Genomic DNA, 144,179 nt, shown 5'->3' with positions numbered 1-144,179 from the left:
ACATTAGGATTCAAAAGGCTTATCCCAAAATCAAACCAGTTTTTGAAGGAAATTTTGACTTTTTTTCACGAAATTATGAAATAACCTTAATTCTCCCGTTTAAATGTTTACAAATAGCCTTGTTTTTACGATGCCCCCGCGTGACCTCCTCACGCCTACTTTTCTATTTTCGCAAAAAACGTTTTCTTTCAAGTTGACCCATCTTCTATTATTACTCGCTTAATAATAATTTTAATTGAAAAAGCAATGGATCGTGAAGAACTTCGGCGTTTTTTCACGCGTTTTTGGTACCATAAATTTGCATTGATCTCGATCAAAAAACAACTTGCTTGTAAAACAGTTCTAACGCGAGATTTCGAGGAAAGCGAAAAAAGAGAGAAAATATTTTATCTGGAACGAGCTTTCAACTTTCGTTTTTAGATTGCGGGTACTATAGGCGGAAGTACGCTTTGTGGAACACCTTTTTTTTATAATTCCCTCGGAGGAGAGCGCATCGGGAATCCCCCGTTAATAAAAAACCTGTTATTTTAATGGGAAGAATCATAGATATATATTAATTCGCGGGGAATGAAAAAGATTTTTTTGAGTAAGACTTTTATTTCTGGTGGTGCTATTCTATTATTATCCCCGTGACTGCCCGTTTAAAATGGCATCGATGACGAATTGGGGTTTATCCAAAAACGCGGTTCAACTTCGCGGATATCTCGATCCAAGTGAACGCCTATATATTTTTATCTTCTTATAAGAAAATATGGTTTCCGTATTATTATTTGTGTCATGTGTTAAGATCTATCAATATGTTAGTTGCCTCGGGGCTAAGTCGGGTTAAGCGGACATTTCTATAGAGTTATATCGGCGTGACGTATGTCGACGTCAACAATGCCTTTTCCTAGACATAAAAAATGGCCCTCAAAATGGCGGCCATCTAGCCCAAAGCTACAGAGTGATACTACAATTTTTTTTTAAATATTTTCTATGTAGATTATATATAATGAATGAAGAGTATATATATAACCAGATCTATATATTATATGCTGATAATGTTATTCGTTTGAATCCTGTACCTTGCAGATTCCCATTGTTATTTCAAATTAACTTGTGAAATGTATACAGTGTTTTTTTTTCCAAACTACTTCTGAGGACAAATATGGCTTATAAATAAGTGAAAATTTTACATCTTACATGGCTCAATAAAATATTTCAAAATTAGAAAAAAATCATTCTATTTGCCTATTGTAAGGGCCCTCAGGGAGAAATATTATGGTTTCCGCTGTTTTGATTTCAATTTTTATGATCGTAAGATATAAATTATTTTTATGATCGTAAGATGTATATTATTTTATGATCGTAAGATGTATATTATTTTATGATCGTAAGATGTATATTATTTTATGATCGTAGGATATATATTATTTTTATATTATTATTTGTATATTATTTGAAATTAGCGTGGACAAAAATGTTCGATTGTTTTTAAGGCTGTCGGCGATTGTAGCTAGGAGAGTTTCTTTTGTCATTTTAATTTGATACAGTTGTTTTTCTTAATTACGTGTAAGGAAATTACTTCCGGAGTGTCGGCCGATTTAATTCAATTGGAAATTGGCATTTGGGCAGATAAGAATGATAATATTACGAATTAAAGATAAGGTAGTAACCTTTTTCCTCGCGAAAAGTGATAAAGTACAGCGGGAAAGCGAGTTGTTTCTCGCGTTAGCGTTTTTCCTCGTTCAATCGTTGAGATATTCTATAAATGTCATAACACACACGCACGCCGCGTATAGATTCGACCTCGTTCTTGGGGCCACAAACGCCAAATTCCAAATCGTTGTATACAATAACTTTCGTTCCTCTCTTAAGGCGAAAGTTAAATCACTTCAGCGCGCACTCGTTATTTTGGTGAATGACACATTCGAGGAATCTTTATTTTAAAACAAAGCCCAATTTCGCGCGTTTAAACCCCCCCCCCCCTGTATCTGCCCTCCTAAGGGTCAAATCAGTTCAAACGTTATTTTAAAGCCCTTAAAAGTTACGCCTCGTTTATATTGAAATTTAACGCTTTATTAAATTTTACTTTAAGTTAACGCTTGAAATTATTTCAAAACAGACTTTTTTGCCCAATATCGTATTGTTTACTATTTATTCGCGTATTTTGAGGTAGATGGTGATTCCCGGAAAATAGCGGTTGAAAATCTTGAAATGATAACTTGGAAAATCAAAATAGCTGTTCTAAAATTAGCCCGATAAAATCAATTTTAAAATCTTAAAAAATTGGTGTCAGATTTTTAAAATCTTATCGGTTCAAATTGGAAGGCAACAATAGATATCTCAATACATTTGTTTCTAAACCAGGTATTTATTAAAAACTAGATTTGAGATAACAGTTGACATATAACAAAAAATATTTACCTTATTTTCAAAAGCAGATATTTCTTAAAAACTAGATTTGAGATAGCAGTTGACATATTAGGAAAAATATTTACCTTATTTTCAAAAGCAGGTATTTCTTAAAAATTAGATTTGAGATGACAGTTGACGCATTAAAAAAATATATTTACCTTAGTTTCAAAACCAAGTATTTCTTTAAAATTCGATTTGAGATAAGCGTTGACATATTAAAGAAAAGCAGAATTTAAAACTGGCTGAAAATAACTTTGAAACTATATATTTTTAATATTTGTGGTATAAATGAAGTCCTATAAATGTATCGAAAAACGTCAAATAAAAGCAAATACGCGTAAGTCGATTTACAAGTTTTGGGAACTAAGATGGCGCTGCAATATATTTCCTTGTCAGATAAGGATTGTTATGACGTCGCTTATTTAATTTTTAATTGGATACTGAAATTTACGTGACGCGGTTGTCCAAGATTAAAGTACTTACTCTTTGTTACTTCGATATTAATTACTCGTTTCGGTTTCGCGCTACCATTCTAGCCCTAATTAAAATTAATTAATATCGCCTGTAAATTTCTTTGAAAACGATTTTCCTAAGTACCTTAAGAAAGCTTTTACTAATGGTAATCCGGCAAAGCTGGGTCTTTTTATTATTCGATGATCACAAAAACACCTTTCACTAAAGCTTTCAATATTTTTTCGGGCATTTCCGATTTCCTTTTGGATTCAATTCACTCTTTGGTTGGGTTTCATTTTTCACGAAATGTGGGTCAATCTAACGGCAAATTTTGTTTACTCCTAATGAACTAGTTTACTTCGAGTATTACATTGTTGGCTGACTGAATGCGTTTTCCTTTTTCAGTTTGTGTCTCAAAGCGTGCAAACGCGTAAATTATAACATTTTTAATATTAAAATGGTTTTCCCCCTTTTTTGCAAAGTTTCGACGTGGCCAGAATACGAAGGGCTCTTGGGCTCATTAGCTAATATTTGTACGCGAGAAACGACTGTCCAATTTTTCCTTATTTTATCTATACACGTACGCGTAGACGTTTTCCTCTTTTGAAACTGAAACTCTTCACTCTCACCCTTAAAGGCGTTATTTTTTTATCTACCATTGGGGAAGCGTTTTTTAACCTCAATTTAAACTTGTACAATTCGGCCGAATAAGACTGATGGTTTAAAATTTTAAAGAAACAAAAGTTGATAGGATAGTTTTTAAGAAGAAATCTGCCGTACCATAATAACTAGAGGCGAAGACGGTAAATTATAATTTATATTTGACGCGGTCACTTTCTCTTCCGACGATCGAGAATGGCCTGATTTGTTTCCCCTCGGGTCAGAACGCGTCCTGTTGTACAAAAATGAGATCAGTTATTAGTAGATTGTCATCCAAATGACCGGTTGTCGTCTGTTTGTACTATCAGCAAATGACGCGCTCTTCGGACACACTCGTTGTCCAGCCGAGCGTATCGCGATTAGAAAATTGATGACTTGAATTATTGTTATTACCCGGATCTCTATACCGATATCCGGTTGTTGTATTACGAGTTAATACTACTAAATCGATTTAGTGTTATTGGTGTAAACTAATACCGGTTGTTATAGAATTTTTACGACCCTATTGTGTTCTATGGAAATGACGTTACGGGTTTCAAAGTTCTATAGGTATAATCATATGTAACATAATCACTCATAAGTATGCCATAAAAACATTTTCGTTAATGAAACCTTGTTCACGGGATATGACGTAAATTACGTCACTTACAACTCCGTGACGACATACGCGTCATCAACTTTACTGGTGGGAAACGGAAGTTAGTGATAATTCCTCGCGCGTTTCTGGCTTTGCCATGTCAAGTTTACCTCGTGCCTCGCGATCACATGATTTCATTTCCATGGTAACCTTTTCAATAGCGCAAGGATTATAAGCATTTTTGCATTTTTGGGTCCGCTCAATGTATGTTCCGCGTGAAACAAGGTCTCATTGAATTTTTATCAATGTAAATATTATACAGAGGCATACTTATGAGTAATTATGTTACATATGGTATAATTGAGAAACTGTTTAGGTATGGTTATATATTTCAAAATTATTAAAAGTCATGGTTAAAACAGAATTATAAAATAAACTAATTTAAGAGACAAAATACTTTGTGACTGGTATATAAAACTAATTTAATATGTATAAAAATACATAAGTCTGATGAGCTTTCGAACCCGAAGTTCCTCTTCAAGTCGAGGTTTACCACAATACTGAGTTGGTTGCCTATGGAGACATTTCCCTTTCGGGTTTTTCAAGTTACATGAAGTTCTACTAAGCCCCCGAGTTTGAACAAAATTGGTGTGTTACACCTCTGAGTATTGTGGTTCGAAAGCTCGTCAGACTTATGTATTTTTATACATATTAAATTAGTTTTATATACCAGTCATTAAGTATTTTGTCTCTTAAATTAGTTTATTTTATAAGTTAGGTATGGTTATTGGAATACTTTCCGCCTTGATGCTTTTAAATTTTTGTTACTTTTGTTAAAACTCTTTTATTTTTTATACATCACTTGTATTATGTAGACTCATAATGCAGTCCGACTTATATAGAATAAGAACAAATTTAAAATATTTTTCGCGACTTATTCCGTTAATGGGATCAGGTGTACAAATCATAGGTAATCACGGGAATTTATTTGAAATAATCACCGGAAATCACTGAAAAATTATGGGAAATCACTGGTAATAAAAAGTAGGGCTGTGCGAGTACTCGAACATCATCGATAATCGATGATCGATTACTCGGCATTTTTTGAGGTCGAGTAATCGAACTCGACTTCGAATAAGTAATTGAAAAATACTCGTCGATTATCGAGTACCCGATTGCTCAAATAAGCTGCAATTTTTGGGGTCGACATAATAAACAGTACCTACAAACAATGTTGTTAAGTTTTGGTTTTGGTTTGGAGTGTCACTTCACGAGTTCGGATGTATATCGTATTGTTATTTTACTATTCATTACTCTAATTAGGCTAGTAGGCTAGTATACTAGTCTTTTATATCCCACTAGTTACTATAATTTACTAAAGTCGTGGAAACTGTGGTTTATTTAAATTAAAGGAATATTTTTCAGCATTGAAAGTTAGTTTATACTAATTTTCAATTTAATTTCCTAATTACTAGAAAAAAACTAGCTCCTAATCAAGTACTCGATAACCCGACTCGTTAAAAATATTACTCGAGGTTTTTTTTAATCACTTGACTCGAATAAGAGAAAATTTCCCCTTAATCAAGTACTAGATTATTTGACTCGAGTCGAGTCACTCGACTCGAATACTCGATGAGAAAATATTTCGTACTCGATACCCGACTCGATTGCCTAAAACCACTACTCGCACAGCCCTAACTCAAAGACTTTTAAATTAACTTTTATTTTGGGGAATTTAATTATTTACGAAACTCGAATCTTTAATTTAGCAAATTAATGAAATTAATTTGTCGCTCTTTAGAAATGAAACGAGGGTGTATTGAAATGGGCGTGACAAAATGACTCTTTGATGTGGCATCGAGCATTGGCTACGGTCAATTACCCCAGCCCCAAAACATAACTCTCTCCTCGCGTGTCATACATTCGAGTGGACACGGTTGCCCCAAAGAAATGGTAACAGTCTTAGGGCTGTATTTTTTTGCGCGAAAAGCCATCGAAGCGTCATTTATTTGAATCTTAATCGGGTTACGATTCGTTGAATTTTGCCAATTTGACCAAAAAGACGAAAGAATCATTTCACTTTTACGTGCGCCGATGTATAGGAAAAGGCGGTGAGGTTATTCGAATGCTGGTGGGATGGGCAGGCTAAACTTTATCAATTATTTACCACTTTTCCATCAATGATATTCCCTAGGGTTGTTAATTTTCCGGAAAAATGAAATGCGGAAAATTTTCCGCAAATCGGAAAAATAAAAAATTTAAACATAAATTACTTTTCAAGGGTTTTTAATGTTTTAAACTTTTTATCGATTTAAAATGACTAATATCAGTAAACATACTACAAAACATCAATAGTGTTACATTTCAACCAGTTTAAACTAGTCTATAGGTTTAGTTTTACTTTTAGATTAGAAAAAATGAGGTGAAAATGCCGCTTTATTTAAATTCGCAAACAATATATTAGACAAATCATGGAATGAAAACGTTTTTAATATTTTTCGGAAAAATACGGAAAATTTTCCGGAAAAAAGGCCTCGGTAATTTTCCGGAAAATTTTCCGACTTACAACACTAATATTCCCGTTGTATATCCTTTAGCCGCGGGTATCGGTGATCGAACGAGAGACGTTCTATGAATAATTAAATTCGCCAGAAAATATTGATGGCCGGTAAATGTTTCATATTCTTGATGGCCGGTACACTAACAAGGAGACATCCCGTAGTGTAACCCACCGATTTTGTTCAAACTCGGGGGATTGGTAGACCTTCGTGTATCATGAAAAATCCTAAAGGGAATTTATTCAATGGGCAACCGTTTTGCCATGGCAACGAAAAATGTTTTTGACAACACAAAATATTAAATTTTCCCATTGAAAATAACATGGGATTTTGAACTCAAATTGATCAAAAGTTGATCAATTTTGATGTGTTTTTTTGTCAATTTTTATCTATTTTTTCTATTTTTGGCATTTTTGAAATTTTCAAATATTTCACAGGGGTCCTAGGAATCGGTCAGAATCCCATGTTATTTTCAATGGGAAAATTTCCATTTGTTGTTGTCAAAAACATTTTTCGTTGCCATGGCAAAACGGTTGCCCATTGAATAAATTCCCTTTAGGATTTTTCAAGTTACACGAAGGTCTACCAATCCCTCGAGTTTGAACAAAATTGGTGGGTTACACTTCGGGATGTCTCCTTGTAAGGTTGCCCCTTCCGAAAAGTTTCGTAATAAATTAGATTTAAGAAAACGGTTTTCTATACGTACAGGGTGTTTCAAAAGGTTATGCAAAAATGCTGGTAAACGCGAACATTAAGGTTTTGGTTTCTGTGATAGGGAAAAAAGGACTTTGTAAACAAATCGAGGTAACCAGTGTAAAAAAAGTCCCCGCTGCTTGGTTTTGCGCTTGTCGCAGCCTACTTCCAGAGGCTAGTAAGCCACACTTTGAAGCTCTCTGGCGCTCTTTTCACTCATCGTAAGAAAATGGGAAAAAACAGGCATACTTAGAATAAGAATTATACTTTCTATGATTTTAATGCTAATTTTCTTACTGAACCTTTTTTTCGACACTGACCTACGAATTGGACTCGCGACTTAACTAAGTAGTATATTATCGTCCGTGGTAGTAGTATACAGGCCCCACAAGAGAGGGGGATCCGGTATAAACTACCCGGGGCCCGATTTGGAACCCACGGGGTATACTTCCACCCTAAATTGTATAGTTATTTCTAATAGTTACCGCTTCTATTGGGGCCCGATATTAATATATTCCCGGGACCTGGGCCCGCTCTCTGCGGCCCTGGTAGTAAATTTCGTCTTGGGTATATTTACACACTAGGGGGCTCTGTGCTGGACTAAACATTCATTGCGCAATAACTCGGCGCATTAAGTCTGAAAATTAGATCGGTGTAGGGCTTGGCGGAGAAACTAACCACTTCCTTAAATTCTGTACATCGATTACAACGAGTACCGCCTTTGGTAGTGCTAAATCTGTAATCGATTACGTAATCAAAGCTACGGGCTTGCACACCGATTACGAATAGTGGTCATCCCCTTGGGCTAGGCGTTCGAATAAGAAATTTCCCGTTCATATCTTTTATATCCATATCGTAAAATTATCCAAATAAAACTTATTTGTTGCATACAAAATCGTATAATAGTCGCGAATAATACCCATAAATAAACGGTTATCGAATTTTTTATGATTAATTGAAATTTTGGCGGTTAATTTATCCGTTCCGCCGAGCTCTAGATCGGTGATAATTTCTGCTAAATGCCATACGTATACTTATTATATTATTTATGATATAATTAATGTACAAATAATGGTAGAAATCAACATTAACTTTACATATAATTATTGCTGTAGAAACCTACTGATAACTAAACCTTGACTGCGCAATAATTTGAAGTAATTGTCATACTTATCGGTATTACGGTAATTAAAAATAAGCACTTATGACACTTCCTATTCACACAATGCAGATTTTTTACTGATAGTCTGTTTCGCCAATGACGTACTGACAACTCTCCGCTAGTATTTTGGAGGATGATCGGAAAATGATGATGAATTATGGAATCGGAAAATAAAAATAACTATTATAAACACTGGTTCCATTTCAGAAGTTAGCTATTTTCGAATTTCAAACCTAAACGTGATTGCGCTCGTATTTCTCGCCATCAAACTAACCAACTATTTTGCCAACGGAAAGAGTAGGAAGGGACGAGTTTCCTGTTAGAAAACTGAAACTTCCTATTTCGCAATGACTCCACGACAGACTCTCATTAACCGAATTCGTTCTATGCCATACTTATGTTTATTATGTTACTTATGGTAATATTAATAAGAAAATATAGTAATTTTTTTAAAGAATTGAAATCAACTTTGACGTACTTATTCCGCGCTTAATTCGCGGTTATACTTTTGTAGTACTTCAAAATTGAACGCGTAATATACTTTATAAAAACGACAGAACAATTTAAACATTGTTCTCTGTAAATGGGAGTTGTTCGAGATTACTTTGGGTAAATAATCGAATGATATCTAAAAAGCGTTTAACCCGTTTCTGTCGTTCGCCCGTAAAGAGTCCAACGATACCCCATTTCTTTGTAAGTGTGATGGAAATCGGCATGTCCTCCGGGCTGAGAGAAATTTGATAGCTATTCTAGGACTCGTCAGGAAGTCATTCCAAAAATGTTCCCCGAAAACCGCCCCATCGTTTCATTGGGGGTACTGCCAGGTATGTTTTCGTTATTGAAATACAGGACTTCTTTCACAAAAGCGAGTTTCTCATTTGAATATCGAAGGCGAATTTTTGATTAGATGTTATTAGGTTTTATTGGCCTATTTAGGTTAAGCTTAAGAGTTTTCAAAAAGTCTCCGTTAAAACAGACTTCACACTTTATCGAATATATTGTACACGTTAAAATAAAATAATAAATTTTAATAGCTGCCTCCCACCAGGTCTCAAGAATATCTATCTAAGCCACCCCCAAATCGAGGTTTGGTCTCTAAACAAACCCGAAATCGAGGTTCAGTCTGTTGAATAATTTACTCGCTTTAAATTCGGGAAAAAGCATCATCGAAAATGGTCGACACACAATAGTTACAATTTAATCTACAAAACCAGTTATTTGGATCATTAAAAACTATATCGATTTTCGTAGTAAAATATTTAAAATCTGAGGCAGCTTTCGGGATAATTTAGTTAAATTAAAATGACATTTTGTTTAAAATTGGTTCCTATTAGGTTAATATTTGACCTTATTTTAAAATTTAAAATTGAATAATTATTTTCCAGCCTTAAGTCTATTATGAATTTTTACCTGCATATATTTGTAAGAATTAGATATTTATTAAAAGCTCTAATCAACTAAAATACATTTGAGACACTTTTTGACCAAGTCATAACTTTCTTAAATTTGATTGTTTATCTAAAATTTAAATGTAGTACTTTAAAATTTGATTATTTAATTTAATTATTGCGCAGGACACACTTTGTACTTCCTGTACAATAAATCTTAACACGCTATCAAAGTTTTACCAGGCAGCAGGATTCCGAAGGGGTATTTAATAGGTGGTAAATAATGGTAAATAATGGTAAATAACGTTATGTTATAAATTGTGAAAAGTGGTAAATATTATATTTCCATGAATTATTTACAGTATTTAAAACTTAAACCTACATTTATGGAGATAAAACCTTTAAGATTTAGAACGGACTTGTAGAGTAATGAAAATAAAGATTAAGATATTTTAAAGTTGATATATTCCGTTTTTTTTATTATTTTCTTGATTTCACAATATAAACCAATATTTACCAGTGTTACGCGCAATATTCCAAAAAAGTTTCTATTTTTGGAACACTGCAATGCAGCACCCTTAGCCCCCAAATCAAACCATTTCTTAAAAGAAGCCATCCAAAAAATTCCTCCATTTTTACCGTTACGATAGAAACCATAAACCATTTTGTAAAATTGAGAAAACTTACCTTTGTCAGCATGTCGAAAGAGTGGTTCTTCACGAATGAAATAAACTTCGTGGAATCCGCTTGGATGGGGGATGCTTTGGAACGACGACTTTAACTAACGAATTTGCCTGGTTTTGTGAACCAGTTTTTTCGGGGAACCTTTTTAATAAAAGCGCGTCGGTGTTTTGAGGCCGGTCATTTGTGGAAAGAAAGTTAACTCACGTGCTTTCCGGTTCCATTTGTACCCACCCATTTTATCTACGGGCCTCTTTATGCAAATTAGCTCGGTCAAATACGAGGAGGGGAGGGGGGGTAGCAACGCGGAAGATAAACAGTTATTTAGATTCCAATGTAAAGCTCTTTTTGTAATGCCGGTCATCGTTGTTTCCTCGGACACGCCCATTCAAGGTCCCGAATTATCTCTTCCCATTGTATTGTTTGCAACCCAAAAACTACTAATGTCGTGTGATACCGTTCGCTTCGTTCGACGACAATTAATTATTCATTTCTACTTAAAGGGGAACGGCCAAGCTTTTCCAAATATGGCCTTATTTCCGTATCATAAGATTAACAAGACGTTCAATATACTAAGACGTACCTTTTTTTGTCTTGAAAAAATAGCTTTTGGCCCAAAAAGTTGAAACGAAAAATAACGCCAGGTGTTTGGGTTTGAATTTTCGCCGCCATCTTAGGGGCTGCCGCCAGCGCCCCTAACCCCGTATGAGCGATTTGCGAACTATCCTAACTTTTAAAATCGCCCAATTTAGGCTTAGGTCTCTTACAACTGGAACGCGCCGGGCGTGCAAAACTAATTTTTTGCGTCTTCAGCATCGCGCGCTTTTACGTTGTTTTTCTGTCTCACCGACTTCTCACCAGGTGTCACGGCGGACGCGCGCTTTTCGATTTCCCTAAATTTCTTTATTTTATTAAAAAATAACCACTCAATATTTTTTTGTGCGGTTTTCGCCATAAATTTTAGTTTTTAACTGGTTTAAGCTTGACCGTTCCCCTTTAAGGAGAATGACCGTGTTAAGAGGATTTGCCGAGATCATGGTCCAATTTCCTTCAGGCACGAAAGGGGGGAAGGAAAAAAGGTACCGGTCAGTTTTAGGGAAGCTATTGAAGATTTCTGTCAGAGCGTGTGGGGGATTGGAAGCAACGCTAAAAATCGTCTAAATATAGTCATTCCCCTTAAGTATGGAAAAAATACATTCTTCTTTTCAATTAGATGATCCATTTTTAAAGTAAAGGTTTTGATTTACGAGCGAAATTGTTTCTTAATCATGTTACGTTATGTTACGGTGTCTTTAAGCTAATGCATTCTGGGGAGATTTCATAGAATATTGGAGGAATTTTACAAAATAGGACTTTCTTATGTTAGGCTGAAAATAAACGCTGGGATTTATTAGTAATTTTTGAAATTGTTACGCATGGACTAATTATTAATTTGTGAAATTGTTACACAGGGGTTAATTAGAAATTTCTGAAATTGTTACACAGGGATTTATTGTTAATTTTTGAAATTGTTACGCATGGATTAATTATTAATTTGTGAAATTGTTACACAGGGGTTAATTAGAAATTTCTGAAATTGTTACACAGGGATTTATTGGTAATTTTTGAAATTGTTACGCCTGGATTAATTATTAATTTGTGAAATTGTTACACAGGGGTTAATTAGAAATTTTTGAAATTGTTACACAGGGATTTATTGGTAATTTTTGAAATTGTTACGCATGGATTAATTATTAATTTGTTAAATTGTTACACAGGGGTTAATTAGAAATTTCTGAAATTGTTACACAGGGATTTATTGGTAATTTTTGAAATTGTTACACAGGGATTTATTGGTAATTTTTGAAATTGTTACACAGGGATTAATTGTATTTTTTGAAATTGTTACACAGGGATTAATTGTATTTTTTGAAATTGTTACACAGGGATTAATTGTATTTTTTGAAATTGTTACACAGGGATTAATTGTATTTTTTGAAATTGTTACACAGGGGTTAATTAGTAATTTCTGAAATTGTTACACAGGGGTTAATTAGTAATTTCTGAAATTGTTACACAGGAATTAATTAGCAATATCAGAAATTTTTACACAGGGATTAATTAGTAATTTCTGAAATTGTTACACAGGGATTTATTTGTAATTTTTGAAAATGAAACTCTCACTGTCCGAGCGTCCACCGTCGCACTTGTAGAGAGGCGATACTGACTTGTGAGTGGAACGCGTGGCGAAATTAGAGATTGAGGAAGGGTAGACAGTGTTATTGAAGCGATTGCGCAGTGAGGAAGAGGAGACTGATTTTTTAAAAACGTTTTATTTCGAAGACATTATTTACATACAAACTTTATCCATAATATAACTACAGTGGTTTTTGATTGGTACTAATAAACTGCTTGTAGGTTCAAAAAATGCTTATAGTTTTCTGTTAATATTAATCTCCAATTAACACAAAGATGACATTCTTACTAATCTTCGACAACCACGTAAGTAGTTAACCCCCACTTCCTGCGCACGCGGGGGATGGTAATTAGTAATTTTGGAAAATGGTCAAAAAATATTTAATCCATAAATGCTCCTTGTCCGTTTCCGCTGCAAAAAGCAAACAGCGTTTTCAGTATGTAGAGAGCCACCTAGCGACCAACGCGAGAACCTGCTGAATTTTCGTTCGCTACGCAAATTTGATATTTTTAAACTTAAAACCTCGCTTATAAACTTCTCGTATTGACCCCTACGTGGGTTTATTTAGTTTGAAAATGACTAATTCAAGGATAATAGTTCATCCTAAGTCAGGCTAGCAGAGGGGATCTACTATTTCAACTAAAACTAATCCAATCGCATTGACCAGTTTCTTTAGTCATTGGCCTAAAAAGGAAGTTACAACTCTTTAGAAAAAATTTCCTAAAGATTTTTTTATAGAAATATCTTCGGCATACTGTTAAAGGGAGTTTAATCAACATTGAAAAATCGTCTGCTAACACGCGCTACGAATTGTTTTTAACGTAACTAGCGCCAATCATTTCTGGTGGCAAAAATGCTGTGGAACCTCCTAAAGTCGTTGGATTTCGAATTTCTTAACTGGTTTCCGGATTTCGGGATTTCTTAAATGGTTTCCCGGATTTCGGAATTTCTCGTAGGATTTAGGATTTCTTAACTGGTTTCCCGGATTTCGGGATTTCTTAAATTGTTTCCCGGATTTCGGAATTTCTCATAGGATTTCGGATTTCTTAACTGGTTTCCCGGATTTCGGGATTTCTTAAATTGGTTCCCGGATTTCGGAATTTCTTAAATTGTTTCCCGGATTTCGGGATTTCTTAAATTGTTTCCCGGATTTCGGAATTTCTCATAGGATTTCGGATTTCTTAACTGGTTTCCCGGATTTCGGGATTTCTTAAATTGTTTCCCGGATTTCGGAATTTCTCATAGGATTTAGGATTTCTTAACTGGTTTCCCGGATTTCGGGATTTCTTAAATTGTTTCCCGGATTTCGGAATTTCTCGTAGGATTTCGGATTTCTTAACTGGTTTCCCGGATTTCGGGATTTCTTAAATGGTTTCCCGGATTTCGGAATTTCTCGTAGGATTTCGGATTTCTTAACTGGTTTCCCGGATTTCGGAATTTCTCGTAGGATTTCGGATTTCTTAACTGGTTTCCCGGATTTCGGAATTTCTCGTAGGATTTCGGATTTCTTAACTGGTTTCCCGGATTTCGGGATTTCTTAAATGGTTTCCCGGATTTCGGAATTTCTCGTAGGATTTCGGATTTCTTAACTGGTTTCCCGGATTTCGGGATTTCTTAAATTGTTTCCCGGATTTCGGAATTTCTCGTAGGATTTCGGATTTCTTAACTGGTTTCCCGGATTTCGGGATTTCTTAAATTGTTTCCCGGATTTCGGAATTTCTCGTAGGATTTCGGATTTCTTAACTGGTTTCCCGGATTTCGGAATTTCTCGTAGGATTTCGGATTTCTTAACTGGTTTCCCGGATTTCGGGATTTCTCGTAGGATTTCGGATTTCTTAACTGGTTTCCCGGATTTCGGGATTTCTTAAATTGTTTCCCGGATTTCGGAATTTCTCGTAGGATTTCGGATTTCTTAACTGGTTTCCCGGATTTCGGGATTTCTTAAATTGTTTCCCGGATTTCGGAATTTCTCGTAGGATTTCGGATTTCTTAACTGGTTTCCCGGATTTCGGAATTTCTCGTAGGATTTCGGATTTCTTAACTGGTTTCCCGGATTTCGGGATTTCTTAACTGGTTTCCCGGATTTCGGGATTTCTTAAATTGTTTCCCGGATTTCGGAATTTCTCGTAGGATTTCGGATTTCTTAACTGGTTTCCCGGATTTCGGGATTTCTTAAATTGTTTCCCGGATTTCGGAATTTCTCGTAGGATTTCGGATTTCTTAACTGGTTTCCCGGATTTCGGGATTTCTTAAATTGTTTCCCGGATTTCGGAATTTCTCGTAGGATTTCGGATTTCTTAACTGGTTTCCCGGATTTCGGGATTTCTTAAATTGTTTCCCGGATTTCGGAATTTCTCGTAGGATTTCGGATTTCTTAACTGGTTTCCCGGATTTCGGGATTTCTTAAATTGTTTCCCGGATTTCGGAATTTCTCGTAGGATTTCGGATTTCTTAACTGGTTTCCCGGATTTCGGGATTTCTTAAATTGTTTCCCGGATTTCGGAATTTCTCGTAGGATTTCGGATTTCTTAACTGGTTTCCCGGATTTCGGGATTTCTTAAATTGTTTCCCGGATTTCGGAATTTCTCGTAGGATTTCGGATTTCTTAACTGGTTTCCCGGATTTCGGGATTTCTTAACTGGTTTCCCGGATTTCGGGATTTCTTAAATTGTTTCCCGGATTTCGGAATTTCTCGTAGGATTTCGGATTTCTTAACTGGTTTCCCGGATTTCGGGATTTCTTAAATTGTTTCCCGGATTTCGGAATTTCTCGTAGGATTTCGGATTTCTTAACTGGTTTCCCGGATTTCGGGATTTCTTAAATTGTTTCCCGGATTTCGGAATTTCTCGTAGGATTTCGGATTTCTTAACTGGTTTCCCGGATTTCGGGATTTCTTAAATTGTTTCCCGGATTTCGGAATTTCTCGTAGGATTTCGGATTTCTTAACTGGTTTCCCGGATTTCGGGATTTCTTAAATTGTTTCCCGGATTTCGGAATTTCTCGTAGGATTTCGGATTTCTTAACTGGTTTCCCGGATTTCGGGATTTCTTAAATTGTTTCCCGGATTTCGGAATTTCTCGTAGGATTTCGGATTTCTTAACTGGTTTCCCGGATTTCGGGATTTCTTAAATTGTTTCCCGGATTTCGGAATTTCTCGTAGGATTTCGGATTTCTTAACTGGTTTCCCGGATTTCGGGATTTCTTAACTGGTTTCCCGGATTTCGGGATTTCTTAAATTGTTTCCCGGATTTCGGAATTTCTCGTAGGATTTCGGATTTCTTAACTGGTTTCCCGGATTTCGGGATTTCTTAAATTGTTTCCCGGATTTCGGAATTTCTCGTAGGATTTCGGATTTCTTAACTGGTTTCCCGGATTTCGGGATTTCTTAAATGGTTTCACGGATTTCGGAATTTATCGTAGGATTTCTGTATTTCTTAACTTGTTTAGTTAGGGCCCTAAATTTGGATCTCCAGTTTACAACGATTACACTTAGCGGCGCCACTAAATATTTTCTGCAGGCAATTACCGCGTTCAATTAAACGCCTTATTAACGCGGAACTAATGAAAACTGTTTAAATATTGACCGTAATTTTGCATAATTTTGGCGGGCAAGAGCAATATTTATTCAGAAAGCGCGATTAATACAAAATTGAATATTCATCGGAGGTAATTATCTCCGCCTTACTACGAAACTCGCTCTCATACGAGTCAATTCAAATTAATTTAATTACCTTCCCCCTTATTTAATAACGTCCAATTAAGTGGCAGGGGATAATGTAAATATTTTACTTTCTATCTCAATTTTGTTTTTTCTATCCTCGCTGCTTCAAAGTCCAAAGAGGGGTTTTTACAACTTTTTGGGGGGTAATAAACGGTACCTTCAAAGTTGTGGAAACTGTGATTCATTTAAATTAAAGGAAAATTTTTCAGTATTGAAAGTTACTTTATACTCCTTTTAAATTTAATTTAATAATTACTTGAATAAAACCAGCTCCTAATCAAGTACTCGATAACCCGACTCGTTAAAAATATTACTCGAAGTTTTTTTTAGTTACTTGACTCGAATAAGAGAAAGTTTCCCCTTAATCAGGTACTCAATTACTCGCCTCGATTGTCTAAAACCACTAACTCGTACAGCCCTTATTTATCGTATTTTTCGCCTTTATGGTTTTCCAATCGCCTTATTCCGTTACACAAATGGGCCCGTTTTTACGATCAATTTTTCGAATAAAAAGTTTAAATTTTTCTCCTGTGTTTTGCTCAATTTAAATACAATTTCTCATTGGAAAATAAAATGGTAGTTTCTTTTATAGTGTATGTAAGAAAAATCGTATATTTGTTTTTACACCCGGGGCTAAATTAGGCGTGTAATCGCCTAAAAATGATCGGAAACAAACTCTACGTTTTCAGCGTTCTCAGAAAATCCTTTATAATAAACTATCTGTTTTTGTCGTTTTTGCTCGGATAAATTGATAACGGGGAGGGGGTCCTTCGTTTTGCAAAGTTTAACCCCCCTTTCGCCGTAGTTATATATATTTTTAAAGGAAAAATAGCTGGTTCTTTTTTATGCTTCTTCAAAACGACGGTAGATGGAAGCAGGCTCTCTACGCAACGAATTGTCCCATTTTTTCCGTCATCAGTTTTTCTCTCTCTCTAGAAATCTAAGCCTTAAACAGCTGTTTTTTGGCAATTTTTGAAGGGGGTGGGTGCTATCATATCTCCTCAAGACCCTCCGTTCGTTCTTTCAATCGCATCAATCATCATCCACCCCCTCTACATCCTCGTCCCATCCGAAATCTTCAAAGATCCCATCTGCATATCGTTAAGCAATTCCTATCTTTTTTTTCTCGGTATTTCCACTTTTGGAATTTAGGTAGAAGCTTAAATTTCAATCCGTAGTTTGCTTATTTCAAAACGTTTTTTTTTATGCCATACATTATTCATCAGATAGGATTTTTTTTCATTTTGTCTTGGTAACTGATTTTGGATTTATATATTTTTATTTCGATAGGGATATTGATTCCCTTTCTCTCCACGCGATTGCGTGATTCTATTCCATTTGGTAGAAATACAACCTTTCAAAAATAAACTTTAATTTACTTAAATTATAAAATAAACAGGAAACTCCGTTATATGGGGGTAAATATTGTATTTCCTACCAAACAGGGGGGAAATATAACGCTTTGAAACTCTGACGGTTAATTTAGCGCTTTAGATTCAGTTTGTAAGTCGCGTTTCCGGGTTTTCGCTCTCTCCCGAGTAACTCGATTTTTCCTCTTCTCGGCGGCGGTCGTTTTCTTGGCCCGATAATTTTCCTAATAACGCGTAAAAGAGTGGCCGGAATGTTTGGGTTGCCAGGGCAACAAGTGTTTCCATTTTGCGTAATAGGCTCTCGGGGGAATCCGCGCCGCCGAAGTTTCCCGGGTTTTATTTTTGAAGAATAGAATCAAAAAAGAGAAAATAACGGAAAAGGTGGAAGACGGTGGCTTAGAAAAATCGTTCCTTTTCGAGCTATTCGTTTTCTTATTTTCCATCCACTTTTCTACCGCTTTCTTAGCTTCGAAGCGAGGAAGATCTAGGAGTTCCAAGGAACTTAGCTTCCAAGAAACGAAAACATCAAATTGAGACGGGCCTCGCTTTTTTTGGGGAATCTTTAAAGCCATTATTCTGAATCGAATGTAATCTCCTAACGGCGCGGACCGTTTTTCAAATAGCGCACTTTCTTTACCGACGAGTCCTTTTCCAAAAACAAATTAACATAATTTACGGATTTTTTTAGTATAATATATTGTTCCTTGACTTGTTAGTGGCAGCTGTTTTTTGAACAGATATCCTTATATTTGATAATAAATATAGTGTCCAATCAAGAACTTAACGTTATATTTTTAACATTCAAAGAATATTAGGATTGTTCAAGGACACTAGATACAGGGACGAGAAAGTGTATTGGCGGACTCTGTTGGAATATATCACCTAAAACGACCTAAACGCAAGGAGAGTTAGTTGTAAACAAAAAAAATGGCGGTCACCTAATTTTAGCGGTTCTTGACGAGGCTTAAGTGTTCAAAACAAATGGGCATTTTTTTATTTACGCTCGTAGTTTTATTTTTAATTTAACATCAAAATGGTAAAAACTAACTACAATAATACTGTCCATGGTGAACCACGTCTTAACAATGGCCGCGGTTTGTTTACATCTAACTCCCCGTGAATATGAAGACGTTTAAAATCGAATTTTTTCCCCCTTCTTTCTCGTCCCTGTATCTACTGTCCTTGGATTGTTTGTTATATATATTTGGGATTGTTATAAATGTGATATATTTAGGATTGTTATGATAAGCCTAGATGGCGCTAACATCGTAGCATCGTCCCAAGGAACTGGAGATAGAAGGTATCTGGAGTGAGGAGCCCCCCTCTCTCCTGGGGCCAAGTTGGGCACTAGTTATTGGCACATGGCTGAAAGGCCAATTATGATTTGAAGAAAGCCGGAATACGATCTATAAACATCGCGAGAATAAATAACTTTACAACATGGTGACAGCGGCGGGATGTGTTTCCTTCGCCTTTGAGTATAATCGCAGTGCGATATTTTCATTTGAAACTTTTGAATTCGCGAGTAATTTGTATGTTCTAAAGTCGTGTTTATAAGCCTTTGCTACCGCCATTACGACATCATTTTACAACAGACGTCACCAACTCTTTTAATAAAAACCAACCAAAGCGTATGGCGTAATTGCTTTAGCATACGCGAATTCGAAGCATTTCGATTATTCCTACAGTACACGCTAAATAGACCACTCACGCGAGATAATAATTTTGAGTCTCGAGTTCCTAGCCAAACTCAACACGTACTTTTCCAAACAAACGTCTTTTTCCGGGCCGAATTTTACATAAAATGTAATTTAGAATAAATAAAATATATACGGTTTGAGCTAATAGCTTTAATGCAAATACCGAAAACCACGAATTAGGGCGAGGAAAAATATCTATCCCTCGATATCTAGCGCGTAGGAAAAAATCTCTAGGTTTTAGTCGAGTCTCCCAGTATGTCTAGGAGAACGATTGATAGTCGGTGGTCTTGTACGGAATCAAGGCGTGTTTTTATTTTGCTGGCGTCGGCGATAAGAGAGAACGGAGGATCCTGTTTTTGATCTATGATTATCCCCCTAATTTGGGCCCTGTTGGACGGCCTCCTTAAGTACATAGCCGCGGATCGCTGAGCGTCCATCCATATAGGCCAGCTTCATAAATTCTACTCTCCCTTTTGGAAAAGTTCGTCCTTGTCGAGGATGGCGCTCGGATGCGGAATCCTTTTACCACTCTTACATCCTTCCTATCGCCAGATAGAGAAAGAAATATTTCATCCCCCTGCCGCCAGGACTGGCCCTCTTTCAACTTCTATTAACTCAACCGTGGCTGCCCTTACACTTTTTTGTAACGCCAACTCGCCAAGGATGAGTTGGCCATCCAAAAAATTTAGGTTTGCAATTTTTTGTACCGGTCGGCCCTGATGACTAGGAGCAACAAACACAAGGAGAACGCAGCTAGCCTTTAAACACGCTAATGGAGGGTTGTGTACGAATTTCATTGGACGAGCTTCACGAGCCTTTACGCTGAACGTTTTACGGGCGGGGGGGAAGACAATTTCCGAATTTTCCCCTTCCGACGGCAGCAGGCGCTAAGCGTCTAGCCAATGAAAAATGTACACAAGAAAGTACGACTTTTGACGGGTTGCGTTCTCCTTGTGTGGGGTGTTGTGTTTTTTTGCTCCTAGCTGATGAGGGCGTACCGAATACGTTTCGAGTCCGATACTTTCCCGAAAAATGTAACGTTGCCTTTGAACTGACGCCGCGTTTCCCTCTTTCGAATATGTAAATTTGAATTTATAAACCCATTCTATTTTATATTCGTACGTTATATTTATTTATCAGTGTTTCCCTTATTCCTACATTAGTTGTTAATTTTTTTTATCTGGTATAATTTTAGGATTTGGTTTGACCATTACGGAATCCTATGTTGTATAAAACAAAAACCCTATATGTTTCGTGCTTAGTTCAAATTTTGGTCATCAGTATCGCCGCCTACCGACCGAGTTTTAAATTGAATATTTGAAAGCTGTCTGCTCGTTCAAAATTATCTCTGCGCAACCGAAAAGTCGTCTGCAATGTCTTCGCATATGTAGTTGACGGATATTAAGGCAGATGGCGCTATATTTCCTAAGCTCGAAGCTTATTACGATTGTCGATTAAAACAAACATAAAAGTTGAATCTATTTTAATTTGTTTTGTTTTGTATGTAGTATCTGGATACGATTTTAACATACCCTTTTACTGCATAAACAGGGGTGTTCGGTTGTACACATCGTAATTTTGTATAGTACATGTACCTATATTCGTTTTCAAATGTTTATATAGCGCACGCGCGCGTGAAAGTGAGTTTTTGGTTGCTGTTAAAAAAGGTGTTATTTTGCGCGTGTAAAAATAAATTAACGGCCAGTTCTGTTTTGAAATAAGAGGAAAAAGGTTTACCGGTTTTTATGTCGGAAAAGTTCGCGTCTTTTATTTCGCTGTTCACGACATTTTTTGGTCCGTCGAGCCGGATACATTCGTCAACTTGATTATGTTCCTCAACTAATCATCGAATCGGCTATCTTTCCGTGAGAGACAGTGAAAATTAGCGTGGATTCTCCGTTGGAAACCGTTTAAACCATCGATCATATCCCGATCGTAAACGAATCAACATAAGTCATCATGGATGTTCTGGTGAGAAGAAGAGCAGCTATCAAGGGACAGATCACCAGGATTGAAAATGCGGTGGGTCAAACAGCAACGAATCTATCTGACGTCGCCTTGAAGCTGTATGTAGACAAGGTGGAAAAACTATCGAAAGACTTGGATGAGGTTCACGATGCCGTAGTTGCAAATATCGATCCCGACGACGACGACTTCGCGGATCACGAAGATGAATACAACCCTCTAGTCGCTCGACTCGAAGATCTGACAATCCTACTCGTCACTGAATCAAATGAAAGAGCAGCAAACATTCCAGTGAGACAAGTCAGACCAGCTAGTGATGTACGTTTACCTAAGCTGGAACTTCCATCATTCAGCGGTGGTTACGTCGATTGGCTTCCATTTCATGATTTCTTCACGGCCACCGTACACAACAACGAATCGCTCACCGGAGCTCAGATGTTTCAGTATTTGAAGTCATCGTTACGAAACGAAGCAGCGCTCCTAGTTCAATCTATTCCGGTAACTGACGCTAATTATCTGGAAGCTTGGGATATCTTAAACAATCGGTTCAACAATACCCGGGAAATCATCGATGCACACGTAAAACGTCTCTTCAGTCAAACTAACGTCATCCAAGAATCTTCATCCGCTTTACGAACGCTCATCGATACCACCGCCGAATGCATAAGGGCGCTCAAGGTTCTCAAAGAACCAGTACAACATTGGGACTCCATACTACTTCATCTTGTAAAGGAAAAACTGGATTCAGAATCTCGCCGACAATGGGAACTTTCCCTGAGGGGGACCGAAAGACCAACTTTCGAGGATCTCGTTACATTTCTTGAACAACGGGCCAGAGCCTTAGCAGCAGCTCCGCCTACAACGACTGCAATCAAGTCGAAGCCTCCATTACATCAGAGACCGAGTACAAAGGCTCATCATGGTGCTCTGAGCGAGACGTGTCACTTTTGCAACGAAACACACTCTGTATACAAATGTACCAATTTTCTGAATGCATCTTCGGACGAGCGTTGGAACATGGTCAAGAGGAGTGCCATGTGTTTCAATTGCTTACGAACCGGTCATCAAAGCAATGACTGCAAATCTGGTCATTGTAGGAAATGCAACGCACGACATAACACACTTCTACATCAAGAGAAGGAATTAACGAAGACGAAGGCAACCTCCGGTGTAGTTTCATGCCCATCTCGTGAAATAATTGGATCAACCCAAGTTATCTTGGCAACCGCAATGGTCCAAGTCAAGGGACTTGACGAGCAACTTTATCCAGCCCGAGCGCTTCTGGACTCGGGTTCTCAAGCCAGTTTCATCACGGAACAATTCACGAGGAAACTAAGATTGAAGCGAACACGTTTCAACGTCTCAGTTGACGGAATTGGAGCAACCGGAATGAACACCTCTCAAGGCAGTGTCATGGTGAATATTCAGTCAAATATCATTAACACGTCGGAGGTCATCGTCGAGGCAATCGTCCTGAAAAAGGTCACGGATTATTTACCTAACAATCCGTTCGATCCTGGAAATTGTCTACACTTGAAAGGCTTAACACTTGCTGATCCAACTTTTCATAGCCCTGGACAAGTGGATATTTTACTAGGTGCTGACGTGTATCTAGAGCTCTTACAAGATGGCATTTGCAAGGGGAAAGAAGGTCTTCCAGGTGCCTTTAATACTCTTTTCGGATGGGCAGTTTCCGGTCCATTGCTGATGGCCGGAAGAAGTTCGAAAATAAAGGTCCACCATTGTACATTGGAAGCAGATTTGAAACATCTTTGGGAGCTAGAAGACATCCAGCCTCGAAGAATACTATCTCCAACAGAAATTCAATGTGAAAAGAACTTTGAAGAATCACATACACGTGACTCTACAGGAAGATTCACTGTACGATTACCAAAGATAAACGATGCACCAAAACTTGGAGATTCTAAACAAATGGCAATCCGTCGATTCTCTCACTTAGAACGACGTCTACGTGTTAACCCGAATCTCTATGAGGAGTACCGCAAGTTCATGGGGGAATACATTGCCCTTGGACATATGGAACTCATTCCCTCGAATGAAATAAAAATCGAAACCAATCCATCTTACTACGTGCCTCATCATGCGGTATTCAAAGAAGACAGTACCACCACGAGAGTTCGTGTGGTGTTCGACGCCTCTGCCAAATCTACAACTGGAGTTTCCCTAAACGATCATCTGCTAGTGGGGCCAAAACTTCAAGATAATTTGGTCAACCTCCTTATTCGCTTTCGTCAACATCGCATTGTAATGAAAGCAGACCTTGCCAAAATGTTTCGTCAAATTAGAGTACATCCAGACGACTCCGATCTTCAAAGAATTGTTTGGCGAAACAACTCACACGAACCCTTGCTCGAATACCGTTTGCTAACGGTTACATATGGAACCGCATCAGCGCCATACCTAGCAACTAAAGTCTTGAAGCAACTCGGCCATGACGTGAAAGAGACACTTCCGTTGGCATCTTCGGCTTTACAAAATGACTTCTACATGGACGATCTAATGACAGGCGACGAAACGATTGAGAACGTTTTAAGACTTCAGTCAGAAATCATTCAAGCTACATCTCAAGCAGGATTTGAAATAAGGAAATGGGCGTCGAATGAAGCTGCATTATTGGATACACTACCAGCCAACATGAAGGATTTACAAAAGCCACTATGCATCGAGAACGACGAATCAGTCAAGACTCTCGGCCTATATTGGACTCCTTCGGTTGATAATTTCTCGTTTATGGTTACTTCTCCAGCGTCAAGAAGTTCAATCACTAAACGTACGATTCTTTCGGATACAGCAAGGATATTCGATCCTCTGGGACTGTTGGCACCAGTAACCGTTCGAGCGAAACTGATGTTACAGGAAATGTGGCAGCTAAAATTGAATTGGGATGAGCAACTTCCCCAACCACTTCAAGCTAAATGGAGGTCGTTTCGAACCGATTTACCAGAAATTGAAAACATTACGGTTCAACGGCACATTTCGTAAGCTAATGCTACAGACATTAGCCTGCATGGATTTTGTGACGCATCGGAGAAAGCGTACGCAGCTGCCGTATACCTGAAGACGGTGAATAACAACGGACAAATCAAAATACAACTGATCGCTGCGAAAACAAGAGTCGCTCCGCTCAAACAAATCACACTTCCGAGACTGGAATTATCTGGTGCATTACTTTTGGCTTCTCTGATTCAACTGATCAGGGAGTCATTGAGATTGGATATAGCTGATGTTCATTGCTGGTCGGACTCAACAATCGTCCTAGCTTGGTTGAAAGCTCCACCGCAACGTTGGAAAACGTTCGTAGCCAATCGAGTGTCAGAAATCCACGAGAAACTACCGAGAGCGCAATGGCATCACATTTCAGGAGACAGCAACCCTGCAGATTGCGCTTCTCGAGGAATATCCGCTAGCGAACTGGGAAATCATGGTCTCTGGTGGCATGGACCGCAGTGCCTTATTTTCGCCGCAACAACGCAAGAACTACATGAACTCTCAGAGCCAAATGAATGTTTATCCGAGGAAAGACGAATTATTTCTTTAGTAACACATCATCAAATGGATTTCACGCTCCTTTCCAAATTTTCAGCGCTTAAAAAACTCATTCATATCACCGCCTACATTCTACGTTTTGTCTTCAATTCGCGAAATGCGACAGAATTGAGGATTACTGGACCTTTATCGAAGGAAGAGAACGAAAAGGCGCTATCCCATTGGATTCGGGTCGTCCAAAGCAACAGTTTTAACGAAGAGATAGCTTGCCTTAAACAAAACAAGGAATTATCACGGAAAAGTAAAATCCTTTCGATGCGTCCGTACATCGATCAAGATGGGATTCTTAGAGTTGGTGGCAGACTTTGCCACTCCAACTTACCATACGAACAAAGGCATCCGGCATTGTTACCGAGACAGAGCAAATTAACAGAACTTCTAATACAACACGAGCACGAGAAACATTTTCACGGAGGTGCTCAACTACTAACTTCTGTCTTACAGAAACGTTATTGGATCGTCGGTCTTCGTGATGCCATACGTTTCCATATCAGAAGATGTGTTTCATGTGTACGACAGCAGGCAGTCACTGTAAAGCAACTTATGGGCGATTTACCACCAGCGAGAGTAAATCCTGCTCGGCCATTTTTGAAGTGTGGAGTCAACTACGCAGGACCATTTACCCTTAAACTAATGAAGGGACGAAGTCACTTCAGGTTTAAGGGATACATTGCCGTCTTCGCTTGCTTTACCACAAGATCAATTCATCTTGAACTTGTCAGTGACATGACCACCGAAGCATTTCTGGCAGCATTGAAACGCTTTGTTGCTCGACGAGGAAAATGCGCCGACATTTACAGCGACTGTGGAACCAACTTTACAGGAGCCGATCGAGAGATGAAAACATTCATCAAATTCATAGTCTCTACAAACAACAACGATCAAGTATCACGATGGCTCGCAGACGAAGGAATTAATTGGCACTTCAACCCGCCTGCAGCGCCACATTTTGGAGGCCTCTGGGAAGCCGGGGTGAAGTCCGTCAAGTATCATCTGAAACGAGTTCTTGGCACCATGGTTCTAAACTTTGAAGAAATGCAAACGCTTCTTTGCCAAATCGAAGCTTGCTTAAATTCACGTCCTTTAACGGCGTTAAGCTCGGATCCAAACGACTTCAATGCGTTGACACCTGGACATTTCCTAATCGGAGATGCACTCACCGCAATACCCGAACCCGATCTCACTTCTGAAAACGTCAACCGCCTGTCACGTTGGCAATTGGGCCAACAAGTACTGCAGCACTTTTGGAACCGTTGGCGAAATGAATTCCTCTCTCGCCTTCTACAACGTCCAAAGTGGACTACACCAAAACCGAATCTACGAGTCGGCGACTTGGTCTTGCTCAAAGATGAAGATTTACCTCCAACCAAGTGGAGAATGGCAAGAATCACTGAACTTCATCCAGGACAAGACAATCAAGTTCGCGTCGTAACTGTCAGAACCTCTGACAAATCACTGAAAAGACCCGTAGTTAAATTATGCCAGTTACCACTAGACTGATTTTAATTGTATTCAAACTGTTTACTAAGGGTTATTTATGTATGCAAATGTAACTTTTCGGACTTTTACTATCTCATTTGAAATTCGTTATTTCAAGGCGGGAAGAATGTTCGGTTGTACACATCGTAATTTTGTATAGTACATGTACCTATATTCGTTTTCAAATGTTTATATAGCGCACGCGCGCGTGAAAGTGAGTTTTTGGTTGCTGTTAAAAAAGGTGTTATTTTGCGCGTGTAAAAATAAATTAACGGCCAGTTCTGTTTTGAAATAAGAGGAAAAAGGTTTACCGGTTTTTATGTCGGAAAAGTTCGCGTCTTTTATTTCGCTGTTCACGACAAGGGGCGTACCGAAGGAGTCAAATTCGGGGGGGGGGGGGGAGCCTTCTTGATTTGGTTAACTGGACGTCATTTTGCGTACTAACCAAAGGTATTGGGGAGGTAGGAGTCACTCAAACTACTTTTCAATCGCGTATTACAACATTTACTTTCTAGGTCACATTTTTATATAAAAAAAATTAATTTAATGTGAGTTTCGTTAGCTTTTTTTCTGTGAGTATTTTTGAAATTGGGAAGAAGTTTTTTTTTTGTGGAAAATCTTTAATATTGAAAAGGAAAGATATAGTCGGTAGATAAACATAATAAAAAAATACGCCCCGAAGATGTTCTTTTATTATTGTCCGATTCAGCGTGTCTTTGCGCTCCAAGAGAGAGTGTGTGTTCTTCCGCGCTCCACAATTCTCTTTCTATAACGTCTTTCTTGACTTCGAATTGTATAGTCTGTTTAAAATCAAAGCGATGTTCGATGGAAAAAACTTCTTTGTTATAGTGGTAAATGTGGCTAGGGGCCGTTCACAAATTAGGTCACGCGCTAAAGGTTGTCGAAATGTTAGCTATGTAATTTACCGTGTTGAGGTAAATTACCGTCATTTTCTTTTTAAAAAAAAAGGTTTTTTTTTACGATTAAAACGAGGAATACAAAGAAGAAACGCTTTGTTTGGGTATTATACATTTTATAAATTACCACAATAGGTTATAAATGCCCAAAAATGTTCAATTATCTTCATTTTGAGATGCATTATCAGTATCATCATATTCCTCGGGGTACTCACTATCGTTTTCATCATCGTCAGATTCATCGATAGTTAATTGAACCGGTATAAACAGGGCTAGACATAAGTATTCTTCATATTAAACGTATCAAACTATTCTAACACGGCCTTCGACTCCTTGAAAATTCGCAACCAAAACGAATCTAGGTGGCGCAGCGGTGCCTAGCTCTTCGAGTTAGTGCGTTACGCGGTTTACGCCTATGATCTAGTGTTTGCTGGAGTGAAATGCGAATAACGTTAGGTTTTGAGTTTTGTAATCTTGTGCGACGTGTTTTAGGTACATTTTAGCCCGAAAGATCAAAGAAAATTGAGAAACAGTGAAACACGAATACAATGGTAAATTACCATGGTAATTTACCACGGTAAATTACCCTGGTAATTACCAGGGTAATTACCATTTTCGTAATTTACCTGAGAAAATTGTAAATTACTGTTACCAGGGTAATTTACCGCGTAAATTACCAGGGTAAATTACCGATTCGTATCTCTAGGTAATACCATAAATATATGTATTTATACTTAGGGAGCAGCTATCATAGTCTAAATTTCCCCCGTCACAAAAAGGGGGGGGGGGAATGACGTAACTTCAAGATTTTTCGGGAGGGGGCAGAACTTGAATGTGCGTGGGGGGATGGAAAAACTGGTTTTTTTAAAGGGCAAAAACGCGTCAAATTTATTATTTTTTGGGTTTTTAATCGATATAGTTATTGCATAATTGCAATAATAACATTCAAGCCAGAACAATGAATACATTAAATTAAACAGGACGTTTATAATGCAAATTTACTCGTGAACTTAATATAAATAAATACATAATTTATTAGTATTTAATAATTTTACAATGAAACCTGCATTTCAATTATTTTAAATTACAGTTCTAATTTAATACTTAACAATTAGTTTTCCAGAGATATTACAATAAATAGGCTTAATTATGAATGTAATTAAAATAATAAGGTTTAGGTTGCGATTATAAATGAGTTCTTGCCATAGTTTGTTACAAGGGGGTAGAAAAGTAGTTTTATTTTACGTTAGATAAATTTATGAACAGCCTCTTAATGTTGGCTTGTGTGTAGATTACGGCACGGAGGAAATTTACGGTTATTTTAGGATACGTGTAAACAAAGGTAAATAATATATTGCTTAGGAGGGAAACTTTCATCTAGGCCACTAAAAAAGGAACAGCCAACTTCTTTGGTTCAAGGCGTATTTCTATGAACGCCAATTTCCCAGCGGATGTTTGCGCAGCATAGTGGCGCAAAATTTACCGCTTGTATTACCCAACGATGTACAATGTGAAATATTATACTGCTTTGGGATATTTACTTCTTTATAAAGTTTATTTTTACAACGTAATAGTCTTAAAAATCATTATTCGATGTATTTCAAAGTACACAATGTTTTCTCTCGAAAATATTGGGAGATCGATACTTCTGTTTAAGATAAACATTATTTACTTCTGATGACCATTATTTTCCTCTTCGTGTAGAGGAATATACCTTATGTTATTTTAAAGGTTTTTTTTCTTTCATTTTGGGTCTATGTTAGCGGGCTTATTTTTATTATGTTATTCGCGACCGAAACGAGTCTAGGTGGCGTAACGGCGCTAGCCTATGATCTAGCGTCTGCTACAGACAAATTAAAAAGTCATAAGAACGTTTTTTCTTAAATAAACTTGTCAAAATATGAGCAAACGATACAAAAAGTATATTTAAATACAAATATAATTATTTATAAAGTCAAATTTCCGAATAACGATGTGGAAAAACTAATAGCTTCTGCTTTACCCGCTACCTATCTAGGTTTCAATTACGAACCAAGGGGGGCGTAGCGATAGTTTTTGATCACGAATAGAGATTGCTCAAAAAAACGTGATTGTTTTCTGGCGAATTTGTGCCATATTTTCATTATCAACATTACGTATCACTTTATTTTAGTAACCTGACATCGTCTTACGAGCGCGCATGTGGATTTTTCTCTCTTAGCTCAGCTTTCACCGCACTATCAGGTAGAGATAAGCGCCTATCACGCGAGCTTGCACGCAAAGCGTCGCTGTCAAGCAGTTGGAACACTTCTACAGGCGTATTGGTCTATTTCTCTTGAAAATAGACAAACATTGAAAATCCGTTTATTTAGGTTGTTAATCGTAATATTTTCGACGCGTATTTTCAGCGTATGACATTTTTGTTAATATTCATTTAGTTGTCCATTATTTCCGTATTGAATATAGCGTTCTTTTTGGGTCACGTTTATGTTTGTCGTGGAATAAAGAAATATTAATAAATTGGTGTGCCAGTAATGGAATAGAAGACGATAGTTTGGAGGTTTATTTCTACGAAATGCGAGTGTCTCGTTCAAGATTCTATCACCCCGAATCTTACGCCAAATGTTAAGATTCGTGTAAAGTCTGTATTGTGTCGATACTCCGGCGAACTGTCGGTTAGGTAGAAGGATTTGGTTTCACGGGTGGTGGTATTACGGCAATATGGGGGATTTTCGGCGACAAATAAGAAATATTTCCAAGCGGGTTTATACCGCCCCGATGTTCGATAGAAAATAGGAACCCAAGTCTCGCGAGAAAATTGAATTGGACATATCTTAACGTATACGACGTTCTTCCTAAAGAGATTCCAGGACGGACCTTTTTCATTATTTATTTAATACAAGAACCCAAGGCGAAAAATTTAAAAATAGGAAGAGCTTTTAAGAGGGGGGAGTAAACGTTATCGGAGATGGTACCCGGCCAACATGGATATGTTATTTACGTTGCTATACTCACAATTTTCAGGCAAAATATTTCGTACATTTGGCGGATAGATACTAGTACGAATTTCCTGCGGGAATTTCGGATTTGCACCGTTTACGGTTGAATTTGAAGTATACCCGCGCGCGTTATATTAATTTGGAAAATACCGTCTATTACTTTATATTTCAAAGTGGTAAATAATTAATTAACATATATAAGATTTAAAAACAGGGGTAATAATTTAAGTTTAGCACTACAAGTGAGGCATACCTAAACCAGTCCGGGGTAAGTATAGAACGGGTAATGCCGAGATTACCACGTTGACCTGTCATAAACGCGCGATTTGATTTTTTATGAGCATAATAAAGAAGCTTAAAAATAATAATCTACATTAAATATTTATTTATCACTTTGAAATTTACGCATAAATTTAGGGGTAAGCGAGTTTCAATAACCGCACCACCATCTATCGGCTTTAAAAATAACCGAGGTCACGTTGAGGTATGACGTCAAAGTACAATCCGCGTCTGCTTTTTCGTCTAACCGCGCAATTGAATCTCGCTTATTCCCGGGGCCCGGTAGAAAAGAACCCACAACCATCCTTTTCAGGGGCCTGGTGGAAAAGGATCCACAAACATCCTTTTCAGGGGCCTGGTGGCAAAGGACCCACAAGCATGATTTTCAGGGGCCCGGTAGAAAAGGACCCACAACCATCCTTTTCAGGGGCCTGGTGGAAAAGGATCCACAAACATCCTTTTCAGGGGCCTGGTGGCTAAGGATCCACAAGCATGATTTTCAGGGGCCCGGTAGAAAAGGACCCACAACCATCCTTTTCAGGGGCCTGGTGGAAAAGGATCCACAAACATCCTTTTCAGGGGCCTGGTGGCAAAGGACCCACAACCATCCTTTTCAGGGGCCTGGTGGAAAAGGATCCACAAACATCCTTTTCAGGGGCCTGGTGGCAAAGGACCCACAAGCATGATTTTCAGGGGCCCGATAGAAAAGGACCCACAACCATCCTTTTCAGGGGCCTGGTGGAAAAGGATCCACAAACATCCTTTTCAGGGGCCTGGTGGAAAAGGATCCACAAACATCCTTTTCAGGGGCCCGGTGGCAAAGGACCCACAACCATCCTTTTCAGGGGCCTGGTGGAAAAGGATCCACAAACATCCTTTTCAGGGGCCTGGTGGCAAAGGACCCACAAGCATGATTTTCAGGGGCCCGATAGAAAAGGACCCACAACCATCCTTTTCAGGGGCCTGGTGGAAAAGGATCCACAAACATCCTTTTCAGGGGCCTGGTGGCAAAGGACCCACAAGCATGATTTTCAGGGGCCCGGTAGAAAAGGACCCACAACCATCCTTTTCAGGGGCCTGGTGGAAAAGGATCCACAAACATCCTTTTCAGGGGCCTGGTGGCAAAGGACCCACAAGCATGATTTTCAGGGGCCCGGTAGAAAAGGACCCACAACCATCCTTTTCAGGGGCCTGGTGGAAAAGGATCCACAAACATCCTTTTCAGGGGCCTGGTGGCAAAGGACCCACAAGCATGATTTTCAGGGGCCCGGTAGAAAAGGACCCACAACCATCCTTTTCAGGGGCCTGGTGGAAAAGGATCCACAAACATCCTTTTCAGGGGCCTGGTGGCAAAGGACCCACAAGCATGATTTTCAGGGGCCCGGTAGAAAAGGACCCACAACCATCCTTTTCAGGGGCCTGGTGGAAAAGGATCCACAAACATCCTTTTCAGGGGCCTGGTGGCAAAGGACCCACAAGCATGATTTTCAGGGGCCCGGTAGAAAAGGACCCACAACCATCCTTTTCAGGGGCCTGGTGGAAAAGGATCCACAAACATCCTTTTCAGGGGCCTGGTGGCAAAGGACCCACAAGCATGATTTTCAGGGGCCCGGTAGAAAAGGACCCACAACCATCCTTTTCAGGGGCCTGGTGGAAAAGGATCCACAAACATCCTTTTCAGGGGCCTGGTGGCAAAGGACCCACTAGCATGATTTTCAGGGGCCCGGTAGAAAAGGACCCACAACCATCCTTTTCAGGGGCCTGGTGGAAAAGGATCCACAAACATCCTTTTCAGGGGCCTGGTGGCAAAGGACCCACAAGCATGATTTTCAGGGGCCCGGTAGAAAAGGACCCACAACCATCCTTTTCAGGGGCCTGGTGGAAAAGGATCCACAAACATCCTTTTCAGGGGCCTGGTGGCAAAGGACCCACAAGCATGATTTTCAGGGGCCCGGTAGAAAAGGACCCACAACCATCCTTTTCAGGGGCCTGGTGGAAAAGGATCCACAAACATCCTTTTCAGGGGCCTGGTGGCAAAGGACCCACAAGCATGATTTTCAGGGGCCCGGTAGAAAAGGACCCACAACCATCCTTTTCAGGGGCCTGGTGGAAAAGGATCCACAAACATCCTTTTCAGGGGCCTGGTGGCAAAGGACCCACAAGCATGATTTTCAGGGGCCCGGTAGAAAAGGACCCACAACCATCCTTTTCAGGGGCCTGGTGGAAAAGGATCCACAAACATCCTTTTCAGGGGCCTGGTGGCAAAGGACCCACAAGCATGATTTTCAGGGGCCCGGTAGAAAAGGACCCACAACCATCCTTTTCAGGGGCCTGGTGGAAAAGGATCCACAAACATCCTTTTCAGGGGCCTGGTGGCAAAGGACCCACAAGCATGATTTTCAGGGGCCCGGTAGAAAAGGACCCACAACCATCCTTTTCAGGGGCCTGGTGGAAAAGGATCCACAAACATCCTTTTCAGGGGCCTGGTGGCAAAGGACCCACAAGCATGATTTTCAGGGGCCCGGTAGAAAAGGACCCACAACCATCCTTTTCAGGGGCCTGGTGGAAAAGGATCCACAAACATCCTTTTCAGGGGCCTGGTGGCAAAGGACCCACAAGCATGATTTTCAGGGGCCCGGTAGAAAAGGACCCACAACCATCCTTTTCAGGGGCCTGGTGGAAAAGGATCCACAAACATCCTTTTCAGGGGCCTGGTGGCAAAGGACCCACAAGCATGATTTTCAGGGGCCCGGTAGAAAAGGACCCACAACCATCCTTTTCAGGGGCCTGGTGGAAAAGGATCCACAAACATCCTTTTCAGGGGCCTGGTGGAAAAGGATCCACAAACATCCTTTTCAGGGGCCTGGTGGAAAAGGATCCACAAACATCCTTTTCAGGGGCCTGGTGGCAAAGGACCCACAAGCATGATTTTCAGGGGCCCGGTAGAAAAGGACCCACAACCATCCTTTTCAGGGGCCTGGTGGAAAAGGATCCACAAACATCCTTTTCAGGGGCCTGGTGGCAAAGGACCCACAAGCATGATTTTCAGGGGCCCGGTAGAAAAGGACCCACAACCATCCTTTTCAGGGGCCTGGTGGAAAAGGATCCACAAACACCCTTTTCAGGGGCCTGGTGGCAAAGGACCCACAAGCATGATTTTCAGGGGCCCGGTAGAAAAGGACCCACAACCATCCTTTTCAGGGGCCTGGTGGAAAAGGATCCACAAACATCCTTTTCAGGGGCCTGGTGGCAAAGGACCCACAAGCATGATTTTCAGGGGCCCGGTAGAAAAGAACCCACAACCATCCTTTTCAGGGCCCGATAGAAAAGGACCCACAACCATCCTTTTCAGGGGCCTGGTGGAAAAGGATCCACAAACATCCTTTTCAGGGGCCTGGTGGCAAAGGACCCACAAGCATGATTTTCAGGGGCCCGGTAGAAAAGGACCCACAACCATCCTTTTCAGGGGCCTGGTGGAAAAGGATCCACAAACATCCTTTTCAGGGGCCTGGTGGCAAAGGACCCACAAGCATGATTTTCAGGGGCCCGGTAGAAAAGGACCCACAACCATTTTTTTCAGGGGCCTGGTGGAAAAGGATCCACAAACATCCTTTTCAGGGGCCTGGTGGCAAAGGACCCACAAGCATGATTTTCAGGGCCCGGTAGAAAAGGACCCACAACCATCCTTTTCAGGGGCCTGGTGGAAAAGGATCCACAAACATCCTTTTCAGGGGCCTGGTGGCAAAGGACCCACAAGCATGATTTTCAGGGGCCCGGTAGAAAAGGACCCACAACCATCCTTTCAGGGGCCCAGTAGGAAACGACCCATAAACATGATTTTCAGGGGCCCGGTAGGAAAGGACCCACAAGCGTGCTTTTCTGGGGCCCGGTGAAAAAGGATCCACCAGAATCCTTTTCGGGCGCCCGGTGGAAAAGGACCCGCAAGCAGGGCCGGCGGATCGTGTTAATCTCGGGTGGGTAGTCAGAAGAAGGGGGGGGGGGGCGGATTTATTGGCTTATCCTACATACTAATACTAATTAAGAGAAATTGATAGAGGTAAAAACTACAAAAATTTAGTATTATTCAAATTTATTATTACATAGTATTAATTGCGCAATGCAAAAACTGTACTGCGCTTTGCATTTTCGGAAATGAACTGATTCAACAATTTTTCCAAATATTTTGACGCGTGATTTCATGTACCTATTAAAATTCATATGGCTACGTGTAACGATGTTTGAAGGATCTGAGTACTAATATTTAAACTCAATTATATAGAAACGTAGTACTGACAACTGTGGGTACTTTTACTACCCCAATTTGTGGTAGAAGACTTCGTTCCTTAAAATTAGGCACCGATTATTTAAATTACAATTATTTAAAAAATAAATGGAGACTTTATGGCTTTGGTGTCAAATAAGCAGTTTAGGGAGAATCAGTTATTTATTTTTTGAACACTTACATTAGAGCCCACTACTAACCAAATAATCAACTCAATATCATATATGTAATATACATTTAGTATCGTTTACCTTCTAAAATTTATAGTGTATGCATATGCGCTTATAATTCCTACTTCACAACGGGAGGTAGCTAATAACTATTTTATATAAATGTTTGATACAAAGAGACTAATGACGACAAACATTAACGTTTAAATACACTTATGAAAATTATGCTTTTGTCATTTTATGTATTTTTAAATTTTGATTTTGATGATTTACTTTAATCTATTTCAATCGGGGCAGTGCCGCGTGCATAGTTTTCAACAGCACCGATATTTAAAGCGTGAGATAAAGATAATGTTGTATTTAACTTCCGCATCACTTCCCGATAGAAGTCAGTCTTTACCGTATTTTCAGAAATAGAAAGGGGATGGACGCGAAGGAAATGAAAAGACTTGTCAAAGGTCTATGCTTAAGTTGTGATTTGCCCTTTTGGGAAGACTGCATTTTACTATTCACGCTTGTCTCATTAGAATTAAAAACTAATATTTAATCACCTATTTTACAAATTTACTTCTGCAGTTTCTATACTGAATGAATTAACTTAATCAAGGAGGGGATAGGAAAAATACGTAGTCCCTGGAAAATTGTGGAAACCTAGCTATTCTGTGACAATGGCCGTGGCTCTATCCCCATAGTACCGACTTTGATGACATCAATTCCGGGTGGGTAAAATACCCACCCGGAATTTCCCGGGTGAGTACTTCTACCCACCATACCCACATTATCCGCCGGCCCTGCCCGCAAGCATGCTTTTCAGGGGCCCGGTGGAAAAGGACCCATAAGCATGGTTTACAAGGTCCCGGTACGATTAACCTATCGCCTTGGCCTTTACGAGTGTATTAGATAATAATATTTTAATTTTCCTGGGAAAAGGAAGCGAGTTCCCTTTTTTTAACGAAACAAGTGGACGTAATATGGTCATAATAAAGAAGACATATAATGATATACGTAATCGAGTCTTTTTGACCTTGGAGGCTCAATATTAGGAAACGAGAGACTATAGAGGTCGCCCCGTGTTACACTTTCGTTTAAGCATTTTCCCGCTGGGTGTCGCGATCGGCGCCGCTTCTTTATACCCTCCCCCGCTGATTAGGGCGCCTCGCCTCGAGACAATGTTTTCGCATTCCTCCGCCGCTACTCGGATCGCGATCCGATGGCGCCCCCTACGTACTCTTTAACGGACTGCCCGCCCGCCCGCCCTCGATTGGAAGGTACGAGGCTTAGCGCCAGAGCGCAGGGAACGCGTTCTTACTTCTCAGTGCCGCCGCACATCGGCCGCGGACTCGATCGAGATAGGGTTATTTCAATTTGATCCTCGTACAGATACAACGCGTGTCTGTCAAAGCTCCCGTATTCGTCGCGTTCTCGATTTAGGTTTTTAGTCACCCTCGTGACGGTGTTTACGCGTTTCGCGAAATAGAGAGGGCTGTCTTCCTGTAAAAGAAAAACAATCTCTGGTTTGTCGAATATCGCGACTGGCGTTTGATAGCTAACGTTTCTCGTTTACTTTTCAATTTTCTCGAAGCCACCACGATGACTCGTAACGCCTTCGCTTGACGCCGCGTCCGGAACCGTTTTGAACGCGTTTTTCGTTGGAGCTCCGGGCGTTTTTTCCCACTCCTCCGCGAAATGTAAGCGAGATATTCTCGATGACTCCGCAAACTATTTTGAATTGATTCCTTAAAAAAGTACGGGATTATTAAGCGGTTTTTTTCGCGTCGCGTTTCGGTCGTCGGTGGAAATAGCGAAAGTCGTTGGACGTTTTTTCCTTCTACCTCCGGTCGGCGCAATTTGTTGGGAGCCCTGATGGGGAGTGCTCAGTCGGCGTTCAACGTCGCCCGGCGTCGAATCAATCAGGATTCCTTGACGCACGCCGCTCAGAGACCCGGCGGCAAATACGACGGTGAGTTAGTTTTGCCTCATTTTGTAACCCGCTTTGACCGCGTCTACCCTCCCCACCTCTTTTCCTTTTCAACTTCACTAAATATGCAAATTGGCAAAAATGGGGAAGCTCATGAATTTCAAATGACTTAAAGGGGGGGTCTGTTCGAGTAGACTATCGCTGATGACTTTTGTACAGTCCCTAATACGCTGTTTTCCCCGTACCACTCTTTAGATTATTTCTATAAGTGGGAAAATTTCCTACTATTGTCAATTTGTCACGGAAATGTTACATCGTACAGGGTTCATATACGACCTGGAGAACCTGGAAATGTCGGGGAATTTGAAAATGTTTCCAAAAGGTCAGGGAAAAGTCGGGGAATTTGAAAATGATTCCAAAAGGTCAGGGAAGTCGGGGAATTTGAAAATGATTCCAAAAGGTCAGGGAAAAGTCGGGGAATTTGAAAATGATTCCAAAAGGTCAGGGAAAAGTCGGGGAGTTTGAAAATGGTCCCAAAAAGTAAGGGGAATTGTAAAATGACCCCAAAAAAATCTGGCAAATAAATATTTTTACCTCAAACCATTAATTTATTCTACAAAAATGTTCATGGAAAATTTGGCAATAGAGTAGTGTCAGTGCTACATCACGCAACGTCACCCATGCTTTTTCCTATAGAGAAACAAACGCGCCTAAAATGGCGGCCATGGCCAAAGCTACGAGGTGATACTACTCTATTTGGTCAGAGAAAACCTGGTTATGTCAGGGAATTTAATGTCTCGCAATAATTGCTTAACTAAGTTGTTCACGCGCACGATTGAATAGTTTTCAAAGTTGTAAGAAGTCGAGAGCTCCTCTCTATATAAAGTGTCTACAAAATCCCCGTCCTGGTATTTTGTTGGATTTCTCCGTATCAAAAATGGGAAAGTAGGCTTTTCTGCGGAGTAGCTTTGAACAAACCCGATAAGAAAACACGTACCTTAAAATACTCCGTTGTAGCGATAGTTTTCTGCCCCCTTCCACAACGATAAAAGCGCGGCGAACTGTAAAATGGCAAATAAAAGAACCGAGTGTAGATATAGAAATCGCAGAAATGTTCTTTATCGTCCCGTGGCAGGCTTCTTTCTGGCACCGCGAAATCCTGCTTCCCCTGATAGCGTTCGTTTTCTGACATTCTTCTCGTAAGCCCCCCCCCCCCCGACGTATCTTTCGAAATAGTTTTAATTGCTTAACAAACTTAACATAGTTTTATTCACCCAACTGCGGCGTAGTTTCTTACAAAGAGAGTACCCGAGGTGTTTATTGCAAATTTGGTTCAAAGTCAGGCGTAATCTAGACCTATAGGATACACCCTTTCAGTTTACCATAATAACCAAAAATGTTTTTGACCACTTAAAACAAATAACCCGATCCCGCGAGTAAATAACCCGATCCCGCGAGTAAATAACCCGGTCGCGCGAGTAAATAACCCGGTCGCGCGAGTAAATAACCCGATCCCGCGAGTAAATAACCCGGTCGCGCGAGTAAATAACCCGGTCGCGCGAGTAAATAACCCGGTCGCGCGAGTAAATAACCCGGTCGCGCGAGTAAATAACCCGGTCGCGCGAGTAAATAACCCGATCCCGCGAGTAAATAACCCGATCCCGCGAGTAAATAACCCGGTCGCGCGAGTAAATAACCCGGTCGCGCGAGTAAATAACCCGATCCCGCGAGTAAATAACCCGATCCCGCGAGTAAATAACCCGGTCGCGCGAGTAAATAACCCGGTCGCGCGAGTAAATAACCCGGTCGCGCGAGTAAATAACCCGATCCCGCGAGTAAATAACCCGATCCCGCGAGTAAATAACCCGGTCGCGCGAGTAAATAACCCGGTCGCGCGAGTAAATAACCCGGTCGCGCGAGTAAATAACCCGGTCGCGCGAGTAAATAACCCGGTCGCGCGAGTAAATAACCCGGTCGCGCGAGTAAATAACCCGGTCGCGCGAGTAAATAACCCGGTCGCGCGAGTAAATAACCCGGTCGCGCGAGTAAATAACCCGGTCGCGCGAGTAAATAACCCGGTCGCGCGAGTAAATAACCCGGTCGCGCGAGTAAATAACCCGGTCGCGCGAGTAAATAACCCGGTCGCGCGAGTAAATAACCCGGTCGCGCGAGTAAATAACCCGGTCGCGCGAGTAAATAACCCGGTCGCGCGAGTAAATAACCCGGTCGCGCGAGTAAATAACCCGGTCGCGCGAGTAAATAACCCGGTCGCGCGAGTAAATAACCCGGTCGCGCGAGTAAATAACCCGGTCGCGCGAGTAAATAACCCGGTCGCGCGAGTAAATAACCCGGTCGCGCGAGTAAATAACCCGGTCGCGCGAGTAAATAACCCGGTCGCGCGAGTAAATAACCCGGTCGCGCGAGTAAATAACCCGGTCGCGCGAGTAAATAACCCGGTCGCGCGAGTAAATAACCCGGTCGCGCGAGTAAATAACCCGGTCGCGCGAGTAAATAACCCGGTCGCGCGAGTAAATAACCCGGTCGCGCGAGTAAATAACCCGGTCGCGCGAGTAAATAACCCGGTCGCGCGAGTAAATAACCCGGTCGCGCGAGTAAATAACCCGGTCGCGCGAGTAAATAACCCGGTCGCGCGAGTAAATAACCCGGTCGCGCGAGTAAATAACCCGGTCGCGCGAGTAAATAACCCGGTCGCGCGAGTAAATAACCCGGTCGCGCGAGTAAATAACCCGGTCGCGCGAGTAAATAACCCGGTCGCGCGAGTAAATAACCCGGTCGCGCGAGTAAATAACCCGGTCGCGCGAGTAAATAACCCGGTCGCGCGAGTAAATAACCCGGTCGCGCGAGTAAATAACCCGGTCGCGCGAGTAAATAACCCGGTCGCGCGAGTAAATAACCCGGTCGCGCGAGTAAATAACCCGGTCGCGCGAGTAAATAACCCGGTCGCGCGAGTAAATAACCCGGTCGCGCGAGTAAATAACCCGGTCGCGCGAGTAAATAACCCGGTCGCGCGAGTAAATAACCCGGTCGCGCGAGTAAATAACCCGGTCGCGCGAGTAAATAACCCGGTCGCGCGAGTAAATAACCCGGTCGCGCGAGTAAATAACCCGGTCGCGCGAGTAAATAACCCGGTCGCGCGAGTAAATAACCCGGTCGCGCGAGTAAATAACCCGGTCGCGCGAGTAAATAACCCGGTCGCGCGAGTAAATAACCCGGTCGCGCGAGTAAATAACCCGGTCGCGCGAGTAAATAACCCGGTCGCGCGAGTAAATAACCCGGTCGCGCGAGTAAATAACCCGGTCGCGCGAGTAAATAACCCGGTCGCGCGAGTAAATAACCCGGTCGCGCGAGTAAATAACCCGGTCGCGCGAGTAAATAACCCGGTCGCGCGAGTAAATAACCCGGTCGCGCGAGTAAATAACCCGGTCGCGCGAGTAAATAACCCGGTCGCGCGAGTAAATAACCCGGTCGCGCGAGTAAATAACCCGGTCGCGCGAGTAAATAACCCGGTCGCGCGAGTAAATAACCCGGTCGCGCGAGTAAATAACCCGGTCGCGCGATTAAATAACCCGGTCGCGCGATTAAATAACCCGGTCGCGCGATTAAATAACCCGATCGGGTGAAAAAAAAACTATTTTAACCTTCAATTTTAATTTCAATATGAAATGGTTACCACAGATTACTAGCCATAAATGTATAGTAAATTAAAAATGCCCGTTTAAGTAATCAGCGGAAACGTTACTTGGAAGTGAAACGAATATTAGCAAGCGTTTAAAATGGGTCTCGTGCCAAAAATGGCCATTTTTCACGCTCCCTAGTCGTGGTTGAAAAAAAACTCCTTATAATCCGCTTACGTTACTGAAATGTGGGTTTATACTTCGAGGGTAAGGTATCTCTGTCGAATGTCGCGGGTTTAGCAAGCGGAAGCGGAAAATATCCGCTTGAATTATATCGACGTCGACGTGGAAAGATGAAATATTTTAAAGTTATTAACCCGCTGCTTGCGAACGTGAAAATGGGGCATAATAAGGCCTCTTGGATATCGCTGTAGGAGTTCTTTGGAGCCCACTCCATTCTGGTATAAAGACGTGGGCTTTTAGCAAGTGCGTCATCCGGAATAACATGGAGAGTTCGCGACTAATTCTTCTAATACCGAAAGGCACGAACACGTGCTCGGAATACCATTGTAACACTTGAGACACTTAAGCTCTTGACAGCTTTTAGGGGCTTGCATAGAGGGGAGACAATCTTCAAGCGTAGGCTAAGGGGGAGACAATCGTCTAGGCTAATACCGGCTAATACCCAAGTAAGCAAGCTGCATGCATAGACTAATAGGAGGAAATCTTCATGCATAGATTAATTGGGGGCAATCTTCATGCATAGGTTAAGAGGGGCAATATTTTTGCATTGGATGAGGGCAATCGTCATGAATATAATAAGGGTGGTAAATTCTCATGCATAGAATAAGGGTGGTAAATTTTCATGCATAGGAAAAGGGGACAATCTTCGTGTATAGAATAAGGGTGGTAAATTTTCAATCATAGGTTAAGGGGCCTATCGTCATTCATAGGATAAGGGACCTATCGTCATTCATAGGATAAGGGGCCTATCGTCATTCATAGGATAAGGGACCTATCGTCATTCATAGGATAAGGGACCTATCGTCATTCATAGGATAAGGGGCCTATCGTCATTCATAGGATAAGGGGCCTATCGTCATTCATAGGATAAGGGGCCTATCGTCATTCATAGGATAAGGGGCCTATCGTCATTCATAGGATAAGGGACCTATCGTCATTCATAGGATAAGGGGCCTATCGTCATTCATAGGATAAGGGACCTATCGTCATTCATAGGATAAGGGACCTATCGTCATTCATAGGATAAGGGGCCTATCGTCATTCATAGGATAAGGGGCCTATCGTCATTCATAGGATAAGGGACCTATCGTCATTCATAGGATAAGGGGCCTATCGTCATTCATAGGATAAGGGACCTATCGTCATTCATAGGATAAGGGACCTATCGTCATTCATAGGATAAGGGGCCTATCGTCATTCATAGGATAAGGGGCCTATCGTCATTCATAGGATAAGGGGCCTATCGTCATTCATAGGATAAGGGGCCTATCGTCATTCATAGGATAAGGGGCCTATCGTCATTCATAGGATAAGGGGCCTATCGTCATTCATAGGATAAGGGACCTATCGTCATTCATAGGATAAGGGGCCTATCGTCATTCATAGGATAAGGGGCCTATCGTCATTCATAGGATAAGGGGCCTATCGTCATTCATAGGATAAGGGACCTATCGTCATTCATAGGATAAGGGACCTATCGTCATTCATAGGATAAGGGGCCTATCGTCATTCATAGGATAAGGGGCCTATCGTCATTCATAGGATAAGGGGCCTATCGTCATTCATAGGATAAGGGGCCTATCGTCATTCATAGGATAAGGGGCCTATCGTCATTCATAGGATAAGGGGCCTATCGTCATTCATAGGATAAGGGACCTATCGTCATTCATAGGATAAGGGACCTATCGTCATTCATATGGTAAGGGGCTATCGTCATTCAGAGAAAAAGGGTGGTAAATTTGCATGCATAGGAAAAGGAGGAAATCGTCATGCAATAATAATAATCAGCTAGGCTTATAGGATAAGGGTTGTGATAAGGGTCGCAGTGTGCCCGTTGCCCGCCTTTTGTAGGGTGTCGGCTGGAGATGCTAGAGCACCCACTCTTATTCCCACAGCTGCGCGAAGTGGGGGATGGTCCTCCCATTGTTGCGCCTTTTGGAGGGTTGGGTGGGTGGCCGCTGCGACTGTCAGTAGTAGGGCTCTCTCGTGACCACTGGCTGTTTCGTCACCCTTCCGGGCTGTGGGCGCTAGAGCAGGGCATTCTGATGAGACCACCGGTGATATGGGTTTTGCACCTAGGTGCACCGTTATATAAATTCCGACACATATACTGATAGAGGGAGATTGGGACTACACTGAAAATTGTTTCCACATAGTCATTATCCCTAAGTATATATGACTATACAGTTGGTCCTTTTATTTATTTATTTGTTAATAACTCAAGAACGGTTAGCTCTAGAGCTTTTAAATTTTAACTCAATGTTCAGGGCCTGATTTCCAACTAAACGCTCCAAATACCTGACATGGTTATTAATCCAATTCAATTTTATTTGACTTGACTTTGGACTTTCGCCTCTTTGCTTTCCGTATCTATTTTTCCGGCTGGTCTCGGCTTTCAATTTATAAGAGACCTAAGCCTAAATTGCGCGATTTTAAAAGTTAGGATAGTTCGCAAATCGCTCATACGGGGTTAGGGGCGCTGGCGGCAGCCCCTAAGATGGCGGCGAAAATTCAAACCCAAACACCTGGCGTTATTTTTCGTTTCAACTTTTTGGGCAAAAAGCTATTTTTTCAAGACAAAAAAAGGTACGTATATTGAACGTCTTGTTAATCTTTTGATACGGGAATAAGGCCATATTTGGAAAAGCTTGGCCGTTCCCCTTTAATAAACAATTTTCATTTTAAAAAAAACTATGTGAGGGCGTACTTTTACGCAAAAATCTCGGTTAGGCCAAAGATAAAATAAAACTCCGTAACCTAAATTCGAATTCAGAGAGCTTTCCGATTGGCGGTTTCGTAACGAAGCGTCTACCCACTTCCGGTACGTGACTTCCGAAAACTCAGCCTCCTTCGGTTGTTGTATTGTCCTATCACCGCCAACTTTTACGCGAACAGCGCATCATAAAAGTTGGTCGTGAAATGATATTTATAATTGGTTACCATGGTAACTATGGAGCTAATGTTTTCGGACTTCCGGCAGGAAGTGGTTAAATCAAGGAGGATAGGAAGGAAGGCGAAGTAGGAGAAATGAACGCGCCAGCATCCTTGTAAGAAGTTTAGCGCGCGCTGGGCGGGAAAAGTTCGGAAAAATGGCGGCAAGATTGCGTCCGCTACGCTACGTGTTGCCGCCATTTTTCCGAAATTTTCCCGCCCAGCGCGCGCTAAACTTCTTACAAGGATGCTGGCGCGTTCATCCCTCTTACTTCGCCTCCCTTCCTATCCACCTTGGTTAAATGCAATTGACTACGCGCGAGGCAGTTATTTCGAATAAGGGTACGAGGCTTAGGCCTAAGCCACCTAACAATTTTTCGCGTGGACGCACGAACTCTCTAGGTCTAACGGAATTACGGAAGCTGCACGGGCTCGTCTCAATTTTGAGCCAATTTGTGAGTTTGAGCCCGAGTCCTTAAATATTCAGAGTTAATTTTTGAGCACGAGACGAGTGTCTTCTAAATTTCACTAAATCACGCGCCTCGGCTGAGACCATTCGAAAAAACGTAGACTTTTTTAGTACGAGCCGAGACCCAGAAATATATTGTCTACTTTATGAGCTGAGACGAGACCCTTAATGGTTTTGAGACGAGACTGAGTCCGAGTCCGGAAAATTGTTGAAAAATGAGCCCGAGTAGAGACCTATCGTTAGAGTTCTTATTGATAGGATCCCGAGACGAGTCCAAGTGAATAAGCACGAGCTTGAGACCGGTCTTTGGTTATTTCGAGTCTCGAAATTCTATTTGTTCAGAGGACAAAATCATCAATAATCGTCCACCCCTAAAAATAATTGACTGAACCAAATTCTATTGGCTGTGAAATTGAATGACGCGAGTCATGCGACCTTGGAACCCACGTAACTCACGTTTATTTTTGGAAAAGGTCGTTTTTAACCGCGATTTTTCAAAGTTCAAAACGCTGCTGCCGTTTTTATCACCTAAGCGGCAGCTTAGGCCTGTAAGTTCATTTATTTTTCTAAACTACAGCAGTAGTTACAAAAATTTAACCGTATAATGTTAGCGGCAGATGTAATTTTACGTTATAAAGCATAAAGTAAATTTAGTTAGTTTCTTAATTTGGAGGAAGAGGGTTATGTATTGGTATTTACGAGACAAACCAGGGGGAAGTCCTATTTTGCGGAAAGAAGATTTTGCATACTTTTACAAAACTAGTGCGAACGTAGCTAATGCGGCAATTTTCAAGAATAGCGCCCCCTCCTATATATTTGTTTTGATTTCGCTATAATATTGTATTTTTCGCAAGGAATCTATTGCCGTTAAAAATATTTTTCGGAAATGAATACTTAAGCAGATATAGTTAATTTAAAATTATATACTTGATGCGTAAGGCTTGGTACTGTCCTCTGGGTCGCGTTATAGATGGCCCATAACTTGGGTCGGTTATAAGTTGACCCCCCCCTAACGCCATTTACAAAAATTAACTAGTTGATTAAAATGCACCTTTTATGCACCATTATGCACCATCAATGCCCCTTTACGCACCCATTCGGTTCTGAAATAAATGACGATTTTAAAGTGGGGGCCAGCTTTATCCGCGCCCCCCCACTTCCACTTTTCATAAAACCTTGTTAACCAAACAAACGCACCCATTACGTACCATTATGCACCACAGTCGAATCATTACGCACCATTATCTCTTAAGAATTAACTTAAATACTAAATGGGGGGTTAGGTTAACCCCAGCCCCCCCTTTCACCATTAGCATCGAAAATGGTGCCATTCAAACGTACCCATTACGCACCACAGTCGGATCATTACGCACCATTATTTCTTAAGAATTAACTTAAATACTAAATGGGGGGCCAGGTTAACCCCAGCCCCCCCTTTCACCATTAGCATCGAAAATGGTGCCATTCAAACGCACCCATTACGCACCATTATGCACCACAGTCGAATCATTACGCACCATTATCTCTTAAGAATTAACTTAAATACTAAATGGGGGGCCAGGTTAACCCCAGCCCCCCCTTTCACCATTAGCATCGAAAATGGTGCCATTCAAACTCACCCATTACGCACCATTATGCACCACAGAGAAATTATGACGCACCACGGTCATTATAGGTTTATTTAAGATACTAAATGGCGGGCTAGATTAACCGTAGCCCCCCTTTTGATCTATCGACCTAAAAAGGGTGCCATGCAAACGCACCCATTACGCACCATTATGCACCACAGAGAAATTATTACGCACCATACTAGTTAACGAATTTAAAATATTTTTAAACATTTTGTCATTTGTTAATTTTTAAAATTAAACGCGGGGGCTAGATTCACCTCAGCCCCGGAACTATTATCCATAATGCATTTCGCGGTGACGCTCGTGGAAATCACGTCACGTTGTTTATTGAATGCACTGTGGATGCTAGTGCTAAATACGCTTCACGTATTTTGTCCCCCGTTTTGGAACAGCCCCCGTACGGGAGTTTGCAACCGCTGCGCCACCTAGACCCATTTCGGCTCGGAATATTTTTTGAGATAAGGTAATATGGGAATTCCAAAGTTTTATTTTTGTTATTGTTGAAAATGAATATTTGAAACTTTGACGCGAGTAAAGCCCCTTTTCGCGGGTTGGTGTTAAAACAGAAGGCGGTCTTAAATGGTATGGAACCGCTTTAAAACAAGGCAAGCTACATAGTGCATAGGGTGGTGGGTACGAGACACTCGCAATTTGTTAATACGACCTTAGTTCAGTTTTAAAAACGACATTTTTTTCGACTTTTTACCCTAGACTAACAACTAAGACTTGTGTCAGAATTTATAGCCCGGTGTACCCGGTAAGATTTAAACCACACCAGCGGAGGTCTCTCATCAGAATGCCCTACGCCAGCGTCCACAAGCCCAGACAGGTGGCCAAACCAGCATGGGTAGAAGAACCCTATTACTGATGGTCGCACCCTCGACGCAAGCCGCTCAACCCAAAAAAAATCTCCGTTAGGCCTAACATAATTCCTTCACGTCGACGCAAATAAATCTCAGTTTTTCGCAGCACAAGTTGTTGCTTTTTCGGTCGGGCTGCATTTTGTGAACAACTCATGAATATCAGCGTTATTTACACAACGAGAAAATGTTTTACTCCGACTATGCTGAAGATATCACTACACGACACTATTGACTAGTTATTATATAGAAACCGGAAAGACTCCTAATGTTGTGTAGCGCCATCTTCCGCAAAATTGGAGTAAAATCTTCCTCATAGTTTAAAATAAGTACGCGAAAGTTTTTTTAAGTATCCTATAAACATTTCACCGTCAATAGCAGATGTTTTAAAATTCTGCCGTCACACTAGCCATTGACAAAGAAAACATTTCTTAGTCTGTCATTGAACACACACAGCCGCTTGCTATAAAAATAATCAATAGGTGTCAAGGCTTTGTTTGATAATGGCTGTGGAGGGTGGGGGCTAAGAATATCTGGTCGAAAGTTATCAGAGGCGATAAAAATATGCTCCTCATATCGTACGTCAGAGTTGTCAAAGAAATTTAGCACATTCCACTTCTCTTCGATTGTCGAGCCGCATTTTTGCATACAGATCAGACCATTAATTATCTCGTTGAATGAGTTCGCTGAGAGCTGGTAATCCTGCGGTTTTACTTCGTTGACAAAGGGGATTTAGCGGGTGACAGACGTTAAATCTCACTTTTTGCTCATATACTGAAGTGTGGTATTTACAGCTTAAAATATACGAAGCCTTTAATTTAGAACGAGTACGGAATGTTGTAAAATGAATCTGGCAACATCGATTTCTGTTGTATGTTCTACGGGTAATAACAAAAGTAGCATAAGACCCAAAAGTGTGTCAGAACGGTATAGTAGTTAATGAGAATTTGTCGCAAAGTAAGAAAGGGAAACGAAGGGGGGTCGGAAAATACGTCATCAAAATCGAGGTACTCCAGCGCCGCCTAGTGAGGCGTTTTAGAACGTATGTCTACGGGCGAGTAAATTGAAGAGAGATAATCGCGCCAGACTATAGACTAAATCAGGAGACATGACTAATGTTGCTAGTACTATTCCAACTAGTAGGTTATGTAGTCTATAGTGTGACTCACTAGAAATTTTAATAGGCGCGAAGGTACAGCTGACACACTTTTGGGTCTTATGCTACTTTTGGTAATAATAATAATAACCATCATCCAGGTTAATACCCAAAGCACCGCCTTAAGCTTGTTTTCCACTGGCGCGCGCAACGACGCGTTTCTCAGCTTTGAAACGTTCAAACGTTTTTACGCGCGTAAAGAAAATAACATTATGACGCGCGCTATAGTGGAAATCAAGCATTTGGCCCAAGTCATCAAGCGACTTTTAATGCATTTAAACAGGTGGCCGGGTTACAATGCGTAGGATCTCCCTATATTGCCGTTATTCGTTCGAAACATAGTCATTTTACAAAACTATTATAATAGCAGGGCCCCCAGAGGTCCTATAACATCCTATATTTTTAGCAAAATCCCCCAAAAGTCCTATAAAATCCTATAATTTTCATATTTTGCCCATTTCAAATCCAACCACGCAGTGAAATTGCTAGATGATATAGGATAAATTCCTATACCAAGTCATTCTAGTCTATACTTTTGTTATTATTAACGTGGTTAGCTACTACTATATAAAATGGTTAAATAGTTTCTATTTTTAAGTGAAAATCAAATATTTATTTAACTAAATTTCGATTTGTGTTTTAAATGCATAAAGTTAGTAAATGAAATAGCATATATAGTCCTATTTAAGACTCATAAGTAATGAGATGTAAACATTGTATTATAAATCTTAATTAACTTATCTAACAATTAATAAATCGATCGAACATAGAATGAATACTTCTGATTTATCTGCCATATTTAACAATTTAACCTGGCCACCGGTATTTGGCTTTACAAGTCACTAGTGTGGTTCCTTGAGTATTAGCTTAGCTGGTTATTATTATTTGACTTTTCTAAATTGAGTAAGTAACTGATTACAGAATTGACATTACCAAAATAAAGTCACACCATAAGTCTATAGTATTGTTCCATAAGTTTCTCACTTTGGGGAATATTTTACGGAGAGCTAGTAACCGAGTGACGTCATCAAAAGAAAATATCCCCCTAGCGAGGCGCTGTCAAAGGCTACGTGTGACGCGTTAGCAAGCGGACGCAATACGGCGATGAAGCCCGTAATGCATTCTTATCTTGTGAATAGCTCTTAGTAAAACTTTTGCATGTGAAGAATATGAAGTGTCACACTTATCATTTTATATAACAATTTATACACTTATGATCACACCCATTGAAAACTGCATCGAGCCGGCGAAGATGCATGTTCCATGATATAATTTCCGTGAAATAATTTATGTGATATAATTTCCGTGAAATAATTAGTGATATACTTTATGTGATATAATTTCCATGATATAATTTCCATGATATAATTTCCATGATATAATTTCCATGTGATATAATTTCCATGTGATATAATTTCCATGATATAATTTATATGATATAATTTATATGATATAATTTATAAAATTCTGATGATATATAGCTAGCATATAATCATGTTAATACCAGAAAGCGAATGAGCATAATTTTGAATTTTCCTTTATATTGTTTTGAAGAATCAGGAAACAAAATACAAGGCGTACGTGATTGTATATTTGGAGGCATATTCGCGCGCCCACTCCGGCATATCAAACTAGTACTTGTAGCGGCAGATATAAGAATATAAATGAGATGGTGGGACCTCGGTTTTTTGGTTTTTATGGATCAGAAAAAGCCCCGAGAAACACACAAGCGCGGTTTCTGTCCATAAATCTTTTCTCTTTTCCTTTATTCGTCTTCTCTCTGGCTAGAATCTGTACAGCCCTTGTATCTCGGATGATTTGGAAGCCGGATGTAAACAAGCGCGTATAATATACGTTTCGTTTGATGTGGACCCTTACGATTTTGCTTAAAATTTCCCATAAGAGTGGCGCGGCTGTTTGCTTTAATCCGCGCAAACTTTACTCGTCCTCTCACTCGTTACTCGCTGACAAGGGGGAAATTATATACGTGTACACTCTGAATGTCTAAGGAGTAAGGTGCCATTACCACCGTACCGCGAATACGTTTGTAGAAATGGGAGGGGCTTAAACCACGTAGACGTTGGGCGTTTGTCATATTCATTGGCTCTCGTTTACGTGACGTATTCTACGTCGTAGAGGGTGAGGCGCCTTGTTTTCGCGAATTTGGATAAAGAAGCCCCGCCTAGCGTCAGGGCCACGCTGAACTCGCAAAAAAATTCCGAGTATACAAGGTGTTTCTAAAGGTTATGCAAATATTAGAAGGAGTTGTAGTGGGTGAGTTGAGAAGTATTCCTGTTTTTCCCCCATTTTCCTACGATGACTGAAAAGAGCGCCAGAGAGCTTCAAAGTGTGGCATACTAGCCCCTGGAAGTAGGCCGCAACAAGCGCAAAACCAACTGAACATTGCGGGCAACCCGTGGTCGACCTACAATACGTTTGTAACGAACCAGTCGCGGAGAAGTTCAAGTAAAAAATTAAGTAACGTACCCAGAGTGTGCCTGTCTGACGTAATCGACGATGGACATTGGTAAAAGTCCGCGAGACGGGGATGCGCCGCACAGTGGGGTATTTAGGTCTAAAAGTTGGCCAAGATTATTTATTATTATTATTTATTAAAAAAAAATTTAATATTTATTTAATGAACTACTTAGGTAATCAAACTGGTATGGTTTAAAAAAACACAATTTATGGTTTTTGGTTTTAAAAAAAAACAATTTATATTCGTTTGGAAATGTCCGCAATGGAGAGTTACATAAGATAAAGTTGAAATTCAGCATAAGAGTTATATGTACCGGGTGCTGCGCGGCCCCTTGGACCAGCCTTTGGATTCCCCGCAAGGCTCATGTGTTTTGTGTGTTGGAGCGATACGGTATACTTGCAGGGGCAAACGCGCTGCACTGCCTGACTCTGGAAATATAGAGTCAAAATACTGTTTGGCAGCCAATTATCATATTCGTGAAATTTAGCAGAACAAAAACAAAACAAAACCTAACTTCAAGGTCGCGTAAGTGCACATTGGAAAGTCCTAGAAACCCCAAAAATACACGAAAATGAAGTTCTTAACTTGTTTGACAGCTTCCATAGTGAAACAGTTAAAAAATATTTGTTAAAGCGAAAAACCCGAAAACCAAGGTGGAGTGCGTTGCTTTGAAATCCGATAAGTAAAAGTTTTCAAAATCTTGCTTCGTGAACTTTCGTCTGCTACTAGCAGACGAAAGTTCGTGTTTGAAAAAAGATAACTGTGTCAAGTATATCAACTACTAAAGTGAAAAACAATTATTCAATTTGGACAATTTTTTAAAATTTTAATTTTGACCAGATATTGTGACGAAATACTCCAGTGTGCGCCGGTTCGGGTACCTATCCTGGTAGAGACGTTGAGCAGACAAAACATTGCCATCCGCTAGTTCATACACGAAATGATCTAACCAAGCAGCAGGAACTTTAAATACTGTTTAAGTTTTTTACGCTGGTTCCCTCGATTTGTTTACGAAGTCCTTTTTTATTTATCACACGGACCCAAACCTTAATGTTCGCGTTTCCATGTTGCTTGGTTTTGTTTTTGTTGTAGCCTACTTCCAGGGGCTAGTAGGCCACACTTTGAAGCTCTCTGGTGCTCTTTTATCTCATGGTAGGAAAATGGGGAAACATCAGGCATACTTCTCAACTCACCCCCTACAACTCCTTAAAATGTTTGCATAACCTTTTGAAACACCCTGTACAAATATATAATTTCCCGCTGTCAGTATCTGATATGTAAGAGCATTTCCCTTGTAGGCTATTTTTCTTGTGAAGAGGAGGTGCCAACTTGTTATTTATTTATTTATTTATTAGGCGATGCTTCTCCGTATCAAATCGGCTTCCGCTTCTCGCTCTCATTTTTGCGTGTTACTTTTTAGCATCCTTTTCCTACGACTACTTCCTGGTTTTCCGAACCAAAAACAGCGTCTGTTGTCTGGATATGTTTCCGTAAAAGTGTAGAATTGTAAATCACAAAAAGCCAAATCGAGGCCTCAAGAAAGCGATCTATTTGTTTAGAAAAATCTTCCTGGTCTGTGATCCATCTAAGCTACAAAAACTGGACACGTATCTTCGCAGGCTCGAGACATTTTTCATTGTGTCCAAATTTCTCCCCAAACAGCGACTCAAAATTTCCCGCTTGTATTACTCCGCTTAACGATGATAAATGAAAAAATACACAGTCTATACTCAGTTGCCGGTTAAAGGGAGTATAACCCCTCAAGTTTGGTAGGGTGGTCTTAGACTTCCTAGCGAGGGGCGGCAAGAAGTTAGTTTAGTTAGGTTGTTTAACCTTTGTCGGAATTTGGGGGTAAAACCCGATCAAACTAAATCCTTGCCGCCACTCGCGAGGAAGGCTTGTGGAAGCTACTCGGTGTAGTCTAAGCATAACCTACGAAACAAGATGGGTTATACTCCCTTTAAGCTTAGGTTGAACTAATATAACAATATTTTTTGAGTTTTTAATTATTTTTCTATGCAGGCCTTAGTTCGGCACTTTTATTACAAACATTTAATTTTTAATTTTAGAAATCACTAATTTTTAAAATAATTATAAAATTGGGATGTAATTATTGTAAAGCACCACGTCTAATAAATGGGCATATATTATAACAAAAACAGTTCTGCGAACTGAAAAAACAGTTTAGAGCTCGTTAAATGTGCAGCCTTAAAGGGACATATATTATTTTAATTGTTGATTAATATGTCAAATTTATTTAAAGTATTAAAAAATATTCCTGTGAACAACAGAATGACGTCATTCCACCTTTCAAATCACAGTCCACTGCTCCTCCAATTTTTAACACAAAATCTTTGATCCAATTTTGCCCACAAAGGTATCCATATTTATATTTATTTTCGTCCCTACACATTTAACATAATTTTTTTTTTAATTTATTATTATTATTATGTATTATTTATTTATTGCAATAATCTGCAACAAAAAATAAAATAATAATAATAAATTTTAAAATTTTTATGTTAAATGTGTAGGGAAGAAAATAAATATAAATATGGATACCTTTGTGGGCAAAATTGGATCAAAGATTTTGTGTTAAAAATTGGAGGAGAAGTGGACTGTGATTTGAAAGGTGGAATGACGTCATTCTGTTGTTCACAGGAATATTTTTTAATACTTTAAATAAATTTGACATATTAATCAACAATTAAAATAATATATGTCCCTTTAAGGCTGCACATTTAACGAGCTCTAAACTGTTTTTGTTATAATTTATTTATTCTTCGAGAGAAGAACTGTGTTGAGACGGCTTTTAGCTTTGAGTGAGCTTATGGTCCCTCAAAATACTAAATCAAACTGGTATCGCATTGGTTCCCTAAAACTGACATTTTCCGCACATGGCGGAACACGTTTCCTTCCCCCACTCGTGTTGCGGGGAAAACTCGATAACAGAACGCGAGGAAAAAACTAACAGAACGCTAGGAAAAAACCTCGATATCAGAAGGCGGGACAAAAAAGCCTCTATATCAGATTGAAGGCGGTACAAAAAACCTCGATATCAGAAGGCGGTACAAAAAACCTCGATATCAGAAGGCGGGACAAAAAAACCTCGATATCAGAAGGCGCACAGTGGGACGAAACGGAGAAAAAAGTGGGCATTTGAGGAAAATTTTAAATCTATGAAATTTTTTTTCTTGGGTATTTTATGATGATTTTATATCGATAGCATACTGTAATACCTGATATTTTGGTTTGCAAGTCATATTTTATTCTGTGGAGGCCATAGAACCTGTTAAAGTGACTAAACTCGTTAAAAAATATGTTTTGTCATCCTAACTAATTCTTTTATACAAAAACCATAAATTAAAACCAATTACTTCTAGGTTATCTATGTATATTTTTAGTCTGTTATTTGACGCATTGATCTAATATTTTTCCAATTTCAAAAAAAAATTGCTCTGTCTATGGACATCTAAAATCTTAGTTGCTCTTAAAAAGTGTAAAGATACGAATAATTCGTAGATTTTAAAAAAATTATTAAATAATATTATACAAGTAGTCATATTTATCGATTCTAGTAGTATTCTAGTTTATAAATATCAATAACCCATATACATCCGGGTCCCTCTGTAGCACAAATAAAATTATAAAGATAAATATTTTTGGGAAATATTTCAATAAAAATAAACAGACAATTGATTAATTTTAAACCAAACACTTGCAAGAACAAGGATCAAGAGCGAATATCTGAAAAAGTAATTGTGCTACAACATTAAAAAGTACTTGAGGTACTCATTTTGGTGAAATTCAATGACTGTCAACTCGTGTTTCAGGGTGATTAGAGCTTTTTGCTTTTGATTTAAAATTGAGCGCCATTTTATTAGTCAATTTGCATTTTTGATCTTTATTTTATCGACTTTCTGTTGTGCAATTCCGATTGAATTAAAGCTATGTAGACCTAGAATAGGACGTGGAACACTTTTCTAATTGAAACCATCTTCGTAACTCTTACGGTTTTCGAGATAATTTTTGGATGACCTTGAAGACATGGTTCAAGGTCATCGAAATTTTCATAGTAGGTATTCCCCTACTCACTGTATGCGACCTGAAAATTTCAATTTTCTACCTAAAACAGGTTTGGAGATATTCGCGGCACCTACTTTTTTCTCGTTTCGTCCCACTGTGAGGCGGTACAAAAAACCTCAATATCAAAACTCGGATAAAAAATACGATAACAAAACGCTTACAAAAAACTCTCGATTCGTTTTCTTGGCGACCGCCATTACCTAAAAGGCAGAAATTTACTGTTAAAAAACGTCTTAAGATAGCGTTTCATATACCCCAAATATTTAAATCCTTAATATGAATCTGATACACTATACAAGACAACAGGTTAAGAATTCTAACTTGATGGGATCTCTAATAGACTTATGGTAATAGCATTATTAAAATTTATAAAATAATAAATTATCACTCCATTTCGAAGCCGGGAGCGACAAAATGGGATTCTCCATTTCACAAAGATCTCCAGATCCTTTGACAGGTTCTCTGAACGGAATCGCTCGGGAATATCCCTTCTAAGTTTGCCGTGTTTCTCCGAGATGGACTAAATGTAATCCCCTAAGCGTCCTCTTGCCTTGAGACAGCGTTGAAAGGAATATACGATGTATGGAAATATTGCAATAATTCGTATTACCAGCTGCAGCTGGGCCGTCTGTTTATAGAGGCTTACCTTTATCCACCAAATAAATTTAACGGAAATATGGCTAATTTCTCCGACAGTATATACTCCCGAAAAATGACAATTTATTGTCCGAATCTATCCCCGACCCAGACAAAGAATATAGAAATTCTAGTCCGAGTTTGCTTCGCGATTGAATTTTAGAAGAAAATAGTGTTCTAAAAAAATTATGCTAAAGCAAGTTAATCTTTTGTTTCGAAAACTTTTACAAAATCGAAGAATTATGTTCAATAAATAGCTATTTTGCTATCGTCTTACTAAAATAATATCTTTGAAGAAACCACGCCTTTATTTTTACTGGGAGAACATTAAACCTACTCCGATCACGCCTTTGTTCTTACTGGGAGAACACTACACCTACGCCGACCCGAGCACGATAATATTTTTACTGTGATAATATTACACCGACCCCGAGCACGATATTATTTTTACTGTGATTATACTACATCGACCCCTACTAGGATAGTACTACACCTACTGCGACCACGCCTTTGTTCTTACTGGGAGAACACTACACCTACTCCGACCACGCCTTTGTTCTTACTTGGAAAAGACTACACCTACTCCGACCACGCCTTTATTCTTACTGGGAGAACACTACACCTACGCCGACCCGAGCACGATAATATTTTTACTGTGATAATACTACACCGACCCCGAGCACGATATTATTTTTACTGTGATTATACTACACCGACCCCTACCACGCCTTTAATTTTACTAGGATAGCACTACACCTACGCCGACCACAACCACGACTTTATGTTTACTGATATAACACCACAAAAACCCCGACCACGTTTTTACGGAGATAACACACTACACGGACCTCAACCACGACCTTATTTTTAAGGATACACCAAAACCGACCATGATATTTTTCTTGCGGAAAACAACCCATTCATGAATCAATGAAATTTAATACATAAAAATTAAATGAAATTTGTTAGTCACCGACGAAGACCTAATCATTATGCGAGCTGCAAAAAGAACCCATTTATTTCCCATACATCCTATTAGAAAATGTACGTATTAGCGGAATACATATTAAATATCAATCGATTTGAAAGCCATTTCTCAACGTAACAAGTCCAAACGAAGCGCTTTGCATTACCGAAGCCTCAATTTGAAGAATTATTAAATTTGACCGCCGTTATTACGGGACAACCACAAGATGTCAAGTCGAAGTAGGAGAGGACAAATTAACATAATTTTGTAATACATCGATTTATATTAAACTCGGAGCTTAACGATTGGTTAGGTCACATTTTAATCCCCTTATTTGTATATAATTTATTTACAAGAATGTGTATTTATTGAGCGATCGACGGCCAATATGGTCGAATTATCCTCAGGTGGTACTAGAGGGGGGAAGGGAAATTGTCACCGGCTAAAAATCGTCTCAACTAAGTACAAATAAATACATTCATGATATTTCTTAGGATATAAGTATTTATTTTCTCATACTGCTTGAAAGATTACCTTTACCAAGTCTAGCTGATTTTTGCAAAATACCAAGAGGGTAGTCACTTTAGTAATTAGGTGTACAAATCGTAGCTTATCACGGGAATTCGCTTAAGAAAATCACTGAAATTCATCGATTTATTATGAAAACTCTGTGCGAATCACGGAATGTTTTTCGAAGATCAGTTATCAGGTGTACAAAGATTTTATGAGGAACTACCCTCTCGCAAAATGCCTTTGGAAGAAAACAAATCATAAACATCATGTAGCGGACACTCTGAAATCGGAGTTATAACGTTGGCATTGTATTCCAGGTGTAAATGGTCTTAGGTTCAACCACATAAAAATTATTACCTTTGCTGCGCAAATACTCAGCCCGTCGTTTTGCCTTTTTCTTTGGCATTTCAAATTTTGAAGCTCGAAAATTATTAGTTGTCAAACTTAACAGCTGTCAAAAAATTAAACATTAAAAAAATACTGATAGTTTAGTTCCACCAAAGATAATACGTACCCTAAATTCGATATCACGGTGCTTTTACATTGACTATACACCATGAAGCTGTTGCCGAATTCCAGGCAAAATTCCGAAAAGTCGGGCTCCTAAATTGACGGCTTTTAAAATTCATTTTGCGCGTGAAAATACCTCTACATATTATGGTCAAAAAAGCACGCAAAGAAGGCTGTGTGCCCGAGACATGTACATGTAGTGTCGCGCGCTAAAACGTCATTTCAAAATCCGTCAATTATGGCAGTGACAGGGGCCCCACTCAAATCTTAAATTTTTTTATAGGAAAAATAGGATTATATTTCAAAAAATATATGACTTTATAGGACTATTTTTACAAAATTATAGGATTTTATAGGACTATATGTGCTATTTCATTTATTAAATTTATGCATTTAAAAACCAAATCTATATTTAGAGAAATAAATCTTTGATTTTATCTTAAAAAATAGAAACTCTTTAACCATTTTATCACAAAAATATACTAGTAGCTAACCATGTTAACAATAACAAAAGCGTAGACTATAATGACTCGGTATAGGAATTTATCCTATAGATAAAATCTAGCAATTTAACTGAGTAGCTGGATTTGAAATGGCCAAAATATTAAAATTATAGGATTTTATAGGACTTTTGGGGGATTTTGCTAAAAATATAGGATGTTATAGGACATTTTTGAAAATATAGGATTTTATAGGAATTATAGGACCTCTGGGGTCCCTGCAGTGATAATACCCAAGGCCCAAAATTTTAACCTAACTTTTATTTAAATCGATTTAGAATTACCAAATACCGTAAAGTGACAAAACTTAGGTTGAAATGAAAGCCAACTATATTATTTACCTTTCATCATCGAAGATTTGTTCGTTTTAAATCATTATGTTTAAACATGTTAGAATAGGAAAATTAACCATAAATATTTAATTTTATAACCATGGTGGAAGTTCTATACTAAATTTACAAAAGAGGGGTTTCGACCCGAAAGCTAGCGTAAACCTTTAATTTTAATAAAATATTGAACCATGAAGTATCCGTCGTGCAATAATTTTGTAAATTTAGTATAGGAAAATTAACATTTCACGCGGGCCGGGCACGCGGCATTAAAACCGCCATCAAAACGAAGCCGTGTCGGCAAGTTGGCAACTTTTTTCCAACTTCCACCCGTTCCCGTTGCGCATGCGCGCCAATCTGAAACTTAGGGAAAATGGATGCATCGAAACCGTAATTTCCTGGCTTCAAAAACTTTTATTTTCTCGGCGTTAATGATTAAATTATAAATCGTGAAAAGACGGGTCTAAGAAGTGAAATACGCTGATTTTAAATCCGTTTACAGAATTGAAATACGAGAAGTGGTTGAGGTTAGAGCGCGACCCAAAAAAGGCCTAAAAGTCTCTCAAGCTGAGTTGACGTCTTCCACGACCAAACCGGTAAATTGCCAATATACGCGCAGCAGAGGTGGAAATGGGGGGGGGGGGGAAGATGAGCTCTAAATATACTCCGCGGCCGCGGAGTATAATTCTTGACTGAATTGCTATTCCTTGTCTAATAGTGACACTCTCTTTATTATTTTGCGTCTAGCATTTTTTACTTAACCCTAAAAAGTGGAGTTTGAAAATTATTTTCAGGTGCAAAATTAATTTTGAAATTCCCCGAATCTTGTAAAGCCTCTCTCCCAAGATTTGACACCGCATAACGCTTAAAAATATTCTTATAACTGGTTTTCATCAAGGATCCGTCCTTTTTTTCCGCCATGTTTAAATTGCGAATTTTTGAAACTTAATCTAATCTTTAATCTATTCTAACCGACCCTGACCGTCAACTTTGAAAATCTTCGTTGGGTCTATTTTTTTGCGTTGACATTCGTCGAGTCAGTGTTTTGCCCTAGTGAAAACCAGATTTAATATAGACTTTATTTTTAGCCTCCATTTCGTATTAATTAAAATTTAATTTCACTAAACCTTGAATCTCGGTAACCTTTCTCACTTTCTCAAAATCGTGGTACCCATGGAGGACGCCAGGCAACGTATATACTACCAAAGGTTTATAATATATCTTACCCGAGAAGTGTAGTAGTACACCGTTAAGTCGCTCGATGACTTAGGCCTAGGGTGGTGCCTTGGGTATTAGCCTAGCTGATTATTATTATTATTATTATTATTATTAATGTTATTCGTTTGAAAAAAATATTGGCAAACGAAATACACCATATAATGATTTTTTAAACTACACCATCCAGGTAAATGTAGTTTATAAATAAGTAATTATCATTTTAATTTATACATTTTACATCCTTAGAACTACTCCTTCCGCGTTGAGTTTGCAAGTTCTCTCCCCCACTGGTTTAAGGGGTTTCCCCCGAGTTCTTCGGTTTCCCCTTCCATAAAACGTTTTATCCCGCCTTCTGATATCGAGGTTTTTTCCGCCTTCTGATATCGAGGTTTTTTTCCGCCTTCTGATATCGAGGTTTTTTCCGCCTTCTGATATCGAGGTTTTTTTCCGCCTTCTGATATCGAGGTTTTTTTCCGCCTTCTGATATCGAGGTTTTTTCCGCCTTCTGATATCGAGGTTTTTTCCGCCTTCTGATATCGAGGTTTTTTTTCGCCTTCTGATATCGAGGTTTTTTTCCGCCTTCTGATATCGAGGTTTTTTCCGCCTTCTGATATCGAGGTTTTTTCCGCCTTCTGATATCGAGGTTTTTTTCCGCCTTCTGATATCGAGGTTTTTTTCCGCCTTCTGATATCGAGGTTTTTTCCGCCTTCTGATATCGAGGTTTTTTCCGCCTTCTGATATCGAGGTTTTTTTCCGCCTTCTGATATCGAGGTTTTTTCCGCCTTCTGATATCGAGGTTTTTTCCGCCTTCTGATATCGAGGTTTTTTTTCGCCTTCTGATATCGAGGTTTTTTTCCGCCTTCTGATATCGAGGTTTTTTTCCGCCTTCTGATATCGAGGTTTTTTCCGCCTTCTGATATCGAGGTTTTTTTCCGCCTTCTGATATCGAGGTTTTTTTCCGCCTTCTGATATCGAGGTTTTTTTCCGCCTTCTGATATCGAGGTTTTTTCCGCCTTCTGATATCGAGGTTTTTTCCGCCTTCTGATATCGAGGTTTTTTTCCGCCTTCTGATATCGAGGTTTTTTTCCGCCTTCTGATATCGAGGTTTTATGTGTTGGCTCGCGTGGCGTGAAGGGCTTGCCACCACCCTCTTACGCATTGTAACCCGGTTACCTGTTTAAAGACAATAAAAGTAGCTTGATGACTTAGTCCTAAGGTGGTGCCTTGGGTATTAGCCTAGCTGATTATTAGTTTTTATTAGTTTTAGTCGTAACATAAGAACAATAAGTATGTCACTAAGGAACTGACTTTCAGAGCTATTGCGCAATCTAGGTTTAGTTCTCAGCACAAAGACCTCTAGTGTCTAATAGCGAAGTAAAATAAAGTTAAAAGCACTGTTTGTAAAAACAAAAATAAGTTTTTATTAAAAAACTAGACGACTATAGTTTCGCGTCCCATTCGGGTGCTTCATCAGGTTTGACCGTTGGCGAGCGTTACACACCAATATATACAACTAATAAAAACAGTGTCGTTGCTTATAAAAACAGTTCTATACAAACGTCTCAAGAGGTATTTAAAAAGAGGGTTTCTAAAAAAGCTTAATACACAAATATGTAATTAATATCAAAAAGGGGTAATGCAAACAATTTTAAATGACTTAATCTGAACAAATTAATTAAACCTTAATCTTAGTCGGGAGTGGTGGCGTACTCCTGTAATCCCAAGCGTCTGGAGGCAGAGTTTGTGGATGACCGTGTGTGGACGACCATCAATCCCCCAACGGGTGGTCGGTATACTTCCGCCACGGGTGTCTCCACCCCTGTCCCCACGTATCCCCCCGTTGGCATGGCCGTTACACATATCTCGCTTGATGGCTTACGCCTAAGGTGGTGCCTAGGGTATTAGCCTAGCTGATTATTATTATTATTAATCAGGTGGACGAGCGGACTGACTTTGTCCCACACGTCACACTCACGCCTCAAAATCTTCTCCGGGCTCGCGGTCTTCTCAAACTTACTCAGCCCTTGTTTCTTCCTTCTTTGAATAAAAAAAAACTTAATCTTAACAATTATTTAATGATTTCTAGGGATTCTCTTACATTTAATTTTAGATAATGGTCAGTTTTATAGATTACGTCTATTTTTTCGAAGTTAGGATGGTGTCCTGTTTCGGCAACTTGTTCAGCAAGTGCTGACGTTAGAACTTCATTTTATTTTAACTTTATTTTACTTCGCTATATCTAAGGATAAATATACTTCTACCAAAGAGGATAACACGCTACTCACAAGGAGACGACCCGAAGTGTAACACACCGATTTTTTTCAAACTCGGGGGTTTAGTAGACCTTCGTGTTACTTGAAAAACCATTTCCATTTTGTGTTGTCAAAAACATTTTTGGTTGCTATGGCCAAACGGTTGCCTATGGAGACATTTCCCTTTAAGTTTTTCAAGTTATACGAGTTTGAACAAAATCGGTGCGTTACACCTCGGGTCGTCTCCTTGTCAATTCGAGTTAAAGGCCGACTACATAAATCTTCGGTTTACTCTGTCTCTAACTGGAAGTAGGCTTACTGCAATACACGTGTGTCATGCAGTCAGCCTACTTCCAGTGAAAGACAGAGTAAATCGAAGATTTATGTAGTCAGCCTTAAAAATCCAAGTTGGAGCTTGGAGATAATGTCAGTGTCCAATAAATGTTAGGTCAGGAAATTAGCATTAAAACAATAAGAAGTGTCATACTTATTATTATTACATTACTTATGGTCGGAATAATACCGGCGGTAAATGTTAAAACGCGGGCCTCGATTGATATTTTTCTATCCATACTATACCATAAGTGTATATTATTGTTACATAAGTGTGACACTTCCTAAATTATTCACATGCAAAAGTTTTACTGAGAGCTAATTCACGAGAAAAACTGCATTACGAGCTTCGTCGCCGATTTGCGTCCGCTTGCTCCCGCGCCGCACGTAGCCTTTGACAGCGCCTCGCTAGGGGGAGATTAAAACTCAGATTATCTTCTTGTGATGACGTCACTCCATTACCAGCTTTCAGTAAAATATTCCCAAAAGCGACGAAATTATGTAACAATATTATAGACTTATAACTATACATATGTACTTTTGATGGTAGTTTTGTAATGGGCATTTGCATTCCAACTAACTTTCGCTATTACCATATGTAACATAATCACTCATAAGTATGCCATATAAGCATTTTCGCTAATGAAACCTTGTTCACGGGATATGACGTAAATTACGTCACTTTACTGATGGGAAACGGAAGTTAGTGAGAATTCCTCGCGCGTTTCTGGCTTTGCCCTTGTCAAGTTTAGCTCGTGCCTCGCGATCACATGATTTCATTTCCATGGTAACCTTTTCAATAGCGCAAGGATTATAAGCATTTTTGCACTTTTGGGTCCGCTCATTGTATGTTCCGCGTGAAACAAGGTCTCATTGAATTTTTTTCAATGGAAATGTTATACAGAGGCATACTTATGAGTAATTATGTTACATATGCTATTACTTCATGGCAGGAACTAGTTTTAATGAGCCATTTTCCACGGTGCAATATGAAGGGTATTTCCTTTTACAGACCGGAAGTGAAACTTGGTGGGATGTGCCTTTACGTTCCGTAAGGGTAGTCTGTTAAACGCGGTACAGCGGCGTTAAACGCGAAAACGCGATGGTATAATCGAGATCTTTATTTAATTAGGCACTTTCGGAGATGCTAATTATAGTCTTAAATCTAGCCCCGGTCCTCCCATTTGTCTCCGATCTTTGGGAACTTTTTCATTTCTCCGGGATGAAAAGCCGAGAAGAAGAGCTTGATGCTGGGTAATCTTTTGTCCGTAGTTGAGGAAACTTTTTAGTTGGGTGGCCAATTAAGGATCGCAACGTTAGCCCCCCTCCCCTTAATTTTTCTATGTGAACGGTCGCCCCCGGACTGCATCCCGTCATGGCCCGACAACGCGACGCCGGAAGCTACAAAGAATGTAACGACGCCATTTTGTACAGTCCTTCGGAGCGGTGACTGTCCGATGAAGAGCGGCACTTGGGTTGAGGCTGGATTGTAGTATAGCCCCCCCCCTCTGCTCGAAATTCATTTAGCGGGAAGAAAAGTCATTTAGGTATAGGGTCCCGTCGCGAGGTTCTTCCCTTAACCGAGTTAGTCCCGAACGCGTACGTCAACGGCTAGATTACCCTTACCTCGGTTTCCGAACCGCGACGTCATAGACTACTACTATTTACGGCTGGTTAATCGTCATAATGATAAGGCCAAAGTACGTAATAACTGTATATACGTCACTAGCCTAATTAAGGTAGATTTTTTGTAAACGAGGGTGGAGAAGAAGGGACAATTAACGCAATTTAGGGTCTTTTTGATTGGGTCCTCCTAAATACGCGTTGTATACGATTAAAGCTTTAGGCAAAATCTTTTGCGCCGGGATTATTTTGCTAATTAAGCCTAGTCGTCGTCCCCCTCCCGCGTGAACCGGGTCGGCGTGGCTAATGCGAAGACGGCCCCCGCGGCTCATTAAGAAGAAACGCTTGTCTCGCTCCGAAATGGGGCGAACTGTTGGAGTCCGTCGGCCGAGCACGCGTTGACCTAACAATAATATATTGATTAGACAGGCCCGGCTTCGTTCTCCCTTCCTAGAGCAATACTGCTACAAGTTTAGCCGAAACTTCCCCCTTTTATTTGGCGCGCCAAGTTCCGAATTCTTGGCTTTTGTATAGACTCGCCCCTGTAGCTACGTCTTAACGGTTACGCTCCGGCGCTCGAGACGAAGTAAACATCCGGGTGGAAGGGGTTAGGATGGGATCTGTCTAGCGAGTCAAACTCCAGAAAATAATTATGTCCCCACTTTTTGGTTATTTCGTGACTCGCTGAATTTAAATGATTGATAGAAAATTTTGTAAGATCGGCTTTCAATGGGGCAATTCCTTATTAATTCCGCTCGTATTGAGGTTGGAGATTCGTAGAAAAAAAGGCCTCGTTCCAAATCAATTTGTTCTCGGTTAGATATCGGCTGTAAATGAATTCTTTTGATTTCTCTTTCCACCAACAGCTTCTCGGAGGTCTGATAAAAGCGCGTGTGTCAACGAAACCGCCCACTCGACATTTCTTTTACCTTTATCTCGAAGTCGCCATCTACCGAAGGAGGATCAGAGAAAAAGGAGGGATTTGCTCTTCATATTTTTCTCTTCCCGCTCATCCTCATCTTTCTTTCTGATCTTAGAAATTCTCCGGATTTTTTTTGGGGCTAGGGTAGAAAGGGGGAGGGTGGCGTACCTGGGGCGTCCTTATTTCTACAGACTGTCCGCGGGTGGCGTGTTTTCCAATTACAACAAGATCTTTCCTCTTCGCGTCCTCCATCAGTCTGAATTCCCATCAACCACCGAAGGACGATACGCTGCGAGTTTGCGCCGTGCCTATATCTATCTAGAGATGTCGTTTAGTCCAGGATGCGGGTGGATAGACGATAATGTTTCGTACTACGTAAGACCGCCATTGTTTATTTTGTTTTAAGATAACCGTCTCCCAATTTGCTTTCGGTTCTACGATCAACTCGGCGACACATTTTTCGTCTCTACGTTTACTTTTCAATAAAGTATATAGCTGCTTTTGTTCGTCCATTAGTTAACGGTTTTTTTTTGTAATGGTTAACATCAGTCGAGAGATACTTACTTCGTATTTCGCCCTTATTCGTTTGCTATCTTTTTCCGCTGATACTTCTCTTTAGCCAGGTTCACACTTGCTCCTAAAATCGCTTCGTTTTAGATAACTAATAATAATAATAATCAGGTGGCCAGGTTACAATGCGTAGGAGGGTGGTAGCAAGCCCCGCATGCCACGCGATCGAGCCAACAAGTTTTTATGGAAGGGGAAACCGAAGAGCTCGGGGGAAAACCCTTTAAACCAGTGGGGAGAGAACTTGCAAACTCAACGCGGAAGGAGCTGTTCCGAGTTTTTACCCAGTGCCACAAGCTGGGATCGAACCCGGTTCCTCTTGCTGCGAGGCGAAAGTGCCAACCACTCCGCCACCCCAGCGTGAGAAATCGGGAAGCAACTCGTCCAAGTCGGTTCGCTTAGAATCGCTTTCAGAACGATAAGGCGGGCAAGTAAAATTGCTTATATTTTCCAAAATAATGGGAATAAAATTCTAAACAATTTCAAATAATATTACTGTTTATATAGTAAACATGATTAACTGAGATACATTTTAGATGATCTTCAAAGCGGTATCGAAACATGTCAGACCCCTAGTTTTAACTGGGTTATTTTTCTTTTGTCCTCCAACTATATCGGCATATAGACTGCAAAACCACATTCATTCTTAACTATACATTTTAGCATAAGCCTATCAACTCTAAGTTTGAAACGCGCATAGCGCCCTTTGTACCACCACTGGACGGGCGAAAAAGAAGAAATCAGGCGATGCTATCGGCACCTGGTAGAGATAAATTGAAGCTTCTTCCTTCCCCCTGTCTCTCTCTACGCACCTCTCTCTTACTAAAGCAGCTGGCATCATGCATTGCGAGACGGGTTACGTTTCTCTTTTCCGCCACCGGGTGGATTTAGCGCTGTACTTTCGACAGTCGTTAGCTTGAACCAACACTGCCTTTCGATTCAAACTTATTGTTGATAGGCTTATGATTTTAGTATTTTAAAAATTTTGCTCATACATTGAAATAACGTTAAACCTTGGCTATAAGCGAACCGAGGTGAAGCGATTTCGCGCGTGTGAACCAAACATTATCGTCGGTGATCAAAAGTAGCATTCAAACCGACCTAAACTGGATTTTAAGCTCGAGTGTGTTCGTGGCTTTTGTTTCGTCCTCAATTCGCTTGTTGGACTCTCAACGATGGACTTCGTTCTTGTCCGAAGTTTGTCGGGGTAAAATGGTAAGACTATCCGGCAGCGGTTTAAGCTATTCTTTTTATACTCCCTTAAAAAAGTAATGGAACATGGCTTTGGTATTAGCGCGAGTGGTCGACGTTGGAGTCATCCGAAACCTCCGAGGAAAAAGTCTCCTAACAAATTGCTTCCTTTTAAGATTAAGAAAGGTTTTTTTTTCGTTCCGAGATTTCATGTTGCTCTACTTTCAGCCCCTCATCGAGTTCTTTCGCTCGCTGTACGTCAATTTTATTTCTTTTAAAGATTTTTTCCTTCAGCGAAAGAATGTCGATTCCGCTTGACTTAAGATATTAGACGCTGAATTTTTAAACTTTGGATCTTTAGACCGTGTTCGCGTGGGGTTGAAGTTAACCTTTCGTATCCTGACGCTTAGGAACCTCCGTAATTATAATAGGTTCTTCCGAAACGTATACAGGGTGTTTCAAAAGGTGATGCCAAAATTTGAAGGAGTTATGGGGGTGAGTTGAGGAGTATGCCTGTATTTTTTCCCATTTCCCTACGATGGGTTAAAAGAGCGCCAGAGAGCTTCCAAGTGTGGTCTACTAGCTACTGGAAGTAGGTTGCAACAAGCGCAAAACCAAGCAGCGGAGAAACGCGAACATTAAGGTTTGGGTTCGTGTGATAGGTAAAAAGGACTTTGTAAACAAATCGAGGTAACCAGCGTAAAAAACTTAAATAGTATTTAAAGTCCCTGCTGCTTGGTTTTGCGCTTGTTGCAGCCTACTTCCAGGGGCTAGTAGGCCACACTTTGAAGCTCTCTGGCGCTCTTTTAACTCATCGTAGGAAAATGGGGAAAAAACAGGCATCCTACAACTCCTTCAAAATTTTGCATAACCTTTTGAAACACCCTGTATTGTAGTTTCAAACCTCGCCCTTTTATTTCTGGTGCATTCGCGGCACGGTGACAATAGAGTATTAAACATTCCAAGTGAGTAGAGGGAAAGTAAGGGCGAGGCTCCGAACCCGGGTTCGGGTTTGGGTTCGGGATCGAAATCCGGGATTTAAGGGATGAAATGGGGGTAAAATCGTCAAAAAGTCAATGTATTTCTGATATTTCTCGCGACGATTTGTTTTTTCGTATATCAACATATTGTGTCCAGGCCAACTTGTTCATTTATCTACGCTTATCTCGAAAGATACTTGAACGTATATCTTATCAAGTTTTATCGTATGGAATAAGTTGAAATGATGTAAAAATTGATAACCTAGGCGACGCGTGCGCAGATTACCCCGGGGGACGCGGTTAATTTGAATTTAAGAGTGTTTTGACGTCATGGAATATTCGTTGTTAAAGTAGAATGGAAATATTTTTAAACTTCATTTTAATATCATTGTAGTACTTAAATATGCTTGACACTTGAACCAATCTCACGAGTATTTCTTAAAACGAATATCTCGATCGCGTTTTATCGTACGAAATAAGTGGAAATTATGTAAGTTGTATGATTAATAACCTAGGTAGGAAGATAGCGCGCGCGTGCGCGGATTACCTGGGAGGCGCGGATTGCCCGGGCGCGCGGTTAATTTGAATTTAAAACATGGATTCCCTCTCCGAAATAATTCATGTACCCAAAATTGGACCGCAAGTTTTTTTCTTTTAGGGGAATCTCTATGGGAGTTTAACATTACAATAAAGCTAATAGGTCCAGTTTGGGGTACTTTTGGTCCGAAATGGGGTACATAGGGCCGAAAATGGTGACTTTGGTCGTTTTAAGGGTACTTTTGGTCTATTTTGGTCCATTTTTGGGTACATCAGAAAAGCAGTTGGAAAAACGAAGAGCCTTATTTTTTTTTTCCACCCATCTCCAAACTCCAAAAATTTATTGCTATAATTTATTTATCCCTTCCGTAGGTATAAAATAAGATAAAAACCACTTACCTATATTTTAATTACGGTAAATTAAAAATACTTAATTAGTGTACTAAGTTACGTTTAAAAGAACCTTTTGTAACAATTCCAATATGTAAATATAGGTATAAGGATTGAAAAAATACTTAAAGTGGTTTTACTGATAAACTCTAAAGGAATTTAACTTTAAAGGGTATCTTAGATTATTGTTTTTAATTTTATTCAAGTTGAAAACGTATTAAGAGTCCTTCAAAGTACTATAAAAGGATTTTATTTACGAACTTAATTCATATTTTCTTCAAACTTTCAATTCGCTTTTATTACTATTTAAATACGGTAAAATATAATTCTTATACACAAATATAGTCAGAATGATACTATAAAACGCTAAAATTAAAATTAAATTAAATTTGTGTGGATAAGATTTGTAAATATCATTTTGAAACTAATAACTTTCACGCTTTATTTAAGTCAAGCCAATAAAAACAATTACCTATATTTTAAATACGGTAAAATATAAATACATTTCCGATATGTAAATAGGTGGAATAACACTATGAAAAGTTCCTTTTTCTTCTTTTAATACTACAACACACAACTCTGATACGCAAATATATAAAGAAAATATAAAAACAAATTTACTCTACGTTCGATACGTTAAAATACATTTCCGATACACAAATATAGATAAAGAAATACTATAAAATGTAAAAAGGTAGAAAAATACTACACATTAACCATTATGAATTTAAGCTTACAACATCCTTCACGTATAGAGCATAACATATATGTTCAGAGTTAACTTGTTTCCTCGTTATCTTTATCGCATGTGTTTTAAATAGCGTATGGAATAAGTTAAGAATGTACTGAAATGGTGTATGTTTAAACGTCGTAGAATAAAGAGTAAAACATATGTTCAGAGTCGGCTTGATTACTAAAGCGAATAACACAGAGACGTTTCCGGTGTAGTCACGTAGGAAGAAAAATACTACAACACTCTCTATACTCTACATTCAACACGTTAAAATATACTTCCGAAATGCCAATATAGGTAGTAAAATACTACAAAATCTCTATACTTTACCTTCAATACGTTAAATTACATTCCAATATGTAAATATAGGAGGAAAAATACTACAAAAGCCTCTTTTCTTGGCGTTCAATATGTTAAAAAAGATTTCTGAAATGCAAATGTAGGTAGTAAATACTACAAAATCTCTATACTCTACCTTCAATACGTTAAATTACATTCCAATATGTAAATATAGGTAGTAAATACTACAAAAGCCTCTTTTCTTGACGTTCAATATGTTAAAATAGATTTCTGAAATTCAAATATAGGTAGTAAATACTACAAAAGCCTCTTTTCTTGGCGTTCAATATGTTAAAATAGATTTCTGAAATGCAAATATAGGTAGTAATTACTACAAAAGCCTCTTACTCTACGTTCAATACGTTAAATTAATGATATGCCTCCGATCGAATCGTTCATTTTTTCCTATTTAAATATACGCATTTAAATTAGAATTGCTTCTAGTGTTCGGCAGTCGATTAATTTTTATCCACAAATTTTCCGATTTATTTAAAAAACGTTGGTAAAAAGAATATCATTTTAACTTATTTAATTGTGTTTTTTACCCAACCAAGCATTTATTTGAATAAAAGTGGTATTTATTTGAATAACCAATAGTTAAATAAAAATTGTTAAATGTTTAAATAATCGAAAGTGAACAAGCCTATTTTTTAAATAAAACAAACAGACTTTAGAGTTGATAAGATTTGTAAATATCATTTGAAACTAATAATTTTCACGCTTTATTTAAGTCAAGCAATTACATTTTTAAAAATGAAAGAAGTTAAACAATATAAAAATTTGTAAATATTGTAAATATTTTTAGGTAATAAAGAAATTAAGAAATGTTTTAATTAAAATATCTTTCATTTTCTACTACATTTTTAAAAATGAAAGAAGTTTAACAATATAATTATTCTAATATAATTTCAAAATCAGGTATTATTTAAAGTACAAATGCATAATTTAGTGAAGCAATTCTTATTTAAATACTTTTATTTAATTAATTTGTGTATCTGAAATGTATTTATTGAAAAATAAGTGGGTTTTACTATTTATCACGGTTTTATATATATATATATATATATATATATATATATATATATATATATATATATATTGGAATTGTTACAAAAGGTTCTTTTAAACGTAACTTAGTACATTAATTTATTTTGGAAGTTCAAAACGTATTAAGAGCCCTTCAGAGTACTATAAAAGGATTTCATTTACAAACTAAATTAATATTTTCTTCAAACTTTCAATTCGTTATAATTTGAATTTAAATGAAAACATCATGGATTATAGGTGCGTAATCTACTATTAGACCGAACGGATTAAAAAATACTTAAAGTAAGTGGTTTTACTGATAAACTAAAGGAATTTAACTTTAAAGGGTATCTTAGATTATTGTTTTTAATATTATACAAGTTCAAAACGTATAAAGAGTCCTTCAAAGTAATTTAAAAGAATTTTATTTACGAACTAAATCCATATTTTAGAAGTTAGTTTGTATGAAATACTTACTAATACCTGAAAAATTGACTTTAGAGTTGATAAGATTTGTAAATATCATTTGAAACTAATAATTTTCACGCTTTATTTAAGTCAAGCAATTACATTTTTAAAAATGAAAGAAGTTAAACAATATAAAAATTTGTAAATATTGTAAATATTTTTAGGTAATAAAGAAATTAAGAAATGTTTTAATTAAAATATCTTTCATTTTCTACTACATTTTTAAAAATGAAAGAAGTTTAACAATATAATTATTCTAATATAATTTCAAAATCAGGTATTATTTAAAGTACAAATGCATAATTTAGTGAAGCAATTCTTATTTAAATACTTTTATTTAATTAATTTGTGTATCTGAAATGTATTAATTGAAAAATAAGTGGGTTTTACTATTTATCACGGTTTTTTTTATATATATATATATATTGGAATTGTTACAAAAGGTTCTTTTAAACGTAACTTAGTACATTAAATTATTTTGGAAGTTCAAAACGTATTAAGAGCCCTTCAGAGTACTATAAAAGGATTTCATTTACAAACTAAATTAATATTTTCTTCAAACTTTCAATTCGTTATAATTTGAATTTAAATGAAAACATCATGGATTATAGGTGCGTAATCTACTATTAGACCGAACTAATTAAAAAAAATACTTAAAGTAAGTGGTTTTACTGATAAACTCTAAAGGAATTTTGGAATTTTCTAGAATAGCAAAGTAAAACTAAAACGTAATTTTTTTTTATTTTTCGTTTTTTAATTTTTGAGTTCCCTATATTATTATAAACTAAATTAAATATAATTTTTGAAAATTTGTGATAAAAGATCTGCTCCTTCGTGTTTTACATATATTTAAAAACTCGAGATTTTAATGAATTGTTTGCAAAGCATGAAAAATATAGCAGATCCTTTGATTTTAATTGTAGTTAGTAGTTACTTAAAAAAAAAAGTCGCTAGCTGACTTGGAGCTGGTGTAGTTAAATTTTAAAAATGTGTATTTTAAATTTTGTTTGTAAAAGTTTTTTTTTGAAAAAGTTTAGTATTATAGTTTAAATTTATTAAATAAAATAAAATATAAATTATACATTTGGTTTAGTATTTTACTATTGCAAGTAAAATTAATAGTAATTTCAATTACTTTTTTAGTTTTTTTTTTGACAAATATGCAAACTATTTAGTTATTTCAAAAACAAATACGTCGAATTATTTGGTATTCGAAATACTATTGGTTAGTTTTTATATCTTTAATTTTATTTTTCAGAACAATTTCTCTTTGTCTAGCTTCTTCTAACTTTAATTTAGATGGCCTTAAAGCCAAGTATTTAACAAATTTTGTAACCAAGTAGATGGAGCTTTAAACAATTTTTCAGTCATGTAGTCAAGGAAATGTTCAAATATACGTGTATTTGGTCATTTTGATGGTCAAATAGCCCAGTATGGAACTGCGAGATGATAGTCAGACATTGAGACGCGGGTGGCGCCCGTGCCCCAGCGTCCGCGCCCTCGCCCTGATGGTGCCCCGAGCCTCCGTCGACGTCTGAAATGCGAAATGGGGCACCGACGGGGCTGGCGCAGTTCCATACTGGGCTATTTGACCATCAAAATGACCAAATACACGTATATTTGAACATTTCCTTGACTACATGACTGAAAAATTGTTTAAAGCTCCATCTACTTGGTTACAAAATTTGTTAAATACTTGGCTTTAAGGCCATCTAAATTAAAGTTAGAAGAAGCTAGACAAAGAGAAATTGTTCTGAAAAATAAAATTAAAGATATAAAAACTAACCAATAGTATTTCGAATACCAAATAATTCGACGTATTTGTTTTTGAAACAACTAAATAGTTTGCATATTTGTCAAAAAAAAACTAAAAAAGTAATTGAAATTACTATTAATTTTACTTGCAATAGTAAAATACTAAACCAAATGTATAATTTATATTTTATTTTATTTAATAAATTTAAACTATAATACTAAACTTTTTCAAAAAAAACTTTTACAAACAAAATTTAAAATACACATTTTTAAAATTTAACTACAGCAGCTCCAAGTCAGCTAGCGACTTTTTTTTTAAGTAACTACTAACTACAATTAAAATCAAAGGATCTGCTATATTTTTCATGCTTTGAAAACAAGTCATTAAAATCTCGAGTTTTTAAATATATTTAAAACACGAAGGAGCAGATCTTTTATCACAAATTTTCAAAAATTATATTTAATTTAGTTTATAATAATATAGGGAACTCAAAAATTAAAAAACGAAAAATCAAAAAAAATTACTTACTTCAACCTTTCTCCCAGTTATTAGTTTCGTTTTAAACTTGGTTTACGTTTTAGTTTTACTTTGCTATTCTAGAAAATTCCAAAATTCCTTTAGAGTTTATCAGTAAAACCACTTACTTTAAGTATTTTTTTTTAATTAGTTCGGTCTTATAGTAGATTACGCACCTATAATCCATGATGTTTTCATTTAAATTCAAATTATAACGAATTGAAAGTTTGAAGAAAATATTAATTTAGTTTGTAAATGAAATCCTTTTATAGTACTCTGAAGGGCTCTTAATACGTTTTGAACTTCCAAAATAATTTAATGTACTAAGTTACGTTTAAAAGAACCTTTTGTAACAATTCCAATATATATATATATAAAAAAAACCGTGATAAATAGTAAAACCCACTTATTTTTCAATTAATACATTTCAGATACACAAATTAATTAAATAAAAGTATTTAAATAAGAATTGCTTCACTAAATTATGCATTTGTACTTTAAATAATACCTGATTTTGAAATTATATTAGAATAATTATATTGTTAAACTTCTTTCATTTTTAAAAATGTAGTATAAAATGAAAGATATTTTAATTAAAACATTTCTTAATTTCTTTATTACCTAAAAATATTTACAATATTTACAAATTTTTATATTGTTTAACTTCTTTCATTTTTAAAAATGTAATTGCTTGACTTAAATAAAGCGTGAAAATTATTAGTTTCAAATGATATTTACAAATCTTATCAACTCTAAAGTCAATTTTTCAGGTATTAGTAAGTATTTCATACAAACTAACTTCTAAAATATGGATTTAGTTCGTAAATAAAATTCTTTTAAATTACTTTGAAGGACTCTTTATACGTTTTGAACTTGAATAATATTAAAAACAATAATCTAAGATACCCTTTAAAGTTAAATTCCTTTAGTTTATCAGTAAAACCACTTACTTTAAGTATTTTTTAATCCGTTCGGTCTAATAGTAGATTACGCACCTATAATCCATGATGTTTTCATTTAAATTCAAATTATAACGAATTGAAAGTTTGAAGAAAATATTAATTTAGTTTGTAAATGAAATCCTTTTATAGTACTCTGAAGGGCTCTTAATACGTTTTGAACTTCCAAAATAAATTAATGTACTAAGTTACGTTTAAAAGAACCTTTTGTAACAATTCCAATATATATATATATATATATATATATATAAAACCGTGATAAATAGTAAAACCCACTTATTTTTCAATAAATACATTTCAGATACACAAATTAATTAAATAAAAGTATTTAAATAAGAATTGCTTCACTAAATTATGCATTTGTACTTTAAATAATACCTGATTTTGAAATTATATTAGAATAATTATATTGTTAAACTTCTTTCATTTTTAAAAATGTAGTAGAAAATGAAAGATATTTTAATTAAAACATTTCTTAATTTCTTTATTACCTAAAAATATTTACAATATTTACAAATTTTTATATTGTTTAACTTCTTTCATTTTTAAAAATGTAATTGCTTGACTTAAATAAAGCGTGAAAATTATTAGTTTCAAATGATATTTACAAATCTTATCAACTCTAAAGTCTGTTTGTTTTATTTAAAAAATAGGCTTGTTCACTTTCGATTATTTAAACATTTAACAATTTTTATTTAACTATTGGTTATTCAAATAAATACCACTTTTATTCAAATAAATGCTTGGTTGGGTAAAAAACACAATTAAATAAGTTAAAATGATATTCTTTTTACCAACGTTTTTTAAATAAATCGGAAAATTTGTGGATAAAAATTAATCGACTGCCGAACACTAGAAGCAATTCTAATTTAAATGCGTATATTTAAATAGGAAAAAATGAACGATTCGATCGGAGGCATATCATTAATTTAACGTATTGAACGTAGAGTAAGAGGCTTTTGTAGTAATTACTACCTATATTTGCATTTCAGAAATCTATTTTAACATATTGAACGCCAAGAAAAGAGGCTTTTGTAGTATTTACTACCTATATTTGCATTTCAGAAATCTATTTTAACATATTGAACGTCAAGAAAAGAGGCTTTTGTAGTATTTACTACCTATATTTACATATTGGAATGTAATTTAACGTATTGAAGGTAGAGTATAGAGATTTTGTAGTATTTACTACCTACATTTGCATTTCAGAAATCTTTTTTAACATATTGAACGCCAAGAAAAGAGGCTTTTGTAGTATTTTTCCTCCTATATTTACATATTGGAATGTAATTTAACGTATTGAAGGTAAAGTATAGAGATTTTGTAGTATTTTACTACCTATATTGGCATTTCGGAAGTATATTTTAACGTGTTGAATGTAGAGTATAGAGAGTGTTGTAGTGTTTTTCTTCCTACGTGACTACACCGGAAACGTCTCTGTGTTATTCGCTTTAGTAATCAAGCCGACTCTGAACATATGTTTTACTCTTTATTCTACGAGGTTTAAACATACACCATTTCAGTACATTCTTAACTTATTCCATACGCTATTTAAAACACATGCGATAAAGATAACGAGGAAACAAGTTAACTCTGAACATATTTGTGTATCGGAAATGTATTTTAACGTATCGAACGTAGAGTAAATTTGTTTTTATATTTTCTTTATATATTTGCGTATCAGAGTTGTGTGTTGTCGTATTAAAAGAAGAAAAAGGAACTTTTCATAGTGTTATTCTACCTATTTACATATCGGAAATGTATTTATATTTTACCGTATTTAAAATATAGGTAATTGTTTTTATTGGCTTGACTTAAATAAAGCGTGAAAGTTATTAGTTTCAAAATGATATTTACAAATCTTATCCACACAAATTTAATTTAATTTTAATTTTAGTGTTTTATAGTATCTTTCTGACTATATTTGTGTATAAGAATTATATTTTACCGTATTTAAATAGTAATAAAAGCGAATTGAAAGTTTGAAGAAAATATGAATTAAGTTCGTAAATAAAATCCTTTTATAGTACTTTGAAGGACTCTTAATACGTTTTCAACTTGAATAAAATTAAAAAAAATAATCTAAGATACCCTTTAAAGTTAAATTCCTTTAGAGTTTATCAGTAAAACCACTTTAAGTATTTTTTCAATCCTTATACCTATATTTACATATTGGAATTGTTACAAAAGGTTCTTTTAAACGTAACTTAGTACACTAATTAAGTATTTTTAATTTACCGTAATTAAAATATAGGTAAGTGGTTTTTATCTTATTTTATACCTACGGAAGGGATAAATAAATTATAGCAATAAATTTTTGGAGTTTGGAGATGGGTGGAAAAAAAAAATAAGGCTCTTCGTTTTTCCAACTGCTTTTCTGATGTACCCAAAAATGGACCAAAATAGACCAAGAGTACCCTTAAAACGACCAAAGTCACCATTTTCGGCCCTATGTACCCCATTTCGGACCAAAAGTACCCCAAACTGGACCTATTAGCTTTATTGTAATGTTAAACTCCCATAGAGATTCCCCTAAAAGAAAAAAACTTGCGGTCCAATTTTGGGTACATGAATTATTTCGGAGAGGGAATCCATGTTTTAAATTCAAATTAACCGCGCGCCCGGGCAATCCGCGCCTCCCAGGTAATCCGCGCACGCGCGCACTATCTTCCTGCCTAGGTTATTAATCATACAACTTACATAATTTCCACTTATTTCGTACGATAAAACGCGATCGAGATATTCGTTTTAAGAAATACTCGTTCAAGTGTCAAGCATATTTAAGTACTACAATGATATTAAAATGAAGTTTAAAAATATTTCCATTCTACTTTAACAACGAATATTCCATGACGTCAAAACACTCTTAAATTCAAATTAACCGCGTCCCCCGGGGTAATCTGCGCACGCGTCGCCTAGGTTATCAATTTTTACATCATTTCAACTTATTCCGTACGATAAAACTTGATAAGATATACGTTCAAGTATCTTTCGAGATAAGCGTAGATAAATGAACAAGTTGGCCTGGACACAATATGTTGATATACGAAAAAACAAATCGTCGCGAGAAATATCAGAAATACATTGACTTTTTGACGATTTTACCCTCATTTCATCCCTTAAATCCCGGATTTCGATCCCGAACCCAAACCCGAACCCGGGTTCGGAGCCTCGCCCTTACTTTCCCTCTACTCAAGTGTACACGTATTTAAATTAATGGTTTTGTAATTTAGGGTAACGGCGTAGCTGCCATGTTGGTATACAATTTTTTATCTATTAAATTAATTTTTAATTACGTAAAGGCAAAATAATGTTTTATCCGCGTACAATGCAATTAATTAATTTCGGTTTGCAACGTCTCGGCCACTTTATTTAAAGCTTGTCCGGGGAGTGTTTAGTTTCCAAGCCGAAAGGACGCCAAAATTGAGGACACGGTCTCCCGCGGCTTCCACTTTAATCCTCATCCCTAACGGTGGCTGTGCCGGGGACAAACCGTAAACACCATTAATTTGTATATATTTTCGAGGGAAACGCTATTAAATAGGTATAAGAACGCTTATAATTCCAGAAATACGGCGACTCTCTTCGCAATGGGGCCAACTCCAGACTACATTAACTCCTTATCACGTAGAAAGAGCTCGTTACCCGAAATTGACTCTCCTCCGTTCGTAGTTTCCTCGAGTCGGTTATATTTTATTCCGCAGTCGTTCGTTAAATATTAAATAACCTTTTAAAATTAGAAATCGTTTATAACAGTAGTAAAAATAAAACTTTCGAAAATGCCTACGCGGCTAAAGGCTGGTTCACACGGGCAGTGTTTTCCTGATTTTCTCAATTTTCTCGTTTTACCACCTTTTCCCGTTGTTCTGGCGCTCGGGAAAACGACTGTACACACGGACGACATTTGCCGGATTTTTCCGCCGTCAGCGCTGCCGGTAAACGAGAAAACGGAGAAAAAATGTTGAAATATCTCTACTTCATTTTCCCGGTTTTTGAAGCTCTTTGAGTTCGACTAATCAGCGAGCGTTTCTCTGTCCCGTGATATAAGGAGTGATTTTGAAAGTCTTTAAAAGTAGGCTTAAAATTTTTGCGTCTACCACGTGACGGCATAACGCTCGCTGACTGGTCGAGCCCATCGCCCCTCAAAAAAAGGTTATCCGTTTTCTCGTTCCCCGGCAGCGCTCGCTGTGATAAAATCCGGCAAATTTGGTCCGTGTGTACAGTCGTGTTCCTGGGCGCCAGAACCACGGGAAAAGGCGGTAAAACTATAAAATATAGACAGGGTTCGTACACGACCTGGAAAACCTGGAAAAGTCAGGGAATTTGAAAATGTTTCCAAAAGGTCAGGGAAAAGTCAGGGAATTTGAAAATGATTCCCAATAGTCAGGGAAATTTAAAATGGTCCGAAATAGTAAGGGAATTTTAAAATGACCCCAAAAACCACTCCAGCAAATAAATTTTTGAAAAATGTATTAAAAATACATAATTAACATTTTTTCAAGATTTTACCTCAAAACATACATTTATTCTACAAAAATGGTCAGGGAAATTTGGCAATTTAGTCAGGGAAAACCTGGAAATGTCAGGGAATTTAACTCCGGAAATTTTGTACGAACCCTGATAGAAAACCAGGAAACCACTGCCCTTGTGAACCAGGCTTAAGGCGGGAAGGATAAATTTCCCTGAATTTTGTTGGGGAAAAAAGAAACGTATTTCCTTTTCGATAAAAGCTGAAAAAGCTCGTTTTCTTCATTAGGGTAACGGACGCTGTGGACATTTCCCCGATTGGCACGCGAAGTGACCATTTGTGAGAATTAAAAACAGGTCACGCTCCAATGTAAACGCGTTCTATTTACGGGTTAATGTTGCTAGAAAACGCGCTGCGAAAAACGGCGAGAATTTCTGATCGTTCAATTGTCGGGAGTTTGATGAATGTTTTCGTAATATTGGAAAGTCGTTACGAATGCATTTTTCAAAAGCCCTCTCTTCTACCGCCAAAATCTTTTATCTTTTTTATATTTTATTTATTTATTTATTTATTTTTTTTGATAACTGCAAACACATTGTATACACGCGAGAAAAACAAAAGATATTTTTGTTCGCCTTCAATCGATATTCCGGCGTAAAGCACTCCTCCAGGGGAACAAAAGAACGTTTGATCTCTCGTTTTGTAAGCTGTCACTCGAGTCAGAAACCCGTTAAAAAGACGCCCAGCCTATGTAAAAGTTGACATCGACCTTTTGAAATTTAGGAAAAGCTTAAAAATTATGATAAAAATACAAGTATTTTTTTTTAAATTGCGAAAAGCGCGTTAATTGGAAATTGTCAGCTGGTTCGCCTTTTAGCGGCGACACTTTGAATCCCTCGTCGCTTTTAAATGGGCGCTCTGGGGTCCGATTCTACAACTCTCCTTTAAAATAAGGGTTTTTTACGTAAGGAGAAATCCTTATTTCGCTCTAAGGACAATTACACTTTTTTGCAAAAATTCGTTTTCTACTATCCTAGTCCGTATGGGGAATCCTTTCCTTATGATCCGTCAGGAGAAAAGCAAAAAAATTAGCACGTGGCCTATTTTTAACCAATGGCGTTTCCCGAAATTAACCCAGAAATACTTGTTAAAAGACTTGCGTAGCTTGCTTACAACAAAACCATGACAGATTGAAGTGATCCATTTCGGAGGTTAAAGCAGATTAGAGTTCGGCGTTCGGATAAAAATGAACCACTTATTTTATTTTTATCCATAACCTACAATTATCCGAAAATATAAATTATTTTTGCATGTTAAATCGTTGTTTATCCATGGATAATATCCATAAATAAACAGTTAACTAAAATATTTACGATTAATCGAAATTTTGTCAGTTCATTTATCTGTTACGCAGAGCTCTAGAGCAGATATTTCGACAACTTTATGTACTGTCAAATTAGCCCGGAATTTATTTTTATATCGATAAAATGTCTAATATCAGTAAACATACTACAAAACATTAATAACGTTACATTGTTAATCAGTTTAAACTAGTCTAGAGGTTTAGTTTTACTTTCAGATTCGAAAAAATGAGGCGAAAATACCGCTTTATTTCCGACTTACAACACTATGTCAAATACACTATGCCTTTGTTCGTGAGAACAAATACCTTTAAAATTAACACGGGCGCCGGCTGGGGGAGGATTAAACAAGGTAAATGCCCCCCCCCTTTTATGAGCTATAAATTCCGCCTTTTGACTAGGTATGAAGATTACCCCTTCTTTGAAAACTTTCTGCAGGTGCCCCGGAAAATTAAATTATTTTTCAATGAAAATCGTTTTTAGGTGCTTTTTTGACATTCGCTATAATCGCTTAATATAAAATTTCAACATTTATCAAAGCGGCCATCTTGAAATATGAGCCATATAATGTTAATTCTTGGTCATTACGCGTCTAAGGAGAGGTTTTACCCTCACTTTATCTTGAGGACTATTTTCGCTCCTACTAAAGGCACGGCCAACTTCGATCTCGCGCTATAGCGGCCAACCCATTCGCCGAAATTCCGTGAACAAGGATTATCCCGCTAGCCTATAACCTTGCTATAACGAGCGTATTGCTGAACTCATACAGTTTGTTATATTGGCTTCCATGCAGAAACTATTCTAAAAATAATACTCCGCTAGGGGCGCTCAAATCATACATATATCTTTTGCTCGTAGGTTAACGCAGAAACTTCAACGAATGGGTTGGCCGCTATAGCGCGAGATCGAAGTTGGCCGTGCTCAAGGACAATTTGTCTCGAGGATAAGAGTAGAATACGAAATTTGGAGTATAAGGATAATTTTAATTTTTAAGGATAATTTTTGCTCCTTCCGAATCATAAGGAGAGCTGTAGAATCGGACCAAGGATCCTATATGTTAGAAGGATAGGTAGCACTCCGGCCAGCCCGTATTTTCAAAACGCCGGCAGCGCCGTCGATATTAAGAGAGCCTCTAAACGTGGGACGTCTTGTTTCTATTCCCTCAAGGACAAATTTTGGCGGTGCTTCCTCCATGTTTTGTACTTGACGGAATCTAAAGACGGATTCTCTATCGCGCATGACCCTCGCTTCATATCCTTCTAACATATAGGATCCTTGATCGGACCCCTGAACCGCCGAAGTCGGCGTCGTCTACTTGATAAAGACACGGCTTGTGGCTTCGTGTGTTTGGTGCCAGCGATTGCGTACACGCCACTCCGTCTTTACCAATCGATAGTTGTGTTTACGGACGCGTCGTCATTCATTAATCATTCGTTTACGAGGCCTATTTACAATTCTGCCGGGACAGGGGGCCGCGAGGAAGGGCTGTCATTAATCCCTGGGACAAGTGAGCCAGAGATAAATAGAGAGCGCGCGCGCGTGCGAGTCAGATCCAAGATTCCCGATCTCAAATTGATTATCATACGGAAAATATTTGCTCCCAAAATCACCGGCCGTTGATTGCTCCGTTAAGAGCATTCCCGCTCGACAGGGAACGTGTCGTACGGGCTCAGCGACATCTGGTGTAATGTTTTGAAACTAAATGTGGGTGAAAATTGCGGACGACTTTTAGATTTTCTCGTTTCTGGATTAAACTTTCAACTGTGGTACCGAGATAATTTTTATTGCGTATTCGACACTAGATCGCGCCACCGATCCACGCATTATGCAAAAAATAAAAATAATAATAATAATAATAATCATCAGCTCGGCTAATACCCAAGGCACCACCTTAGGCCTAAGTCATCGAGCGTTTTTAAATCAGGTGGCCGGGTTACAATGCGTAGGAGGGTGGTGGCAAGCCCTGCAAGCCAACAGCTCCCTACACTAACTATTACCGTTAACCTCAACAATTTTTATGGAAGGGGAACCGAAGATCTCGGGGGAAAACCCCTTAAACCAGTGTGGAGAGAACTTGCAAACTCAACGCAGAAGGAGCAAATATAGAATAGCAAAAAAAACTCAATATTATCGACTATATAAACAGTGAGTCGGGGAGTTCAATACGGCACTACGATGGCATTCGAGCACGGCATTGTATCTTGGAGCAAAAAATACCATTTTGGGTCCAAGATTATAGTAGGTGATTCTTCAACAAACACAACAGAAACCTAGAGTTGTAGTTGAAGATTAACATTTGTACATTTGTATTTGGCGGATTTCAATCATTTTGCAATTTAATAGGGGTAGGCAAAATGGTCGATAGTAATAAAGGTTTTTATAGAGCACGTGCAAATCGCTCCTGTGAAAAATATACTAATAAAGCTGTGTCTTGTGACGTAAGAGTAACATTTTAAAAAGTTCGGCCAAACCACTTTTTACATACAATCCAAGGGGATTATTTTATGTGTATTAGTTTCACCATAAGTCTTTAATATTGTTCCAGAAGTTTGTTACTTTGGGGAATATTTTACCGAGAGCTAGTAGCGGAGTTACGTCATCGCAAGAAAAAATCTGCCCCTAGCCATTCGCTGTCAAAGGCTAGGTGTGACGCGTTAGCAAGCGGACTCAAAACAGCGACAAAGCCCGTAATCCAGTCTGTTTTGTGAATAGCTCTCAGTAAAACCTTTGCATGTGAAGAATAGGAAGTGTCACACTTATGGAACAATACTATACACTTACGGTTTAGAATACCAATGAGATAATATTAATAATAAATAATAATAATAATAATAATAATAATTTTATTTGATGACATAGTAATACATTATGATAGTTAATTTAAATACATACATCACCCCAATAATCTGCTAGGCTAATACCGAAGGCACCACCTTAGGCCCAAGTCATCGAGCGAATTTTAATGCCTTAAATCAGGTGGCCGGGTTACAATGCGTAAGTGGGTGGTGGCAAGCCCTTCATGCCATGCTAGCCAACAGCTCCCTACACTAACTATTACCGTTGCCGGTCTGATTTTCCGACTGATTATTATTAACCAACAACAACGTGAGAGGGGAGCGCGCGCAAAGGGGATTTTTTTCTCTCTCGTAGGCGAGGCCAAAGCCGTCAGAGTGATCTTAGGGGTGTTAATTTTCCGGAAAAATAAAATGCGGAAAATTTTCCGAATTGCGGAAAATTTTCCGCAAATCGGAAAAATAAAAATTTGAAACATAAATTACCTTTTAAGGGTTTTTAATGTTTTTAACTTTTTATCGATATAAAATGTCTAATATCAGTAAACATACTACAAAACATTAATAGCGTTACATTGTTAATCAGTTTAAACTAGTCTATAGGTTTAGTTTTACTTTCAGATTCGAAAAAATGAGACGAAAATACCGCTTTATTTCAATTTGCAAACAATATATTAGACTAATCATGGAATGAAAACTTTTTTTATTTTTTTCGGAAAAATACGGAAAATTTTCTGACTTACAACACTAGATCTTACCATACGCGATACGGCAGGATACACATTCCAAGTAGAGGTATGGATTCCTGGTTATATTTACTATAAAATGTAGATACATTTAATTTTAATACTTCAAAAAATTTTAAAAGCGTTAAGCTTAAGTTTTTAATTGTTTAAAAATAATTTGTTTTCATTAATGAATTCTTGGGTTTAACAACTTAATTATTTTATAGTACATGTAATGTGTTTTAAAACACATTATAAATCAATGTTTACCCGAATCGGGGTGATTTTTGACACTGTAATCAATCTTCAATTTTTGCGTCCAATTCAGCTTCTCTGTTTGAGCAAATGTTGAGATGACTGGGTTATAAATATTAGCTCCTTATCATTTTTCTTAAGATTTAGATTGTAAAAGGTGGGGTGGCAGAGTAGTAGCACTTTCGCCTCGCAGCAAGAGGAGCCGGGTTCGATCCCAGCTTGTGGCATGGTTGAAAACTTGTCGAGGTTAACGGTAATAGTAAGTGTAGGGAGCTGTTGGCTCGCGTGGCATGATGGGCTTGCCACCACCCTCATGGGCTTGCCAAGGGGTTTTCCCCTGAGTTCTTCGGTTTCCCCTTCCATAAAAACTTGTCGAGGTTAACGGTAATAGTAAGTGTAGGGAGCTGTTGGTTCGCGTGGCATGATGGGCTTGCCACCACCCTTCACGCATTGTAACCCGACCACCTGGATTAATGGCCTTAAAAGTCGCTTGATGACTTAGGCTTGAGCTGGTGCCTAGGGTATTAGCCTAGCTCTCCTCTGTTTCTCAATAGTTGATATAGAGACCGGGGTCGTAGGAACGTTCTAGAAGTTGGAGGGGGCAAAGTGAAACCAAAAGGGGTTTGGAGAATGGTTTTGAATTTTTAATGGAGTGTAGCTTCTCCGAATGCATTTGTAGATTTTACTACTATATACATTGGCGGGAAAAGCCTAAAATTTAAACACAGTTGAGATTCTATAAGCTTTATATGCTTTTAAAATGATAATTTGAGCCTTGCGAAGATTTCAACTGACCAAAAAGTTGGAGGGGGCAATAACATTAGTTGCCCCTCCCGAGAATTTTACTGGGAGGGGCAACTAATGTTATTGCTCCTCCCAGTAAAATTCTCGGGAGGGGCATTGCCCCCCTTGCCCCCCACCCTGGTTCCTACGCCCCTGATAGAGATATATGCGAAAAAATCCATGTAGAAATTATTTTTTTTAACTTTAGCGGGAAGTTATATATTTACGCACTCGGAATGCGCTAAACTCCATTGCCAGTGTTCTGCCAATGTACCCGCAGAAGCGGTCGACGCTTAACCTACGTACAAATTACCGGGGCCCAGGTTTGTACAAAAGAGGTACTTTTCTTCGATGTTTCTATGGGAAAAAGTATATCTATCTCCAGTAGTAATGACTCTCTTTGGAGCCTGGAATTTATATTTTCCCGGGGCCCGGGCCCGCTCTCGACGGCCCTGCTTACGAGAAGATGGATCCCCAATTCATTCTCACGCGAAGAATTCGTAATAATATTCACGAAACTATAGTCTATTTAAACAGAAATGAAAGTATTTAAACTAACGTAGATAAGCTGCTGTTCCTCTTAATTGAACTGAAAAGCAATTTTCCACAATAAAAGATCGTTATTATTCTATCGGTAATAGTTTAATAAACAATTGAAATTGAAAATTAGTTTAAAAATGTTGCGAGATCACGCACTTTTCACATTTATTTTGGCGTTCAATCGGCTTTTCACCGCCAAGTCTAGACGGACACGTACACTGGAATTTTTTATGCAATTTGTATACATATAATTAGTTTCAAATGATAGTTTATAAGGCAAAGAGTCGTCGTAATATTAAAATTAACCCACTTTTTGGAAAATGTAACGTACAACGATTTTAGTTCAATCAGGGGCGCGTCAAAATACTAAGAAGGAATTCTTCTCTTGAGAAGAGTTTGTAAACAAAGCCTTTGAAAATAAATATTATTTCTACACAATTTCACGAGGGTGGGTACATTTGTTCGAATTTAATTCGTCGGAACCACCGAAATAACAAATGTTTCAATTGTTCGAATTGGACAACTTGTTTGTTTCATTCGTCCGAATCGGTAGCATCACTTGTCCGAATTCTGTCGCCAAATTAGTATTTCTTATTGCTGTTTTTTTGGTCCGGATTTTTTTTTTGCCCGATATAGTAAATCAGCTAGGAATTGCGTTGAATGTTTTGGATATTTTAGGTTAGGTTCACATTAATGTTACTATTTTCTTATATTAACAATATTTAAAAAAAAACAACCAATTCCTAATGTTCGAAAAAACGGACAAACGATTATTCGAACAAATGAAATTCGCCAGTAAAGTTAACATAAATTGAACGACTAAATCACCAAAAAAAGTTGTGATACATTTTTCGGGCAAATGAAATACGTTTTCGGACATACGATCCTGTTTTCCGGCATTTGGACCAATGATCATTCGGACATTTGTACCACCGTACGGACGAATGAAATTCGAACAAATGTACCCAAATCATTTCAGGACAATATGTAACGGAAGAAAACATTTTATTTATAACATCGGAAATTAACTTACCATTCTGAATTCTCTAAAATTCAATTTCGTCCACAAAAATATAATAATGTTTATTTTCCTCAGCATCAAGTAAACTGATTAGAATATTAGCTGCCATTTTTATTTATAATTTCCCCACTTTTTGACCAAGTGAGAATGGCACTCTTAAGATAACTCGTGAGAAGAGATTACGTCACCCCACACAACTTGCACAAGGAGAACGCAACCCGTCAAAAGTCGTGCATTTCCTTGTGTACAGTTGTCATTGGTTAGACGCATTATCGCCTGCTGCCGTCGGAAAGGGAAAATTCGGAAATTGTCTTGGTACCCCCTTTTCGTAAAACGCTCAGCGTAAATATTTGCCAAATGAAATTTGTACACGACACTGCGTTAGCGTGTTTAAAGGCTAGCTGCGTTCTCCTTGTGTTTGTTGCACCGTCAACATTTTGAGAAGTGATAATTCTCAATATCAACGGAAGAATTCTTAGAATTTTGACGCAGCGCGGCAGCCCAGACGTGAACAATACATATAACTCTTACGACAGAAGTTTGTTATTCTGTTAACCTGCGCAGGTTCCCGCTGATTTTAATTAAATTAAATTAAATTAATGAAATTAATCACGTAGCGAATTTCTTAAACTCTACATCGGGTAAATGATTTATTAGTTAGTACATATTCCAACGCTGTGCAATTTTAACAATTTACATGGTTACGAAAAGTAATATACCGTTATGCGGTTTGCCACGAACCTGCGAACAGGGTTGGGAAAAAACCCATAAAACCGTTTTTTTGGTTTAAATCATTTTATTTAAACACTGCTTTATTTTACTTTTAATATATTTTTCGCTTTTGTTTAACCGTGCATACATATTACCAATCAACTAAAAAAGTCTCACGTGACCAGAATATGGTTTTAGTTTTGGTTTCGTTTCTTAAAGTCCAACCAGAACGAAGTTTCAGTTTTAGTTACATTTTTGATTTTGTGGGTGACCAGGAAAATGCCTCGAAAATGTAATAGAAAAAAATTGGAAATTTTAAAGAGAATTAAAGGAAAAATATAGGAAAAACCATAAGAAAATAATAAGGATTATTATCGAAAAACAGTAGATAAAATAAAGTTAAATATAGGATGAAGAAGAGTACACGATGACGGAATGTTTTCGAGTTATAATACATGAGAAAACCCAAGAGCATTCTATAAAATCGGCCCAAAACCGGCCAAACTTTTCATACAGACTATAGAGCTAGTTCAGCAGGACTAACAACTTTTGTTATTCTTTGGTTTAAGAGAATTCGGCTTGTGTCCTGTCTTTATATGAATATTTTAGAGACATACCTTTTAGGGGTTGTAGGAGGGACCCTAGGTGTTGAAGACTTGAAGTATGTTTGGGGTTAAGGATATTTTCATGATCAAAGTTTCTTTTTAAACCCGTGGATTTGGGACTAGTATTTTGCTTATTTGCCATCATACATTTATTACAAAAATTATTTAAAATAAGAAAAACGGCGCGAAAGCCGGAAATTAGTGAAACCTAGGCTAGCAACTACGCTACTCCTAAAAATCGACTGCTTTCAATTTCTTACAGGGTTGCCAGATAAATATTTTTCTCTCACACGAAAAACCGGCCAAACCTTCACCGCCTCCGAACTCAAAAGGGGGAAAACACACCAATCCTATTTTATAGAACGCTCTATTTATAGGAAGGTATTGAAAATATAGGAAATGTGGTCAAATAGCCCTTTAAATAAAAGATCATTCACAGCCGATTATAGAGTTTGTGCTGCCGCGACTGGACATAAAACTGGTTTGTCTATTGTTTCTCTTTATACTGCCAAAGCTAAGAATTTTCTATGCATAGATCTGGCAGCATTTTTCAACAGGGGGGCAAGACAGTCAGAGAGGGGTTTATTTAAGCGCCTATTGTAAATGTTTTAGAAATGTAATCATTTCGGTAAGAAAATGTACAATAATTTTTAGTTAATTAAAAAATAACTTGGTTTAAACCATGATTTAAACCATGATTTAAAGCAGTGTGGTTTAAACCAGTCAACCCTGCCTGCGAAGGTTCACGTTTAATTTTTATGGCCAAGACCACAACCTCTCTATTAATATACAGGGTGTTTCGAAAGGTTATGCAAAAATTTGAAGGAGTTGTAGGGGGTGAGTTGAGAAGTATGCCTGTTTTTCCCCCATTTTCCTACGATGAGTTAAAAGGGCGCCAGAGAGCTTCAAAGTGTGGCCTACTAGCCCCTGGAAGTAGGCCGTAACAAGCGCAAAACCAAGCAGCAGGGACTTTAAATACTGTTTAAGTTACCTTTTTTACGCTGGTTACCTCGATTTGTTTACAAAGTCCTTTTTTACCTATCACACGAACCCAAACCTTGATGTTCGCGTTTTCCCCGCTGCTTGGGTGTGCTTTTATTGCGGCCTACTTCCAGGGGCTAGTAGGCCACACTTTGAAGCTCTCTGGCGCTCTTTAACCCATCGTAGGAAAATGGGAAAAAACAGGCACACTTCTCAACTCACCCCCTACAACTCCTTATAATTTTTGCATAACCTTTTGAAACACCCTGTATATACCACAGTTACTTGAAATAAATAAATTGCTCGTACGAATTTCAAAAAACTTCATAATTTCCCCCCGGAAATAAGTGCTCTGTAAAATAAAAACCTATAGAAGTGGACATTTCTGCGGGAGAACTTCATTTCGAGAGACTGGTATAGCCCCCTCCTTTAATAGTAAATCACAGTCTCTAAAACCCCGGATTTCGAGGTTGATCTCTAGAGGCACTCTAATAGTTTTATACTGCCTCCGAAGGATGTGCTTAGACCTAAAAGCCCCCTTTTTTCTGTTATTCGCTTTGCTATAAATTTATATTTACGACCTTTGACTCTTTTTTTCATACATTGCCATAAGTAAGAAGGCCATGAATTCATTTTCCTGACTTGAAATATGACTACTTCGGCGAAGGATTATTTCAGTCGGCCGAAAAACCGATTCAAACCTTTAGCATCGAACTCTTCAACGGTTGAAGAGAGATAATGGCTCTTGTCTGTATCGTGGATACATTTTAAGATATACTGATAAAAAGTCTTTTTTTTTTTATAAATATTCCATTTTCAAAATGGACCAGTTTGAATCAATTTTTTTATAAGCTACTTTTGAGGGACGGTTAATAAAAAATGTTTTTATATATTTGAAATGGGCGGAACATTTCTGCGGGAAGTCAATGTAGATGGCGCTAATGAGTGCTCGGCCCTGGGCACTAACAAGGAGACGACCCGAGGTGTTTGTTACACACCGATTTTGTTCAAACTCGGGGCATTGGTAGACAGCCCTTCAAGCCACTTGAAAAAACCTAAAGGGATTTTATTCAATGGACAACGGTTTTGCCATGGCAACGAAAAATGTTTTTGACAACTTAAAATGGAAATTTTCTCATTGAAAATAACATGGGATTTTGACCCATTCCCTGTGAAACATTTTACAAAATTGAAAAAAATTAAAATAACAAAATTATAAAAAAAAATTATTTTTATAAATTTAAAAAAAAATTCACAGGGAAATGTTATTTTATGTTGTCAAAAACATTTTTTCGTTGCCATGAACAAAATCGGTGTGTAACACCTCGGGAAGTCTCCTTGTAAGACCTTTGTCGGCCCTATAGGCTTCGTGCGTAGTTTACATTTTGGTCATAAGTATCGCCGCCTACCGACCGAGTTTAAAATTGAATATATTGAAAGCTGTCTGCTCGTTCAAAATTATCTCTGCGCAACAGCTGAAAGTTCAACCGAAAATTCAAAAGTCATCTGCTATTTCTTCACATATTTAGTTGACGGATATTAAGGAAGATGGCGCTATACTTCCAAAGCTCGAAGCCTATTTCTAAGAAGAAATTTATTAAATTTAATTTTTTCATACTTTTAGACTTTCGTAGGCCCATTCGAACCTTCGTAGGCATAGGTCAACGGGCTCACCCTGTTAAAATACAAATTACTTCGAGCTCGATTCACATTACTTGGAGCTGGAGCCCGAGTCCGTATTAAAAATTAACGTACTAAGAGCTCAACCTTGAGCTCGATATAATACTTGAGCCCGAGCTCGTGTCTGAGGATGAGCTCAATCTCCTTCCAATTCGCGATATATTAATGTTTAGCCCTAAGCCTACGTTCGAAATTTATTTTGCCAAAAAAAAGCGCCGTTGGGATTCCCGGGCTCAGGGCTGCCTGACCGCCTCCAACTGTCTTCCAGACTGCCCGTATATTTATAACTACAGTGAGCGCGAGCCCGAGACTGCCCGTATATTTATAACTACAGTGAGCGTGGATTTTCTTGCGTACATTTTTCATTGGTTAGACGGTTTAGCGCCTGCTGCCGTCGGAAGGGGAAAATTCGGAAATTGTCGTCCTCCCCGCCCGTAAAACGTTCAGCGTAAAGGCTCGTGACGCTCGTTCAATGAAATTCGTACACAACCCTTCGTTAGCGTATTTAAAGGCTAGCTGCGTTCTCCTTGTGTTTGTTGCTCCTAGCCGTAAGTGAGGTGAGCTCGAGCCCAGCTCTTGGCGTTGACCTATGTTCGTAGGCCCTTCAAACCTTCGTAGGCCCTAAGCACAGTGCCCATCGGATAAAACGGCCCTGGCGCTAATAAAGGCAACCCTGTAAATTAGCTTCTCCTTGTACACCAATCTTGAACGACCAATCTTGATTTGCTTACGGCGCTTCAAATCTTCGAGAGTGGCACGAGGCAGTTGATAAGGCGGTGCTACAGTTCCAACGAGACGTCGCTTCGCGTCATAGCGTGTCGTGGTACAACGGGGTCTCGATCGAGAAACGGTTTGAAAGAATTTTCGGATTGCCTCCAAAATTCGTCTGTTGCTGACGTCACCCAGATGAGATCCCATTGATTTTCAATAGGATCTCATCTCAGTGACGTCACGATGTTCGTTAGCAACGAAGTTACCAACCTTAGCCCTTAGCAACCACAGCGTATCGAGGCAACCTTTTATAGCCTAAAATTTACTAACCTTGGTTGTGGTACAGCTTGAACAGGGTTGCCACACGTCAGGGAAATCAGGGAAATGTCAGGGAATTTTAAGAATTGGTAAAAATTCATGGAAGAGTCAGTGAAATCAATTTTATCTTGGCACTTTTTGAAGGTAATTTAACTCTAGATCTTTGACAAATTCCACGATTATCATTTATTTCCTTGAATGTTTGGCTAATTTTTTCAACATTGCAATAACCTTTTTACTGAAATATAAGTTCATTTAAATTTATTAACTTCTGATAAAAGTAAAATATAAAAAAAATTTGGCCTTAATAAGTCAGGGAAAATCTCTTAAAATGGTCAGGGAAAACCGGGAATAGTCAGGGAATTTGAATCTGAAACTTTTGTGGCAACCCTGTCAATGAGCTTAAGATAGTACCAGTTTACAACATGTGTCAGAATTATAGCCCGGTGTACCCGGTAAGATTGAAACCACACCACCGGAGGTCTGTCATCATTATGCCCTACGCCAGCGTCCACAGACCCGAACAGGCGGCAAAACCAGCATGGGTAGCAGAACCCCACTACTGATGGCCACACCCTTGACGCAAGCCACTCAACCCAGCAGAAGGTGCAGCAATGGGAATAAGAGCGGATGCTCTGGCCACGCCAGCCGACACCCTACCTAGAAAGGTAGAGAGCCAAGCCCTTTGGAAGGAGCGCCTAAAGGGGAACGGCGGGCACACGGCAGCCCGCATAACCCGGCACAGCTGGCACCGGATATCCCGGTGGAACCCCAAAAGGCCGGGAGATGGGTCCGCCGTGCCCTCATACGGAGGCCCGCAGCGACACAGCAGGCAACTCAATCCGCCGAGACGGCCAGTTTGCCCGGCCCCTCTCCGTTAGCCTGGGCCGAAGCCCAGTTACCAGTCCACACCGGACCGAAGTCGGAGGTGGAGATAGGACCATTTGGACGGAGCTAACATCTCCCAGTGCACCACCGCCAGTGGCGTAGCTGAGAACTCAGAGGCCCCCCCGCAAAAATCTCTATGAGGCCCCCCCTTTTGAATTTTTTTATGGTTAGCGGGGGCCCACCCGAAGCCCGAGGCCCCCCTCGAAGCTCGAGCCCCCCCCCCGCACCGCGGGCCCTGCGGACCATCAGCTACGCCACTGACCACCGCCCGTGCTGGGTTACAAGAGCCGGACCCCGACTCCCCGGTAAAGCCACCAGTTATTGCACAATCCGACCCCTCGTGGGCCACCAGTTTACAACAACGACAGACCTAGCCACCTCTTCTTCCAGGCCCGGACCGGCGCTCTTCAAACCGCGAGTCGGCTTACGGACATCTTCAGTGAGAAGCCAGCTTGTCCGTTACGCGGCGCGTCCGTTACCCGTGGAAGATGTTTTTCACGTAGTCATGGACTGTCCTCAGTTTGATGACTATCGTGTTGAAGTTGTTTCTCTCTTATCTCTGCTTTGAAGAGGAGTCAAAGCTCAACTGGGGTAAAATCACCGCTACGAAAAAGTTACTTAAATTATTTTTTTAATTTAATTTAATTTATTTTAATTTTTCACTCGAAGATCTATTTGGTCCGAGTTTCGCGTCTTTTTGTTTGCTCGAAGACCTATCGGTACGAGCTATTAGTAAATTTTTAAATTTCTTCAAATTTGTTTAGGTTTTAGCTTTATTATCCCTTTTCTTAATGGACTAATCTACTTATTCGCAAATTTTATCATCCTTTACAATGCAGTCCATAGGTGGTTCCTTTTAACTTCGTTTGAAGAACTAATTTTAATTAAAATTTGAAATTAGTAAATATTTTATCCATTATATTATCATTGTATATATTCATTCTTTAATTGTACCGTTAATTTAATTGTATCGATGAGCTATGCTCCTCCTGGCGATAATAAAAAATTCAATCATTCAAGCCGCGGTATGAACACCTACAAGCGCTAGTAAGTAAAATTAGACACTTTTAAATGAGTCAAAGCGGAAGTAAATATTGATTTCCGAGAATATGGAATCGCGATTCGCGTTCCTATATTTAATTATAAATCGTTGGCCTCTTAAATAATCATTCCCCGCATTCTCCGAGGATTATAGGAATTAAGGGAAAACTAATCAAAAAATAATTCCGCCCTTGTAATTAAAAAGATCGGCGACGGAAATGTTTTTTTCTATCTGGCAATCCCCCGCGGAAACCGTGAGGGGGAACTCGACGAAAAAGAGCTTTTAAAAGTCCATCAATTCGACAAAGGGCTAAACAAGAAGAAGGTTATAAAAGAAGTCTTCCTTTTCTCGATCTTAAAGCGAGGCCTTTTCCCATCCTGACCCGCGCCCGTCAATTTTCTCGTCAGCTCTTCTTCTTTCATTCGAGAAGACGCCAGCCACTAATCTCGAGCCAATCTGCACGCGAAAGATGTCCCTCGCAACTTCTCCGCGTAATCGCGGCCTGTCTCCCTCGATTATCACCCTGTAAGAAAGCGTGAGAACTCGGGTAATAGGTGCGGAAAGAGAGGTGGGTGTTGTAGTTCTTGGCTCCCGTTTCGTTACTTGACCGAAAATTGCCACCAGTCCCGATGAAAGAATGAGAATCCTGGCTGCAGGGGCGTCTGCGATGGAAATCGCGATCAATCTTTCTGGCTAGCTCTCGTTTTCGCCGTTCTTTTCGCGCTAAGCCTTTTCCCTCGATCCCTTTTAGGGCTAAATGGCCTATTGGCAATAAGCGAGCCTTTTCTCGGGACCTAATAGGCGGATAGCGCCGCCGCTCTCGTCGTCGCCTTCGGCACGCGATTGTTCGAAAATCCCAAAAAAACCACACCTCTACAATCTCGGCTGTCCCATGGCAAAACCTTTTAACTAACACGATCGTAAATTTGAGATATTTGACTTTTTCTAAACCTAAGTTATAAGATTTTAACGTGGTTTTTAATGCGAAAATTATAAAATCCAAAACCATTTTTTAAGTCATAAATAGTAAAATATTTATGACTTTTACCAAATAGTAAAATATTTATGACTTTTACCTGAAACTTTTACAGTACTTTTGTACATGCCTTAGTAATACTGATGCGTAAAAATATAATTTTTCACAAATTTGTTGGTTAGAACGTTTTGCCATGGGGCAGCCTCATCTTTCCCGTTCCTATTTTTCATTTTCCGACTTTTATTTTTCACTCGCTTTCCAATTAATCTCGCGCTCTGACTTACCGTCTGCCGCGCGTTTTCTCATTATGGAACCCATAGAGTTGGGAATATTAATCTAGCGGTCCAATCGAAACGTCGGATTTCAGTATTTCGCGAAACAAGTTTTTAAAAATAAGAATACTGTCGTCTGCTCTCATCGGCGTCCCAAATGACGAGAAAACGTTATCATTCTATCCGTGGCGCCGTCTATCTCTCAATGGTTCGTTCAAATAAGACGCGTTTTCAGCAAAAATATTTTTTTCTTCAAAATAATGGATGGCGCCACGGGTCATATGATAACGTTTGCTCGTCATTTTAGAGCAGACGGCACATTCGTATTTTTCAAAAACTTGTTTCGCGAGGAGCAGATTTGATTGGATCTCTAGATTAATATTCCCAACTCAATGATGGAACCATCCTTTTCGGCTGTAATTATTTAATTATTAGAACGTATTTAGGTTACGGAGAACGTAATATCCATCCCGTTTACTGTAAAGGGACTTACTAACATGGGTAACGTAATGAAACAATAAGTATGACAAGGTGGGGTGACGGAGTGGTTAGCACTTTCGCCTCGCAGCCGGGTTCGATTCCAGCTTGTGGCACTGGGTGAAAACTCGGAACCACTCCTTCCGCGTAGAGTTTGCAAGCTCTCTCCTCACTGGTTTAAGGGGTTTTCCCTCGAGTTCTTCGGTTTCCACTTTCCATATAAACTTGTAGAGGTTAACGGCAATAGTTAGTGTAGGGAAATAAAGGGTTTGCCACCACCCTCCTACGCATTGTAACCCGGCCACTTGATTAAAGGCATTAAAAGTCGCTCGATGACTTGGGCCTAAGGTGGTGCCTTGGGTTATTTAGCCAAAATTAACGCAACTAAGTTATTGCTCAATCAAGGTTTTGTTCTCAGTACAGAGCCCCCTAGCGTGTAAATATACTCAAGGCGAAATATACTGCTTTCAAGGACAATAATATATTACTCAGTTCGGATAGGCGCGAGTAGCAGTATCGAAAATAGTTTCCGTAAGAAAATTTAGCATTAGGACTTGTGATTCTTACGTTAATTATCCTCAGACTGAAAATCGTCGTACAGAATGTTTAAAAAAAAACATTGTATTGATACAATAATTGAAATCTACTAATTATTGTAATTAATTCTTTAAATTTAATCTTTAAAATCGACTTTTATTAAAGCTGCACGAACTGAATTTAATTTGAACTTCTCGCTAAATAATTAGGGAAACGGACCTGGAAAGGTTGACTAGTCCATTCTCAGTAACATGAATACATGCTAGCATTAAAGCTGAGTAAGATGTTAATTAATTGTTCTTTTACGCAATTTGGATGGAATTTATTTTCAATTTTACCTTTTTCGTAGTTATTTTCAAATTAAAAATAAATCAAATGAAATACGTTCTTGATCTCGATACACCATTTTTTTTATGAGTAAATCAAATCTACAAAAATAGGTATATCAAATTGTTTAATCCAGGATTTCCACCAGTCAGGAAAAACAGGGAAATCAGGAAAAAGTCAGGGAGTTTAAAAATGGGCCTAAAAAGTTTTATCTTGAGACTTTTTTTAAAGGTAATTTTACTCTAGATCTATGGCAAATTCTGTTATTATTATTTAGTTTCTTGAAAGGGTTTTTAACGTTGAAATAACTTTTGTGTTGAAATATAAGTTGATTAAATTTATTAACTTCTGATAAATGTAAAAGTTAAGAATTGTTTAATTTTGGCCGTTAAGTCAGGGGAAATCTGTTAAATCAGGGTTGCCACACGTCAGGGAATTTAAAAATGGGCCTAAAACGTCCGGGAAATGTCAGGGAATTTTAAGAATTGGTAAAAATCGTGGGAAAAGTCAGGTAATTCAATTTTATCTTGGCACTTTTTGAAGGTAATTTAATTCTAGATCAATGTCAAATTCTACGATTATCATTTATTTCCTTGAATGTTTGGCTAATTTTTTCAACATTGCAATAACCTTTTTACTGAAATATAAGTCCATCTAAATTTATTAACTTCTGATAAAAGTAAAATATATAAGAAAATTTTGGCCTTAATAAGTCAGGGAAAATCTCTTAAAATGGTCAGGGAAAACAGGGAATAGTCAGGAAATTTTAATCTGAAAATTTTGTGGGAACCCTGTAAATGATCAGGGAATATAATTTTGAAAATATTGTGGCAACCCTGCGACTACAAATTTCCAATTTTTTCCTATAAATATTTTAATATTTTTTGTGGTCACCCTGCAATACGAATTTGACCAGGTTGAAGATGCTTTTACAAAGGGTAACGCCATTTGAGGTATATTTTTAAATACCCAAAGTCTAACCAGATGGCGCCAAGTCTTTAAATTTATTAACTTCTGATAAAAATAAAATATAAAGTTAAAAATTGTCTAATTTTGGTTTTAAAAGTCAGGGAAAATATCTTAAAATGGTCAGGGAAAACCGGGAATAGTCAGGGAATTTGAATCTGAAACTTTTGTGGCAACCCTGTAATCAGTCAAATAGAGCTTGTAGTTTTCGCAGTCGTTGTTGGGGCGGTCGTTATATTGACGCCCGCGGAAACCGAAGGTATCGCTTAAATTATTCATCCTCGTAGATATAAAGTGGATTCCGGATTATAGACACGTACTCTTCTTCGCGAACCTTTTCTACAGTCGAATAGCGGCGACTGTATGGCACAAACGTACTTTTCAGCGCCCCGAAAATTCCTTCGATTCTAGCCTTTCTCCCAATATAAGTAAAACATCGGCAGGTGTTTGGCGAGAAGGAAATTTTCGAACGAAGAGAGGAAGGAATAAATCTTCTCTTATCTTAATATTAAAGAGAGAATGGGCTTTTTTTCTTCTCGAAAACGTTAATACCCAACCGTGGCTCCGCGCGGGGAATCCGGGCGTCAATGGTAAACTGGCCTTTTCTTAGCCTCTTGTATTAGAACAGTCCCTGAAATATCTTTGGGAGAAAGTTTAGAGAGAGAGAGGGGGGGGGGGAGTAAATGGAGAATAATTTTCCGCTGGTTGTGCAATATTTTACTTCGTTTTTCACACTCGCCGATCCTCCCGAATTTCATTCGCGCGATTTTTTTTGTTGAGAAAACTCAGTTTTATATCCGGATTTTAGGAGAAGGGAATTTTGAATAACGGAGTGCCAACTTTATTATTAAAGTGTAAAGAAAAGGCGACACCTTCTGAACAATTTCATTATCTCGGGGGAAAAGGCGGTAAAAAATGAGTAAAGAAAGTGAGTGAGAATCGCTTTCCGGCACTCCTGCCAAGGAAATGATCCGTAGATCGAAATACGTCATACTCGGGCCACTCGGAAATGTACGTAAGTTTCGCTAACAAATACATTTTTTACGAGCCTATACAGGGTGTTTCAAAAGGTTCTGCAAAAATGTTAAAGGCCTAGGTTTTTTTCCGCCTGTCACCCTTTTAAGTTTACTTTCCTTCCAAACAAATACCCTGGTGGTAGGCCAACAGCGGAACACGTTGGCCTACGACCAGGCTATTTGTTTGGATGGAAAGTAAATTTAAAGGGTGACAGGCTGAACCAAACCTAGGCCTTTAAGGAGTTGTAGGGGTGAGTTGAGAAGTATGCCTGTTTTTTTCCCATTTTCCTACGATGAGATAAAAGAGCGCTAGAGAGCTTCAAAGTGTGGCCTACTAGCCCCGGGAAGTAGGCTGCAACAAACACAAAACCGACTGAACATTGCGGGCAGCCCGTGGTCGACCTACTTCGTTCCTGTTCTGTAAAACGAACAATACGTTTGTAACGAACCATTCGCCGAGAAGTTCAAGTAAAAAATTAAGTAACGTACCCAGAATGTGCCTGTCTCACGTAATCGTGGATGCGCCGGTTCGGGTACATTTCCTGGTAGAGACGTTGAGCAGCCAAAACATTGCCATCCGCTCGTCCATACACGAAATGAATATCCGACAGTTCTTCCGAAGTTTGAAAGTGATGAGAATTCGCGGTCTATCACGACTTTAAATACTGTTTAAGTTTACGTTTTTACATTGCTTACCTCAATTTGTTTACGAAGTAATTTTTTACCTATCACACGAACCCAAACCTTAATTTTCGCGTTTCCCCGCTGCTTGGTTTGGCGCTTGTTGCAGCCTACTTCCAGGGGCTAGTAGGCCACACTTTGAAGCTCTCTGGCGCTCTTTTAACTCATCGTAGGAAATGGGAAAAAAAACCGGCATACTTCTCAACTCACCCCCTACAACTCCTTATAAATTTGGCATAACCTTTCGAAACACCCTGTATAGCTGCAGCGTAAGTTGTATTATTCGCTTATTATATAATGGGCCTTTGCGCTCGCCAGTGGCTTGTCCATTATGTCGCTAATTAAATTACCCGGGAAGCGAGCGACTCTGTAAATGCGTTTTATAACGGCGGACTTTAATTAAATGTAGATGGCGCTTTCGACGGAATGGTTAGCTCATTTTTTTCCCTTTTAAGTATTGATATTGAATAGCTCGTAGAGCGTGAAAGACTTTTAGAAATTGGTCTGTGGCGGCTATTCAAAGTTTGCTCAGATTTCTCAACTCGTTTGGTTTTTATTAGTCTTTTGTAGATAATGGTGATCTATGACTTCCCGTCGATGCTCGCTGGTTCGTAGGAAAACATCCCTAATTATAGGAAAGAGCTGAACCCCCGAAAGGAAAACTGGCGCCACGAGTCTTTGGAAAAACTGCCTTTTATTTAGAAAAAAAGGATGGGGTAATTTTAATATCTGCTATCGCAGCTTAATTCAATCCCGCGATAAACCCCGGAATCGATAAATGCGTTGGATAAAGGACTTAAAATCTGTTCCCATGGCGACTTTCTGTCAATTCTGTTACTAGCATTCCAATTTACCAAGGAAGATCTATGAGATCTATTAGATCTTCCTTGAATCTACATAAACTGGGTTTTAAATAGTGTTGTAACTCGGAAAATTACCGAGACCTTTTTTCCGGAAAATTTTCCGTATTTTTCCGATAAAAATTTCAAAAAGTTTTCATTCCATGATTAGTCTATAGTTAATATTGTTTGCAATTTTAAATAAAGCGGCATTTTCGCCACATTTTTTTCGAATCTAAAAGTAAAACTAAACCTCTAGACTAGCTTTAAACTGATTAACAATGTTACACTATTAATGTTTTGTAGTATGTTTACAGTTATTAGACGTTTTATATTGATAAAAAGTTTAAAAAAATTAAAACCCCTCAGAAGTAATTTATGTTTAAATTTTTTATTCTTCCGATTTGCGGAATTGTTTCCGCATTTTATTTTTCCGGATAATAGAGCGTTCTATAAAATCGGCCCAAAACCGGCCAAACTTTTCATTCAGACTATAGGGCTAGTTCAGCAGGACTAACAACGTTTGTTATTCTTTGGTTTAAGAGAATTCGGCTTATGTCCTGTCTTTATACGAATATTTTAGAGACGTACCTTTTAGGAATTGTAGGAGGGACCCTAGGTGTTGAAGACTTGAAGTATGTTTGGGGTTAAGGATATTTTCATGATCAAAGTTTCTTTTTAAACCCGTGGATTTGGGACTAGTATTTTGCTTATTTGCCATCATACATTTATTACAAAAATTATTTAAAATAAGAAAAACGGCAACTACGCTACTCCTAAAAATCGACTGCTCTCAATTTCTTACGGGTTTTCCAAATAAATATTTTTATCTCACAAGAAAAACCGGCCAAGCCTTCACCTCCTCCACACCGATTTTATAGAACGCTCTATTAACAACACTAGTTTTAAATTATAGGTACAGATTGTGACCGTGAATTTGGTTATCCAAACTTTGAAATCTATATCAATTGGAACGCTATTTAACAAATTTTAAAAGGGGTATATTTCAATAGATCATTCAAGCAGTTTCAATGAAATCCAATTAATTAATTAATTGATACTAGACGTTTATTCAACTATCAATGCTAGTAAAATAATATTTACTTTGTTAAGACCAAATAAACGACGGTCAATTTATCGGCAATACGTAATTTGAATGGTCTTGGCAAATTTTCTAATCACCTCTAATTACTATCGTTTGTTAAAGAGTAAGTTGCAAATAGATTTTCGGAATATAAATTAAACTACTTTATATTTTTCTTGTTCATGATGAAATACCGAGTGAAATACCGTCGTTAGGTTTATTTAAAGGGGAACGGCCAAGCTTTTCTAAATATGGTCAATAACGTCAATCACCACTCTAAAATTTTAAATTATTTTGGCGTTCTACTAATTATTCCCAATTAACTACGAAACGGAAAGCAATTAAACATTATGTTTGGGTATTTTAAACGCTTCATTTAATAATAACATTAAAGGCCTAGGTTTTGTTCTGCCTGTTACCCTTTTAAATTTACTTTCCTTCCAAACAAATACCCTGGTGGTAGGCCAACGTGTTCCGCTGTTGGCCTACCACCAGGGTATTTGTTTGGTGGGAAGTAAACTTAAAGGGTAAGAGGCGAAAAAAACCTAGGTGAAGAGGACTCGGAGAAAATTAAAGGGTCGAACTACTAACTAGTCTTCAGTGTAGACTACTTCGCTAATAACTAATTCTTGATTAGAAGGCGTTATCAAATACAAAAAACAAAGAGCAAATTTAAAGTAAAAAATATCAATACATTAAGTCGTAACCCTAGGCCTTTAAAGGGAATATAACCTCAGGTTTTAGGTGTGGAACACCAAACTTGGACCATTTCCCGTTCCCTCCTATGACTTTATATATTTTTGGCGCTGTTTAGTGACTTCCCGCCAAAATTGCTTACATAAAAAAGCATAAAAAACATAAAAAAACGACTTGAGGTTATATTCCCTTTAAGGCGGTAACAAATAACTTGCAACTTACTGTTTAATTAAATTTATCGTAAGAATATTTGCGACATGATCTCATTTTGATCCCGGGTCGCCTCAACTGTGGTCCCTAAAGTGTCCGCGGATGTCAAATTAGCGAGGGTATAGATCTAGAGATTGCGCGAATCCTGGTTGTGATTCTATTGGATCCCCACGACGAACGTGGGGTGGTCAATCGAAACTAGAACGTACGTATGGTTCGGCCGTTGTTCGTAAACCCCGGCGATATATTTGAACAAGTATAGAAAAAGAGTCTGGATTCCGAGGCGAAAGAATAATACATTTCCCTAAGGATAGTTTTACTCCTCTATACACTCGAGCGACGGGGGTCAGTGGTCTTAACGCCCGCTGGTCAAGGAAGACGCGAAATGGATGCCTGACTCTACGTGTCCGGAAAGCCAGAGTGCCGGGACCTCGAGTGTGACCCCCCCGGGCTTTGACGCGGCGACCTTTGGAGCCTGGTAATTACCACGCCGGGAATTTTTTTTAATTCTTAACAACAGTCCGAAGAGACGTAGTTGATGGCTTAGCAGGAGCGTAATCGTCGCGCGTCGGATACATCGATCATTATTATTATTCCTTCTTAATGTAATGAGCTCGGTTTGTCCATTACCCGACGCGTTATATTCCGTTGTAGCTTCATTTATTTCTACGTTTTCGTCTGGCTACTTTCCGCCTTGTTCGCAGCGTGTTCGAATTCCTCCTGGGAATTGTTTGTTTGTAGGTTCTATCTCTTCTCGTCTCGTTAATTCCGTTCTAACAAATGCAATATATCGTGACGCTGCCTCGTAAACGCGCACGAAAAATTGCTCTAATTTGAATAAATGATCTTAAAATAAAATATAAAAGAAAAATACTAACAAAAACACAACCAGAAATATTTATTTTGATACATTAAATACTTTTTTCCATTCTATTCCAGAATATTCAAAAATGTATTCATTCATACAATGCATTTGGGGGAGGAAAGGGGATGGAATGGGCACCGCTCCTCTTATTTTGAGCGCTTTTGTTATTATGAGTGAAATTGAGCGGCAAAAAGTTGTTTTAAAAGAGCGCGAAATGGAAATGAGAGGTACGCTAATTTCAGCGCTCTGTAAAGAGTGAAAGGAGAGGAGCTCTTATTTTACCGCTCCAAAAAGAGCGAGAGGAGAGGAGTGCTTATTTTATCGCTCAAAAAAGAGCGAAGAGAGAGAAGCGCTCAAAAATGCGTGAGCGTGAGCGGATATTAGGCTAGCTAGTGCGAGCGGTGAGTGAGCTGAGCGACTCTTTGACGAAAATGCCCAACACTGCAAGAGGGTGGGATAGGCTTCGTTATTATGACGCTGTTAAAAAATTGTTTTGATGAACAAAGTTTCGAACCGTGGCTATTTCTATTGCCAAAGCTTAGTTCGAAATTTATTTCGTTAAATTTTAAAGCGGACTTTTTTCGATAGAAAATAGGTAAAAATATGAACAGTAAATACTTTTATTTATGATTAACAACTGATTTTGTAGAAGTAGGAAAACGTTTTGTGGATCGATTCACAGTCTCCTGATTGGCTTTAAGCATAGACGAAGAGATTACGTAAAAAGCAGAGAGACACCGCCCAGCCCGGCCCCGGACGAGGGGCCGGGCATTCACCAAGATTTCTAGATTTCTTGTCGGATTACGGGATTTCAAGATTTCACGTCGGATTACGGGATTTCAAGATTTCACTTCGGATTACGGGATTTCAAGATTTCACGTCGGATTACGGGATTTCAAGATTTCACGTCGGATTACGGGACTTCAAGATTTCACGTCGGATTTCGGGATTTCTATATTTATCGTCGGATTTCGGGATTTCTATAGATATCGTCGGATTTCGGGATTTGTAGATTTATCGTCGAATTACGGGATTTATCGTTGGATTTCGGGATTTGTAGATTTATCGTCGGATTTCGGGATTTCTATAGATATCGTCGGATTTCGGGATTTCTATAGATATCGTCGGATTTCGGGATTTGTAGATTTATCGTCGGATTTCGGGATTTGTAGATTTATCGTTGGATTTCGGGATTTCTATAGATATCGTCGGATTTCGGGATTTGTAGATTTATCGTCGGATTTCTCGATTTGTAGATTTATCGTCGGATTTCTCGATTTGTAGATTTATCGTCGGATTTCGGGATTTGTAGATTTATCGTCGGATTTCGGGATTTCTATAGATATCGTCGGATTTCGGGATTTCTATAGATATCGTCGGATCTCGGGATTTGTAGATTTATCGTCGGATTTCGGGATTTCTATAGATATCGTCGGATTTCGGGATTTGTAGATTTATCGTCGGATTTCTCGATTTGTAGATTTATCGTCGGATTTCTCGATTTGTAGATTTATCGTCGGATTACGGGATTTATCGTCAGATTTCGGGCTTTGTAGATTTATCGTCGGATTTCGGGATTTGTAGATTTATCGTCGGATTTCGGGATTTCTATAGATATCGTCGGATTTCGGGATTTCTATAGATATCGTCGGATTTCGGGATTTGTAGATTTATCGTCGGATTTCGGGATTTCTATAGATATCGTCGGATTTCGGGATTTGTAGATTTATCGTCGGATTTCTCGATTTGTAGATTTATCGTCGGATTTCTCGATTTGTAGATTTATCGTCGGATTTCGGGATTTGTAGATTTATCGTCGGATTTCGGGATTTCTATAGATATCGTCGGATTTCGGGATTTGTAGATTTATCGTCGGATTACGGGATTTATCGTTGGATTTCGGGATTTGTAGATTTATCGTCGGATTTCGGGATTTGTAGATTTATCGTCGGATTTCGGGATTTGTAGATTTATCGTCGGATTTCGGGATTTGTAGATTTATCGTCGGATTTCGGGATATGTAGATTTATCGTCGGATTTCGGGATTTGTAGATTTATCGTCGGATTACGGGATTTCTATAGATATCGTCGGATTTCGGGATTTGTAGATTTATCGTCGGATTTCGGGATTTGTAGATTTATCGTCGGATTTCGGGATTTCTATAGATATCGTCGGATTTCGGGCTTTGTAGATTTATCGTCGGATTTCGGGATTTGTAGATTTATCGTCGGATTTCGGGATTTGTAGATTTATCGTCGGATTTCGGGATTTCTATAGATATCGTCGGATTTCGGGATTTCTATAGATATCGTCGGATTTCGGGATTTGTAGATTTATCGTCGGATTTCGGGATTTGTAGATTTATCGTTGGATTTCGGGATTTCTATAGATATCGTCGGATTTCGGGATTTGTAGATTTATCGTCGGATTTCTCGATTTGTAGATTTATCGTCGGATTTCTCGATTTGTAGATTTATCGTCGGATTTCGGGATTTGTAGATTTATCGTCGGATTTCGGGATTTCTATAGATATCGTCGGATTTCGGGATTTCTATAGATATCGTCGGATTTCGGGATTTGTAGATTTATCGTCGGATTTCGGGATTTCTATAGATATCGTCGGATTTCGGGATTTGTAGATTTATCGTCGGATTTCTCGATTTGTAGATTTATCGTCGGATTTCTCGATTTGTAGATTTATCGTCGGATTACGGGATTTATCGTCAGATTTCGGGCTTTGTAGATTTATCGTCGGATTTCGGGATTTGTAGATTTATCGTCGGATTTCGGGATTTGTAGATTTATCGTCGGATTTCGGGATTTCTATAGATATCGTCGGATTTCGGGATTTCTATAGATATCGTCGGATTTCGGGATTTGTAGATTTATCGTCGGATTTCGGGATTTGTAGATTTATCGTCGGATTTCGGGATTTCTATAGATATCGTCGGATTTCGGGATTTGTAGATTTATCGTCGGATTTCGGGATTTGTAGATTTATCGTCGGATTTCGGGATTTCTATAGATATCGTCGGATTTCGGGATTTGTAGATTTATCGTCGGATTTCTCGATTTGTAGATTTATCGTCGGATTTCGGGATTTGTAGATTTATCGTCGGATTTCGGGATTTGTAGATTTATCGTCGGATTTCGGGATTTCTATAGATATCGTCGGATTTCGGGATTTGTAGATTTATCGTCGGATTTCGGGATTTGTAGATTTATCGTCGGATTTCGGGATTTCTATAGATATCGTCGGATTTCGGGATTTGTAGATTTATCGTCGGATTTCTCGATTTGTAGATTTATCGTCGGATTTCTCGATTTGTAGATTTATCGTCGGATTACGGGATTTATCGTCAGATTTCGGGCTTTGTAGATTTATCGTCGGATTTCGGGATTTGTAGATTTATCGTCGGATTTCGGGATTTGTAGTTTTATCGTCGGATTTCGGGATTTCTATAGATATCGTCGGATTTCGGGATTTCTATAGATATCGTCGGATTTCGGGATTTGTAGATTTATCGTCGGATTACGGGATTTGTAGATTTATCGTCGGATTACGGGATTTGTAGATTTATCGGCGGATTACGGGATTTGTAGATTTATCGGCGGATTTCGGGATTTGTAGATTTATCGTCGGATTACGGGATTTGTAGATTTATCGTCGGATTGCGGGATTTGTAGATTTATCGTCGGATTTCGGGATTTGTAGATTTATCGTCGGATTGCGGGATTTGTAGATTTATCGTCGGATTTCGGGATTTGTAGATTTATCGTCGGATTTCGGGATTTGTAGATTTATCGTCGGATTTCGGGATTTGTAGATTTATCGTCGGATTTCGGTATTTTTAGATTTATCGTCGGATTACGGGATTTTGAAGAAATCCAGGCTGTATTTCGGATTTATTGGAAAGCGTACGGGACTTCTTTGAATGTCCGAGCCCTCGGCCGCGGATGATAAAAAGGATATTGACATAGCTCTACATTGACGGTATTCGTGATACTTTCGGTATAAATGATTAATAAAATGTCTATTTATTGATTAATTTTCCTTAACGAGTGTGTCGGGTGAAATATGGGGGAGGGGGTACAGTGAAGGCGAAGAGGGGGGGAGGGGAAGGTGTTCCCTCTTGCGCGTCCATCTCTCTCACAGCGACCAGAGAAAGGAGAGAAACGGAGATAGTGAATTACTAGTGTTCCGAATCTTTGTCGTGCCGGCAAATTGCGGCCTGGCTCGTCCATTGACATCTGGTGTCTCCCCTCCCCTTCCCTTCACGGTCCATTAGTTTCTCTGGAGTGGTGGGATTGTTTCCCCCCTCCCCGGCCATCAGAAATTAGACGACTCGCGACGTAAATCAGCGAAGAAGCCGTGGCTAATCGAAAAAACCTATTGTATTTGGTCCCAAGCTGTATGTAACCTCGATGTAACCACTGGACAGAAGTGGGTTACTTTCTAAATCTGAAGTACATGTAAAACGTGCTCGCGTAAGGGTGAGTTCGATTAAAGGCCGACTACATAAATCTTCGGCTTACTCTGTCTTTCACTGGAAGTAGGCTGACTGCATGGCACACGTGTATTGCAGTAAGCCTACTTCCATTGAAAGACAGAGTAAACCGAAGATTTTTGTAGTCGGCCTTTAAACTGCTCGCCTGTCTAGTGGAGAGACCTAGTAAACGACAATTTTTGGAAAATGTCGTGTTACTGTAATAGTGTGTCAGAATTTATAGCCCGGTGTACCTAGCAACAGGGGCCATACCACCGGAGGCCTATCATTATAGTCCCAAAGCCCGGACAGGTGACAAATCCAGCATATGGGTAGTAGTACTAGTAATAGTAAAGGTAGGGCTGTTGTCTCGCGTGGCGTGAAGGGCTTGCTACCACCCTCCTACGCATTGTAACCCGGCCACTTGAATTAATGGTTTTAAATGTCGCTTGATGACTTAGGCCTAAGGTGGTGCCTTGGGTATTAGCCTGGATGATGATGATGATGATTATTATTATTATTGAAAGTTCGAGTATAAAGGCTAATTGTAGTGTTGTAAGTCGGAAAATGACCGAGGCCCTTTTTCCGGAAACTTTTCCGTATTTCTCCGAAAAAAAAAATTATTCCATGATTACGCTAATATATTGTTTGCAAAAATAAAGCGTCATTTTCGCCTCATTTTGTCGAATCTAAAAGTAAAACTAAACCTCTAGACTAGTTTAAACTGATTAACCATGTAACGCTATTAATGTTTTGTAGTATGTTTACTGATATTAGACATTTTATATCGATAAAAAGATAAAAACATTAGGCCAAAACTATTCGCTCGCTTTGGGACGAAAAGAGTACACCTTTTACCCCAAACTAGCAACTTCTTCCATACAATAACAGCCAAACTGTATTTTGAAGTTGCTCACTATTTCCTTAAAATTACTCCAAAACTAGCGAATAGTTTTCGCCTACTAAAAACCCTTAAAAAGTAATTTGTTTAAATTTTTTATTTTTCCGATTTGCGGAAAATTTTCTGGAAATTTTTCCGCATTTTATTTTTCCGGAAAATTAACAACACTAACTAATTGTATACCTACTGTAAAAATGACCACCCCCCTCCCCGAATTTTTTTTCGTTGAGATGTACCAGTAAGTACAACTTACATTACCATAAGAAATAATGTAAATAAAAATCCAAAAACTTGTTTATCTCGAATTTAAAAAAAGGCATTTACTGGGTTATGCCGCCGGATAGCCGTGCGGGTAAACTTCGATTATATACGATAGGATAAAGTGTGTGTATCTTTACGGTAACGCGTGGAGGGTAAATACCTTTTGACTGTTTGTTTGACATTCTCTCTAAATAAATGTGTTCCATCGTAGGCACAGAGTCGCTTTTACTATATAGGAAAATCGGTTCGAAATCAACAGGAAAGTCCCAATATCTGATTAAAAAATCGGTTCCAAATCTTGAAATCAACAGGAAAGTCCCAATATCTGATCCAAAATCTCGAAGTCAACAGGAAAGTCCCAATATCTGATCAAAAATCGGTTCCAAATCTCGAAATCAACAGGAAAGTCCCAATATCTGATCAAAAATCGGTTCCAAATCTCGAAATCAACAGGGAAGTCCCAATATCTGATCAAAAATCGGTTCCAAATCTCGAAATCAACAGGAAAGTCCCAATATCTGATAAAAAAACGGTTCCAAAATCTCGAAATCAACAGGAAAGTCCCAATATCTGATCAAAAATCGGTTCCAAAATCTCTAAATCAGTCTAAAACAAGATGTCACGGACATTTGAGTACACACAATCCTCCTGATGTGTTAAGTACATCTAGCATATTAAAGTTAAATTTAAAGCAAATTTATAATATCCCTGCACACTAACTTAATAAGCGCATTATAGCAATTTTGGCCGCCTGATGGAAAATACCCCCAAAGCTCCAATACGCGGGAAACGTTAATAATATGAGATATCAAAAAATAGGCCATGTTCGAAATTAAAAATGGATATTGCTCGATTTCTGGGCCCAAATCGCAGAATTGGATATAAAGGACATCGCACTTCTTCTATGGGATTTGGCTTTCGACAGATTTTTTTCAAAAGGAAACATGTTGCTAAGCTTGATCAAAGGAGCAAAATTGTCACGTGCCATTTTTCCCTAGCTTTTATAGTTTGTCCAGTATCAGCGGTCAAAAGTGGACAAAACTTAGTATAGTCTATTTGTTAAAAGGAGTCACGGCCCATCGGTTAGCGCTCGACGCTCGCGCGTCGCTAGTCCGGGCTCACTATCAATAGAGTTTTCTTGCTAAGATTTTTACACCTCTACTTCATTATTTCTTTTCTCGCAACTTATTATTCGATTAATATTCGTACGTGGAATTATTTATTATTCAATAATTTATGAGCAATAATAAAATAAAATAAATACTAAAGAAATCAGAATATGATTAACCGTTTCGTTGAATCCCACATTCAACACTCGCTCATAGTTAAGAAACAGTCACTCAACAACAGATCAAACACTTATTTATAGATACAGCACATACTCGGTTAAAGTCACGGTCACACGACAGTTAAGACTCAATACTTAACTATTTATCTACTGAGTTCGTTCATCGTGCGATCAGAACGTCGTAAGAACGAAACAAATACGACGCTCGGTTTTGGGAAGCACCCTGAATTTCGGGAAGAAACCTCTATTGATAGTGAGCCCGGACTAGCGACGCGCAAACATAGAGCGCTAAGCGATGGGCCAAGACTTCTTTTAACAAATAGACGACACTAAGTTTCGTCCACTTTTGACCGCTGCTACTGGCCAAACTATAGGAGCTAGGGAAAAATGGCAATGGACAATTTTTCTCCTTTGATCAAGCCCAACAACATGTTTCAATTTGAAAATAATTCGGTCGAAAGCCAAATCCCATAGAAGAAGTGCGATGTCCTTTCAAAAAGGTGGGGTATTTTCTATTGAATGATGTATCAATTTCTCTTATAACTCCATCGGTCGATTAAGAGTTCAGTTAGAATAATGCCTAAATCACAGAAATGAAAGTTCTGGGCAACTTGTCCCAAAAATCAATATTGGGTTATTGAAGATGATGTTCTACCCAATAAATTGACGTATCATTGACCCTTCTAGACCTAATTTTTGAAGAGTTATGTATGATTCGGCAGCGGTATCAGCGGCTACACGGTACGTGATCTTAGTACCCACAAATCTATTAGAGATTGTGTATAAAAACCGAAATCAACACAAAAATTGTACCCTGAAATCTTAAAATCAGTTTCTCATTTCTGAAATAACTTTCAAGTTCAAAATCCAATACGCAAAATTGGTAGGGGGTTCCGACCCTTAAATCTTACCAATTTTAGTTTTGCATCTCAAAATTTGTAAACAAGGACTTTATTATAAAATAAATATATTTTAGTGTATTTCTAATGCATTATGCTTGACGTTCGAGATATAGCATATAATAATTTTTTAAGCCTACTAAGTCAATTTTATCTCCTACTTTTAAGCGGTAAGAGTATTGCAAAATCCGCTTAGAAGTTCAAGTGGATCGTTTTTGATATAATATTTGCACTGTACGATAGGTGGTAGTTTCATTTCTGGAGGTATTTTAGTAATAATTTATGACGCGGGAAACCTCAAAGACGTTGAGAAATTAATTTAATTCCAGAGAAAATTCTTGCTTTTGAGATTCGCGCAAAGGGAAAGGTTGGTCTCAAATTAAATTAAAATATTTAATTAACTCGACATTCGAGAGTTCAAATATTCATTTCGCCGCTAGTCCGATATTGTTTAATTTGACGAAGTCACGAATATAGTTAGATTTCTCTTTATTTTTAGATTATTGGCCGAATGAATCGTGTTTCAATTTCTTTAGGCGTAGTTCGCGCTTTAGAAGAGTTTCAAGTGTGGTTAGTTGGTGTTCGAGTATAAGTATATTTCCAGGGTTAATAATTATAATAATCATCAGCTCGGCTAATACCCAAGGCACCACCTTAGGCCTAAGTCATCAAGCGACTTGCCTTAGTTAATAACGGTGTGTTTAGAATCGCTTCACACCCACGCCCCTTTTTATGTAAATAATTTCGCTAAATCCCCTCGAAAAGGAGCAAATATTTTTTAAAGTTTCAACGAATTCATTTTGTATTTTTATTTCCATAATTAGCCTTTTCAGTTTACAAAGAGCCACGTTGTGGCAAATGCGAGAACCTCATGAACTGCTGGATTTTCGTCTGCTAAGCGGAAGATTTTTCAATAAAGCGTCTGCTTAGCAGACGAAAATCAGGCAGTTTATGAGCTTCTTGCATTTGCCCCTACGTGGCTCTATGTAAACTGAAAAGGCTAATTCCACATTAGGGTCATTCCGTGACAAAACGACCTAGTTTTTTTTAATTTTAACACCCGACCCCTTTCGATTTCGCCAAAATTTTGTATACAAGGTTTTTTGGGCCTAGGAAAACGATTTTGACAGTTTCATAACGATCGGTTCAGCCGTTTACGAGATACAGCATACGCGTTTTTTCAAAAGTTCGCCTTGACCCCCTAAATGTTTTCTAGTATATCTTATGACATAATTATCGCAAAATCACATGTAATACCTCATTTTAAAGACAATGCGCACCCTAATATGAATATTTAATCAGAGTTGTCATTTGACGTAAATGTCATTAAAATCTGGGCCTTTAAATAATTTGACCTTTGACCTTGCCCAGACACCTCAGTCGTAGGTCAACGATTTTAGCATTTTTAAAATTCCCACTATCGAATACATAATAATCACTCAAAATCTCAAAGTAATATTTGTAGTTTTCGAGATATTAATTTTTGAAATTTACCCCACCACACACAAAATGAAATACCAAAACCATTTATTTTTATAGTTTACACACCAATTAATTTTTTATTTACACAAAACAGCTTAAACTTCTTTATACATGGAAAAGGCTTTGGTAATTTTATTTTTATCGTGTTCTTTGATTTGATAGCCTTTCGAATTTGGTAAACCTACAAGAATTTCAATTGCACATAGAACATTTTCACTTGACACCCAACTGCTATCGATCCTTCTGGGCCATGTGTATTTGTCCGAAATACCAGGGGGACGCAAAAAGTTTACAAAGAAGTCTCCAAACTCTTCTGATACTTCCTCAATTAATCCAACGTAAAGTTGGCCTTTGTAGACGCTGGCTACCAAATTTCCCACTTTAAAGTTTTCAGCCTCTTGATTTCGAGTATCTGACAATTCTAAAGTCGAAACCTTAACTGTGGTTAGCGAATCGTCATTAGATAACGGAGAAACCATGATTTCATTTAACGATTTCGGAACGAATTTATGAAACCCTCGAGTTCCTTTTACTGTTATGGCTTTAGAAAACCTTTCTTTTAAAAGTTCCTTTTGTCGCTCAATTTCTTCGTTTTTAACATAGATGAACTTGATATTTTCGAAGTTTGATAGGCAGAAATTAAACATATCTGTTGGAGTCAAAATCTGTCCAGTCACTGGTCGCTGAAGACTGACTCTTGCTGTTTTACGCTTCACTGTTCCGCCAATTCCGTCACAAGGTCCCTTGCCATGAGATGTGGCAAAAAAATGCCATTCAGCGTCCAAACCAAAATCTTGTTTGTTGCAACAGAGATTAGAAAAGTTGTATTTGTTTTTATACTGTCCAGCACATCCATCCGTAAAATAAATTAGCTTTCTAACATTAGGAACATGTGTTTTTATATTTGGAATTAGATAAGTTAAAAAACTGTGAACAGTATTGGTTGTATGTGTTCTGGTATCACAGATAATACAAAAATTTAAGTGGTTAAGTTCTCCGTTTTCGACTACCCTGAAGTAGATTACGAAGGGATGCACTGTCGCTTGAGAATTGTCCCAATGGGACCCTTGTGCTTCGTCTTGAATTACGAAGGAATAGTTCTCCGCAAAATCACCGAGAACAATTACGTCACCAGGTTTTAGAGTTTTTTTGAGGTTTTTAAGATAATTAGATTGCGACTTAGATGTGTAATGATGACGCGTTAGTTCAAGTAGTTTAATGGCCAAAGAGTCGAAAAAGTTTTCAACACTCTCGCTCAAGGTCATGAGCTTTGTGCTGTCAGTTGTCACCCATTGCATGAACTTTATATTTTCAAAATCTTCTAAAAGGTTCGTTAAATATTCATTTTCAAGTAGACCATTTTTCCCAGGACAGTCCTTGCACACCCTCATCATACAATTCCTGTTTTGAGTGTGACACACGGTGAGCGCCATGAAATCGATATCACATTTTAAAGGACAAGGAGACGGTAGAGCTGATATCATTAGCTTGACATTTTGGTGATAGGTGCAGACACACACTGAATGTGTACCTGACGAACCTGCTAATACACACCAAGGTGGTCGTAGATAACAAAATGACGAAAATCCTAACGTCAAATCATGCTCTTCCTTGAATTTGTTATAGAGCTCTCTCAGGTTCAGCAGTACAAGCCTCTTTTGATGATGTTCTTTTTGACCTGTCTCGTGGTTTCTAACTGACACAAACTCCTTTTGTCCAGGTGTCATACGACTGTTATCGTCATTTTCGTAAAATTCAACGACCTTTGATTTAACGTCTTCGGTCAATATTAATCCCTTCGATTGTTTCTCTGGTAGCGAAAGAATTCCTTGACTAGATTTAAGATTCCTGCTTCGTTTGACCATGTATTCTGGTGCTCCAAATTCCTCCATTGTGCGTTGTATTCCAAATGGTGACAAGGTCAGGATCTGAAGCTTTTCGCCGTATGATGTCTTGGAGTTATTGAATTTCTCTCTCAGTTCGTTCAAAATATTCTCATATAATCGATGTTCTTCGAGCTTTCTAAAAACATCGTCCGTAACCATATTATCGTCTGTTTCATCAAGAGAAATTTCCATTGACTCTTCTAATTTGCGTTTCAATGAATTGTTCACAGCGTTTAACTTAGTCCTGCTTAGAATTGTTTTTTGGCGAGATGACAAACCTTCTGTACAAAAGTTAAAAAATATATGTATTTATATATGTATACATATATAAATTCTTTCAAATTGAATATATTTCTTACTTCTTTTAACAGGAGATTCTCCCAAGTTTATTAGAGTTTCGTTAACTGCCACTAAAGCTATAGCTTTGTCGTCTTGCGTCGCATCTCCCGATGAACAAGGTTGACTAAATGAAAAAGAATCGCTTTCTTGTGATTCTTGTGCAGTGTGAACTTCTGAAACGTCCAACTGTATTTGGAGTTCATCCTTTACTTTTTTTCCAGCAGACATAAAACACTGGATGCACAACTTATTTCCAGCGATAACTTCAATTCCTCGTAACTTTAATTTTTTGAACAAATCCAATGAAATAGTTTTTAGTCCACTCTTTCTTTCAGCGTCGTGAGTCCCAAAAGGATTCATACACTTCTTTTGACTCGTTGAATACCTTTTCATAAAAAGTTCTTCATGGTGACGACATATGTTTCTTATTTTGGACATAGGTATAGCTGTTCGGCTGCTAAGAACTAATTTGTCATCCTCGGACAGATGGTTGTTGATACCAACTGTTTTCGAAAGTGTTTGCAAATGACATTTACTACTGTCTCTCCAAAACGAACAATTTCGATCCATTTCAGGGCTTTGTTCGAGAATATACAGTTAAATAAATTCTATTTCGCTACTCAATTATCGCTGTTAATATATTTAACTACTCAATTATAACTATTATATATTAAAAAGATATTAAAACATTTTTACGTTATTAAAAACGTAATCGATATGACTAAGAGCAATATTGGGTTTTCTTGAGATATCTAGCACATTTCCATTTTAGGGTGCAGTAAGATACGCTACAATAATATTGAACGCCAGACTATACTAAGGACAAGCAATTTAGTGATGTCTTCTGTCTACAGATAACATGCAAAACTAAAAATAATATGTAAATAACTCAACTTAATTTAAGAATTAGTGTATTTGATATTCTAAACTCAAAATTACCAAAATAATAATATTTTTAATTTATTTAGTAGGTCAACTAGTTTCGTGTATAAAATAGCATTTTCATTAATTTGAGGGGTAAATTTCAAAAATTAATATCTCGAAAACTACAAATATTACTTTGAGATTTTGAGTGATTATTATGTATTCGATAGTGGGAATTTTAAAAATGCTAAAATCGTTGACCTACGACTGAGGTGTCTGGGCAAGGTTAAAGGTCAAATTATTTAAAGGCCCAGATTTTAATGACATTTACGTCAAATGACAACTCTGATTAAATATTCATATTAGGGTGCGCATTGTCTTTAAAATGAGGTATTACATGTGATTTTGCGATAATTATGTCTTAAGATATAGTAGAAAACATTTAGGGGGTCAAGGCGTACTTTTGAAAAAACGCGTATGCTGTATCTCGTAAACGGCTGAACCGATCGTTATGAAACTGTCAAAATCGTTTTCCTAGGCCCAAAAAACCCTGTATACAAAATTTGGGCAAAATCGAAAGGGGTCGGGTGTTCTGTGGCAGGCGTTTTGTCATGGAATGACCCATTATTTAAAATTATTATATTATATTATTTATATCTTTGTTCGAGGGGTTAACAATCCCAAAATAGTACTGCTACAAAAAAAGTATTTTAAAAATTCTAGTTTCGCATTAGAGAACCTGAAAAAAAAATCAACCATTAAAATTTGTTTTATGATTTTATTTTTAATATTCGTAAAATTAGTTATCGCTAATGGGAGTGGAGGAGGAGGGGGAGCTCGCTTTAACATCGCGCAAATTGTCCATATCAAAAGTCGTATGAAAGCGAATCAAACTATCGGGAGAAAATTACAGAAAATTCCGATCTAATTTCGGGATCGTGTTTATAAAGTTGAGCTATCGCGTGATTTTTCTTAAACCGGACTTTATCTCTTTAAGCCTCGCTTTGGGGCAAATTTTTACCTAGATTTGGTTGGTTGGAGTACGGGATAATTACTCCGGTCTCTATTGGAGGGAAAATAGGCGAGATTATTCGCGCTGCTATCGCCTCCAGGCGGCGAACGGTTCGGATTGCCCTTAGTGGCAATTTCCAAAGGTTCTAAGCGAATTTAATGGTAATCGAACTATCGCTAAGAGCGGAGGGACTAATAGAAATTTTTCCGATTTCGGCGTATTCGAAACCGCGCGAGAGGGGCTCTTTAAGATCTATTAGACTCTATTTTGTCCATCTATAGGAAGCTTCCCCGAAACTGATAAGCCTTTTCCGTTAATAGAATATCGACACTCGCGGTTCCGGGCGTAAACTTTACCCATCCGTCCTACTTTCTCTTCGCTTTCGACTAAACCTGACCCCGGATTGTACCGAGGTCCGTAATTGATTTGACGTGGCCCGAAGAGTACCTAATTATCGGTTTAATTTGAAGACTTTGTAGCGAGCGTTCAAAACTGGATTTAAATTAACTTGACCGATCATAATTCGGGCGGCGTACCTCGCTCCTCTCTCTCGTTCGAATTAAATGGCCTATAATTGAATTTGGCGCCGTTCCGCGGAAATAAAGTGGCCGGCAATATTGGAGTGGGGTCAGTTGACGCCATGCCGACTTAAAAGACTTATCCCGTCGTCCGACGTAATTTGATTCCGGCAGCCGCGATGGCAATATCTTGAAAACGTAAGAAATTGAAACGAATCGAAGGCAGACTTCCCGATATGATTATCCTTTTCTTCGGGGCCGCCTTTTAGGACTTCCTTTCGTCTCGCGGCTGGTTGCAGTCCTTTCACAGAGAGAGTGTCTTAGTTAAAGAGATCTACCGCGAAGGACGTCCTACATTTTCCTCGCCAAAGGTTTCGGGGCTCACGGTCACCCGGAAAGGAACAAATACAGTCTCTTACTCGGACATTTTCCTTTGACCATAGAGAACCCTATAGTTCGCCATTTTCTCTTGGCTGCCTTATAACTTGTTAAAAATGCGCGTGAATTCCTAGAAAGGGGGCAGGTTTCGGAGCACGTTAAAATCATGAACTTAAACCCCTCCGTTCAAACCGAACTCTTTTTGAAGTTAAGAGTCAGAATACCTAGTTGCCCCTTCGCCCGAGCAGTTAACTCGAGTACGAAATTAATAAAGTATTTCTCAACCAAAGAAAACGTATCTTCTTTAAAAACCCACAAAAAACTTCAAAATAATAATATAGTTGCGCCCGCTAAAAAAGTTATACATAATGAAAGATAAAATTTTTTCAGTCGGTTCTGCGCATAAATTATATTTACCGTGAGTATAATCTCCCAAGCTAATCGTAGCCAAAAAAAAAAACATAAGAAAATTCTAGAACCGTTTTCTTCATAATTTACCGCCTTGCCTAGGCTACCTCATGTGCTTCCCTACAGCTCGCCATGTTTGCTATGCTTCCCTATACCTCCCCACGTTTGCTACGCTTCCCTATAGCTCCCCACGTTTGCTGTGCTTCCCTATAGCTCCCCACGTTTGCTACGCTTCCCTATAGCTCCCCACGTTTGCTACGCTTCCCTATAGCTCCCCACGTTTGCTGTGCTTCCCTATAGCTCCCCACGTTTGCTGTGCTTCCCTATAGCTCCCCACGTTTGCTGTGTTTCCCTATAGCTCGCCACGTTTGCTGTGCTTCCCGATAGCTCGCCACGTTTGCTGTGCCATGTTTGCCTAGGCTGTTCTATGGTTTGCCATTCTGTCTAGCCTCCCTCGTTGATCAATAACCTTATATATTTTATAATTTTTATACATCTAGAAAACATTTTAGAACTAGTAAAGAAAGTCAAAATCAACTTGTTTTCTGCGTTTCTTTTACTATTGCATTCGAGATGGACACTTAGTTAGCGGACGGGGGGTGGGGGTTGGGTGAAAAGCAATCAGACAGTTCTTCAGTCTGAGACATTTGAGCGGGGAAGGGGATTCGAATTGATGTCTGGGAACACGATATCCGTCATGCTATATTTCCTCATCTTCCCGTCTGTACCCAATTCCCTTGTATATTCCACTCTCTCTTCTAGTCCTCTTAACGAAGTTTTCTCTTTCTTTGGCAGTTCATTTCGACGATTTCCAGATCCTCAGGGCCATTGGCAAAGGGAGCTTCGGAAAAGTAAGTCCTCCAAATTTCGTTCACTTCCACTTTATTTGCCTTTCTGTCTTCTTCTACGCTCCCCCCCCCCGCCCTCCTCTTCCCACCTTCCAAGCTGGCTGACTTTACCTTTCGATGATTAATTCACCTCCCCTATTTTTATTTTTCGATTATTTTCTGTTCAAGAGACACTGTCCAGTATTTAATCTTGACTTTAGAATTCGGCCCTGAGCAAAGAAGATAAATCATGTAAATTTTTCATTTTCGGCCGATTCTTTTCGCGAGCAGAATTCGTCCCTGAGCAAAGTGAAACTACAATTAATACAGTCCGATAAATCCTGTAAATTTTTCATTTTCGGCCGATTCTTTTCGCGAGTAAAAATCGTCCCTGAGCAAAGTGAAACTACAATTAATACAGTCAGATAAATCCTGTACATTTTTCATTTTCGGCCGATTCTTTTCGCGAGTAAAAATCGTCCCTGAGCAAAGTGAAACTACAATTAATACAGTCAGATAAATCCTGTACATTTTTCATTTTCGGCCGATTCTTTTCGCGAGTAAAAATCGTCCCTGAGCAAAGTGAAACTACAATTAATACAGTCAGATAAATCCTGTACATTTTTCATTTTCGGCCGATTCTTTTCGCGATTAGAATTCGTCCCTGAGCAAAGTGAAACTACAATTAATACAGTCAGATAAATCCCATACATTTTCATTTTCGGCCTATTCTTTCCGCGAGTAAAAATCGTCCCTGAGCAAAGTGAAACTAAAATTTATACAGTCGGATAAATCCTGTACATCCGTCGATTCTTTGCGCGAATTTCGGCCGGAAAATCTGATGAAACTAGTCTGCGTGTAGGAACTGGGTATAGTGGGCACTTAAAAGTTCGTTGGTAATTTTATTCTGGTAGTTTCCCAACGATATTAATATAAATTTTGCTATAATAAGTTCGTATTAAAGGCGGTAGTCTCTTTGAAATGTTCCAATTAGCGGGGATTACTCAAAAACGAGAGATTTAAAAGAAATCCGCTTATACAAAGAGAGGAAGAGAGAGAGTACGCTTTTAATGAGCGGATTTTTCTGGAAAATCTTTCTTATCTCGTTTTCCTTGGAATGGCAGACGGTATTCGCGTGATCTTCTTGTATTTCAATGTTCCAGTTGAAATATCCGCCGCTTTAATAAAATGCTCGCAAATATTTACCTCAGCGAAAGGTTTTTCGGCTCGTGGCGCCAGATCAAATAAGATTTCGATTGACACTTTTTTCTTCGCTTTTTGTTTTTCGATTTCTTCTTTGAACATCTTTCGTTTTTCCGTAAACTTCGTCCTAGAACAGCCAACAAGTAGCCCCGTTAACCTATGACCCTTGGCTACCGTCACTCTTACGAAGTGTGAGCGCGAAAAATAACAATTTAGTGGTGCAATTCGCAGCCTCGGGGCCCGATTTGGAACAAACGCGGTATGTCTCCCCGAAAATGTACAGTTATCTACAATAGTTACGGCTCTATTGGGGCCTGAAATTAATAATTTTCCGGGGCCGGGCCCGCTCTCCGCGGCCCTGGCCTACTAGCCGGGGTATCGATTTCTATCAGCTTTGCCAGGGTAACGAATCGAAATTGGTTCGGATGTGACACCCGCATCTCGGTAAATGAGCTCATTAAATCTTAGAAACCGTAAAACAGTCGCTACTTGGACAACGTTGAGTTGAGGAGTTAAGTCGCAGGTTCACCAACTTGTGGTGTAGCTTGGATTTTGTTTTGGGGGGTCACGCGACTGAAAAACAAAATGTGTGTACAACCGTACGTTTCGGGGGGTTCACGCTCTCTGTGGACATGGATTAAATAACCTTACAGGGATAGTTCTCTAATACATTTGACTATACTACGAGTTGAAGATGTTTGTTTCAAACGAGGCTGCCAGATATTTTTGCCGTCCCCTCAATTTTACCCCCTTTACCGATACAAATCCGGAACAAGATTTTTTGATACGTCGCCATCTCGCGGCGGCTTTTGGCGAATTTAATATTTTTCCAACGGTTTGTTTTATTACATTTGAAATTGAAATATTCAATCGTGGTCAGTACCTCAGTGGCTCTAGAGCTTCCTGGTTTAATGTGGGAAATAATAAGTACTGTAAGCGACCTTTTCCATATGGTTTTTTAGCCATTTATGTATATCACCTAGTTTTTCGTTAAATTGTTTATAGGCTTTCAAACTGTAAACAAGTTTTCAATAGATAGGCCTTGGCCTACAAAAATAATAATTTCATCAATCGCGATTGCACCCCCTTTGCAATCCCCCCCCCCCCCGTGTAAAATCGAGACTTCCGGTCGTTGACAATTCTGGCCACCAGGGTACGTCTCAAATATTGTACCCCACAGAACTATCCCTGTAAGGTTATTTAATCCATGCTGTGACCTTCTGGCTATTTCCCGCGTCTTGAGCGCCCAGATATTCCGTGATGTCCACCTCCGATAAAGTATCTGTCTCGAAACTGCGCTATCTGGAAAGACAAAGAGAGGGAAGGTTATTCGCCGAGAACTTTAAAAGCCAAGAAGCCGAAGCGGTGAATCTAAATGACTGCTGGCTTCTGGAAAAGGAACTAGAGGAGACTGGCAACATTTCCCGTCTGTCCTCAAAGCCCCAGTCCTCTTTGATTTCCGGTTTAAACGAGAAAGAAAAAGTTTCGATGGAAAACTTATTTAAAGAGCGACCTTTTAAAGACTCCCTTTTTTCAAACCCATTCGCCGCTTCTTGACGCTCGCTTCAAACCTCGCGCGATGTAACAGGGTTCATACAAACCTGGAGAACCTGGAAAACCAGGAAATATCAGTGAAACAGATTCTTTCCAAAAAATCAGGATAATTTTAAATATTTAACCAAAACCTGGAAATATCAGTGAAACAGATTCTTTCCAAAAAATCAGGGAAATTTTTAATATTTTACCAAAACCTGGAAATATCAGTGAAACAGATTCTTTCCAAAAAAATCAGGGAAATTTTAAATATTTAACCAAAACCTGAATATATCAGGGAAATTCGTTTAAGTCTGGAAGCGCCTCAATAATGATATATAATTTTACGATTAAACGAAAACATACGGTGCTTTAGCACCTGGAAATACGAGGGAAATTTCCAGGAGAAAACCTGGAAATATCAGAGAAATTAATTTTCCAAATGTTGAATGAAACCTGTGTAAATTGTCGTACTTTTATCTCAATTAACAAAAAATCGATCTTTTGAATGTTTGGGCACATCTTTCATCGCCACCGAACTGATCTGCCAAGATCGGAAAAAAAGCGAGATTTATTCCATTCCATAAGCGACGAAATAAATCGTTTCCAAGGCAACCGTTCATTAGTTTCCGATCACGTCGTATTTTTCCGTCCTCCGAGACGCTATCATTCCAGTAAAAGTATCTCGCCCTAAATGTTGTACTTGAGACCGGCGTAGGGCTTCGTACTACGGAAACTTTACCGACTCCACGGCCTCGAATACGCTTCGCCTTTTAAGAATTGCCTTCATCTTCATCTTCACTCTCACCAAAATACGCCTACTAGCTGCTACTGGAGATTTGATCTTCGCCTCGTTTCTAGGGATGTTTTTGTCCGTTTTCACTCTTTCCAAAAATTATCTTCAAGCCCTAAAGAAAAGAAAACAGTCAAATAAAATTATTTTATAGCGTAGTGATAATATTAATTAATATATTTTTATCTCGCCTAACCAACTTGTTAAAATGGGAAAACAAAATCACGTGACTACCTTTTCACAGCCAACTTTGATTCGGTAACTGGTGTTCATAGTTGGTCGTGTGACGTTAAAGAAAAAAATATTCCTTCCAGATAATTAACTTACACCTTTCTATTACAAAATGTTTTAAATAATAATAATAAATAGATAATTTAGACGAATCGATAAAAATTTAAACCACCATTAGAAAAATAAAATAAATAATAGTTCGTATTTCTTAGGATAGATGGCGCTTCGCTCTCCACAAAGTCACGTGACTATCATCTTTTCAGCCCCCCTGGACTTTATAGTTTCGCCTATTGGCCTTTCCATGAAATATTTCTTTCTACGTCACCCACCACCAATTTCGCTAAAAATAAACAAAAATTCGCTAAAACTAAACAAAAGTTGGCTGTACTTTTGCATTTTCCGGTAAGATTTCCCCGAACATTTTACACGGAGCTCGGGTAAGGCTTATTGACTTCGGACTTCGGAGTTCAAAGTTCAAACTGATTTTCATTTATTTTCGATACTAATTAAATGAATTATTATTGCAATACTCATAGTATAATTGTTAATACTTAGATATTATTTTACTAGTATTTTATGATAAACAACAATCTTTACCTGATGCACTACTGTGGCTGTCAATGAAATGTTAAACCTTAGTTCATAAGGCTATAAACATTAACAGTTAATCATCATCGAAACTGGGCTAAATGTTTCGTTATTTTAAATATTTAAATCCTCTCCTTTTATGACTAGTTAAGTAAACGAAATACTTTTATACTTTAAACATTTGATATAACAAATTTAACAATATCACTTGGATTAATTTTAATCCGCCGTGTTTTGTAAATACTTACACTCCAATGTCAGTAGCAGACGACATACCGAACGAGGGTAAAAACAAGGAGTAATATATGTATCGTGGATCTAAATCATCCTGAAAAAAAAACAGTTTTCCTAATCCCTCTTACCGTAACGAACATTTTATGGAAAGGTCTATTTTAAAACTTGCCTCCCAATACCTACAGTGGATTTTGTGTCCAAGCCCTTGGGCGACACCATAATCAGGGTTCGTACACGACCTGGAATACCTGGAAAACCTAGAAAAGTCAGGGAATTTGAAAATGTTTCCAAAAGGTCAGGGAAAAGCCGGGAATTTGAAAATGATTCCCAATGGTCAGGGAATAGTCAGGGAAATTTAAAATGGTCCAAAATAGTAAGGGAATTTTAAAATGACCTCCAAAACAAACCTGGCAAATAAATTTTTGAAAAATGTATTAAAAATACACAATTGACATTTTTCAAGATTTTACCTCAAAACATAAATTTATTCTACAAAAATGGTCAGGGAAATTTGGCAATTTAGTCAGGGAAAACCTGGAAATGTCAGGGAATTTAATTCCGGAAATTTTGTACGAACCCTGCATAAGTTGTTTAAAAAAAAATACCGGCAGTGGATAAAATTATTAAGCGACGCTATTTTGTTGAAACTTTCAAAGTTTAGCGTTATCTTATATACATATATACAATATACTTCGATTACGTTCACCATCTCTATAAGCCTATGAGGCGCTTAACTTAATAAGATTGTCATTTTTAACATTCTTTCATTTTTAGGTTTGTATCGTGCAGAAGAAGGATACGAATCAAATGTACGCCATGAAGTACATGAACAAACTGCAGTGTTTACAGAAAGATGCCTTTCGGAACGTTCTGAGGGAGATCCAAATTCTTTCCTCTTTGGAACACCCCTTTCTGGTCAACCTCTGGTTCACGTTCCAAGTAATTGTTAATTGTCTAATTAGCGGCGTGTTGAACGCCTTAATTTGAATTGGCCCGTCGCAGGACGAAGAGGACATGTTCATGGTAGTGGACCTTCTGCTGGGCGGCGATTTGCGCTACCATTTGCAGCAGGAAGGGGCATTCGAGGAACAAAGAGTGGCCTTCTACATTTGCGAAATCACTTTGGCGCTAGACTATCTCCGGATGAATCGAATTTTACATAGGTACGTCCAATAGCAACGAAATATCGAGCCCTACCCGCTAAACAAAAATTGAAAATCTTTGGAAAAGTAATATTTTTTGCCAAACATTTGTTTCCGTCTCCGAAGGAATGTCCGGCCCAAAACGGGGTCACGTTGCCTACATTTTTTTTCCACGATATTTTTCGTTGCTTATATATATTTGTTGGGCATAAAGATTGTCGGCTGCGTTTGATATATTGGTTATAAGGACCATTTGGCGACTGTTAACTTTCGGACGAAAGGGCCTCCTCAGTCGATCACATCGATTTCTGGACGCCTAGCTTACGCTCGCTGGGAGAAGGCTCCCGAGACCTCCACTAAGGATGGAGGGAGATTTTTTTTAGTATCTTTTTCATTGTATCCCGGAAATGTCCGTAGCCGGATATGAAAAGCGGTCATTGAGCGACAAGTCATTGATTGATAGTTTCGATTTTGTTGCCTTCCCGGGCCGCTCTTCTCCAGCGTCCATCCGTCCAACATCTTTCTCTACGCCACCAAAAAACATTTCGGAAATAGAAAGAGAGCGAAGTGGGCCGACCCAACAATCGACCAGCGGTTCACGGTTCGTCAATAATCGACCTTATTACTCTCCATACTTCCGCGCCGAGTTCTTCGTTCCGCGCTCGTCGTCGAACCAACGAAAAACAATCGCTCCTTTTTCGGAACGAGTACGTGAGCTGACTCACCCTGTCGGATGAGGGTGACCATTAAATCCCTTTTTCGGAGCGCCCCCCTTCCTCGTTGTATTTATTTCGGACGCATTAAGATGGCGGCTCATGCTCCCAAAAATAATTATCGACAACTGAAATAGTTTATTGGACGCCTTCCCGATTCCCCGTACAGAGTTATTTATTAAAAAAAACGTTGGAAAAAGGTCCCACAAATTTATTGGGCAGTTGACCCGCTCTGCCCTCTTTAACCCTGATTGCGGACAGATCTCGGACTTTGACGGGGGATCGGTTTCGATCTTGGGGCGATTTTAGAGCGGTAAATGGAACTCGCGGAAGCAGATACGAGCGTGCTCTAGAGTAGTAAATGGAAAAACGATATACATTTCTGTACTTAAAATATTTTTTAAGTTGTTAAACTAAAGTTTGTTTTTGTAGTTTAATGCTTTAAAAATATATTTTATTTAAATATTTTAAATGTACAAATTTTAAAGTAAAAATTAATTAAAATAATTGTTTACCGGGATTTGAATAGTGAGTTTAGGGAGCTGTTGGCTCGCGTGGCATGAAGGGCTGGCCACCACCCTCCTACGCATTTTAACCCGGCCATCTGTTTAAGGCATTAAAAGTCGCTAAATGACTTGGGCCTAAGGCGGTGGTTTGGGTATTAGCCTAGCTGATTATTATTATCTGGGCCATTCATTAAAACACATCCTAGGGCAATCCGGAATTCATTTGAGTTAATTTCGGAAACGCTAGGTGTCGTTGCAGTGGATGTATGATCATCACGTGATGCAATACTAGGAACTCGCAAAGTGCTTCTCAGGGCCAATATTTGTTAAAAATAATTTCATACAACCATACATTTTAAAATTAGCGTCTGACGTACAGCAACAGAGTTTCCGTTTTCGCCCACGCCTACCGTGTCAAAAACCGCGAACATGGAGGAATGGAGTTACTATAGATTGTTGATGACAAAACCTAGTAAACGCAATTTTCTTAAATTAGAGATAATAAAGTTTTTTTATTTTGAATTTACATTACGGCTTATGGTAATGTAAGTGGTATTTACTGGTGTATCCTATCGAAAATTTTTTGTGGGGCTGAAATTTTTACAGTAGATGTACAACTTGAAATTTACTAATAATTCGGAATTTTTAAAATTGGCGTTTACTAGGTTTTTCCATGTGATAGCCTCGTTGATCAATGTCCTAGCATTACATTGGTTCAAGCATGAAGAAAAGCTCCGAATTCGTGTTGTTAAACTATTTTTGAAGTGACACCGTGATGCCAGGAAGGCTATTCTGTAAAAATCAAAAATGACATACGAATCTCGATCCGTCAAAAATGGCAATGTGGAGTAGGAGCGGATATCGAAATATCAAACTATCGATTGTGTAAGTTCAATTTTAAGAAGTGGCAGTATGCTACGCTAAATCCGGTATTTTAGTCCATTCATAATCTTACAAGGAGACCGTTTGCCATTTTCAAAAAATTGAAAAATTAAATTTTGGGTAAAACAATTGGATAAAATCGATAAAATTGGGTAAAATCAATTAAATACAATCTGTGATTTTCCCATGCTATTTTACGTAGAGAAAGTTTAATTTTTAGTTGTAAAAAAATTTTTGGTTGTAAAAAAAATTTTGGTTGTAAAAAAATTTTTGGTTGTAAAAAAATTTTTGGTTGTAAAAAAATTTTTGGTTGTAAAAAAATTTTTGGTTGCCATGGCAAAACGAATGGCCATTGAAACTTTTATCTTGAGGAGCTTTCAAGGTACATGAAGCTCTACTCAACCCCCGAGGTTGAAAAAAATTTTGGAGAAACAACTCGGGGTGTCTCCTTGTAAACTTATTTACTTTTGGTGTCCTAGACTTAAGTTGACCGTATGTCGAAGCATTTCATTATATTCACTTACGTCGGCATTACAGACCACCACGAATCCACGATTTAGAATTTGACCAATCCTATCGATAGTTTGATATTTCGATGGCAGCCTCTTCTGCACACGCGCATTGTCATTTTTGACGGAAGTGAAAGTCCACTATAAATATTAAATAAAACCTAATAAAGTATAAAGCTTTACTGTATAAACTAAATAAGAATATCAATATTTTATTCTGTTTGTTCAGGCGTTTTTAAAACAAAACTGATATCAAGTTATCGCGGTAGAAAAACCGCTCTCCCCGGGGACCCAAAAATAATAAACGCTTAAAATATCGAAGCGCAAAATTTGATTAGAATTTAATTTTGTTTCGTCCCTTTTTCATCGTTCTTTTGAATAAACATTTGAATCATACACTTTTTATCCTCTTTTAAGTAAAGGAGGTAGTGCCGAACTGCCGATACTAGAAAGAGATAGTACTTGAAAAATCCGAGTGGGGGCGCGTTTAGGCCACGTCGAAATTCCATCCTTCAATTTTTCTTCCTTTTATTTTCATTTCTGGGTCCCTCTTTTTCTGATCGCTTTTCAAAGAAGCTTCGGACCAAGTAGAGAATAAAGAAGGTCTCTTTCCAAAGATGAATGGGGCTAGAAGGGCGGATTTTGTCGCCAAGATTTTTCCATACGCTTTATATTTTATTTTTGCTTCGGGTTTTTATTCCTCGGCTGTGACTAAGGCCTAAGAGCCGCCTAAGCCTAGACGCCAACTGTAGCTTATAATGGAATTTACTTCCATTGTACGGAAATTCCTCTTTCCGCCAATACTTCCTCGCTTTTTTTCCACGAAATATTTTGTGGCGGCGCGTATGTTAATTTCCCGCAGACTTTCTCTTCACGAATGAAACTTTTAAATTAGAGATTGTAGCCCTTCGAAGATTTCGTTCGCTCTTCTAAATCCTTTCTTAAACTTTTGAAGGATTTTGCCCCTTAGATTCTCTCGCAAAAAGGTTCTGGTTGAAGTTAAAATTTAAAATTTTTAGTAGGGCCGAATAAATAAGCCAATTTAGGCTTTTTTTTCCAAAATTTGTATAACTAAAGGGTGGCTTCCTGAAAAGAAGCTATATTTACCAAACGTTTATAATTTATCTTACGGAAAAAGTGTCCATCTTTCCGCGGAAATATTTTAAATAAGGTTAAACACCCTAATAAAATATTTATAATATAGCCTTTTCTACTTCATATTTGTGTGGTTTTTACTAATAAATTGATAAATGTGCAGTTTTGTTTATAAATAATGATAAATATTTTTTTTATAAATAATGATAAATATTTTTTTATAAATAATGATAAATATTTTTTTTATAAATAATGATAAATAAATATTTTTTTTATAAATATTTTTTATAAATAATGACAAATAATTTTTATAAATAATGATAAATAATTTTTTTATAAATAATGATAAATATTTTTTATAAATAATGATAATTTTTTTTATAAATAATGATAAATATTTTTTATAAATAATGATAATTTTTTTTATAAATAATGATAAATAATTTTTTTATAAAACATGACAACTAATTTATGATTTTTATAAATAATGATAAATAATTTATTGTTTTTATAAATAATGATAAATAATTTATTCTTTTTATAAATAATGATAAATAATTTATTGTTTTTATAAATAATGATAAATAATTTATTGTTTTTATAAATAATGATAAATAATTTATTGTTTTTATAAATAATGATAAATAATTTATTGTTTTTATAAATAATGATAAATAATTTATTATTTTTATAAATAATGATAAATAATTTATTATTTTTATAAATAATGATAAATAATTTATTGTTTTTATAAATAATGATAAATAATTTATTTGAAATCCGAGGCGTTTTGGTTTTCAAAAATTGGTTTTTCAAACGCTGGAGGCTTTGTTCACCAACCCCCGGAATATTATTTAATTCCTGATATTTCAGTGTTTCCGCGGATTTTGATAGCGAAGGGTTCCGCGAAAAATAAAGGTTGAAAACCACTGTTCTAGATCTTGAAAATTAAACCTTCGACGCCCATTTGCCCCTCAAACCGCCTAACGTTGAAAAATTTAGAAATTACACTACCATATAACAATTACTTATTTATTAATATTTTAAATAGGAAAAAGGTTTTAGACAATAATTATTCGGTGTATTTCGAGCCGCACTCTTTTATTCTTACGGAACGTGTTTCGAAAAATTAATGTTGGCTTCACATTAGCAGTTTATAGGAAAAGGAATACTTTTCGATTAAGAAATACTTCTGGTTCTAGTTATTTACAATTATAAAACTCATTTCGCCTACTAGCGCCTGTAGAAGCGTTCCAACCTCTACGCGCCGGTGTCCCGGGAGAAGTTAATTTACAGGGCTTAATCAAATAACGCCATCTATGGGAAGCGACCGTCGAAAGTGTTAGAAAGCTTAAATTTCGACGATTCTAGTATCTTTTCTGGAAGGCGCGTATCGAACCAATTTCGTCGGCCTAGTCCCATCTCTTAGTACAGGTACTTGAACGAAGAATTGATATCAAATTCGTGTCGAACTCGGAAGAGACGGTCGCCGAAATTCGCTTAGCGCTTCTCTTTTTCACTCATCCGACCATTTTCTTTCTTCCTCCCGCGAAGAAGGATGTCGGAGCCCATTGTCGGGATTTGAACGGACAGAATTTCGCTTTCTCAGCCAAAATAAGCCTTTTCATCCGCACTCAAGCGGCCGCGACCACTCTCACAAACTTTGTTGCTCTCCTATATATATATATAAAGATCTAGGTTTAGTCGACGCAACATTCTATTAGCTAGAAGATAAAAATAATAAAATCAAAGCGACACTTTGAAAAATAATCGAAACAGAATTTGACGTAAGTCGCTGAGACGGAATAAATATTTTTATCTACTTAGACCCAACGCGTATATAAATATTTATCCTCTTAAATGGTAATACAGGATTGCCACACGTCAGGGAAATTTCAGGGAATTACAAAATGGACCTGAAAGGTCAGGGAATTTTAAGAATTTGTAAAATGTCAGGGAATTAATTTTTCTTTTGACACTTTTTGGAGGTAATTTTACTATGGAAAATTCTATGATTATCATTCATTTCCTCGAAAAGGTTAATGATTATCATTCATTTCCTTGAAAAAGTTAATGATTATCATTCATTTCCTTGAAAAAGTTAATGATTATCATTCATTTCCTTGAAAAAGTTAATGATTATCATTCATTTCCTTGAAAAACCTTATGATTATCATTCATTTCCTTGAAAAAAATAATGATTATCATTCATTTCCTTGAAAAAGTTAATGATTATCATTCATTTCCTTGAAAAAAAAATTATTATCATTCATTTCGTTGAAAAAGTTAATGATTATCATTCATTTCCTTGAAAAAGTTAATGATTATCATTCATTTCCTTGAAAAACTTTAAGATTATCATTCATTTCCTTGAAAAAAATAATTATTATCATTCATTTCGTTGAAAAAGTTAATGATTATCATTCATTTCCTTGAAAAAAATAATGATTATCATTCATTTCCTTGAAAAAGTTAATGATTATCATTCATTTCCTTGAAAAAAATAATTATTATCATTCATTTCGTTTAAAAAGTTAATGATTATCATTCATTTCCTTGAAAAACTTTATGATTATCATTTATTTCCTTGAAAAAGTTCGTTATTATCATTTATTTCCTTGAAAAAGTTAATGATTATCATTCATTTCCTTGAAAAAAATAATTATTATCATTCATTTCGTTGAAAAAGTTAATGATTATCATTCATTTCCTTGAAAAAGGTAATGATTATCATTCATTTCCTTGAAAAAAAATAATGATTATCATTCATTTCCTTGAAAAAGTTAATAATTATCATTCATTTCCTTGAAAAACTTTATGATTATCATTCATTTCCTTGGGAAAAAAATAATGATTATCATTCATTTCCTTGAAAAAGTTAATGATTATCAATCATTTCCTTGAAAAACTTTATGATTATCATAGATTTCCTTGAAAAAGTTCGTTATTATCATTTATTTCCTTGAAAAAGTTAATGATTATCATTCATTTCCTTGAAAAAGTTTATGATTATCATTTATTTCCTTGAAAAAGTTTGATCAATTTTTTCAACATTGCAATAACCTTTTCACTGAAATACCAGTCAATTTAAATTTATTAACTTGCAATAAAAGTAAAATATAAGAGAAAAATTGGGCCTTAAAAAGTCAGGGAAAATCTCTTAAAATTGTCAGGGAATTTGAATCTGAAAATTTTGTGGCAGCCTTGTGTTATCTTCTTCGTCTATTCTATGTTGAGAATCGCGTCCCGGTACGGTTCAATCAACAAGGAGGTTGACGTAATGAAGTACGACCCGCGCGCGACGGGACCCGTTCGCATCATCCAATGAAATATTACATTCTCTCTTAGTAGAACTAGACGTTCGTCGCCACTTAATGTACGCCGCGTTTCGCGTCTTTCGTAAGCCTAAAGAAATGAGCCGCGGACTCTTCTCTGGTCTGACTATGGCCAATCCGGCTTCGATGGTATTACGAGACTAAGAGCTCGCCGAAAGTCGTAAATAGGGCTTTTCCTCGATGCTTTCTGACAGGTAGGGTCGGTGAGGGGGTGGGCATGGCGCGGGTTTTGATTAGATATTACTCGGCGCACTTTGGACTTTTACGATCCCTTTCCCTCTTTAATCTAGTCTGTCGTATATTTTTATTAGATTTTTTTAAAGGAAAATGCCCCGTAGCTAAAGTATAACATCCTTTTTTTGGCACTTCGAAAGGCCGTATTTGTAGACGGTGGTTTTTCGTCTTTGAATAACCTATATACAGTATGTGGGCGCGTAATAAAGGACCCCCGTAGATATCTTATTTAATGATCTCTCTCGGGAAAAGAGCGAATCTGGCGTAAATCCCGGTTGCCGCTGCAAATGAAAGAGAAGCAATCCACTTTACAGCGGAACAACCGGATAAACCGGGATTCCACACTTTTTCCTCTTCATTTAGTTTCTCGTAAAACGAGGGTTTTCCCCGCTCTAATCGTCGTTTTCCATTCGATAAACGCGCTATTCGGAACTTCGCCAGTCATTCTCGGTATAAACTTCAGGCCTATTTGAACGATCCAATGACGATAGCCTATTCACGAGCCACCTTTTTATCCCAACTTGGTTGGTGAAAGCGGGTTTCCGACGAGCGCTAAGGCCTATTCACGAGCCACCTTTTTATCCCAACTTGGTGAAAGCGGGTTTCCGACGAGAGCTAAGGCCTATTCACGAGCCACCTTTTTATCCCAACTTGGTTGGTGAAAGCGGGTTTTTGGCGAGAGCTAAGGCCTATTCACGAGCCAACTTTTTATCCCAACTTGGTGGAAGCGGGTTTCCGACGAGAGCTAAGGCCTATTCACGAGCCACCTTTTTATCCCAACTTGGTTGGTGAAAGCTGGTTTTCGACGAGAGCTAAGGCCTATTCACGAGCCACCTTTTTATCCCAACTTGGTTGGGGAAAGCGGGTTTCCGACGAGAGCAAAGGCCTATTCGCATGAGCCACCTTTTTATTTCCGACGAGAGCAAAGGCCTATTCACGAGCCACCTTTTTATCCCAACTTGGTGAAAGCGGGTTTTTGACGAGAGCTAACGACTATTCGCATTAAAACGTTATCCTGGTGTTTAAAATACCTACTCAAATATGTTATAATTATTGTTTTAAACTTACTTAAAAACTCTTCCAAGGTTAAAATAATTTATTTTTTAAAATGCAGATGCTATTATCATTAAACATTTTAGGCTTTTCTTCTAAACCTTATTCGTGACTTTTTCAAATCTTACATGAAATTGGAATTTGCAACCATATTTTCCTTTACTTCAGTCAATTCTAAAACTCGCTTGGGACTAAAATTAAATCGAAATGTTACGTAGAAATAAAGGCGCATTTCTGATATTAATTAGAATTTTAATTTGTGAATATTATAGACCTTTGAGGTTTGGATTAGTTTTAAATATGTGTTATATTTGGAGGTATCGAAAATATATGTTTATTTCAGTCTAATCTGAGACTTCATCCTTAATTATCCTCGTTTCATTCCAAAATAGGACTCTTTTTTCGGTAATTGTTAGGCTGCATTTTTAAACCGATTTCGAGACTAATTTTAATATGAATTTTAAAGATATATTTGTTCCAAAAATATTCCCATTGCAGTCTTAAATTAATCTTTTTTTACACTTGATCTAAACGGAATTGTAGCTCAACATATCAGCCATATTTAAGAACTAATTGAGTCTTATTTGAGCGTCAAATTTTGTCTTAAAAGCTATATTGTCAATTATGACAAATTTAGTTCTGAAAAGTATGACAAATTTAGTTCTGAAAAGTATGACAAATTTAGTTATGAAAAGTATGACAGATTTAATTCTGAAAAGTATGACAAATTTAATTCTGAAAAGTATGACAAATTTAATTCTGAAAAGTATGACAAATTTAGTTCTGAAAAGTATGACAAATTTAGTTCTGAAAATTATGACAAATTTAATTCTGAAAAGTATGACAAATTTAGTTCTGAAAATTATGACAAATTTAATTCTGAAAAGTATGACAAATTTAGTTCTGAAAAGTATGACAAATTTAGTTCTGAAAAGTATGACAAATTTAATGCTGAAAAGTATGACAAATTTAAGACAAATTAGATAAAACTAATGGAAGTTAGATTTAAATATGACCGAAATACTAATTAATCCTATTTAATCTTTATTACATTAAATCGTATTTTATATTCAGCTGCTTCGGCTTTATTAATAAACTGTAATCAAGACATATTACGGTCTCGGGTATGTTTTCTTAATACAGACATAAAGTTAAAAATTTTCAAAATTACTAATTGAAGTGCACTTAATTTAGAATTGAAAATAAAATCTCAGCCCTCTAATAAGCTTAAAATAAGGATTTAATTATAAACTTGGTTCAAGACTTTTTAAAGTCTTAGATAAGATTTAAATTTGCATCCATATTTTCATTTAATTTCAGTCAATTTTAAAACTAGTTCCCTCCTAAAATAAGACTCTTATTTTGGACCGGGGTAATTAATTCTTATTTCTAAAATTTCGAAACACGCTCTCGAAAACGTGACATCGTGGTGTATTTACAGCTAATGGCAACAAACGCAAGGCGAACGCAGCTAGCCTTTAAACGCAGTGTTGTGTACAAATTTCATTTGACGAGCCTTTACGCTGAACGTTTTACGGAAGGAGGGGAAGACAATTTCCGAATTTTCCCCTTCCGACGGCAGCAGGCGCTAAACCGTCTAACCAATGGAAATTGTACGCGAGAAAATGCTTGACTTTTGACGGGTTGCGTTCTCCTTGTGTGGGGTGTTGCGTTTGTTGCTCTTAGCGACTCCCTTTTGCTATGAATGCCCAGAAAACCAAGACATTCATTGCAGTCTGGTATTAGAATGTTAAGTTAAAAGGAACCACCAATGGACTGCATTGTAAAGGATTATATAATTCGCGAATAAGTAGATTAATCCATTATGAAAAGGGATAAAAAAGCTAAACCCTAAACAAATTTGGTATTGGAATGTCCATGGTGTAAATAGGAAAGTTTTTTTTTGCAATGGTGACTTTAAAATATGGTATATTTATACGGTATCTTCCCATTGCGCCGAATCCCATTCGACCGAATTCCGCCAAAGTTTTTGATGAAATTAGCCCAAAGGCGGGTTTTGTATTTTTCTAATCGACCGACGCAATATTCACAATTGAGCGACCGCAAAAAAAAATAGTTTTTCTTTCTACTCCTTTTGATTTTTTATGGAAGCATTTTAATATATTTTTAAGTCTGTTGGAAACGATTTTTTGGTCTTTTTTTAATTAAAGGTTTTTTATTAATAATTAATAAAATTTGAAGTATTTTTTTGTGAAAACGTAATACCTTTATGGTACGCTCAGTTCGCAGTTTGTTGAAATGGAACGTATAGCAAATAGAGGTGGATTGGTCTACTTGCATAACGGGAATTTATTTAGGCTTAATAAATGCAAAGGCCAGTCGCGATTCTTTGAATGTAGAATGTTAGGTTAGGTGAGGTTAGGTTAGGTAACACTGCATGCTGTTCTGACAGATGCTGAAACGGATAAAACCGAATCCTAAACCCGGAGAAGTGCGGGTTTTTTGGTTGAATGGGACAATCCCATTAGACCGAATCCTAAACCCGGAGAAGTGCGGGTTTTTCGGTTGAATGGGGCAATCCCATTAGACCGAATCCTAAACCCGGAGAAGTGCGGATTTTTCGGTCGAATGGGACAATCTCATTAGACCGAATCCTAAACCCGGAGAAGTGAGGCTTTTTCGGTCGAATGGGGCAATCCCATTAGACCGAATCCTAAACCCGGAGAAGTGCGGGTTTTTTGGTTGAATGGGACAATCCCATTAGACCGAATCCTAAACCCGGAGAAGTGCGGCTTTTTCGGTCGAATGGGATTGGGTTCGGTCGAATGGGATTCGGCGCAATGGAACAGATTCTATTATACGCGTAGTAAAGATGATAAGTTTATAGAGAAACGCTCGACTTAACCATCTCCTTGTTGGTGTTTTCCGAAGTCGACTGCGTTGTTTATTCTAAAAGGCCTTCCATTACTTAATTACTTCTCGGCGCTGTTTCGTAGCGCGGCCTACTTTCAGCTAGTTATTGGTAAATATGGAAGTTTTCTCTGTAGGAAGTAGCGGAGGCACTCGGGCGGAGGACATGTCAATGGCCGACCGCCTACGCGTCACGTTTATTTTCCCAATTATTTGCTACTGACATTTTGAGGGTACCATCAGAGTTAATTAGATCTCCACGAAGTTTTCGCTCATTCTCCGAGAGCCGATGATGTGTCGCTATGATCGGAATAAAGAAGAGCTGCCGCCGAGGGTCGCTCTTCCCCCGCCCTGACAACCACGTTGGCTTTCCCCTCCGATCAGTGACGAGCAACGTACAATGGACTGCAGGGCTCCCACCAGGTCCCTAAAATTCCTAAAAGCCCCTACTTTTTTTCGAGGTCCCTAAACCACCATAAAATCGGGATTTGGTCACTAAATCACCCTATTTCTAGTACATTTGGTGAAAAGTACCATCGGCTTAAAATATTTCGTAGAAAAGTGAAAAAAAAACCGATTTAATGTGATAGAATTATTACAAAAAATTTATAGTCATTTTTGTGATTAATAAAAGTATTTTAGAAATTAAAACTAAGTGCTTAATTTTTGTGATAATTTTTTTTTTAAATTCAAACTAAGTCAGTTTTAAAAATTTGCTGCTTTTAAAAGTTTAAATAAAGATCTTATTTTTGTTTATTAAAATGGTCCCTATTTGGTTCCTACTTTAAAATATTTGGTTCCTATTTCACCCTATTTCTAGCCAGAAAAATCCCCTATTTCCCTATTTTTTTTTGAGATTTTGGTGGGAGCCCTGGGACTGCGGCCGGCCTTCGCTCCCCCCCTCGCCACACTCCATTTCTCCTCTCTTCCAGCTAGGAGCAACGAACGCGAGGAGAACGCATCTAGCCTTTAAACACGCTAACGCAGAGTTGCGTACAAATTTCATTGGACGAGCTAGTGTTGTTAATTTTCCCGAAAAGTGCGGAAAATTGTCCGCAAATCGGATAATAATAAAATTGAAACATAAATTACTTTTAAAGGTTTTAATGTTTTTAACTTTTTATCGATATAAAATGTCTAATAACTTGAGTAGAAATTTTTATAAAACATAATAAAATTTTATTTAAGCACTTTTAACTCTTTGTTGTTTTAATTTATATTCAATATATCTGCACAAGTAGCTAATAATAAAAAATTCTTTAAATTATGTCTAATAACAGTAAACACACTACAAAACATTAATAGTGTTACATTGTTAATCAGTTTAAACTAGTATAGAGATTTAGATTTACTTTTAGATTCGAAAAAATGAGGCGAAAATGCCGCTTAATTTAAATTTGCAAACAATATATTAGACTAATCATGGAATGATAACTTTTTTATTTTTTTCGGAAAAATGGGGAAAATTTTTTACGAGCGGGGGGGGGGGGAAGACAATGTCGGAATTTTCCCCTTCCGACGGCAGCCGGCGCTAAAATGAAAATTGTACACAAGAAAATGCACGACTTTTGACGGGTTGCGTTCTCCTTGCGTGGGGGTGCTGTGTTTGTGGCTCCTAGCTTCCAGCGACTTCACCATATAGTTGAAGTCCAATTAAATCCAAGAATACCAACGTCTGTTGGCAAGCCATTTACTGTTAGGGCGTTGTTTCTTATATTTCCATCTAGTCGCTAAGCCATCAAAAACGACGCGCGTTTTTGAACCCATTACGTTAACAATTTTATTTATCTTCATTTACTTTTGTTGTATAATGAAAGAACCTTATTAACATAGTCATTAGGGTTTTTATTTCGATCGTAAAGTCACTCTCGGGGCGGTGTATAAATGTAAAAAGTGATGCATTGTTCTTCTAAGGTTAATCGTACAAAAGGGCGTGTCATTGTTTTTAATGATTTCATTATACCGTCTTGATTTCAGAGACATTAAACCTGATAACATATTACTGGACGAGACTGGGCACATCCACATCACGGACTTCAACATCGCCTCCGTTCTCAAAGACAACGAGTTGGCAACGTCCATGTCGGGGACGAAACCTTATATGGGTATGAACATAAGTAACATAATAGCCATAAGTATGTCACAGAATGAATTCGGTTAATGATAGTCTGTCGTGGAGTGATTGCGAAATAGGAAGTTTCCGAACAGGAAACTCGTCCTTTCCTACTCTTTCCGTTGGCAAAATAGTTGGTTAGTTGGATGGCGAGAAATACGACGCGTTTAGGTTTGAAATTCTAAAATAACTAATTTCTGAAATGGAACCAGTGTTTATAATAGTTATTTTTATCTTCCGATTCAATAATGCATCATTATTTACCAAAAGTAAGCGTTATTTACACTTTTGCAAGCATTTCAATTTTCAGTAGGCCTTGGCTGGTCCGTCGGCGATTTTTCGGGCTTCTTACAAATACTAGTAGCAGTTCGCGGAGAGTTGTCAGTCCGTCAATGGTTTACGTTGTCATTGGCGAAACAAGACTATCATTAAAAAATTAGCGATTCAATTCGAGTTGATTTCTTCTAGACGAACCTACTTAAGTTTGAAATTTATCTTCCACGCGGACAGCGCCCGAAGTGTTCGAATGCGCGCTTGACCATTGTTCCGGCTACTCATTTCCGGCCGATTGGTGGTCCTTGGGTGTGTGCGCCTACGAGATGCTCTGCGGACAGGCGCGTATGTCGATAATATTCACCCTCATTTGTCGTTGACCTTTGGTGTTTTTAAACGTAGCGTCCGTACGACATTCACTCGGGGACCCCGCTGGAAGAGGTGCGCTCGATGATGAGGGGCCCTTCTCTGCCGTTCCCCTCCCACGTCTCCTCCAAAATGGTTCTTCTCGTCCAACAGGTAAGTGCCGCTCGTCAATTGGCGAAACTATAAAGTCCAGGGGGGCGGAAAAGATGCTAGTCACGCGCCATCTATCCTAAGAGATACGAACTATTATTCATTTTATTTTACTAATGGCGGTTTAAATTTTGATCGATTTATGTAAATTATCTATTTATTACGAGGGGCAGGTCACTTCCTTGATTAACGACGCACCCCTACAAAGACTAAATTCAATTTAACCGTGATTATTTTGCTTAAATTCGATTTAATCACGATTATGTTGAATACATCACTTTAAGTCATGTTTAGAATGTTTAAATCTGATTTAATCATGTTTAAATGATTAAATCAGATTTAAATGATTAGATCGTGATTAAAAAGATTAGATCATGATTAGAATGCTTAAATCACGTTTAATCATGGTTCGAATGTTTACATCTGATTTAATCATGATTGAATGATTAAATATGATTGAAATGATAAAATCTGATTAAAATGATTAAATCCTGAATAAAAAGATTAGATCATGATTAGAATAATTAAATCAGGTTTAAATTGTGATTAGATTGATTAAATTGTGATTAGATTTTATAATCTTGATTAATTTTTTTAATCTTGATCACCCTGATTTAATCACGATTATCCTGATTAAATCATTTTACTATGATTAAGACGCACCCAAAATGGAAGTGACCTGCCCCTCGATTTATTATTATTATTTAAAACATCTTGTAATAGAAAGGGGAAAATTAATTAGTTGTCTGCTGTATCTGGAAGGTATAATTATTTTCTTTACCGTCGCACGGCCAACTATGAACACGAGTTACCGAATCGAAGTTGGCTGTGATATGGTAGTCACGTGATTTGGTTTTCCCATTTTAACAAGTTGGTTAAGACCAAAATTACTTTATAGTTTCGCCTATTAAAAGCAATTTTAATTTTTCTTCTTCTTAGTTACTTTGCCTAAGTCCCATGAGTCGTGTGACGTGCGTGGCGGACATGAAGGGAAATCCGTACATGGCCAAAATCAACTTCGAAGCTGTGAATAGAAGAGAAATTAACCCGCCTTTTATACCTAGCGTAAGTAAATTAAATCTGGAACTAGGTTCGGACAAAAAAAAAATCTCCCTCTTTCGCTATCCTTTCAACTTCTAAATTGAATCTTTTTCGGGAAATATAATTTTGGCATTATCGTTTCGACAAGCGAAGAGAAAACGGAGGTATAATAATAATCAGCTCGGCTAATTCCCAAGGCACCACCTTAGGCCCAAGTCATCTAGCGACTTTTAAAGCCTTTAATTCGGGTGGCTGGGTTACAACGCGTAGGAGGGTGGTGGCATGGGCCAAATAATGATAAATCCCAGAGACCAGGACATGACGCTATGCGAAAAACCCGTCCAACAGCGCTAACACCCGACCACTATCGCCCCCTATTGGGAAAACGCGTCATTTTGGGGTTCAGTTTACAAAAATAAAACACATTTATCATACAGTAACTACTTATTTTTATACGTACTAAGTTAATAATTAGTATAATATATATAACTATGTAATATTAAACATATACTTTTCTAGAATCGTTAAAATTAATCTAAAAATGAGGGGCCAAATATGGCAGGATTTTCGAATTACAACCGCCACTTATTTCCGAATTCCGACTTAGTCAACCCTAGATGGCGTTCGGGAAACCGGAAATTTCTGCTTGATTTTGTTCCAAATCTCTTTTATTTGCTCCTTTTCCTCCCCTACTAAAATGGCCGCCTGTATCTTTTGGTGGACGACCGATTTAGTACGTGTGAAGGTACCAGAGTCATGTCCCGGATTTATCATTATTTGGCCCATGGGGGGGGGGGGGGGCAAGCCCTTCATGCCACGCGAGGCAACAGCTCCCTACACTCACTATTACCCTTAAAGGCCTAGGTTTTCTTCTGCCTTTTTTTTCCCGCCGCGCAAATACCCTGGTGGTAGGCCAACCACCCTGGTGGTAGGCCAACATGTTCTGCGGTTGGCCTACCACCAGGGTATTTGCGCGGCGGGAAGTAAACTTATAGGAAAACAGGCAGAAGAAAACCTAGGCCTTTAACCTCTACAAGTTTTTATGGAAAGGGAAAACCCCTTTAACCAGTGGGGGGAGAGAACTTGCAAACTCAACGCGAAAGGAGTGCTTCCGAGTTTTCACCTAGTGCCACAAGCCGGAATCCAACCCGGCTCCTATTGACGCGAGGTGAAAGTGCTAACCATTCCGCCAGCCCACGGCGCCGGAAGTTTCTCTTTGTCCGCGACCAAAGTGGCCGAAACGGCCGACGTTCGAATTTATTAATCTTCGACAACTGGCGTATTGTTATTCTCGTAGAAGGACCAGTTGAACTGCGACCCGACGTTCGAGCTGGAGGAGATGATCATCGAAGCGAAACCTCTGCACAAGAAAAAGAAAAGGTTGCTGAAACAGAATTCCCGGCGAGCCGCGTCTGGGGACAATAAACCAATCAGCAGCTCGCTCAGCGGGGAGGTAAGGCCCCTCACGCGCCGCCTTTCCGGAGCGACGCCGTTTTATTTATTTAGGCCCCTAATTATCATAGCCCAGAGCTTGTCCGATGTTCGGAGCTTCTAAAACTAATTCCCTATTTTAATTAAAAGTTCAATTTTCCCATCTCCATTTCCAATCCTTCCCCAATTTCCAGGGTGACCAGACTTACTATATTCCCTATATAGTATATGTTAATACCTTCCTATACATTCCTTTAATTTCACCTATTTTCCTATAATTTCACGGAGTAGAAAGACCTTTTTGTACGTGTAAACACTGCCCCTTTCAAACAAATCTGGAAATGTCCGGGCTTTGAAAATCCGCTAAGTGATCCAATAATGCAAGAAAGCAGCGTACAAAAAATATCAATATTCTAGGTGATTCGAGTGAAAGTATACCGATATTCAATAATCTTATTATTTTTCGTATATTTAGCCTTTTTTGTGTCCTATATTTTCCTATAATTCGCCTATTTAATTTCCTATATTTTCGTAAAATTCGCCTATTTAGTTTCCTATATTTTCCTATAATTCGCCCCTAAAATTCGCCTATTTAGTGTCCTATATTTTCCTATAATTCGCCCCTAAAATTCACCTATTTAGTTTCCTTTATTTTCCTATAATTCGCCCCTAAAATTCGCCTATTTAGTGTCCTTTATTTTCCTATAATTCGCCCCTAAAATTCACCTATTTAGTTTCCTTTATTTTCCTTTAATTCGCCCCTAAAATTCACCTATTTAGTTTCCTTTATTTTCCTATAATTCGCCCCTAAAATTCACCTATTTAGTTTCCTATATTTTCCTATAATTCACCCCTAAAATTCGCCTATTTAGTTTCCTTTATTTTCCTATAATTCGCCCCTAAAATTCGCCTATTTAGTTTCCTTTATTTTCCTATAATTCGCCCCTAAAATTCACCTATTTAGTTTCCTATATTTTCCTATAATTCGCCCCTAAAATTCGCCTATTTAGTTTCCTTTATTTTCCTATAATTCGCCCCTAAAATTCGCCTATTTAGTGTCCTTTATTTTCCTATAATTCGCCCCTAAAATTCGCCTATTTAGTGTCCTATATTTTCCTATAATTCGCCCCTAAAATTCACCCATTTAGTTTCCTTTATTTTCCTATAATTCGCCCCTAAAATTCGCCTATTTAGTGTCCTTTATTTTCCTATAATTCGCCCCTAAAATTCACCTATTTAGTTTCCTTTATTTTCCTTTAATTCGCCCCTAAAATTCGCCTATTTAGTTTCCTTTATTTTCCTATAATTCGCCCCTAAAATTCGCCTATTTAGTGTCCTTTATTTTCCTATAATTCGCCCCTAAAATTCGCCTATTTAGTGTCCTTTATTTTCCTATAATTCGCCCCTAAAATTCGCCTATTTAGTGTCCTATATTTTCCTATAATTCGCCCCTAAAATTCACCTATTTAGTTTCCTTTATTTTCCTATAATTCGCCCCTAAAATTCGCCTATTTAGTGTCCTTTATTTTCCTATAATTCGCCCCTAAAATTCACCTATTTAGTTTCCTTTATTTTCCTTTAATTCGCCCCTAAAATTCGCCTATTTAGTTTCCTTTATTTTCCTATAATTCGCCCCTAACATTCGCCTATTTAGTTTCCTTTATTTTCCTATAATTCGCCCCTAAAATTCGCCTATTTAGTGTCCTTTATTTTCCTATAATTCGCCCCTAAAATTCACCTATTTAGTTTCCTATATTTTCCTATAATTCACCCCTAAAATTCGCCTATTTAGTTTCCTATATTTTCCTATAATTCACCCCTAAAATTCGCCTATTTAGTTTCCTTTATTTTCCTATAATTCGCCCCTAAAATTCGCCTATTTAGTGTCCTTTATTTTCCTATAATTCGCCCCTAAAATTCACCTATTTAGTTTCCTATATTTTCCTATAATTCGCCCCTAAAATTCGCCTATTTAGTTTCCTTTATTTTCCTATAATTCGCCCCTAAAATTCGCCTATTTAGTGTCCTTTATTTTCCTATAATTCGCCCCTAAAATTCGCCTATTTAGTTTCCTTTAATTTCCTATAATTCGCCCCTAAAATTCGCCCATTTAGTTTCCTATATTTTCCTATAATTCGCCTCTAAAATGCCTATTTTCCTATAAAATTTTCAAAGCTTTTCCCTGGTCACCCTGTAATTTAAAATTTAATACTGCCAGGATTTTGGTTCGGAATTACATATTATTAGAAGATATAATTTTTTCATAACAAACTTGCCTTCACTATGCCTACTATTTCCTATATTTAAATATTTTTTTTTTCAAAATCGGGTCAAAAAGATACGTGGTTTAAAAAAAACAAATAAGTTGTCAGTTCTTCAAATGTTTTGTTTGTCTTTAAATCTTGGTTACCTGAAAACTCTCCATCTATGTAAATGATTACACTTTTTGGATAGTCGTAATTCCCTTGTGAAAGGGCTTATGGATAAGTGCCCATAAACCTGAAACCATGGCGACGCCATTGAGAATTGCTGACATAATCTATTTATATCCAATAGGCGATATTATAAAGTCAGATATGCTTGCTCAACTTGTTAAAATGGGATAACGAAATAGTACAGTTAAAGCCTACGGATGAATTCATAGGCTCTTTGGTGGGAAAGCTAATGGAAGCATAGTGGAAGGTGGCATTTCCCATCAAAACAAGAAGGCCACGTTACTTTATTATATCGCCTATTGGTACGTCTTTAGTTGGTGGTTTCTTTTCGCTTGTTCCGGGATTTCGGATTAGGGTAGGAAGAGTAACGCTATGACGTCATTTTACTCCGATTCTGTGGTAGAGAATAGTGAGTCGGAGTAAAAACGTTTTTCCAAAATGGCTGTCTGTGGCGTTTTTAGCAGATAAATTCTGGCTAGCAGACGACAAAATCCGATTTACTCTCTTTACACCTCCTTTTCAGAGGAGTAAAAAGTGTAACCCTAATACTCCGGAACAATCGAATAGTTTATGGGGCGGAGTAATTCTTATCCCCGGAACTATTGTTGTAGTGGTTCGGTTCGGTTCCGGTTCCTTCAAGAACCGGAACTGAACCGAGAACGGACTAAGGGGAACCGGAACCGAACCGAAAAATAGTAGGAACCGAACCGAGAACCGAAACCAAAATTGGGGAGAAAACTGAAAAGCTATTTTCGCGTATTTCCACATATTTGAAAGTAACATAGAACACGCGGCGAAATAAAAACCAATAGTTTGGACAAAACGAAATTAAGTGATTTCTAAATACAACGGTTTTTCCTTCCAATTGAGACAATAGACACAATAGTCCTTGTCACTGTTGTCAGTGGTTTATTTATTCTTTTTCGCGGCTTTTTCAAAAGTAGTATTCGAAAAGTATTCGCTTCTTTCGGTTCGGTCCGGTTCGGTTCTACGCGGAACCGGAACCGAACCGAAGTGGCTTCGGTTCCCATTTCTTGGAACCGGAACCGAACCGGGAATTTCGGTTCGGTTCCGGTTCCTCCGGTTCCAAACGGCAACACTACCCAGAACAGGCGAATAAAACGTTTTAGGCTAAAAAAAGAGTACACTTTTAGTCCGAGAACAGGCGAAAAGAAACTAATGTATAATTGTATTTTTTCCTTGTAGGATGTCGACGCCTTACATACGTGCCTTGATTCCATTGAGAAGCAGTTCATAATTTACAACAGAGAAAGGCGATTATGGTTTATTAATAAGTGAAGGATTATTTTTAGCTCCGAGTGCTAATATTCTACTGGTTTCAGGGAACTGGAGAGACTGGCGTTGGAGAAAAAAGAAAAAGAATGGGAAGAGGAATTGCGAAAAGCCATGGAAGACGCGACTTGAACAAGTTTTCACTCGTAGAGAACATTGTTACCATTCTGCGTACTATGGGAGTATGTAAGAACTAAGGACAGCGGGATTTCGATCCTGGACTCTGAAGAAACCCGGGATGTACGCGCAAACACTCGACACGAGTGTCGTTCACTCCTGTTTTAAGTAAAAATCGCCGTAGAAACGAAATTATTCATTTCGTTCCCCCGTTGGTTTTATTTATTAATATGATTATCGTAAACCATTAAAAACCACCGGGAAAAGGCAATGTTTGAAATAGAAAATAATTTATTGACATCTTTTTATTGTTATAATTATACGCTTTTAAAGCTTGGGCTTTGAATTTTTCATTAAATTTTAAAACACATCTTGTACGTCTTTCAAAAAATCAATTTTATATCAATGTTTGGCCTACTAGCGCCTGTAGAAGTATTCAAACCGCGGCACACCGGTGTACAGGGACAAGTAGATTTACAGGGGTTAGTTTACTAGCGCCATCTACACCGAGCGCCTATAAACTTATTTGAAGTGAGTCACGTCAGGGAATTTAAAATGGGATTAATAGGTAAGGGAATTTTAAGAATTTGTAAAAATCCAGGGAAGGTAATTTTACTCTAGATCTATGACAAATTCGATGGTTATCATTTATTTCCTTGAAAGTGTGGCTAATTTTTTTAACCTTTTTACTGAAATATAAGTACATTTAATTTTATTAACTTCTGATAAAAGTAAAGTATAAAATTAAAATTTTGGCCTTAAAAAGTCAAGGAAAATCTCTTGAAATGGTCAGGGAAATTGAATCTCAAAGTTT

At 38.1% G+C, this 144,179-nt stretch overlaps 1 protein-coding gene across 2 annotated transcripts; it reads left to right on the top strand.

Annotated features, from left to right (window-relative positions):
* Positions 1-36,432: 36,432 nt before the first annotated feature.
* Positions 36,433-143,920, top strand: LOC149935250 (serine/threonine-protein kinase 32B). 2 transcript variants are annotated; one of them, XM_090153980.1, is made up of 11 exons: positions 36,433-37,133; positions 117,193-117,248; positions 122,581-122,745; positions 122,809-122,969; positions 136,124-136,251; positions 136,770-136,873; positions 136,935-137,051; positions 137,988-138,113; positions 139,387-139,542; positions 143,162-143,229; positions 143,299-143,920. In XM_090153980.1, exons 1-11 carry the CDS (start codon positions 37,037-37,039, stop codon positions 143,378-143,380), a joined length of 1,260 nt encoding a protein of 419 aa, XP_090010106.1. In that variant the 5' UTR covers positions 36,433-37,036; the 3' UTR covers positions 143,381-143,920. The 2 variants fall into 2 exon arrangements, with proteins under 2 accessions (XP_090010106.1, XP_090010105.1); XM_090153979.1 differs by having other exon boundaries at positions 143,162-143,238.
* The last annotated feature ends 259 nt before the right edge of the window (positions 143,921-144,179 follow it).

Source organism: Leiobunum rupestre, chromosome 7 (assembly GCF_980474605.1).
Source record: "Leiobunum rupestre chromosome 7, qqLeiRupe1.1.hap1, whole genome shotgun sequence".
Lineage (NCBI taxonomy): Eukaryota > Metazoa > Arthropoda > Arachnida > Opiliones > Sclerosomatidae > Leiobunum > Leiobunum rupestre.
This window is presented reverse-complemented; position numbering and strand designations above follow the sequence as displayed.

Excerpts from the sequence above, each read along its gene's own strand:
- LOC149935250 (XM_090153979.1), top strand. The coding sequence starts at position 37,037 with ATGGGGAGTGCTCAGTCGGCGTTCAACGTCGCCCGGCGTCGAATCAAT. Across the intron at positions 122,746-122,808 it reads ACCTCTGGTTCACGTTCCAA|GACGAAGAGGACATGTTCAT; the intron begins GTAATTGTTAAT and ends GGCCCGTCGCAG. Across the intron at positions 122,970-136,123 it reads ATGAATCGAATTTTACATAG|AGACATTAAACCTGATAACA; the intron begins GTACGTCCAATA and ends TCTTGATTTCAG.